This window comes from Nyctereutes procyonoides, unplaced genomic scaffold (genome assembly GCF_905146905.1).
Source record: "Nyctereutes procyonoides isolate TBG_1078 unplaced genomic scaffold, NYPRO_anot_genome, whole genome shotgun sequence".
NCBI lineage: Eukaryota > Metazoa > Chordata > Mammalia > Carnivora > Canidae > Nyctereutes > Nyctereutes procyonoides.
This window is the reverse complement of record NW_026575020.1, coordinates 12,989,140-13,133,318: the sequence shown is the minus strand read 5'-3', so window position 1 is coordinate 13,133,318 and position 144,179 is coordinate 12,989,140. Positions and strand designations below refer to the sequence as shown.

General features: G+C 40.3%; 1 protein-coding gene across 1 annotated transcript; it reads left to right on the top strand.

The window, feature by feature from the left end:
• Window positions 1-116,422: 116,422 nt before the first annotated feature.
• LOC129517170 (60S ribosomal protein L37a-like) lies at window positions 116,423-116,701 on the top strand. The gene has a single exon (XM_055336827.1). It carries the CDS (start codon window positions 116,423-116,425, stop codon window positions 116,699-116,701), a length of 279 nt encoding a protein of 92 aa, XP_055192802.1.
• The last annotated feature ends 27,478 nt before the right edge of the window (window positions 116,702-144,179 follow it).

The window sequence follows — 144,179 nt, the reverse complement described above, 5'->3', positions numbered from 1 at the left end:
AAAAATTAAAACACTTCCTAGTACTTGTAAAACAGTTTATAGTTTACAAAAGTGATTTTCTTTTTTTTTCCTTTTTTTTAAATTTTTTTATTTATGATAGTCACACAGAGAGAGAGAGAGAGAGGCAGAGACACAGGCAGAGGGATAAGCAGGCTCCATGCACCGGGAGCCCGACGTGGGATTCGATCCCGGGTCTCCAGGATCGCGCCCTGGGCCAAAGGCAGGCGCCAAACCACTGCGCCACCCAGGGATCCCCAAAAGTGATTTTCTTATATTTTAATTTTTGAGGTATAATTTACATATAGATCTTAGGTATACGGTCTGATGAGTTTTAGTAAATGTTTGACAAACACATATACCCATGTAACCCACGCTGCAATCAAGATATAACATTTCCAAAACTCCAGAGAATTCGAGTCTATTGCATACCCTCCGTCCTCACACGCATAAAGAACCACTATTTTGATTTCATTGTTATATAAATGTAAACATAGGCCGCCTGGGTGGCTTAGCTGGTTAAGCTTCTGACTCTTGGTTTTGGCTTAGGTCATGATCTCAGGGTCCTGAGATTGAGCCCCATGTCAGGCTCTGTGCTCAGTGCTGAGTCTTTCTCTCTCTCTCCCTCTCCCTCTCCCTCTGCCCCTCTCCTTACTCACAGGTGTGCTTTCTCTCTAAAATGAATGAATGAATGAACTAATAAATAAATAAATAAATAAATAAATAAATAAATAAATAAATAAAATCTTTAAAAATTCAATTATACTGTGTATATTCTTTTGTGTCTGGCTTCTTTCACTCAATGAAGTTTTGAGATTCATCCATGCTGCTTTTGTATAAGTAGTTTATTCTTTACTATTGCTGAGTATGAATATAAACAATTTGTTTATCCAAGCATCCTTTTGGTGGACATTTGTGTCATCTGCAGTTTGGGGCTATTATGAATAATGATCCTATGAACATTCATGTAAAAGTTTTTGTATGGCCATCTACTTTCATTTCTCTTAGGTTAACAGGGGATGGGATTGTTGGGTAAAAAGAGTAGACATGCTCAACCTTATAGGCAATCACCAATTTTCCAATGTAATTATACCATTTTACTCTCCTATGACCAATATATGTGAATTCCAGTTTACATCCTTAGCAACATTTGGCATTGTCAGTTTCTAATTTTAGTCATTCTAATGTATACAAGGAATTTCCATTTCAATTTCCTTCTAAGTTCCATTTGCATCATCTTGATGTCTAATGAGTTTGGATGTTTTTCTATGTGCTTAATGGTTATTTTTATGTCTTTTGTAAAGTGTTTATTCTATTCATGTATTTTGCCCATTTTTAAATTGGGTTGTTTTCCTTTTTGTTATTGAGTTTTAGGAACTCTTTATATATTCTGTATTTAAGTCCTACTTAATGTGAGTATTTTTTTCCCAGTCTGTGGCTTGTCTATTCATATTTTTTAATAGAGTCTTCTGAATTTTTAATTTATCATTTAAAAATATTTGTTATTTTGGAGAAACAGTGGGTGAGTGCACGTGAGTGGGGAGAGGCACAGAAGGACAGGGAGAGAGCAAATCCTTAAGCAGACTCTCCACTGGGTGTGGAGCCCGACAGGGTAGGGGCAGGGCTCAATCCCATAACCTGAGCCAAGATCAAGAATCAGCCACTCAACCAACTGAACCACCCAGGTGCTCCTAATTTATCATTTTTAATGGCAAATACTTTTGGTGTCCTGTGTAGGAAGTCTTCACAAATTTTTTAAAAAATATTTTTAAAATTTACTTATTCATGAGAGACACACACAGAGAGAGGCAGAGACACAGGCAGAGGGAGAAGCAGGCTCCCTGTGGGGAGCCTGATGCAGGACTTGATCCTGGATCCCAGGATCATGACCTGAACCAAAGGCAGACACTCAACCATTGAGCCACCCAGGCATCTCAACACAAATATTTTATTTTATATATATATTTTTTAGAAACTTTATACTGTAGTTTTAGCTTGTACATTTAGGTCTGTGATTCATGTAAAATTTATATTTATATTTGATGTGAGGTAGGGATTGAGATTCATTTCTTTTACAAATTATTATCTGGTCATTGCAGTGCTATGCATTGAAAAAATTTCTTTTCCTTTTTGGCACCTTTGTTGAAAATCAATTGATGGTGTAAGTGAGGGTCAAGTGTTGGATCTTCTATTGATCTATTTGTCTATCCTCACACTAATACCACATGTCTGAATTACTACAGTTTGACAATCTTGAGCCCTCAATTATTTTTTTGCAAGATTTCCTTGACTATTTTAGATACTTTTCATTGCTATAAAAATTTTAGAATGTTTGCCAAATTCCAAAAAAAAAAATAGTCCACTGAGATTTTGATTATGACTTATTGAAGCTATAGGTAAGTTGCTAGTAACCTGAGCCTCATGATAAAGATGAAAAAACTAAAGCTCAGAGAGTCATGGAATTTAGAATACTAGAGTTGGAAAAGACTGGATAAATCACAGTTTTCTGTAGTGGTTCTTTAACTTTGCTATACACTAGAACCACCTGGGGATCTTTGAACCACACACATATGCTCCCACCCTGAGATATTCTGATTTGATTGGTCTGATGTGCAACCTGGTTATCAGGATTTTTAAAAGCTCTCCTGATGATTCTAATGTATAGCAAAGTCTGGGAACCACTAGTTTAGTGCCAAATTTATAGATGTGGAAATTGAGGCTCAGAAGTTATAAATGAGTTGTCTGAATTTACAAAACTTACAAACTGACTCAATCTAAACCTGCTGTTCTTCATACAGCTTTGTATGGATGCACACAATAAAAATTGATGTCAATCTTACAAAAACACCCACCACTGTAGCTCCCAACCCAGTGAAATAGCTGCCACTTTCTTGCCAGCAGAGAATGTTATCTAGCTCTTTGTGTCTTACTGAGTTAAATTCTAAATATGAATTTCCTCTGGGAAGTCACAAAGAGAAGGAATAGAGAGAGGGGGAAGATTGAAAGAAATAACATATGCATTAGGACCAGGTGTGTTTTTCTACCCCTGGATACCAAGTCAATAGCTGTCTTCATGTTGTCAAGGTTCAAGCTATAAAAACAAAAGACTATTTGAAGAAACACTATGAAGCCTGAAGTTCTTATGCTTCTTGGGTAAAAACACAGAATATCTGATAATATTACTAACTTCAATATTAGCAATTTCTATCTAAATTTCATTTAAAGAAAATTGCTTTTAAACATCACAGGAAAAAGAACATTGCTCAGCATGCATATTTATTCTCTCTCTCCGGGATTCAACATCCTTCTCTTTGGAAAGGAAAAATGACAGGACAATAGAAAAACTGATGGTATGCAATCATGAGTCCTTTAATTTGAGTATATTAGAATCTGTAGTGCCACTTTCTCCAGCATAAAGTTTTTTTAAGCTTCTTGAAGACAGAAGCCATGCTTGTCTTACTTGGTTTTCTCTCATTAGCATAGGGCATGGCACATAGAGGGTGGTCATTGAATGTTACACAGAACCACCTTCCTAAGGAAGGAAAAACTAAGACCCACATTACATCTCTAACCAAAGTCCTACAGAATGACTTAACAATCAGACACTGCTCATTCCAAAGCTTAAAACAATCCACCCTAAATGGATCTTTCACCTTTAAGTGTCATGTTGAACATCTTTTAAAACAAATGTCACAATTCCACAGTTTTTCTCATTTCGAGGCAGTTCAAGACAAATGAAGGCAGTTCTAGTGTATCTTTTCAGTGAGGAATTCTGGGGTCTTACAGGTTGTGATTATTTGCATTTTGTCAGAAGGCATCTTTCAGGCTGTCTCTCAAGCTGCCTGTTGGTCATCGATTCTCAGAATTACTTTTGCCAATAAATAACCCTATTCTCTAGTTTTTTAAATAGAAGTGGTTAAAAAAAATACTGGTGATATGCCAGAAGTGCATTCAGAATCAGTCTGCATATTCCTGAAGTGATAGTAATTTTTCTAAACTGGAGCTATATGTGGGGTCCGCCCTCAAAGCTGTCCTGTTTGGACTGGGCCCAAGGAAGAAAGAGGAGGCATGAGACCAGCAGCATTCTGAAGTTTACTTTGGGGACGGTAGAGGATAAAATGAGACTACAAACAGACATTTCTTTCTGTTATTTTTATCTCCCAGATTATAGGAGAAAATTGTGATGGAATAAACATGTACTTAATACCTAATTTGGGGATTTTAGAAAACTTAGATCCAAGGGGATGACTGAGGGAAGGGGGAGCAAGGAAGAGGGATGGGATGGCAGGGAAGGAAAAGTTCCTTGGGAGCCATCTTGCGAGGACCCAGATTGTATTCTACTGCTATTGCCTTTGAGAATTCTAGAGAGGTTGGCAAAGAAACATTTAGATAAGAAAAGGCTTTAGCATGAGACATAAACTGCTTTGATCATTTTGATATTGCGATGGATGGGTAATCCAAAGTGGCTTTTGTAGGGAGTTGCTTTTAAAAAGTCATTGGTCAGTAATAAAAGACTGGTTTATCTCTTGATGTTTCCTTGATAAATGATTACTTTCTTAAGGGAGCAAGTTTTCAAACACATCTTATCAGACATGCTGACACACAGAGTGGGTATCGTCCTTTGCTCTTGTTGGCAGAGTGGTATACTGAAGCGTGTGAGGATTATCATGATAGCAACACCATTGTCTCAGTTACTGGAAACTCTGCAGATCACATGACTCAGTGTTGTCTTCCATAAAAAATTACCTACATTGCTAGCTTTCAGGCTTTAATCAAATCACTCTTTCACTTCCTTGGATCTACCATTCGGGCTAAAAAATAAGATTCTATGGCAGAGAGCCAGATTTCTAAAACTCAAACTCTGAAGGATTGCAAACTCAGTTCTAAAACAGTCTAGGCTTTGGAGTTAGCCATATTTGGTTTTAATTCTGGTACTGTTACTTACTATCATAAGACTCTGAACATAATTCTTTGAAATCCGCTGTTACCCTCTGTAAAATGGAGATATGAATACTTAATTCTCAGGGTTACTGTGAGGATTGCATAAGGAAATTATGTGTAGCACACAGGATAGTGCCTGGCACATAGTAGGTCTTCAATACACAAGAACTACTACTATTACTAGTATATCACATTATAATCACCATGATTATTATACTACCACAGGATAACTCTGTAAGTCAATAAATGAAAAAAATGGTCTTAAAAAAAAGGTTATTTCTGAGTGAGAGAGAATGAGAGAGAGCATGCACATACTTGTGCAAGTGTGGGGGGCAGAGGGGCAGAGAGAGAGAGGGAAAGAGAGAAGAATCTCCAGTAGACTCCCTGGTGAGCACAAAGCCTGATGCAGGGCTTGATCTTACGACCCTGAGATCATTACCTGAGCTGAAATCAAGAGTCAGATGCTTAACTGACTGAGCCACCCAGGTGCCCCAACAAAGAAATGGTCTTTAGTAAAAACGAAGGATTTACAAGATTGACATCTTACAAGTCAAATCTGTAAAGTTTGGAATTGTAAATTCCTATATTTTTCATCACCAAAGTGTGTCTACAAAGTGCTTAGTTATCACTTAAGAATAAAATGAAAATTACTTTAATGATTAATACTCGAATAGGCATTTTATTACTGAATATTGTATGACAGTATGCAATTCAACACTGTATGACAATCAGGATTAAGTAAAAGAATATGACCTTTTGATTTTTAAGAATAAAAAAAAATTCCTGGAATTGACTCCTGAATTCTGATTTGTTCCTGGAGAATTTCAATAAGAGAACTGACAGCTGTTTATAAACAAATATTTAAATAAAAAGTGGACATATCAAACAGCTACCAGTTGGTGGTCATTCCCTTATGTGGCAGTGGAGACTGACCTGGATGGCTCTTATATTCTAGATTATTTCTACAGCTGGGATTTCAGGAGTTCAGGTGTGATGGTTCATTTTACATGTCAATTTATTTGGGCCTTAAGGAGTGCCCAGATTGCTGGTAGAACATTATTTCTGAGTGTGAGCATGCTTTTGGAAGAGATTTAGCATTTGAAATAGCAGACTGAGTAAGGAAGATCATCCTTACCAGTGTGGGTGGGCATCATCCAATTTTTGAGGGTTTGAATAGAACAGAAAGAGGGAGGCAGAGTGAATTTGCTCTCTGCTTTAGCTGGAACGTTTATCTTCTCCTACCCTAGGACACTGACGCTCCTGGTTCTTAGATCTTTGGACTCAGACTGGGACTTACACCGCCGTTGGCTCCCCTGGTTTTCAGGCCTTCTGTTTTGGATTAAAAGTGTATCACAATTGCACCCAAAAGCATAAGATACCTAGGAATAAACCTAAGCAAAGAGGTAAAGGATCTATACCCTAAAAACACTTAGAACACTATAGAACACTTCTGAAAGAAATTGAGGAAGACACAAAGAGATGGAAAAATATTCCATGCTCATGGATTGGCAGAATTAATATTGTGAAAATGTCAGTGTTACCCAGGGCAATTTGCACATTTAATGCAATCCCTATCAAAATACCATGGACTTTCTTCAGAGAGTTAGAACAAATTATTTTAAGATTTGTGTGGAATCAGAAAAGACCCCAATAGCCAGGGGAATTTTAAAAAAGAAAACCATATCTGGGGGCATCACAATGCCAGATTTCAGGTTGTACTACAAAGCTGTGGTCATCACAACAGTGTGGTACTGGCACAAAAACAGACACATAGATCAATGGAACAGAATAGAGAACCCAAAGTGGACCCTGAACTTTATGGTCAACTAATATTCGATAAAGGAGGAAAGACTATCCACTGGAAGAAAGACAGTCTCTTCAGTAAATGGTGCTGGGAAAATTGGACATCCACATGCAGAAGAATGAAACTAGACCACTCTCTTGCACCATACACAAAGATAAACTCAAAATAGATGAAAGATCTAAATGTGAGACAAGATTCCATCACAATCCTAGAGGAGAACACAGGCAACACCCTTTTTGAACTCGACCACAGTAACTTCTTGCAAGATACATCCACGAAGGCAAAAGAAACAAAAGCAAAAATGAACTATTGGGACTTCATCAAGATAAGAAGCTTTTTGCACAGCAAAGGATACAGTCAACAAAACTAAAAGACAACCTACAGAAGGGGAGAAGATATTTGCAAATGACATATCAGATAAAGGGCTAGTTTTCAAGATCTATAAAGAACTTATTAAACTCAACAGCAAAGAAACAATCCAATCATGAAATGGGCAAAAGATATGAACAGAAATTTCGCAGAGGAAGACATAGACATGGCCAACAAGCACATGAGAAAACGCTCTGCATCACTTGCCATCAGGGAAATATAAATCAAAACCGCAATGAGATACCACCTCACACCAGTGAGAATGGGGAAAATTAACAAGCCAGGAAACCACAAATGTTGGAGAGGATGCGGAGAAAAGGGAACCCTCTTACACTGTTGGTGGGAATGTGAACTGGTGCAGCCACTCTGGAAAACTGTGTGGAGGTTCCTCAAAGAGTTAAAAATAGATCTGCCCTATGACCCAGCAATTGCACTGTTGGGGATTTACCCCAAAGATACAGATGCAATGAAACGCCGGGACACCTGCACCCCGATGTTTCTAGCAGCAATGTCCACAATAGCCAAACTATGGAAGGAGCCTCGGTGTCCATCGAAAGATGAATGGATAAAGAAGATGTGGTTTATGTATACAATGGAATATTACTCAGCCATTAGAAATGACAAATACCCACCATTTGCTTCGATGTGGATGGAACTGGAGGGTATTATGCTGAGTGAAGTAAGTCAATCGGAGAAGGACAAACATTATATGGTTTCATTCATTTGGGAAATATAAATAATAGTGAAAGGGAATAGAGGGGAAGGGAGAAGAAATGGGTAGGAAATATCAGAAAGGGAGACAGAACATGGAAGACTCCTAACTGGGAAACGAACTGGGGGTGGTGGAAGGGGAGGAGGGCGGGGGGTGGGTGTGACTGGGTGGCGGGCACTGAGGGGGGCACTTGACGGGATGAGCACTGGGTGTTATTCTGTATGTTGGCAAATTGAACACCAATAAAAAATAAATTTATTATTAAAAAAAAAGTGTATCACCAGCTTTCCTTGGTCTCCTGCTTGAAGACAGCAGATTGTGGGACTTCTCAGCCTTCATAGTCATGAGAGTCACTCCTCATACCTCTTTCAATCTCTCTTTCCATCCCATTAGTTTTATTTCTCTACAGAACCCTGACTAGCACTAGGAGTAACACACAAACATTACTGGCATGGTGCACAGAGTAGCCTCCTTCCCCTCAAATAAACTTGAAAATGAACTCACCATGATTCAAGAAAAATGTGAGTGAAGCTGGGGGCTCTGTTAGCAAAAAAATGTGTTCATCTAAAGCATGTAAATATAGCCTCTGGTAAGTCAAAATATCTAATGAGTAAGAAAGAATTCAGAGTGGGGAGATAAGCTATTAAGAATAAGTGGAATAAAAATTTCATGAGTTAAGAAATAAGTATAGACTCCCCTTCACAACATTCACCTCTTTGTTAATCAGAAAAATTCCAATCTGAAGGAGGGATTAAATCCTCTGCTATTGAAGAATGATCCTTGGTTTAGTTTTCTCTCTATCATGCATTACACTCAACTTTAGATGATGGATTTGAAATTGTAAGTGATCTTTCCTGAGGATGGGTAGCAATAGCACAGAAGGAGGTGGTGACAATGCCTTTCATGCCCCAAAATGGCCGATCGTCGATGGGTACCAATGAGGAGCAGACATGTCTCTCAACAGCTTTGCATGCATGAGTGCACTTAATTCTCACAACCATCACATGAAGTAGGGACTATTATTTACTCCATGTAAAAATTCTCAAGGTACATTTTTCAGAGACAAGATTGAACTCAAGCCTGTCTGCCCTTCAAATCCTATAATAATAACTGTGACTTCATTAAACCAGAAGCTAGAATGAGTGGAAGTCTCCTCTTGGGGCTGAATGAATAAATGCATTCAGTCTGAATGAATGCAATTATGTGGAGACCCAGAGCTGAAGGAGGAATCCAGGCAAACTACCAGCCCTAAAAGGGCTAGAATGAGGTTATGTTTGGGTCAGAGATTTGGGGGCTCTGTCAAGCTCTTCAGTGTTTCTCCTTGGATCAGATAAATGGGATAGTGCATTTGGATCACTCTTGATGGCATACTAACTGTGTGATCTTGGAGCAGCCAAATAAGCTCTCCTAGCCTCAATTTGTTATCTATAAAACTGTGTTTAGTAAGAGTCTGTGCCTGTAGTAGAGTTACTTGCTGCACAATGTCCACTGACACTTCTGACCAGAGTCCCCAGTTTTCTTTATGGTGCGGCCCACTACCCTATTCATAGCTCATGTGTTTTAGATGCTACTATGTGTGAGTAAAATCTGCCCAATAAGAATGTTGCATCACCACAATTCTAGAAATGTGACCTGGTGAGAGTCAGTGAAATGCAGTAAGACTTTGGCCCCAGCTCTTGGGAACCATTCATTGCTAAGAATGTAGCAGACACAGAAGAAGTCAGAGTAACAAATAGAAAAAGCATCATTTGGGACCTTGAATTAGGCTCTACCCAAAGCCAGACTTATCAGTGTTTTTCAGTTAAATGAGTCAGTTGCTTGGGATATTATAGTTGGAAAATGTTCTAACCATATTATACATTTGTCATGAGGATAAAAGATAGTTTCACATAAACAACAAAGTTTCTGATACATGTTAAATATACAATATTAGGTACTTTAATTTTTCTGAGTCTAAGCCTATACTTTGGGAACTTAATTATTTTTATACTTTTAGTTTTTTCCTTTATATATTTTTTGACTTCCTTCAGATTTTAATAACATTCTTTATTTATCAATCTAGTTCCAGCTAACAAACATGAAACAACCCAGTCTAACTTATAATCAATCACATATGTGAATGAAAATAACATATATTTGGGTATAGTATATAATTGTATTCTTTTTTTAAAAAAGATTTATTTATTTCAGAGAGAGAGAGAGAGAGAGAGAGAGAGAGAGAGATGCATGCGAGCGTGGGGAGAGGGGCAGAGAGGGAGAGAAAGAATCTCAAGCAGACTTCCCACTGAGGGCAGAGGCTGCGGGAGGGAGGGGTGGCGCTCGATCTCATGACCCATGATCATGCCCTGAACTGAAATCAAGAGTCTAACACCTAACCAATGGCACCCTTAGTTGTATTCTTGAAATCAATTTAGCAATACTATAAAAGCCCTTAAAATGTCCATTGTTTTTGATCAAAATATTCATTTCTGCCACTCTTATGAGAACTACATAAAATTCAGGTAAAAATTTATGTATCACAATATTATAAATGATAGTGAAAAACTGAAAGGAAAAGCCTAAACACTGAACAACAGAGGAAAATCTCAGAAAAGTATGAGCCAGTCATAGAAATGAGTATCACATACCCATTAAATAAATATATTTACAGAGAGTTGTTCATAACAAGGTGACTGAACATGTTATAGTATTAAACGAAAAAGGGATACTGAAATATACACATACTAAGAATTCAGTCACGTAAAATATTTTATGTGTATTGTATCATATGAGGAAAAAAATGAAGGAGAATACCAAGGAATTTGTCAGAGAGATTCAGAGTGCCAAACTTGTGCACCATGTCCTGTAGGAGTTAGAACTTGCTGTCTTTTGTGTGAAAGTGACAACTCAGGCTGGTAAGATACATTAACAGCTATATCTAGAAAAAATATTTGTTAAACCAGGGGCCCAATCCAGGCATCATCTATCAGTTTTTCCTGGCAGGGATTTAAAGGAAACAAACCAAAGAACATTTTCCCAGACAGTTGGGAGTTAAATGTGGAATCAGGATCCTTTCTGCAAGATATTGCACTCAGGCCTGGCATTTCCCTCCTTCAACCTCCAGTTAGAAATGTAGCTGTTGGGTTGGTGGGTGGAAACATTCCCCAGGTCACTCCAGTCTGGGGAAGCACCTGTCCTAATATAACAAAACCATGCTTCTCTAGTTCATCATAGGAACTCTTTTACTTCTGCTCCTCCATTTAACTACTGCCACGTCTTGAATAGGCTTTTAATACCAAATTCAGTGTTGTTACTTTATATATTTTATGTAAAACAGGAGTCTCTGAGTTAGATATTACCCTAGTTTTTCAAAAGAGGAAACGGGCTCAAAAAGGGTAAATACCTGCCCAAAGACGTTTGGCCATGAATGTCAGTGGTGGGACCTTCGCTGTGCTTCATCTGTTCTGGCTGCATCTCCATGAGCTGCTCAGGTCTCTTGCAGATACCAGGGTTCAACTTGGTCTCTACAGCATCAAGCCTTCCAACAGCACTCTAGAGGTTTGAGCCAGCAGTTGTTCCTATGGTCATCTATTTTAGGCTCTGCTGCCTTTCCTGGTCACTGTCATAGCATTTTCCCCAGAGTATTTGTCTGAGAGCAATAAATATTTTTTAAAGAGTTTATTTATTTATTCATGAGAGACACACACAGAGAGAGGCAGAGACATAGGCAGAGGGAGAAGCAAGCTCCCTTCAGGGAGTCCAATGTGGGATTTGATCCCTGAATTCCAGGATCACGCCCTGAGCCGAAAGCAGAGCTTAATCGCTGAGCCATCCAGGCATCCCAAGAGCAATGGATTGATACCACCTTATCCAAGAGAGGCAAGGCTCTTGTAGGTCCTTCCTACAAGAGCTTCCTCCTGCTGCTCAGGGACTGGGAGGATTCTTGAGGTTATATGTGACTCTGAGTTAAAATATTTGTTAAGAGCATTCATTCATTCAACAAATAATTATTGAGATACTACCCTATGTGAGTTAGGAAGAATGATCTCTGGTCCAGAGCTTACACTCTGATGGGAATCAGCTGGACTAATCATATAAACAAAGATGCAATTAAGACAATTTTGGGTGGTGGTAAGTACCACAAAAAAAAATGAAACATTAAAGAGCAAGCTAAGGTGGAAGCATCACTGCAGCGGGAGTGATGAGTGAAGAGAGGACTAAAAGAAGAGACAAACAATGAGATGGAACCAGTGGTATGATGACCTGAAGAAAGAACCACCCAGGCTAGGGAACAGCAAATGCAAAGATCCTGGGGTTGAAATGAGGCTCACATGTTCAAGTTGGAGAACAGCAGCCATTTGGCTGGAATGGAGTGAATGAAGATGAAAGGGTAGGGACTGAGGTTGGAGGGGCAGGTGAAGCTGGTCCTGAGGAATATTCTGGGTATGGCAAGGAATCTGGATTGTATTCAAAGGGCTCCAGGAAGCCATCTGAAATTTCTAAACCAAATAGGGGTAAGCTCTGATTTTCTATTTGAAATGATTGCTTTGGTTTCTCCGGGGTAAAATCTGAGCTGTACAGGGTCAGGAGTAGAAGCAGAGCCATGAACCAGGAGGCTGTTGGGGAAGTCATCTAGGGAAGGGATGATGGTGGCTAGGACTGTGTGCTTGGTGAACTGGACTCTCTTTCCCTGGAGTGACCATCTCCTCCTGAGCTAGCAATTCTGTAGTTTTTCTGTCCTTCTATCTCTGGAGAATGGACAGGACAGGAAAACCTACCCCAAGTCTATAGCCCTGTTGCTGGTCCTCATGGCAACTGCCTGGGCCTGGCTCTAGGCAAATAGCCCTGCTTTTAGCTTCTCTGGGCTCTCTTAGTGGAGTCCATTTTCTATGGAGCCTGGGAGATTCTGCTCACTAGTGTTGTTCATCTTGGTCTCTAAGCAGACAGGCACCTGCATGCCCACTGGGCTCTTTGGGTGCCCTTCGTCATTTACATGTGCCCAACTCGAGCATGGCCCAACAACTTACCAGAAGCTTTCAATGGCTTATTAAAAAGAGAGAGAAAGACTTCTGGACACCAGATAGCTCTTCCATAATAGATCTTGATAACTCTAAATGAATCAGAAACATGTGCATTGGATTTCTCTAAGCAGGCACCTTGGTTTAAAAATGAAAGGCAGGGTTTAGGAGAATGTGGGAAAGTACATTTCAAGGACCTGAATGAGAACTTCACAGAATAGAGGACCTCAAACATGGTCAGATTTCCCCCTGTTCTGATTTCTTTTATCCCAGGCTGTGAGAGCTGCTTGATATATGTGGCATTCTGCTGCATTTTCCTTGCAGACACTGTGTTCCTGGTGTTCCTTGTCTCCTTGCCAAAGGCCTTATTATGTTGTGGGTTAAAACTATGCTTCACCAAAGCCTTTTTGACTTAAATGTCTTAAGAAGTTCACAGACATTTTTCTCATGGGATCCAGGCTTTGGATGGCAAGAACTAACTCTGTTTTACATTGTGCCACGGTCTTGCATAGAGGAGAGAGGGCACTGTCTTGGCATCATTTAGAAACCCATACCAACTCCATGACCTCAAACAAGATGGTAGTTATATCTCAACCTTAGCTTTCTCAAAGCTGTAAAATGGGGGCAACACCTTATCTGCCTCCAAGACCTGTTTGGGAGGGCTGCCTAAACTGCAGAGTGCAAATCAATACAACAGCTAGTTACAGTCAATGTGCCAGAAGGTTGTGAAAGGGTCTAAAACGGTACATCCAAAAAAATAAAAAATAAAAAAATAAAACGGTATATCCAATTTATCTGGAAGTGATATTTGGCAGAGGGGGCAGTGAAACAAACATGTGTTCCCCTATCTTTTATGGTAAGGGTGGGTTGGGATGCAATCTAAGCTGGAATGAGACAATTAGGAATGAGCTCAAAAGCAGTGTCTCTTCCTGCCCCTGTTCTATGGCTATCTATGGCTTAGAACCCTAGAATTTTAGAGCTTGGAGAGCATCTTGCTATCTGTTTGTTTCACAAGAGGAATCTGAAGCACAAAGGGGGAAATGACTTGCCCAAGGTCACATAATTATCTCATCAAAAATGCTATGATGCCAGTGGTCAAGAAAATAAGGTCCATCTTAGCAGTGAGGCTGTCATAAGAAATGGGGTTTAGTTATTCATGAAGTATTTTCTGAGTTTCTTGCATTTTTATTTATTTTTAATTTCTAGGGCTTAGTACAGTTCCCGGTGTGTAATAGACATTCAATGGAATTTTGAAGAATGAGGAAAGAGGACTAGGTAGGAGAAGGAGGAACAGGAAACCAAAAGAAAGCCTGATTTCTGTCCTGGAGGAGCTTAGAGTCCAGCTGGGGAGACAAGGTGTCCCTGAAAAAACCTTGAAACACTGCAAGTGAGAGTAAAGGGATGCAGTGTAAGTAATTGTAAGAAGAGTGAAATGGGGGTTCTTTTTCTTAAGCAAAACATATTTCTAAACAAAATAATTCATGTCCGTAAAACAAGCAAGACATATAATGTTGGTATTCACGTAGTAAACATGCAGTTTTTCTCTGTGGTTATGCCCTCCTGTAAGTGGGCCGATAACTCAAGATGGGCAGTTGCTTCATGGCAACCTGATTTCAGTCCTCGCTACAGGGATGAGAATGGGGCCATGAACATGGGGCCAGCCACAGCATTTCCATGCAGATTGGTATATGAACAATAGCGAGAGGAGGTCTCTTTCTTTTTGGATTGTTAGTTCACAGCCCTCACACTTGGAGTGGTCAGTGGCTTTCTTTCCCAGCATGAGGAGAGATACTAAGAATGATGTCAATGGGCAGTCATGAGTAGAGCCAAGAGAAGGAGAAAGAAGCAGACATGGTGACTTAATTGAAGTCCCTGGATTCAGCCATGCTTTATGTGTACCCTTGGACTTCCAGTTACAGGAGCCAATAAATTCTTTTTCTCCAAAAGGGTTCCTGTTGCTTTTATTCAAAAAAGTTGAATACAGCTGGTAAGGAGCTCTAAAGGTCTGTGAACATTTGGTGGGGAAGCTATGTGGGTTGATGGAGATAAGTGGATCATTTGTGGAAGCCAGTGGTGTTTGAAAGGCCTCAGTATCTGGGAAGGAGGCTAGGCTTGGGTGCTGAGTCATGAAGGAGAGTGGGCAGTTATCTCTGGTCTTCTCCAGGAAGCAGAACAAGTCATCCCTCCAGTTGACCCCGTATCACCTCTACTCACTGGCCCCAGTCCCTAAAAGATCCATCAGCAGAATCCACTCTTTAGATTAAGTGAATTGTTCTTATAATGTGTTATTTTGAGTTCCACATGTAAATAGACTGTGTATTCAAATATATTTATTTTCTTTACTTTAGGACTTTTCAGATTTAATTCTGCTAATATTCTTTGAGGACCCCCAAGAGGCAGTCGGAGCATATAATATTTCTTAACCTTTGGTTCAAAGAACTCTTTGTTTTGTTTTCTTTTGTTTGGAGGAGACTCTTATAAGAACATTTTTCGATAGGCCTTGGGTTAAAGTGTCCTTTCCCCAGAGGTCCCCTGCAAAGCAACATATTGTTTGGAGAAAGTAACATATTATTTTAACCTCTCTTCCTTCCACAAAGCATTGGAGATAGAGGTGACCAGAGCAAGGACTACATGGCTAGGAGACCAAGAACTGGGTGTTGAAAACAGGAGAGGAAAAGGAGAGTGTTGGACCAGCTCAGAAACCAGGACAAGGGAAGTGATGACAACTTCATGGAAGGCAAGTCTCTGAACTCCTTTATAAGCAAAGCAGAAAGTAGAGGGAATCATGAATCCCTTTCCTAAATTAAGGAACATACCTCTAATACTCTTGAGTTTCATGGCTTTAATTACCTCTAAAATGCAAGCAAAATAGTTAACTGGGAGGGGCACAGAAAAATTTTCTTTTTAGTACTGAAATCTCAGAACAAATTCATCACACAGAGCTTTATATAGGGAGTATTAAATAACATAATGGATGGTCTTCAACAGCAAATTTGCCAAAGATGCAGGAATATCCCCCATACGGCCATTTCTTCTATTAACATTCAACAAAAACCAAGGATAATCAGTTTTTTGTAGGAATATCTTCAGTGAACCAAGGGCATGCAGTCTGATACATTACTTAGGGGATCTCAATTCATACAGGATAGATAGGGCTTTAGGATACAGATAGAGCAGCTAACAAATCAATCCAATGGATGCCACCAGTGTGCACAGAGTAGATTATTGGCTTGGTTAACTAATGGAGAAAGTTGAGAATTGGGTTCTGATTGGAAGGTATCTACATAGAGCAGGGCTATTTTGAAGATGGGGTGGGGAGTGCTCAGGTGAAAGGAGCATTCAGACTCATGATGATCAGCAAGCAGGTACTTTAGAGACCACAGAATTAGATTCAAATGTGGGTAAAATTCTCACAGAGTAGATGGTCTAAGATAGTGCTGGTATAATGAGACCTAGCTCTGAAGCCCCAAATCAAAAACTGAAGGAATACATAGTCCAAGGTTCAAAATTATTATACTTCCAAATGGAAGAGAACCCCAACACTCAGATAACTAGTGTTATTTACAAATGCCTCAAGCGCAACTGAAAAATGTCAAGAAAACCAAATTACTGATTTTAAGGCTTCCATAGGGAAAAGCCAATAACTTGACACTCCTCATGGTCACACCTATTTTTGAGTGTCCCTCCCTCATCACATACTATGTACTTTGGTTACTTTTTGTATACAGTCCTACATTTGGCCTCCAGGCTGTGATGGTCCTAAGTCAGGTTCTCTAAACCCCTGGCCACAGCCTTTGAAACCTCCCACTTTATTACGTATTGCACCATTTGCTCCATTTGCTCAAATCTTGGGTTTCTTCTAAAAATTTCAGGAAATATTTAATTCCCATAAAACCCATGAGCTACATCAACATTTATTATTAAAAAAAATAATATTAGGAGTGCCTAGCCTAGGTGGCTCACTTGGTTGAGCTTCTGACTCTTGGTTTTGGCTCAGGTCATGATCTCTGGGGTGTAAGATTGAGGCCTGGATTGGGCTCCATGCTCAGAAGGGAGTCTGCTTGGGATTCTCCCTCTCTTGCTGCCCTTCCCCCCCTCAAATAAATAAATCTTTTTTTTTAAAGGTAATATTAAACTAGCATGGAAATGTAGATGCAGAGCAGAGAAAGAGGCAATAGAAGCTGCTCAGAGCACCTACAGTTTGATGGGAGCATCATAGAAAAAGTGCTCAGAAGTACTTGATGAGAAGGCCAGAGCTTGAAGACTAGGGGGAGGGCTCTGAGGAAGGCAATGCTGTTTACTCCTAGAGACAATGTCTTTGCAGTGGGGATAGGAGGGTACTAAGTACATTTGACGGGTTCCAAACAAGAGGAACCACAGAAAACAGACTCTGAGTCATGGAAGGGAATTTTGAGGCTATCTCTTTACGTGCCCAGTGTAGTCACTTACAAATGAGACAACTGAAGCCCAAATGGACTGTCATTTCTCTAAGGTCAGAGAGTGGCATGGCAAAGGTTAGGGTCTGAACCTTGAGACACCCAGTCCCAAGTTCTTTTTGTCACACTATGCTGAGGGTTGCAAGTGTGGGAGAGAGCTGTCTTGCTATCTTGACAATGGGTTGACTTCCTTGTGGCAGGAGCATGCAAGAGAGATTGGACATGCTTGGGAAATTTCCCCAAATCAACAGAAAAATAATGGAGGAGTGTGTATGTAGACTGTAAACTTTTATTTTTTATTTATTTAAAAAATGTATTTGAGAGAGAGAGAGAGAGAGAGAGAGAGATTGAGTGCAGGAGTGGAAGGGCAGAGGGGGAGGGGGAAAGAATATCAACTTCCCATTAAGCATGGAGCCAGACTCAGGGATTGGTCTCACAGCCCCGAGATCACAACCTGAGCCAAAACCAAGAGTCGGATGCTTAACAGACTGAGCTGCCCAGATACCCCTAGACTGAAAACTTTAAAAATTTACTTCTGGTGTCTTAATGCGCTCCTGACAACCAGAGTTATAGGAAAATACCAAGATTCCTCTAAATTTGGGAGGTCTGAGGGGCAGAAGAGGCTCTGAAAAATACCTGAGCCAGGCCAGGCAGGTGTGTAGCCAGCAGCCCCAGCTATTCAAGTTTCAGGGAAAGGGCAGTGATACCGATGGAATCCTTCTGCAGAGGGAAAGAGTTTCCACACACTGAATAAGTTACACAGCTCAGCTTCCTTACAGACAACACAAATCCACTGTGGTCACTTGACCTCACTCTGTGGCTTTCTCCTCATGGATCTGACCTACATGTACCAACCCTCCCACAGAGGAGATGCTCTTCTCCTGGCGTGCCCTGGCCTCTTTCCATTGCTATAATTTGTGGCTCGCTTCTGGAGGAGCCTAGGTCCCTCTCACCATCTTTAGTGAGACTCCAGTATTGCCTGGGCTGGATGCAGGGTGGGGGAAGTCCTCACAAACCATTTCCCCTCCTCCTTTCTTCCTTCTCTCCTCTTTGATCTTTTGACAAAGTGAAATGTCACACAATGGCAGCCTCAGAGGTCAGACTTACATTGTTGGTTGGTCCCACCGAGGAGTCTTTAAGTTTAGAACCGCTGGCAGTCCTTCAGGATGGAGGCTAAGGTACAACAGCAGGTATCAGAGGGACTGTGACAAATGAGAATGGTGTCAAGAGAGACTATTCAAATAAACAGTTGGATGCTTGGAAGTACAGCCTGAAGACCTCAGATCTTTCTCTCCCCTCTGTTTTTTTTCCCCCCAAAACAGAAGATTAAGTTTGCTGTGAACATGAGCTGATGAAAAGAATTCAAATAGTGCTTTGAATAGGACCCCAGTCAGACCCACAGGAGAGCTACAAATTGCTTTTGGAGACACCAGTCTCCCTTTACAGAAAGTTAGCATAAAGCCCACATATCTTCTTTCTATAAGGTACTAACTTGTAAATTAACCTTTAATGGTGTATAAATGATGTTCTGAAAGAACTGCTTATGCAGCTATATTTATGATCTAGAAAATTGCAAATATTTACAAGATTATAGGTGTTAATGGTCTGTCAAAAATGTTTGTATATTGTACATACATTAAATCCCGGTTTCAGACCACCCTGGTATAAAAGACCACCACTCTCTAGTCCCATATAGTGTTTCACTTTGATTCCATATATGCCAATCCCTATAATTAGCCTGTTCCCTAATATAGATCAAGTCCACTTTATAGGGAATTCTCCCAATAGTTTTCATTTAATTTAAATCCGCTGCCTGGGCCGTCTATGTAAACTGTTTGGTAAATGGCCCAGGATGGCCAATCGATCTTATGTCAGCCCTTCAGAGGCTCCTGGGCAATGGCCTGTGAACCTGTCCGTCTTGTTTCTGAGTGGGCCCCACTGTGAGGCCTCAGTGCTGGCTTTGATTGCTTTCCTGAAATAAAATTAAGTATATGTGCGTGTTCCCATGACTCGGCCTTTCTGCTGAGGTTTGGTCATTTGAGCACTAAATGTACATAAGCACAGATATGATTCATTTCTTAGAGCAGCTTATTGTTACAACGGCACCTTAACTCTGGTGCTTGACAACAGGAAAGAATCCTGGGCCAAAGGGGGCAATCTCCTTTTTCCTACAACAGCTAATCCATGGCAGCTCCTTTCTCTGAACAATCTGTGTTACTGTTCCATGTGGGGGTGTGTCAGGAAGAAAACAAAAAAGGTCGCAGGTTGTTTTGAAATGGTTCTTCCATCCTAGTTTATGATCTCATTTGCACATTTTCATTAATGTCAAACTGTTTCCACGGCTGTCTCAAGATGATCGGTCTCCTGAGGCATCTGCCAAGGCTATGTCTGCTTCATGGGAATCGGGAGATCAAGCTTAATTTCAAATGTTACAAAAAAAGAACTGCCTTCCCACCTACTCCAATAAAAACAACACAGGAATATGTTTGCCCAAGTCCCGAAGAGAAAAGATTTAACTTTTGAATTTTTACATAGATCTTCAAATAATCACTCCCTCCCACTCTACTCCCCCATCCCACCCTCAAAAACAGAGCAGGGAAATAATAAAATCAATTTTCCCTTAAGCTCTTCAACGATCGCTGACGACACACACTTAATTTTCTTGAAAATAAAATAGGTGTTTGGGTGGCTTCGACATACTGAAACCATTGCAGTCTCTGCAGAGGTCTTAAATGGGGCCGGCCGGATGACTTCAGGCCCCAAATGAGGAGCAGAATGCCTCCAGAGCAAAGGGGAGAGGCTTGTGGCCACCCTAAGAAATCAAACTCTGTTGGGGAGACAGTGGCTCCACCAGACCTCATCAGCCTCTCTCTGAAGCAATTCTCAGAACTACCAAGTCTTTTGACCTGCCTAGTATTAGGGAAAGATGTATTAATATAATAGTAGGGTTCTTGGGAGGACTTAGATCTAGAGTGTTCCACTGGAGCTGTTTTGGAAATCTCACCACCTTGAAATGCCTGTCAGATTCATTAGACTAATAATTCCCTATCTTGGATCCTGGTCCCTTGGCAACCCAAACAGGGAGAGAAATGAGCTTCTCTGAGATATTCCCAACATGTTGGAAACACTCACTGGAGTTGTAGAGCTAACTGGGTTTGGACGCAAGGGAGAACTCAAATGTATTTCTTTTAACTCAAATTCTATCAGCTCAATATGTTTATGTTGGTTTTCTTACAATGGCAGTTTTTGTTTAATAACAGAAGAAGAAAGTTATTTCTCAATAATTGTATCCGGGATATAGACCTTATCATTCAAAATACGGAATCTGGGAGGGAAGAAGATTACAAGTTCCCTGGAGGTGAAAAGCGGGGAACCACTGGTTGAGGGGGGCTCTGTGCAGGATATGGAGTACCAGGTCACCACATTTATTCAGGTGCCGAAAAGTAAACACAAAATGCAGATCCCAGTTAGGGACGGATTCCAATATCTGTCCAATTATCTTTTATGTTTACCTAGGAAAGCCAAATGTACATATTCTCTGAAGAGCCAAATGTACTGTATCCGCATGCTCTCACAAGAAGGGAATGAGTTTGCTCTCTCTCCTACTCAGGGAGAAATCCTCTTTAGGATGGAGGCTTACAATTAGGAAGTGACCCAGGCACCAGACAGGTGAGGCTGGATCTTGGCTATTCCATAGTATTGTTTAGGAGGGAGGGGGCTGGAAAAGTCATACAAACAGTCCTGCACCGACTTCTCCCGGTGAGGTTGGCAAAGCCTGGGAGGGATTCATCAATTGTTTCAAACTTATTTCTTTTTTTTAAACATTATGGGTTTGGCAAAACCCCAGACATACTTTACCAAGCACTTTTTCCTTCATTTTTTAATCCCATGTGTATTTCAAATGCAATCCGTATGTTACTGATTCATTTACACTTAACTCATCAAAAATGCTGGTTGGGATGAATTAGTCCATGCCCAAGGAGAAGTATGGTCCCCTTTTAAAGAGGATGTTAGGAACCTTCCCCCCACCCCACCCCCTGCATTTGCCAAATGTAGTTCAAAGTGAATCAGCACCCTAGCCCCACCCTACCACCACCACCACCAATTTTTAATAACATTAGAAAAGGCAATTCCAAAGAGCACTAAATTTGGGGAAATTTCTTCATTCCACTCTCCCTCATTTAAAAATCCTTGTGTATTTTAAGGGAAATCTAATCCATATGCTTCTGATTCATTTACACTTAAATCATTAAAATGTTGTTTTGAACGAGCCACTTGGTGAACAGAAATGAGTATGAACCTTCTCTTAAAATTATTTCTTCAAGCTCTTTTCTGCAAAACAGGAAGTCACACTGGGGAAGTTGAATACTCAAAAGTTAAAATTTGGTATGATAATTCTTGGGCCACCATGGTTTAGACGAATCTATTTTTGGCAATCCTCACACAAAACCCAGTGCAGTGCTCTGTTTGGATGGCAGATGTATGCTCATAATTGCACATAATCAGCTAAATTGCATCTGTGAGTAAGTTACTTCCTTTAAGTAATTTGAACGGTGTGTGTGTGTGTATGTATGTGAGCACACACAAATCTTTTGGATCCTTATAAGTATACCTGGCAGGATGGCACTAAAAAAGGATTCACAAGCTGAGAAAAAGGAGAGAATCAAACAGTGTATGTATCTGCCACAAGCATTAACCGGGAACACACAGGATACAGTCTTCTTTAGCTAGTCCGACTTAAAGTCTAGTTAAGGTCATTGAACCAGTGTCATCATGCTCATTGACAAACTAGAGGGGCAAATTATTACCATCTCTTTTTCTCTCTTGTCTATAATAACAGATGTCAGGGGACTTCACTCTTTTTTTTTTCATCCTTTTTGTCTTCCTTCCCTGAATCTCAATGGTATAAATTATACCTGGAATACTTACTCCAGCCTTCTCAATGGTATAAATTATACTGGGAATACTTACTTACTTCAACCTTCTCATTTAACAGAGGAAGAAACAAAAGTCCAAGAGTTGGTGACAGAACTGGAACAAGGATAGAAAACATCTGACTCCTCGAGTCCCGCTGTGGCTCAACAGTGATTAAAAATGAGGCTCCGTGATGTGCATCAGGATACTGACTCCACCATTCGGAAGTGGGGATTTTTAGGCCTGTTACTGAACCTGGCTGTATCTTTATCCCCTCAGAAATGGTGGGTGATAATAGAAATGACACTACAGAGCTGTTTTGGAAGCTTACATAAGAAACTCCACATAATTGTGTCTAGATTTAATAAGCGCCCAACAAATCATAGATGATATTCTTTCTACTTCTCTGTGCAGTGACCGTATCTCTAATACTTTGGAACTTTCATCAGGGCAAAGGAACGTGCCTACCATTTTATGAATAAAGGGACCAGTAGTAGCTGTGGTGGACCAGATCATTTGTGTACATTCTGAGGTCCTCTCTCTCCACCAGCTGTTTATTCCAGATTCTGCCCCATGGTGGGCAGGCTCCACATAGAAAGCACATGGGGTTCTTCTTGACATGGAACTCTAAACAAAATCCTTACACGCTGTGGGAATGTGAAAGCAAAATGGAGCCAAATTAGAGGGGAAAAATAGCATGATGATAATCATTTATTAATGTTAGTATTTTAATGTTTACAGCCTAATATTATCTTTAAAATATATTTAAGCCATAGAAGGGCATTATTGTTTCTAGTTTGGACCATGGGTCATGAAAGTTCCTCAAAGTTCACCTGTCAGATAAAGCCATCTAAATCCCATTTGAACTGTGAGTTGCAGGTTTCATGGAAAATAAACACACTGTATCATTTTTAATAAAATCATCATGCCCAAATGAACACAGAGGCAAGAAAGAGTTAAATTTGTAAGCCCTCCCATGGCTCTTCTTACTCTCGCTAAAATTCTAGACTTCCAGAAGAGAACTTTAGCAGCAGCAGCATCGATGTGCTACAGAGCTGGTGGTAGTGTCAAGATTTTTTCACATCTGAGGTTCAGGAATTGTGGTGAGTTTTCCAGGATGACATTAGAAGAGGGACAGGGCAAGCAGCTGACAAAGTGGTCTTGGAAGGGGTGGGGGTGTGTTGGGAGGCAAAAAGACAAGTGGGATAACCTGTACATGTTTCTTTCCCTTTTGATTCCAAAGTCCTCTCCTGGAGCTCCAAATGCTGCCTGAGAAAACCTATGGAAACCTGTTTTCTAGGTCCAGGGTGACACATCCTTCAATATTAATTCCTTAAATTGTCTAAAGGAAACTGTGGCTGTGTCTGTTTCCACAGTGCCAAACATCTGGATGAAGGTTGGTAGGGAGGGAGTCCCCTGGATAGTCCTCATGTCCTCATTTGCTTATGGCCCGGAGGGTTGGTGACTGTGAGTAATTGGCAAGATTTCTCAAGAGGGCATCAGATGAATGCTTCTCGGGAGAGAAGCTCAGAGTCGAAGTGGAGGGTTTTACACACTGTTGGAAAATGCTCCCACCATGTCATCTGGGTGTCTGCAGGCCCTGAGCTGTGGGATTTACCCTCTTTTTCCAGAATCATGAGCAAGAGACAAACTCTTAATGTTTAAGGGCCAGTGAATAAATTAGTTGTGTAGCATGTCATATTAATATAGCCCTGGGGTTTGCAGCTCCATCTGCAGCCAGAAGGAGGGAACAGATGAATCCCGAAGGTCTTTATTTGCTCCAGGACTCAAAGGGCTTATCACAGCCTTTTAGTGTCAACTGTCCCTAGCACAGAAATGGCATCTCTACCTCCAGAACCACCACATTATCATCATCCTCATCATTACCATCCATCAACATAAAGCTAGTGGGTGTTTAAAATATGCAGGCACCAAACCAAGGGCTAGAAGTTATTCAATCTACAAGAGCCCTTTGAATAACCCATCACAATCTCCTATTCATAAATCAGGAACCCAAGGTTAAGTGAGTTGACCAAGTCACCAAGATAGCAAGTGGCATATCTGGGACTTGACCTCAAAGTCTACAATGTTAATCAGTATGTGGTTGGGTAATATGGGCCTCACTTGAATGAATGAATGAGTCAGTGAGTGAACAAATGATTACAAAAACACATTCTGACTTGACTCACTTTAGTGACTCTTCATAATCTTAGAAGAAAATATTGGTTTGGCAAAAGAACTAGTTTTGGGATTGAATTCTTGATTTGTCACTTTCTACACACGTGGTCTTAGGTAGCTAATTATGTCTTTGAGCTTAATTTTGTATCTGTAAAGTAGGGATGATATCAAATACTCTGTAGAGTTATTATTAAAGTTTTTGTGTATAATATATAATGTGTCTGGTTCATAGTTGACCCTTGATATGTATTGCATATTATTTTTAAACAATTACGATGTTTATATTAATTGATAATTGCATGTCACCTAAAACTATCCATCAAGAAAAGCAAAGTATGGGCAAGTGGCAGTCAAGGGAGGCTGGCTGCATTTTCTGCTCTCTTCTTCCTACCATTCTTAAACCTTCAGAAAGTGCACTTCCTTGGCTTCTACTTTTAACTCCAAGTTCTCAGCCACAAATGCCTCTCCACCATGAAAAAGCAAACCTCATTAAACTCACCTTTAATAAGGTGAGAGAACTATAGGAGGAAAGGCTTGAGTCTGCTAATAGAAAAATGCCCAGATTTTGAGAGACTAAGAGAAACAGCACATTTTTCTTATTTTGTCATTTGCAAATAGTATTTCTTTTCAACTCACAAATAACGGATTAAAATCAATACTTCTCTGCTCCCCAATAAAATGGTTTGATTTGAGTCTTTGGAAATGCTTTCATTAATCTTTTCTAAGCCCTACCAGGATGTTCCCAGACTAACCCTGGCTCTGGTGATTTACATAGCTGGACAATGAAGGAATTCAGGATGGGAATAGCTACTCTTTGGGCAGGTCTCAGCTCATGACACATTCTTTCTTCAGGCAGAATTATCATCTCCTAATTTTTCTCCATAGTGAATTTACAGTTCTTACATAGATTCCTATTATTAGAGCATAGTGGCTTAACCAGTAATGAGAACATATAACCAAAGTACTCAAATATTTTAGACTTCATTGTCTTGAATGTCTAACATTTAACAAGCTTGCGTAAAAGCTATGTGATACACAACAGTCCAGTGAAAAGTTGACCCATTACAAATCATGATTGGGTTACACTTACCACACTGACCTTCTTGGTTTGTAAACAGACTACTTTTTCACTGGGGTAACATAGAGATTATGTTTCCATTACAAATTAGCCACTTCTAAATTTATATGATTAATTTTGACTTATTTGGGGGACCAAGGAAATGGTGGAAATGTACTCTTTTCTTTTTACAAGTCAAAAGGAGTATTCCCTTCCACACTGCCTGAACCTAAAGGGCACAGTGTGTTGTCTTTTTCTGGGGCAAATATCTATGTCTGGTTGACAGCACTGGCAGAGAGAGCTGAACGCTACATCCCAGGAGTTTGGAGCTGTGCTGTGACCCCAAAGCAGGAAGTCTGAGAACACCTGGATTTGATGCCTACCTTCTCTACCCTCTCTGTACCCAAAGGCACAAATGCTCTTCTTGGTATGATCCATAGCTCCAATCTCAAGAATTTAGGTGACACAAACTATCAGCTGTAACCAGCTGTCTCCAGTAAAACAACATCAGTGAGGGTTTGGCACAGAAGACAATCATTGAATCAAATGGCCATAGTCAAAGATAGGTTAGAACCCAGGAGTCATTTTCCTTACTGCCTTTCTTCCCTATTTTCACACCCTCCTCTAAGTGTTCACTGCCTTTTACTGTTCGTTCCTCCTCTCCTTGGCCCTCTCAGACAGTGGTCACTTCAGCCTTAATGTTAGTGGATTTCAAGTCTGGTGGCAACATGTACAGAAAGTGGTAATGGAGCAGGGTCCTTTGCATCTAAGAGATACCAGACATTTGCAGCCAGAGCCACAGAATTGGACCCCCTCCCAACCAGAGCACAGGTCCCCAGCTCCTTTATTGGCCTCCTTCCTCACCACCTCTTCTCCCCACTTCCTGAATACCCAGGATCCAGGGCTCATGCTCTCACTGTACTCTCTTTATCTCTGTCTTATGTGGGTTCTACCCCAGAGGCTCTGAGATCTGTGGTTTGGGGTTCAGCCCAGATGTGGGGCATTTTCAGAGCTCCCCTGGCAATTCTGATGTGCAGCAGGGGTGGAAAAGCTCTGCTGTGGAGAAAAACAGGCATGCAATCTAGAGGAAAGCAGATTTTAGAGCTATAACCAAGGTAAAAGAATTACCTAAGAGTTCTGGCTATGGAGAAGGAGTATAGTCACTCATGTGAGCAAAGTAACAGGCTCAACCAATTACCCTTAGCATACTGGTACATATAGAATGTAGTGAGAGAAACTTTGGTTTAATTTTCATTTGATAAAAACACTAACTTTGGTCTGTTGATGCTCAGGTCACATAGCGTTGTCTCACAGCCTTAACTTTGAGATTAGTGAAAACATTTGTACCTTGCATTCTCTCAGGTTCTAGAATGCTTTAAATACTAATAAATTACTAATTACCTGCGCTCATGATGGGGATGAGGCAGTGGTTCAGGAATCCCAATATGCTGAAAATTGTTTTGTTTTGTTTTCATTCCCCTGGACATCTTTTGGTACATGTTCTAGTGAAATGCTTTAGTTTTCATAGAAGACTACTGGTTCAGCATGAGAAAAATTATCAGCAACTGTGAACATCTATTCTCCAAGTACTTGACAGAAAATTTGACCTTTCCAACCTTGAATGTTCCATTGCTCAATCCTTATTAAAAATTCAGTTTTAAGAAATAATATTCCATAGGGTTTGCCAGAAGAGACGAAGATAGCACATAAATGCCAGAATAGTCTGGGCACTTAGTGAGAACCACGCAGGGTGAACTTCTGTCCTTCTAGGTGCTCTAAGTACTATCCCTGGATGAAGCCAGACCCTCCATGATCTACATGGCCAGGCTGCAGCGTTCTTGTGTCTTATCCAGATGCTTCCACTGTCCTGGGAATTGTATTCCTCCTGGCCTCTATGAAGCAAGGTTCAAGAATCAGCCTGTTGAAATTTACCATTGAATTGATAGAGGCAGGTACATTTTCAGAGAACCCACAGGAGAAATGTCACTGAGGCCTCAAGGCCAAAAGCAGTGGTGTTTCTCCTGAGAATCTAGATTTTTTTTTTATTTTAATAAAACTATTAAAAGGTTTGGAGCACCTAGGTGGCATAGTCTGTTAAGCCTCTAAATCTTGGTTTTGGCTCAAGTCATAATCTCAAGGTCCTGAGGTCGAGCCCCACATTGGGCTCCATGCTCAGAGCCGTCTGCTTGAGACTCTTTCTCTCTCTGCCCCTCCCCACCTGTACACACACACTCTGTCTCTCAAAAATAAATAAATAAATCTTTTAAAAAAAAGAATAGCTTTAGGTTCTTTGCAAAATTGAGAGGGAGTTCCAGAGATTTCCCATACTACCGTGCCCCCAATATGTATCTAGACTCCCCCATTACCAACATCCCCCAGCAGAGTGGTACACTGGTTACAATCAGTGAACCTACATGGACTGACACATCACCATCACCAAAAGTCCACAATTTATATTAGATTCCTTCTTGGTAGCATACATTTCCTGGGTTTGGACAAATGTATAATGACATGTATCCATCATTATAGTCTCATACAAAGTACTTTTACTACCCTAAACCCTCTGTGCTTCAACAATAGTTGAAACCCTTCCATTTTTCCTAGCTCTTGAAACCACTGATCTTTATACTGTCTCCACAGCTTTGCCTTTTCCAGAATGTGATATAGTTGGAATCACTGGGTCTGTAATCTTTTCAGATTTAGATTGCTTTTACCTGATGCGTACCATGAACTGCGGCTAGGAACTTCAACATTAATCAGTGACCCATTGTTGGCAACCATGTAGATACCTTGGAAAGAAATTTATTTAGTTATTTTTTCCTAATCAGCACCTAAACATCTATTTACTTGTGTTATTATAATTAAAATTAAGTTGTTATGGAAATGTTATGGTGTAAAATCATCTGTTATTTTTATTGATAGCAGCTTTTTGATAAATCATTCTTTTTTTGTTTCTGAGAGAATGCTTCAGATTCTTTATCACATCTTCAAAGGGGTCCGCAGCTCCATACAAAAAAATACACACTACTGATTCAGAAAAAGGTTTATAACTCTAATCCAGCATCTGAACAGGACTTCCTGGCATTCATTTTAGAAGCTACCCTCACCCTTTGCTTCATTTTTCTCTTTTTAGTCTCTTAATGCTCATATTCCGGGAACTTTTTGTATGGACTCACAGATCTCTTCCTACAGAAGTTAGGAGTACTGGTCACTTTCTTTCTTTTTCCCCCCTTTTAATTCTCCTGATGAAACATACATTTTCATGTTCATGTTCAAGCTTCATCTGGGGTGGGAGTCAAAACAAGTGAGATGAGGTCAAGTGGGTGGTCTTTAGCATCAAAACAGTAAATGGAAATGAACTGTGTGGTAGTGGGATGGATGTCTCATCTGAAAATTTGGACCTCAGAAGAGACTTTGGGCAGGAGGAGATTTATACTCTGCTAATTCCATTACAAAAGTCTTTCCTGATATAAATGCAACTAAGTCAAATTCTGGCTTAATTAGGATGAAAACTGCTCTAGAAACAGAAACTTCATTTTTTTACACACCACCACACACACTTTCATGAGATTCCATTTATTACTTTATCCCTGAATCACAGATCATGCTTTGGGGAGCACCTCTTCTACATTACAATTGAAACATTATCTCACACCACTGCAGTTAACTAAAGGTCCCATGTTAAAGGAGACCAGTGAAAAAATACTAAGTATCTGGATTTCTTTGGGAAAAAAATGACCAATCGTTTCTGTTTCATTAACAAGACTGTTTTTATTAGCATGATTGTATATGGCTCTTGTTTTAGGCAGCTTCAAGAATTTTTTGGAAAGAAGTGAAGTATAAATACATTCAGTATAGAAAATGATGCATTGGGTTTAGCTTGCCCTTCAACCTCCCTGCATGAGAAAGTTTGTTAAAATTGTTCAAAAGTAGTAAGCTTTGTTTGTTTTTAAAGTAATAAGGTTTCAAGTAATGCTATACTATTTTAGATACATGATCAGATATAATTATCTATTGTATTTAGGAGGGAAACCCTGGCTGCATACCATATTCCCTAATCAATTGCTGGCTTAATGAAGCCAAGTAACTTAACTCTTGAGAGTATGCCTTCCCCTTTCACTTCAAAAGAGCTGTAAAATATGATGCATAGATCTAGTTTGTGTGGCATATCCCAACCAGATGCTTTAAGGAAAAATATTTTGTGGTCAGAATTGGTATTTATTTATTTGAATAATAATGCCAAGCTCCTTAGATTAATGATATAAAAATTTTGTTTATATTTCTGGGTAGAAACATGTTAAATAATGATACATTTTTTTTTGTCAACATGTTATCATTATCCTATACTGTGCCCTTGGCAGACATTACTAATCAACTTTGCCATTATTTCTTATGAGTTGGGACTTAGATGAAGACCACTGGAACTACAGTTTCAATAGACTGTACTTCACTGAAAGATGAAACTTATTTGCCTTGCATATTGAAGCAGGCAAAATACATGAGATAATTATGAAATGTTGTAAATGGGTATATCACAGCACTGCCTAGGATTCTAAATAAAGAGTAAAACTGGGGTTTTTGAACCCTAAATTTTCAAAGGAAGCAGAGAATGGAGGATCCTTGGGTTATGTTGTCTTTTCTGCTCCATTTTTTTTTTTTTTAATGAGAAACTGAGTCTCCTGTTATTGTGGAGGTGCTGACATTGAGAGTGGGGATTGTTGAGGGGATGGCAAGCAAGTGGGGCTCCAATGTCCTAACTTTGTTTCAACCACTGTATAAATGTATACAATAAAACTATTTCACAGAAGCTTTTTTCTCCTTAGAAAAAATGCTAACAATGGTGTAGCACAAAATCCAGAAGCACTGGAAGCTGCCCCAGTGATTAAATCTCAAAAAGTGCTATGGGACTATTGGCTTTCCATATGGAAAAAAGTAAAATTCCTCTTCTAATTTATTCCCATATGAAAGCCAACAGACCCACAGCACTTACTAAACAGTCTACCCTTCTCTACTGATGTTTCATGATCTCTCTTTTTTTTTTTTTTTTATTGATCAGGGCCTTCTATAAGTCCTTTGTGGGGGGATGTCTATTCTATTCTAGTATCTATTTGTCTATCCCTATGACAATACATGCTATCTTAATGACTACAACTTTATAAGTCTAGCTATCCATTCATGACAAGTTTGCTTAACATTTGTCCCTTTCTAGAATTGTCTTGCATATTCCGGGGCTATTGTTCTTCTATACAGAATTTAGAATCAATTAATCAAGTTCTGTGAATGATTTTGTCGGTATTTTGATCAGATTTCTTTTGAATTTACAAATCAGAAGAGAATTTACATCTTTATAATTTTACATTTTTATAAAGTTGAAACTTTCCGTGCATGAACATTACATATCTGACCATTTATCAGATCTAATCTTATGTCTTCCAACAACTTTTGCTTATGAAAATCTCAAAGGTTAGGATGATTTTAGCTATAGGTAAGTTACTTACTTAATGATACCCTGAGCCATTCTAGCAAGACTGGAACATGACTTGGGAATTTTCAGCCTCATTCCATGTTGTTCCCACATGGGCATGCTCTACACACTGTCAGCCTTTCTTTCTTGGTCCTTGTCTCCCCAGTGGGTTTAAGTTCCCATTGTCCACAGCATTAACTTGCTTGAAGGCACCTTTTTGCCTTCCCTTCTGTGACTCACTTCCTCACTCTGTTACTCATGTTTCCTGCAATTGCCTCCTGATAACCACATGTACTTGCATCCTTGCCTCAGGGTCTGCTTCTGGGGAATCCTTGACAAGTATTAAATACACTTCCATGCCAAATGTAATAAAATCTAATTCTTGGAACCTAAAGAAGAAACAAACAAAAACCACCCCAAAAAGCAAATCCCCCCAAAACGCCACCCATGATAAGCTCCTGATAGAGTCATTTAGGGGAAGAGCATGAGCTTTGAGACCTGACAGTTGGTTGAATTTCAGCTTCCGGGCAGCCCCAGTGGCTCAGCGGTTCAGTGCCGCCTTCAGCCCAGGGCCTGATCCTGGAGACCTGGGATCGAATCCCATGTCAGGCTCCCTGCATGGAACCTGCTTCTCCCTCTGCCTGTGTCTCTGCCTCTCTCTCTCTCTCTCTCTCTCTCTCTCTCTCTCTCTCTCTGTGTCTCTCATAAATAAATAAAATCTTTAAAAAAAAAAAAAGAATTTCAGCTTCCTAATTTTTTTACTGTATGGCCTCAATAAACCTCTGTCTTTCAGCTACACGAAAATAGTAACTTAGGTCTCATAATACTGTTCTGATTATTAAATCTTACATTCATTCAACAAATATTTATTTCTTCAGGCATAACTTATGCAAGGAGCATAGTTAAGTAGCTGGCACAGACTGCGTGTACAGTTAATGGAAACTATGGTTATTGCTGTACCCTGACAACTGAATGGCAAAGCAAATTTTGAACTTGTGACAAACAGTGATATTTGATAGTAGGAGCCTGAATCTTTCATAGGTATTATACACCAGGGCTCCTCACGCTCTGTATCATTGGGTGAACCACTGAAGGCACATAGACTAGGGTTCAAATACCCAGTGTATTAGCTGAATGCCCTTGTAAACTTCCCTGGGTCTCTGCAATGGGGATCATGATGCACAGTATACCTAAAAAGCCATGATGCGGAACCAATGAGAAAATGGACATAAAGGTCAGGCCATCGGCAAGCGTATGCTTCTTAATCTCTCTTTACAAAGATCTCCTGGTTGCTGCCTATGGAATACATGGCATCACCTTCTCCTGACATAACATGTCACATCCAAAGGCATTCCAACAAGTTCAATCAGTGGACACTGTTCTGTCCACCTCTCCAAAATTAACAGCAGTTAAAACAGAATATTGCTTTCTATACATTTACTATAGGCAACAAACAGGACCCTGTCATCCATAATCTATGGAGTTTTCTAGAATGCAGCTTGAGAGAAAACATACTGAGCCCAAGATGGAAGGCAAAGAGGAATGTAATGACTTTATTCAGTCTTAGTGAGCAACCTTAAGAATAGAACAATTAAGAGCGATAAAAATATCATTGATTTTAGAATCATATGGACTTAATTTTAATTCTAGTTCTGCCATTTTCTAGTTACATGTGACCTTGAGTAGAATACTTCATATCTGACCTTCAGTTTCTTCAGTGAAATGCTGATACAATCCCATTTTGCATTATTAACAGGATTAAATCAGGTAATTAGGGAAAACAGCCTTACATGTATAAAATACTCTCTTGGTACCTGGCACATAATGAAAGCTCAGTCAGAGTAAGTGGTAATAATTGTGGTGTATAACTCTGAAATACTTAGTTTAGTGTTTTCTTACCTATGGTTGCTGGTCTACCATATGGAATATTTGTGGGAAACTTGTGTCTTCCAATACGTGCCATGCTTAACTTTTATAAATTAAACTTTCAAATGACCTGCATTTTTGTGTATCATACATTTAAAAATCCCTAAATGTCTTCCCTGTAGCAAATTCACACTTGTACTTCAGTTCGTCAAAGAGACACGTCAAATTTTCTTTGTGTGGTACTGCTTGCCAGGTGTCTGCTGCAATGCCATCATGGTCTGCAAAGCAACATTTGTCAGTTGTCTGAGTGGTTTATTGCATTTTCTCTTATTATTTTATAAACATGAATGGAAAATGGGAAAATGATAGATATGATTTTAGTGATAAGCATAGATTTAAGAAGGAAACCATTCTACATCCTGAAACAGCAGACCTTTAACTTTGGTTTGATGTTCTATTGACTTAAGCAGATTAACTGTGTGTTTTAAGGTGAAGAAAATTAAACACAACTCTAGAATAAGTAACCAATGCTTGAAGCTTGTACCTAAATGGGAAGATAGAGGTAGGGATTTTAAATATCCTTCAAGTTCTCTGAATGGAAGCTCCCTTATAAAATGCATGGCTATCCCTTAACACTCATATATTAGACTTTAGCATAATTTTTAGTGATATATACCAATAGGAAACAGCCTACATTTCTAAAAAGTCTAATGGAAAATGGGAAGTTTTTGTTTCCTTATGAAATTGTAACAACTCATACAGTAACACTGATTGTGTCAACTAAATCAAAGTTCGGACTGGCAATTTCCCATTTTAATTCATAAAAACGGCAACATTTATTATTAATTATTTGTTTAGTAGGCTAAGTTCTTCAAAGCACAAGCTCTATTAGGGAACAAATATGAAAGAGGCTTATAAAGAAAATAATAGAAAAGGATGGAAACCAAATGGATCCAACAAACATAGCTGTGTGTTTTTGTAACTTGAGCTGCAGCCATCGAGCTACAGAGATGGGTCAGAGGCTGACAGATGGTATGTCTCTGGAGGGACTTAATCTTGTTGAGATTGGTTTCTTGGAGACAGAACAGATAAAAAGTCTTGGTTCAGTCCTCACTGAAGCCTCTGCCCATGATGCTATGAATGTGGTACGTTTGCTCCAAATACACAAATTAGGAAGCAGACCCCTATCTGGGTAGTCAGTCTGTATCTCAAGTTATATTACCAGTGAAGTCTGAAATCACCTTGCAACCACTAGTGGCTTTTTCCCTTATCTGATTAGAGAAGGTGGTGGCAGTGTGGAATATAGAAAAAGAGTAACGCTGATTATAGATCCGTCTTTTGGGCTGAATAATATATTCTTCTGCAAAGAGATGCTATCTTGATAGGCAGGACCATTTTAACCTGATTCTGGGGAGGAAATAATCATCTGCTTTTTTTCTCTCTGACCTTTTAGTAGGTTTGTGCTGCCTGTCTTCTCTTTTAATAAATTGCAACACAGCTCACCTATTCAAAGAATCCATAAAACATGACTTAGTGCTATAGCAAAACTACAGAAATCAATTACTAGCACAGCTCCTGCAGTTTTGTGTTGAAATTTCAGAATAAAAGTAGGGTCCCTCAGTTTCCTAAGAGCATTGTTTTTCTCTTGATAGTGTCCCTTCACCCCCACTTCTATTTAGTCTTCATTTTAATGACATAATTAAAAAGGACTTGAATGTGTTCTCCTTTTAAACATTGCTAAGTAAAATTCTCTCTCATATACAGATAAATTAGTGTTACTTTAAGGATTTGATATCAGCTTTAAAATGTTAACTGATAAAATTTAAGAATCACAGTGGAGTCACAGGACATGTGGGATTTGGATTTTAAAATTGACATGTAAAAGCTGCCAACTGTCAAAGTTACCAGTGAAAATTTATGGTCACCCATAAACTACACCATGGGACCATCCTTCAATAAGTCCAGTGCAGCAGGAAACACCACTCTTGGGCACCAGGTCAAGTTGTTATCTTGTGTTGAGATGCCAAGATGTTTTTTTAAAAAAGCATCTTGAAATACTAGAATCACTCTCCATTTGGTGAAATCTTCACTAAGACTTGTGCCTGGCAAAGGGCCACCAAGTTTCCTGGAGGCTAGACAACATTTCTCACTCAATTCAAGTGTTCTTAATCTTTTTCTTTGTGATAAATATTATGTAGTTAAATTTGCAGATTACAAAAAAAAAGGGACCATTGAATATCAAAATTTAAATATAAATAGGGACATTTGGAACTCTATCCAGCAAATTTTAAGAGGCTCTGACAAGTAAACAATCAGCAAGTGTTTGGTAATTCAAATATTCATATTATTAAAGCCTTTTTTTAAAAAAAATATTGTAATTAGAAAAACTGTAATTATTATGACTAAGGAAGTATATTGGAATTTTAATGGAATAAAAAGTTAGTTATTTGATCCTTCTCTAAATAAAAAACCTTCCCCAAAGCAAAGGTGTGGCTTAAATGTTTCTTGTACGGAGGAATAAGTTGGGAAAAGCTTCAGAGGGACAAGGTGGGGATCCTAGGAAATTTGATCTCTTTATTAGCTCTCTCCTCACCCCAATACTCATGTTAGAATCACAGGTATAACCATTCTGCTAAGGTCCTCTAGATCCAGCCATGCTTAGCCCAATGCTGCTGGCGGCATGTAGTCTGCCTGCATTCATGAAAGGAGTCGGTATCTAACTTCAGGCATACAAATTCAAAACACATTAAAGATAAGTGGTAATATCACTCACTCACTCCTCCAGCTTTCTCATGACCTGGTATTGAGAAAGCCTCTCAGAGCTTGCCCTTAGGCGGCTGGACTCTGAAGGCTGAGGTTCAGGATCTACTGTAATACAGTAACTTATGAGTAACTGAGAGAGTTGATTCTGGGCAAGTGACTTTGGGTACCAGTTACACAGGGAAGGAGTCTACTAAGGAATCTTGAATCCTATCAGTTCAGGAAAAATGATAAAAAGTGGTCTCTCCTCCATTTGGGGCAAATGTTGTAGAAGAAACTAGTCCTTTCGAGTCATTCTGCTCTATCTTCACTTTGATGTCTCCAATAGAATATAAGATCCTAACACACAGGTACTGTCTTTATTCATATATCATATCTTCACTTAGCATACCTAGCACAGCGTCTGCTAAATAATACATACTTGATTAATGTTTTAAAAATTAACATGTTAAATTTTACAGGTTATGAGTAGAGAAGAGCCCATCACCACTTTTTTAAGTCACCTCCCCCTTCCCGTCTCACTGCCACATTCTAGGTATGCCACTCAGAACTTCCCTCCAAGCAGCATCTCGCTCCCCCTTCTGCTTATGATCCCTGATATTTCGGAATGATCTATGGCTGAACTTAGAGACTAACTGGCTTCTCTTCCATGGTACAATAAAGTTTCATTTAACTGGAAATGTATTCAAAGACAAGAATTACAGAACATGGTAATTATGTTTTAAATTTTAATATAAGAAACATTCTTCAAATACCCTTAATGTAATTGGAGGTTGAAAGTCTAATTCCAGGTTTAAGGTGCATATATTTATGTACAATTCTAATAAATGCAGCCCTTTAAACATTTCTCCTGAGTTGGTTCTCATGGTGAGAAGGTGGTTCACGACCATCCTAATCCCTTAAATATAATAGTCAGTATATCTACCTGAGAGTTTCTTGGGCTATCTGTAGAGTTTTATGTAAGCTAGTTCCATTTTTGGTTCCCCATAACACCACATCTTCTAATGTCTGGCTTCAGATCTAGATGTTGCCCCTATTTTGCCACTGTTGTGGTCCTTCTCACAAGTATGAAATGATCTTTCTTTCCTGTCTTTGGGTGGTTGAGTATTCAAATGATGACATTAACTTGCTGTAGGATCCCTTCTGATTTGGATTTTCTTATAGGCCCTTAGCGTCTTTGCTCAAGCTTTACTTCTTGTTTGCCTCATTCCCATTGCCACGAAGTATCTGGCTAAGACTAGGCCTCACTCATTGAACATTTGGCATTCATGTCCTGTCCTAGCTCACAAACCTCTCAGCTTTGAATCTCTATCTTATAGTCTTTCCAATCACTTAGATTCTGTAAGATGATCACTTGAAACTGCACCCATCTGGTGCTGACATGGTAGTATTTGGGGGAAGAAAAGATAAAATGGACAAGGTTCAAGTAGGCAAAAATCTATGAAATTTAGATTAGGTCTATCTGCAAAACTCCCATTATGAGCTCATAATGACTAAACAATTACATTAGCACTTTCCATTGTTTGGCTTCTCTCATTTAACATTATTTGTGAGATTTATTCATGTAGTTGGATGTAGCAGTAGACTGTATATTCTCATTAATACAGTACTTCACTGTATTAATATGCCACAATGCATTTCTGTTGGATTTATATGTCAGAATGGAACCATTAAATTATAGGGGTATACAGGGATCCCTGGGTGGCTCAGCAGTTTAGCGCCTGCCTTTGGCCCAGGGTGCGATCCTGGAGTCCCAGGATCGAGTCCCACGTCGGGATCCTGGCATGGAGCCTACTTCTCCCTCCTCCTGTGTCTCTGCCTCTCTCTCTCTATGTCTATAATAAATTAATTAATTAATTAATTAATCTTTAAAAAATTATAGGGTATGCATATGTCCATCTTTAGAAGATAATGCCAATTTTCCACAGTGGTTGTACCAAATGCCTCATCTACCAGCAGTGTATGAGAACTGCCAGTTGTTTTAATTCCTCACCAGCCCTTGGCGTTTTCTGTCTCCTACTATAACTATTGAATGTCAGCTTATGTTAGAAAAATCTAGATTATATGCTAGAAGTTCCTTGGAGTTACTTTAAACTGGTATCTATTCATGATCTGGGTTGCTAGATTTTACAATGTCTTAAGATGTAGCATTGAGATTCTCTATGGTCTGTCTGTTTCCTTTTAAAAGATAAGGTGCTTTATAAATAAGTAATGAAGTTACTTTAGCCATCAAATTAACTTAACATGGAGACAAGATAATGTGGTGACTGTTTTGGGAAGTTAGCTAGAATAAACAGTTTTATTCCAAGCCATTTTCTAACTCTCAGACTTTAAGATTATACTGTATCAACAAATTGTTCTGTAACTTCTATAATGCCCACTGATGAAAAGCAATAATAACTAAACTTAAAACAACCTCTCTATGGTCTTTGGTGCCTTGAAATCTGCTTCTGTGTGTGAAATCATGGACAGAAATAAGAGAAATATAGACTATATATATTCGGTATCTTCATTGGTCTTTCAGACCAAAAAAAAAAAAACACATGATTAACCCACATATAATAGTTAGAATAAAAATCAGTATGTAGTCAATTGTTAAACAGGATGCTCTAATTGTAAGTACCATAGCATTAGTATTCTTATTATACTATATTGTAAATTTTTATTTCCATACTAGATATAAGTTCCATGAAGACAGGGACATGCCCATATCCTTTATTACCGCATTCTTAGTGCTAATATAATGCCTAATATATTACAGCACCCAATAAATGTTTATGGGATTAAATTAAAGGAATATAATACAGAATTTAGAATAAGTAACCAGGGAAAGATGATTCAGATTTAGGTAGGCAAAAAGGAAAAGACAGGCTTTTGCAGGCAGAGACCATGCACCAGTTTTACACTACTGTTTCCTATTACTGCTATTATCCTTTGCACTTAAAAAAATCATAATTATCTCAGTTCATTCCACTCCCTCCCCCCAGAAAACTATATAAGTTTATGGGACTCAGTTTAATGAAGTAAATCAAAGTAAAAAGTAAAAAGATACAGCCTGGTTCACAAGCAAAATCAATAACTCTGTAGATAACAAAATAGAAAAATGAAAAACAAGTACAGGAGTGAAGCTCTCTGGCTGCGCTTCAATCTGGGATCAGGATGAAGAAGGACTAAAATCAGGGAGGACTAGGAACTCAGTACTTATAGTTTACTGGGGTTTACAAATGCTTGATGTCAAGTGGGAATCTAGAGCTAGGCTTACTGCCTGAAACCAGGAGGTAATGTAGGTCCTCCCTATTTGTCAAAGGAGAAAGAAAAAGGTTGATGTCACCTGTTGCTTGGGACTGGAGGCCTAGGGAGGTTGTATAACATAGATTCAGCTTGATAAACAATAACTGAGCCAAATTTTACTAGTTTGGGGGCTTGGGTCTTGGATATCCCCAGTATCACGATGGGGTAGGAGCATAAACATCTATTAAAGATTTATTTGGACTGGGGGTCCTGAGTGGGGGCTGAGTAGAGATAACAGCAAAACTTTTAGACAAGAAGGAATGAGGAATATAGGATGGAGGAAGGGAGAGAGAGGAAAGTCTTAAGAAAAGTAAGATATATGTAACATTTCCAAAGCACAAAGAAACGAAATGCTAGGTATGTAAATAACAATGAAAGGAAGGAAGGAAACAAAACGATAGGCATTCTCATGAGTGAACATAAATGAAAATATTTATTTATTTATTTATTTATTTATTTATTTATAAATGAAAATATTCAAATAGAACACTTCTAAATTGCATATCCATATATTTTTAAAGACCACTACTGACTGGAATATGCCTGGAATGCAATGATAGTTGAACATCAGAAAATCTATGAATATAACATAACACATGAATCAATTAAAAGGGAAAAAACTATATTGCTATTTCAATAGATGCTGGAAAATACTTGATAAATTTCAACTTTTCTTTTTTTGTAAACAGGATGGGAAAAGGTCTTTCTTAACCTAATAGAAATCATCTAGCCAAAACATATAGCAAACATTTTTCTTAATAGTATAATTTCAAATATTTTCTAATTAAGGTCAGAAACAAGCCAAGGATGGGAAACATCCTTGGTATTCAACATAATTGGAAGCCCACAAAAATAAGATAAAACAAAACAAAAAAAATCAAATACACAAAATTTGGAAAGAATGATACCAAATTAGTCTTATTTGAAGAGTATATGATTGTCTTTGTAGAAAATCCTTGGATAATCCACAGAGGTATCATTACAACTTTTGGAGAGATTAGTAGGGTTGCTGGATTAAAAACAAAGCATTAAAATAAAATAGAAAAAAGATAAGTCACACAGAAATGAACTTTAGTAATAAGTATACCAAAAGATATGTAAACATTTTATAGGAAAAACAAAATATTTTTGAGGCTCATAAAAACATCAAATATTCTGCACATTATATCATACTCATGGATGGGAAAATATAGTAATAATAACAAAGATGTCAACTTTCCTGATTAATTCATAAATTCAATGCAGCTGCAATAAAACTCTTTTTTTAAAGCATGCAACATTTCTTTTTTTTTAAGATTTTATTTCTTTATTCATGAGATTCATGAGAGAGAGACAGAGAGAGAGAGAGAGAGAGAGAGAGAGACAGAGACACAGGCAGAGGGAGAAGCAGGCTCCATGCAGGGAGCCTGATGTGGAACTCGATTCTGGGTCTCCAGGATCACGCCCTGGGCTGAAGGTGGCGCTAAACCGCTGAGCCACCTGGGCTTCCTGGCAATAAAACTTCTAATAGAAATTTTTGTGGAAACTGACAAAGTGAACTAAAAAATCACTTAAAAAAGTAAAAGGCAAAAAATAGGCTACATGATATATTTTTTAAAGGTTTTATTTATTTATTCATGAGAGACACACACACACAGAGAGAGAGAGAGAGAGAGAGAGAGAGAGGCAGAGACACAGGCAGAGGAAGAAGCAGGCTCCATGCAGGGACCCCAAGGTGGGACTTGATCCAGGGTCTCCAGGATCACACGCCAGGCTCAAGGCGGCGCTAAACCGCTGCACCACCGGGGCTGCCCTAGGCTACATAATATTGAAGAAAAAGATGAAGGTATAAAATCTTGCCCTATCAGATACTAAAAGTTAACGGAAAGCTGGAGTATTTAAGATAATGTGTCTTAGGTGCAAGGATAGATCAATGGACTACTGGGCAGAGTTGGATTTCCCAGAAACAGATCTAGATATATATGGAAACCAAGTTTATGACAGAGACGGTATAACAATTCAATGGGGGAAAATCAGGACTATTTATGAGAGTAAAACTGGTTTTCCATAGAGAAAAATTTAAATTTAGATCCCCATCTCAAACCATATATAATATAAATTCCATATGAATCAAAAACATAAATTGGAAATCAAAACTTTATAACTTTTAAAGCAAAATGCAGAAGAATATGTGTACAATGTTAGAATAGGGAGGAAATAAACCCTAAGTGAAATGTTCAATAATTTAGATGTCATTAAAATATAAATATCTCCATAATAAAAATTAGTACACATAAGTAAAAAGATAGGCCAATGCTTGGGAAAGACATTTATATATAACACCCAAAAATTTACCATCAGAATAAATAATTTCTACAAATCCATAAAAATAGAATAGCAACTAGTTTAAAAATAATGAAGGATGTGAACAGGCAATTCATAAAAGAGGATAACTGAATGAAAAATGTTTAGCCTCACTAGAAATTAAGAAATTGAATATTAGGAAAATTAGACATCATTTTATACCTATCAGATTGGAAAAATATGAAGTTTGAAAATAACATGTTGGCAAAGATTTGGGAAGCAGAAACTCACAGAAACTGTTCATATGAATGCAAACCATTAGGAGAGCAACTTGGCACTATCTAGCAATGTTTATGAGGTACATACCTTATACCCCAACAATTTCATTTCTAGGTACCCTGGAGAAAAATCTACTCAGGTGTCTAAGGGCTACCAGCATAATCATTGAAGCACTTTTTTAATAGCAAAAATTGGCAACCACCTAATTGTTCATCAATAGGAGAATGAATTAACAAATAGTATTATATTTATACAATGGAAAATTATCTAGTATTTGAGCAAATAATTGGAGCCATATGTCCACTTGGATAAAACTCAAAAGCATAATGTTGACTGGAAAAAATGTGCAGAATGGCACATCATTTATGAAAACTTAAAAGATTGTGGATATCACTCATCAATAAACAAAACATGGATAAATACCCAGGATTGTGTTTTTTTTCTGAAGAATGATAGACCATAATAGGATCAAGAAAGGGGGTATATGAAAATGTAATGATATCCATAAAAACCAAGACCAAATATTGGAAAATGTTAAAATTAATTAAATGTGAGTAATAGTATGAGGATGGTCCTTACATTTATTTCCTATTTGTTTGAAATACCACTTTCTCTTTTTAATGAAGGGATTTATAGATATTTCACTAAAAATGCCAACTGTGTCTGTCTGTTCATAGCTTTATGCTGTGGGTGCTATCCTTGCCCATACTCCTTATCTTACCCTGTTCCTTCTCACAACCCTGCTGGAGCCATCGCTAAAGGAACTAGAGATGTTTTCAACTGACAAATCCCATTTATGCTGGTCAGTGGCCTACCGAGGAACAAAGATCTGAACCACATAGATTTCTTGATGTTTGGAATTGATGTGTATTTCCGAGTGGGAAGCAGAGCTAAAATGTCCTCTCTTTGATATCTGTGCCTGCCATTTTGGGCCATATGCCAATCTGAGGAGTAAAATGAACATGGTATACAGAAGTAAGCAATACCATGAAAAGAAGCCTTGGTTCTTGATAGCTCTTCATTTTTTATGGACCGCTCCAATTCAAGTTAGTGTAAAGTCCAATTAAACTTTGTTTTCTGTTTGTGGATTTCATTAAATATCTATCTTCCGACAATCATCTCTTCCTTACTCACTTTTAACTTTAGCTTCTGATTTGTAGTCTACAAAAATTGTTTAGAAAAGCCAGAATAATAGAATCTTGAAGTCAATAATCAATACTAAAGGCGAAAACATATTTTAATGGTGAGGGAGGTAGAAAGTGACGTCTTTTTTTTTTTTTTAAGATTTTTATTTCTTTATTCGTGAGAGACACAGAGAAAGAGAGGCAGAGAGGCACAGGCAGAGGGAGAAGCAGGTTCCTTGGAGGGAGCCCGATGTGGGACTCAATCCTGGATCCCGGAATCATCTCCTGAGCCAAATGCAGAAGCTCAACTGCTGAACCAACCAGGCGTCCCTAGAAAGTGACTTCTGAATACATAGGAAACAATTTCTGATCTTTGGTAAAACTCTGAAATAGATTTTTTAAAAAAGAATAATTTATCAGTTGGGAAAAATTTTACCTGTCAATATTCACAACTATACCTCATCACTTCTGTCATTTCCTACCTCCCACTTCTGTCTAAAGAGAAAGGGCCAGTGTATTAGAAATGGCTTGTACCAGTTTACAAGTGGCAGTTAGACTTTGAGGAATTTGTGAGCTATTTGTTAAACATCACCAATCTTAAAAATTGAATTATAAAAACTTATAATAAAATAATTTGTATTAAAACAAAGGTAATACATCAAACTAGTAAGCTTCTGCACAGCAAAGGAAACCACCAACAAAATAAAGAGGCAACTTACTGAATGGGAGAAAATAGTTGCAAATCATATGACTGATAAGGGGTTAATATCCAAAATATACAAAGAACTCCTGCAACTCAACAGCAACAATAAACAAAAACCCCCAAATAATGGAAAAATGGGCAGAGGATCTGAATAGACATTTTTCTGTCTGATGGCCAACAGGTACATGACAAGCTACTCAACATCAATGCACATCAAAACCACAGTACACTATTAGTGGGAATGTAAATGGGTGTAGCCATTGTGTAAAACAGTATGGTTCTTTAGAACCATAAACAGTAAAACAGTAACAGTTCTTTAGAAAATTAAAAAATAGAACCACCACATGACCCAGTAATTATACTTCAGGGTATTTATTCAAAGAAAATAAAGACCTAACTTGAAAAGATATATGCATCCTCACATTCATTGCAGCATTATTTATAATAGCCAACATATGAAAACAACCTAAGTGTCCACTGATGGATGGATAAAGAACATGTAAGATGTCAGTCTATCTATCTATCTATCTATCTATCTATCTATCTATCTATCTATCTGGAATATTACTCAGCCATGAAAAAATATGAAGTCTTGTCATTTGTAACAACATAGATGGGACCTGAAAGCATTATGCTAAGTGAAATAAGCCAGACAGAGAGACAAATACTGTACGATCGTATTTACATGTGGAAAAAAAAAACAAACTCAGAAACTTGTTGAATAAAAAAAAAAAAAAAACAAACAAACAGAAACCAACAAAGCATTCATAGATACAGAGGCAGGGACTGGGGCTGGTGGGGGAAAAAGGGAAAGGGAATCAAAAAGTACAAACTCGGGGATCCCTGGGTGGCTCAGCGGTTTAGCGCCTGCCTTCAGCCCAGGGCGTAATCCTGGAGTCCCGGGATCGAGTCCTGCATTGGGCTCCCTGCATGGAGCCTGCTTCTCCCTCTGCCTGTGTCTCTGCCTCTCTTTCTGTTTCTCTCATGAATAAATAAGTAGAATCTTAGAAAAAAAAAAAGATGGAATTGTTAGAGACAGAAAATAGACTAGCAATTTATTAATCCTGGGAACTGGGCATATTTGAAAGAGAAGATGTAAGAGGAAAGAAGCAACATGAGCAAAGGCTTAAAAATTTTTTTTTCAAGTTTTATTTATTTAAGTAATCCCTACACCCAATGTGGGCTCAAACTCATGACCCTGAGGTCAAGAGTCACATGATCTTCCAACTGAGCCAGCAAGGTGTTCTGCCAGCATTTTGTTATAAAGAGCAGAAGGGGGATCCCTGGGTGGCGCAGCGGTTTGGCGCCTGCCTTTGGCCCAGGGCGCGATCCTGGAGACTCGGGATCGAATCCCACGTCGGGCTCCCAGCGCATGGAGCCTGCTTCTCCCTCTGCCTATGTCTCTGCCTCTCTCTCTCTCTCTCTGTGACTATCATAAATAAATAAAAATTAAAAAAATATTAAAAAAAATAAAATAAAGAGCAGAAGGGAGAGAAAAAGGCAAGACTTTTGAGCAGCTACTATAAGAACTTTGGCTAAAGGTCTTTAGAATATTTCACTGTGGAATGTAATACAATTCCCCTTTGAGGAACTTTTTTTTTTTTCCCTTTGAGGAACTTTAATAAAAATTTACATTGTTTAGATTTTTGTGTTTCCTTTAAATATATACCTAAACTTAGAGGGCCATGAAGCAGTTGAGTTATATTTAGGTTACATAAACATTTTGATCATAAAATTATTATTTGGAGTCAATATGGGTTCACTAAATCATGTCAAGTTGCCTTTGTTCCTCTTATGATAGTGTAATTATACTAGCATAGCTTGACAATAACAATTAAAGTGACAATACAACTATTACTACCACTAATTATTGTTTTATATTACTGATAGCTGTTCTACATTCTTTATATGGATTGATTTGCTTAAACATCACAATAGCCTTATGAGGCAGATACAAATAATTTAATATCACCATTTTACATATCAGGACACAGACCTGGAAAGGTAGAGTAACTTGCTCCAAAGCACATAGCTAGCAAAATCTAGTAAGATTAGAATCCAGGCAATCTAGCCCTGAAGATCATACTGTTAGTGAACTATATAATGCTACAAGATTACCCAACATTAGCAAAGTAACGTAAAATTTATCTTATTCTTAGTTTCCAAAGGGCACTGATATCAATCTAAAGATAGCTCTATGTCAGGATGTCGGGAAGCTGCCTGTATCAGATTTTGTTGAGTGATTTCATTAAAACATTTATTGAGCATCTGGTTGTTTAACAGAATGTCACAGACATTTCAGGAGAGACGAAGATGAAGATGAATAAAACATGATTCCATCTCTGAAAAGCTTAAAACCCAGATAGTCACTGTTTTTATCAATCTCTGGAATGAAGTCAAGAGGCAAATCTAGTATGTCCCAAAACTGAAACAGTTAGGTTTAAAGTAATTTAAATTCAAAAGGCTCCTAACAGTTTCCACTAGTATCCTGAAACTAGTGTCAAAAGAATAAATGTACAGGTTTGTGTAGTATTCAAAACCGAGTGCATAAATATAGGACTGGAAAAAATCTGGCAGCTTTTATATAGCACATCTAGAGGCTTCAGGATTAACCTCAGGACTAAAGTGCTATTAAAATTTGTGATGTACTCTTAGGTTATAGTAATAGGAATAACATGTTCAGAATGAGAACTTTTATTTTCTTGGAGCTCTGCAATGGGCAGCCATCTTGGCAGTATATTTTTTTTTTTTTTTTTTTTTTTTTAGTTCAGGCTGTAACATTTGAAGAGGGACATTGAAAAATGTGACTAGGGCAAATGGAAAGGGTAACTAAACCAAGTCATATGAAGGATGGCTGAAGCAACTGGGGATGTTTAGCCTGGACAAGGAAGGCTCAGAAAGTATATGGGATCAGATTCCAAAATATTTGGAGGGTTGTCATGTGGAAGAAGGAGTCAACTTCTGAGCTGCTCCAGAAGGCAAAACTAGCACAAACCACCTGAAGGTTATCTCAGGTTAGTAAAAGAAAGTTGGAAGTGTTGAGCTATTAAAAATGGGCTGGACTTCCATGGGCTAGGGAGTGGGGTCCTAGAAAGGATGTCCTGGGGGATGGCTTGCGGTGGACTGTTGAACTGCATCCTGTTGAACCATCTTTCAAAATGAAAATCCCGATATTTATAATGGCACAGCACAAACAATTCCCTAAATTTTTAGAATACATACACGAGAAAATCATCTTTTCCCCCAAATACATGAAAACCACAATTAACATATGAGTAGCAATTATCTTTATATTCCTTCTAGAAGCAAAAGAAGTGGTGACATTAGGGTCATGAAGAGAGAGGAAATAGATGGCCTGTGCAATTGCCTCTGTGCAGAGAAAGCCTGGGAACTAGGAGCATAAGCCCAGAGAATCTGCTTGGCGGGAAGCAGCGGGCGGCTGTTTTGATACAAAGTGAACAGAGAAGGAATAGGAGGTTTACTGGATGCAGCTCTAAATCCTTCAGCACAGAGCCTAGCAGTCATAAAAAGTAAAGTCAGCAAAGCCTTTCCACAGGTGATGAACAGAAATAGAACATAGCACTCTGGTCTAGAAAAACGCTACCTACGCATGCTGCGTCTGCAGTGTGGGCCACAGACCATTCTCTGTGAAGAGTGTTTCAGCCTTGGGGAAGAAGAAGAAAATGCAATTGGAATGAGGGCAAAAATCCTGGTGCATGGATCTTCAGGTAATTTACACAGACCAAGTTATTAATGCAATAAATAACACCTAGGACACCTAGGGACGGAGTATTTCAAGTGAATCCCACCAAGGACAGGGGAAGCCAAAGGGAACCCGTAGAAGGGCCTGTTCCAGGCTAGTAGAATACAGGAAACAAAGAGAAGAGGCTGAGATTGCAATCAGACAAGGCTCAGTGGAGAGTCAAGAAGAGTTAAAGGGAACAGACCTGTGCCCAGCCGACAAAAGCCTCAGATAAAATCCCAACTACACCATGCAATTTAGTAAAAGTTGTTTCTTCCCTGCTAACCAACCAGCTTCCACTAGTCTCGAGCATTCTTTCTGACTTATTTCATTAACATTTCCCTTCTTTTTCTGGAGTGGTCAGAGCCCCAGGGAATCTCTTTCTCTCTCTCCCCTCCCCCTTCCCCCCAACCAGTGGGGCATTGAATGAGAGCCAGAGTGTTGTCTGTGTAAAGAGAAATTGCAAAACCACAAATTGCAGAAAATCGTTACTGCCAAAAATCGAAAGGAACACACAATATCACCATGCCTCTTAAAAAGCAATTGCGCATTTTACAGGCCTCTGGATAATTCAGGTTTGTTTGGCAACTTTCTCACCCATACCACCCAGAAGACAATTCTCTTCCACCAGAGGCAGTGGTCCCAAAGAATATTTGTAGTTAAAAAGAAACAAAAAATGTGGGTGCAAGTCTTTCCAGGGGCCTGTTTTGGCCCAATATGGTTCTATTTTATTCTATTGTGTGGTATTGATTTTAAGGCCCAAAGTGTGCCCCCCCCCCCCCAGAATCCCTGGGATTCCCACTGAGACAAAGAGGGCCTCCAGTAAGGACAGAACAACAATCCCTTAAAGATACAAAGCATTTTTAGATGACAGACTCTGAAATGTTACTTTATGTGCTTATCCCAACAATCCTTTGACAGAAGTAGAAAAAAAGGGCTTTCCTTTTTCTTTCTCCTACTCATAATAAAGATATTTAGAAACTAAGGGGTTAACTAACATTCTCAAAATCGCACCACTTCTAAGGGAGTGATGTGGGACTCAGACATAATAAACCTTCTGAGTTTTTGTCCTGAGTCCCTTCCATCACCCACCCCCTTTCTCCATGGGGCAAATCTTCCCAACTTGGCTACCGTTGCCCTCCTTCAGCAGAGCTGGGATTTTATGTGGCCCATACACATTTCCAGGCCCTTGACTTGGAAAGCCTCCTGCCATTCACTACAGATCAAGCCTTGTCTGAATGTGTGCTGATTAGGTCGTTTTACGTTTGTATTGGTTGTATAATACAATCATCATTAGGAGCAATGCCAACTCCGGAGGGGCTCATGGGAGCCTGGCTGCCAAAACGAACCCAAGTCACAATTGCTTAGTGATTTTAATGCGTTTCCATGACTCCGTGGGTCAGACCAACTTTCCACCAGTTGCTCAGAGATGACATGGAGAGGTGTGGAGACCTCTTTTTGTCTGGATGGTGTTAAACCCAGGGCAAGGTTACTTCTCAGAGTATTTAATAAAATAGGTCACCGAGAACTTTGTCCTTGAGAGAAAAAAAATTGTGAAACTAAAGCAATCACAAATTAACCTCCTAACATGAAACAGCTCTCCATTTTCCCCCTCACATGGGAGATACATGGTGCTCTCAAGCAACATCTTGATAAAGAGATCTGAAAGTAATAGTCACATATGTGTTTATAGTTGCATACTTGCAGTTAATGACTGCAAGCGCTATCTTGAATTGCCTTTCATCCAATTTTCACCATGAATAGAAACCGAATATCTTTTAGTATACAACATTAAATCATTTTAAAATCGGTGATAAACCTAAATGGACAGATACAGTTGTGAGAAAGAGCTCCTGAATATGAATATGCAAGAAGGTAAATACAGACTGTTCTCCCAAACAATTGGCATGTTCAGCAGAAAGAATACAGTCAAAAGTTAACATTTGTATAAATAAAATCCTCAGGATAGCACATGAAAAGGGAGACAGCTCATAAAATCTAACATGACTTTATAGGTAAGAGCTGCTTAAAACATTCATAACATGCAGGTGTCTTGATAATGCAATAAAGACCAAAGCAATATAATCCAGAAGTTGACATTTTAAAAAATTCCAGTGAATGCATAATAAATACTTCAACATGAAATCTGAACAGTTTTAAGGGTGAATGTTGCTTATGCTGGTGTTTGAATATTTGGTATATAGCAATGGGATCAATTTATTCTAGAGAGCAAACCAAAGAGATCATCCAGGGAAATCAGCAAAAAAGTAAGTTTTTCTTGCAGTTCAGCTGCAATACATTGTTTTCTTAGGGACTGAATGATTCAAAAGAGAATTTATCAGAGCCCATATAATATGTGTAACTAGTGTGAAACCTTTAGATTTTCCTGGGCCCAAGACTGTCTAATTCTGGCTTGACCTTCTACTTTATGGTTGTTGATCTCCTGCTTACTTACCTGCAGTGTCAAGCAACTCACTACCATATAAACGACTTTTGAATAGCTAGTAGTTCAAATACTTTTGAACTATTTTTATATTGAATTCACATCTATCCCGTTTTTTTGAACTCAGGTATTATTAAATTATTCCAGAGACAGATGGAACATTCCTATCTTGAACTCCCGGTTCGGACCTGGTGTAATTTTATTTGGTCTTTTAAACGAGAGGGGGGTCTGTAATTTGGCTGTGGACACTAAGAGTACCAAGAGTGAAGAAACATAATACATGGGAGATTCATTTTAAAAAGAACCCAAGTTTACAGAGGGGCTGCAACGCAGTACACACAGGAAGGCATTATTAAGATAACTACCACACTATTAAATGTGAAACAGTCTGTGACTGTGAAGAACAACTGGGCAAAGAGTAATAAATTAGTCGTGTGAGAGAAGCTGAATATTCAAATGTTCGGTGCCACGTGATCGTCCCACCTAGAAGACTATCTCATTTCTCCTCCTCACTTTTTTTTTTCTAGCTTTTCAGATGCAATGGAGTAGCAGCCCTGATCGGGATGCACCAAAAGGATTGGTGAAATGCTGCACGATGCTAGACAAACCAGCAGTGTGAAATGGCAGATTCATTTGCTGAGCCAGACTTTAAAAAGGCAGTAATGTGAGATGGGAGCCGTAAATATGAGGAGGTTTTAGAAATCACAGCTGAGAAATAGATACCATTTCAAGGAGGAAATGTACTTACATTTTGCTGCAAGTAAAATGCCTGTCTTTAAAGGGCAGCCTCTGAAACAAAGAGAACAAAACAAGCGTGTTAAAGAAATGTAGAGTGACCTGTTCCCACTGAGAAAGGCATTGGATTGCCTTTGAAGGTACAGCCAGGTGACTGAAAACACTGTTATTGGGACATGCTTCTTGGAGGTCTGGGGAGAAGTAGCCCACAAATCAAACATGGAAGTCAACTGCCACCTCTCACTGCATGATCAGCAATCGGCCCCAGGACGTCCTAGAGTTTTGTGGGTCTTGATGCTCCCTTGGTATTCTGTGCCTGATCCTGGGGACAGAGAAATATGAGGGGTCTAGTCACCTAGGTCAATGGCTGAGACTCATCATTCTCTTGCTTCTGGTTCATACTGACATTGCACCTCATTCTCGTAGGCCCAGTTCTGACACATTGTTCCATTAAATTAAACTCCTCCTAAAAATTATGATCTTCTCAATTCGTGCTTATTTGGGTAAGTGGATAAGTTTTCTTTTCCAAGAAGTAAAAAGCTTTTCTGGGGAGTATTGGGGTGGGGGACTTGAAATCAGTGCCAGGTTTTTCCTTATTCAAGATGGCAGTAAAAGAAGAAACAATTAGACTGTGCCTATGCTGGGAAGGAGTGTGCCAATTGTGCAGGCAATTTGTTCAGTGTGGCAGCCCACCAGACAATTCAGCTTGCTTCCAAATCCTTTTTTTGTTTTTTTTTTTTTTGGGGGGGGGGAGGGGGATGTATTGTGGTTATATCCAAAGGAGTCCTTTTCAGGGTAGTAGATTTAATTGGGAATGGCAAGTAAGTCCTGGTGATTGATATGAACAATTTGCATGCTGAGATTCACATGACTCTGGGTCATCTCTAAGACTGAACAGTCAAGTCATGGTGTCCTCAGACCTACAGAAAGATCTTGCCATGCCACCCACATGGATCTGGATAAGTCAGATTACTCACTTTCTTGAGAAATATTTTTCCAAGCTCTGCCATTTTTTAGTAATAGTGTGACTTTGGCAAATTGACTCAATGCTCCGGGATTGATAGAAATAATAATGTGGCTAATTCAAAGGGTTGTTGTAAGAATTAAATAAGGTAATACATGTAAAATAGTAACATAAGGCTGGCCTATCTAGTGTTTTACTGGTATTGTTATTAACAGAAGTCCATTTTGGAAAACCATAGTAAGAAGATATAATAAGTCCATGGAATTGGAGCTAGAAAGGTGGCTATGGAGAGTTTTGCTTGGGTAAAATGTCTCCTCTCTTGGTAATCTGCACCATACCATTGCCCCATAGCTCTCTCTCACATTGTCTCCCTCCACTCTTCACTTCTCCAACTGCTGAGTACAATGCAAGTTAGATCAACATCCACACTGGAAAATCCCTAAATGTTCTGGTGAGCCACCTAATCCCTTATTTCCTGTTCATGGAGATGGTTGGGGGTGATGGTCTTAGAGTGACACATTGTTAAATTATTGAACTACTGGGCCCAGAAAGATTTGGCATAATTCCTGTTTCACGGTTCTTTATACAAGATAGGGGGCTTGATGCATTTTTGAGTTGACGGTTTTAGATAGATCCTATAGTGTGACTCAACAAGATGTGCTATGTGTCACTGACTGCCAGAAGTTAGGAACACTGCTCTGACATGTAACACCCACCCTTACCTCTCCTCCAAACGAAAAAGTGTACTGAAAATTCTCCTGAAATTGTGTGCCCTTCAGTTCCTTTGAGGAACTTGTTGCTAGGAAACAAATTTAGACAGCTCTCACCTGCTGAGAAAAGTTTTTACTACTGCTTCAGATAACAGGTTCTTCTTTAGACACAAAAGTATTAACAAAGAAAACTGTCTGTTACTTCACTGTTCATTGGAGAAGAGCTCTTCATTCGGGCAACAATTTCACAGCGATATCATTGATTACTTTGCAAACTATTCAGAGCTGTCCTTGAGATTATATTATGAAGCTATCTAATGCAATGGTACTGATCAGTTTTCTTGGGGTACAAAATAAATAAAGCCATCAAGAACAGTGTGGGTGGTGGTGAGGAACACAAAAACTTGCTTTAGCTTTTCCAAGCTTATTTCCACATTAGAAAAAGAAAAACCTGAATTCTTAAGAAGAAAGAGAGCCCTTAAAATTGCTAATTATCTCATTTGCTAAGTGTGTATCAGTGCCTGGTTATATGCAGCACACTGTGCCAGCTCTAAGAATACACTGCCCACCATTACAATAATGCCTGCCCGGTAGGGGAGACAACTAGACATTTTGGAGGGGCTGCATGATGATGTAATGCAAAATTACAGAGTGGTCGGCCAGGAGAGGAGGTGGTCTTTGATGATCCAGTACAGAAAGAGAAATCAGGGAAGTCTAACTGGGGGAGTGTCAGGATAATATCTGAAGAAAAATTCATATTTAATAAAAATAAAAACTGCTAACATCACTGAGTCTTGGTCAGGAATTGTCCTAGGTGTTTCTGATTCATCTGTTACTCCTAACCACCCTAGGAAGGAACTAGTCCCACCTCACTGTAGGAGCTGAAAACCCCGATGGGGGTTGTGGAGCACACCAGCCTAAGAGACTTCATCAAGGGCACAGGCCCTGGACCGGATAAATTGGCTCCCTTGAAGGATTGGCAGACCAACAACACCATTTGCCTTATTTTGCACTCTTTAGCAAAATCCATTCTTCTACCATGTAGGAGTCCTTAAAGAATCATAGATGGGGTTCTTTTGATATCAATACCAGATAACTTAAATCACAGAAACCTTGCTTCTGTGCTCCCACCTCAGGGAGATGCAAGGTCCATCTGGGCTCTCTGCCCTGAACCACATCCACATAGTGCTAGGCCGCATCCCTGGGTCATAGTCACACTACTGACTCAGTAGTCAAGTCCACATGGAAGGGACCTTGTCCAAAGCTCTTGGACCCCCTTGTTAGGAATCTAGATTCCTAGGCTCTGATGATCACTGAAATCTGTCAACTGATGGTCTTGGAGCAACTAATCTCTAGGCCAAAGTGTTCAACAAGGGATTCAACTTCTTACCCTGGTTCCTGTTGCTGATCCCATCTGGTTATGATTTGTAACCTACAACTGACACTCTACTAAAAAACAGACTATGTAGCAATTTCAGAATATTCTATGCCGATTGAAGAATCTGGTTTGAGTTGCCTGTTATTTAAAGTTTTTACAAGCCAAAAATTACATCAATGCAAGTATAACTTTTTAAATAATGTAACATATAGAATTAAATCTCCTATATATCTATTTCTCTCTATAATGCACGATAAAAATAAAATAGATCCTACATGTCCAAGATTATATAAATTGAGATGAAGTGGCTACCACTTTGTTATTCTGAATATTGAGCAAATTCTATTTTATGTTAATTTTTCCTATTTGCTTATTGCCAAGGTAGGAATACCTATTCTCTATTTCACATTCCCAAGAGTGCTGGGAACCAATATTTTTTAAAATTATCTGGGAAGTTCATTTAAGAATGAACAGATACCAGTACCAACATTCTTATAAATATGTTTTCTTGGGCAAGGGAAATAAGAGTAAAATTAAATTATTAGAACTGCACCAAAATAAAAAGCTTTTGCACAACAAAAGAAATCATCAACAAAATGAAAAGGCAATCTACTGAAAGGGAGAAGACACTTGCAAATGAATATCTGATAAGAAGTTCATACCCAAAATATATAAAGAACTTATACAACTCTACACCAAAAAAACAAATAACCTGATTAAATAATGGGTAACGGTCCTGAAGAGTTATTTTTCCCAAGAAGACATAGAGTTGGCCAACAAACACATGAAACAATGTTCAACACCACTCATCATCAGGGTAATGCAAATCAAAACAAGAAGATATTACCTTACATTTGTCAGAATACCTAGAATCAAAAAGATAAGAAATAGTTATCTATTTCTTATTTGCCAAGTGTTGGCAAGGATGTAGAGAAAAAGGGACCCTCGTGTGCTGTTGTTGGGAATGTAAATTGGTATGGCCATTGTGGAAAACAATGAGGAGCCTCAAAAAATGAAAAATAGAAATACCATATGATCATAAAAAGCCCATAATTCAACGATGGGGTATTTACCAAAGAAAACAAAAATACTAGTTCAAAAAGATATATGGACCCTACGTGTGTATATACAATATATTGTATATTGTATATATTGTATTGTGTATTGTACATATCGTATATTGTATGCAATATATTTATAAACATATATACAAACATATATCTATATATACACATCTCTATATAGATATGTGTATATATATGTTTATAAATAAATATAGATGTGTATATATATAGATATATATGTATGTGTATATATATATTTGTGTGTGTATATATACCTATATATACACACACAATATATTTATAAACATTTTTTAGCCTGAGAAAGAAGGAAATCCTACTACTTGTGATTTGTGACAACATGGACTGAGTAGGACCTTAAGGGCACTACAGTACATGTAATAAGTCAGAGAAAGTATCCATCAGCAGATGAATGGATAGAGAAGTGGTACACACACATACACACACCCAGGAATATTACTCAGCCATAAAAAAGATGCAGTCTTGCCATTTGCAACAACATGGATGGACCTAGGGGATATTAGCTAAGTGAAATAAGTCAGAGAAAAACAAATACCATATGATCTCATTTATATGTGGAATCTAAAAAAGAAAAGAAATGAACAAACTAAAAAACTGGAAAGAGAACATTCTGATGGTTGCTAGAGGGGAGAGGGTTTGGGGGGACAGACAAAATGGGTGAAGGGGAGAAGGAGGTACAGGCTTCTAGTTACAGAATAAGTAAGTTGTGAGGATAAATGTTACAGCTTGGGGAATGTAGTCAATGATATTGTAATAGTGCAAAAAAAAAAAAAGAATGAACTGATGCAGGTTTTATGTAAGCTTGTATATACCAATTATCAGGTAATAATAATATAAACAGTGGATCTCCTCCTCACTTTGATCAAATGTTCTTTAAAATTTGAGACTATATGCTATAGCATATACATATATATAGCACAGGGATCTGATGCTGAGGTTGAGAGCCTCTGCCCATGGCTGCCACTCTGGAGGTGGAGGCAATGGTATCAGATGGCCATGAGTTAGAGTCTTGGTTCTTCCACTGACTTCCAGTGACATTCACCAGTGACTTAATGTTACGTTTCTTAGGCTTATAAAGCACATATACAAACACCAACGTTTGTGTATCTCAATGCCTTTGTCTACAAAATGCAAATAAAGTAGCACCTGCACCTCCTCTGAGATTGGTGTGCTTTTTAGAGGAATATTCATATAATGTACTTGGCAGAGATTTTGCCCATGTTAAGTGTTTCACATATGACAGTTATGATTATCTTTATTGAGTCCAAATTGAAAAATTACAGTACCAAGAATTGCACTTTCCATCTGGATTAAAATATTCTGTACTCGTTCCTTAAATGGTTTATAAGATCATGTCACCTCCAACTTTTGTCCGACTTAAAGTGGGCTTCTCTTTAAAACGTCATAGTTGGGATCCCTGGGTGGCTCAGCAGTTAAGCTTCTACCTTCAGCTCAGGGGTGATCTTGGGGTCCCAGGATTGAGTCCCATATCAGGCTCCCCACAGGAAGCCTGCTTCTCCCTCTGCTGTGTCTCTGCCTCTCAGTCTGTGTCTCTCACAAATAAATAAAACCTTTATAAATAAATAAATAAAACATCAGAGTTGATTGTTTTTTTATGATTTTTTTAAAGATTTATTTATTTATTTGAAAGAGAGAGAGTGTGGTGGGGAGCAGTGGAAGAAGAGGGAGAGAGAATCTCAAGCAGACTCCCTACTGAACATGGAGCCTGATGTGGGGCTCGATCTCATGACCCCAAGATCATGACCTGATCCAAAATTAAGAATTGAACACAACCAACTAAGCCATCCAAATGCCCCAGTTTTCATGATTCTTTGTAATTTTGCTAACAGCAGTTTTAAAATTTTTTCCCACTAGTGTTTTAAGAATTTTGTAAACATTTCTGTCTCTCTTATAGTATTGGAATTCCACTGGTGGTGGAATTTTTTTTTTTTTTCTGTTTCTAGTCTTGATTCTGCCTTTGCCAAGACCTCAGCAAACTCTTCCACAGGCTTGCTGTATTTACTTACAAATGGCTTCTGGTGTTTTGATTTTTTCCTAGCTTTTCAACAGTTAAAAAAATTTAGAGAAGCAATTTTTATTTCAGAATATTTGGAAAATACACAAGATTACTAAAATGAAGTGAAAGAGTTCACAACCTCACATATTTATTCTGCAATACAGAAAGAAGTGAACATCATGCCTGATTCTCCAGCCCCATTTCCCAGAGATAATTACTGTCAGTAGTGCGTAAGGGTATCATTCTAAACTGTTTTTTAGGCTTATGAAAGCATACACACATAAATCTTTATACACACATGTTGTTAAAATGTTTTCAACAAAGCAAGGTCATGCTGTGTAATTCTTTATACTATCCTTTTTGTTCTCTCACTAGTATTTTTGTGGAGATAATATTCCCAATCGGTATACATAGATCTCATTTTTTTAGTGGCTAAATAGGAATCCGTTTATGGACATGCCCTAACTTATTTAACCGATCACATAGTGACAGATGAACACCTAGGTTTCTTGTGATTTTTGCAGTGACGATGAGCTTGCAATGAGAAAATATTTCGAACATTGGGTTTTAGATTCATACTCTGATACCATAAGGTAGTTCTTAGAACTGTAAGTACTTTATAATAGGGTATATGCAGCTTGATATTAGATGGAAAATCCCAGATTACTTTTCAAGAAGGTTGAACCTATTCACCCTGTACCAACAATAAGATGTATCCATCATACATATCTTTCACTTTGCACTCTTAATTCCTATTTCTTTGAGTTTTTCTTCTCCACATGGTAATTTTTTCTTCTGAGCTTCAAGATACTTAATTCCATTTTCAGCAACGTTTTTGAGTTCCAAGAACTCTTTCTTTTTCTCAGATTGTTCCTTTGTAATAATTTCCCTAGTCTCCCCAGGAATTTACATTACTGTCTTTTAGAGTTCTTATTTCTTCTTTTAAGGACACCTCACAGAGAGCTACCTATTCTGATTATGTTGTTCTTTTCCCCTTCAAATGCTGAGTCACTTTTAATGTTTTGCATATTTTCTCAACCCCACAAGATCTGCTACTTGTCTGCACACCCAGGCCTTCTGACCCATAAGGGAAGAGGGCCCTCAGCACACATGCAGGTAAACTGTGGGGGTCTCCTAAGTAGTAGAGGCTCTGCAAGTGGTAGCAGGTTAAGGAAGAATCTTGGTGAACAGGTGGTAGGTTAGGACCCCTCGGCTGAGCGGTATGGGGAGGTCTCTGAGTCCTCAAGATCCTTCTGGCAAATAGAGAATGTAAGTGTTCTCTTCAAGGGGTGCCTGTGTGGCTCAGGTGGTTAGGCATCTGCCTTCGGCTTGGGTCATGATCCCAGGGTCCTGGGATTGAGCCTTGCGGCAAGCTCCCTGCTCAGTGGAGAGCCCACTTGTCCCTCTCCCTCTGACCCCTCACCTTGCTCACACTCTTGCTCTCTCTCTCTCTCAAACGATTAAAAAAAAAGAAAAAAAAGTTTTCTTCAAGTTATGTACAATTGATGTAATCTTTAGTTATGGTCTTCTTGAAAAACAAAACACAAAGCAACAATAATAAATCAAAAAATGACTTCCAAATAATAAAGAAATTTCTATATTGAAGCCAAGTTGACACGTCAGACCAAGTGTACACTTTCATCTTTAGTATAAGGACATTAAGAGACTCATATAAACATGGTACTTGCAGAAAGCATGCCAATAATATTATGAATTATAGTTTGTCTTGCATATGGGCATATTTCGGCAAAATAATTATATTACATGCACGATTAAAATAATATATGTTAATTATCAATAGCAATAAAGTAGGTGGTCCTGTTTTTAGTTAACAATGTACTTATTTATCAAATATATATCAGATGATTTAAAATGTATTCTAGGTATTAGATATAAAACACTAATAAAACAAAGTGATTATTTTATCACCAAGCCATTCACAGTCTGTTACATGAAAGACCTATCAGAAGATGACTCTATAATTATAGTGACATGTGGTAACTACTATGATAGACCTAGGCCTGGGGTACAATATGAGCAAAGGAGATTCTTTCTAAGTCAGATTAAGGCAGATTTTTCCAAAGAAGCGTCAAAAGGGGCTTGTGATAAAGTTAAATGGTTAATTAAGTTTGGAAAACACTGGGTTAAAGATAATTAAGTATGTCTTTCTGCTGTGGTCTTTTTCAGGGCCTTTAATAAATATTTATTATAAATTCCAGGCAGTGGCAATGTCCCAACTGTATAGGGGCTAAAAAACCCTTCTTCCAAGCATTCTGAGGGACACACTTGGCTTAGGTGATCCAAGGGACCTCTTCAAGAGGAGGAAGGTTAGAGTTGAGACTCCAGGATGAGCCGGTGTGAGCCAGAGAGGCCAGAAAAGTCACTTCTGGCAGAAGAACAGCCTGTACAAAGGCTCAGAGACAGGGTATGGGCCATGTAATACTAAGTAGCTCAAAATAGCTAAGCCAAAGAATTTTATATGAAAAAGTGACTTGGGGCAGCCCTGGTGGCGCAGCGGTTTGGTGCAGCCTGCAGCCTGGGGTGTGATCCTGGAGACCAGGGATCGAGTCCTACGTCGGGCTCCCTGCATGGAGCCTGCTTCTCCCTCTGTCTGTGTCTCTGCCTCTCTCTCTGTGTCTATGAATAAATAAATAAAATCTTAAAAAAAAAAAAAGAAAAAGTGACTCAAAGTGAGTAGGGAGATAAACAAGAGTCAGCCAGATCATTCCATCCAGGTAAAGGGTAGAACTTTACCCTGAAAGCAAAAGATGTATTTAAAAGTTCGGACACAGGGGAGAAGTATGAATGGATTTGCTTTGTCAAAACCATCACCCTGGTAGCATGATAGCTGTATATTCCAGCAAAGTCAGCCTGGAGAAAGGAAAAAGAGTCAAGGAGTTCTTGAACTAACCCACATGTCAGTGTTGAGAGAATGAGGTAGGGGAGAGAGATGGATAGATAGACAGGTGGATGGATAAATAGGAAGGAAGGGAGGCAGAGAGGGAGGGAGAAGAGGGGCTTTAAGGAAGCAGTATCTGCAGGACCAGGTGGCCAGTAGAATGTCTGGTGAATAGCAGGTAAGGGTCAGGGGACTTCTGGGGGACTGAGTGGGTGATACAGTCATACAGAGATGGGGAATATGGGAGGAAGAACAGGTTTGGACTGAACCTACTGACTCACCAGGAGGTCGAATTCAGGTGGACCAAGGCCTGAGCCAAAGCTGTCACCAATATTTAGAGGTGTTGAAACTGAAAAGCCATTGGCACATGTAACTGTTAAGATCCTAAGAGGTAAATCTATTAGAGATAGAGATGTTAGAAACCCACGGGTCAAGTAATTATTCCTTGGGAAACACAGATCTCATTTAGGAGTTCTATACCTCAAACTCCTCAGTTGCAAAAAGATAGGTATGAATTGTTTTTAAACAAACATAATATGGTCAAAATTTTTTTAAACCTCAACTGACCAGCTGCTTCTGCCTTCAATAAGGGGGTGAACTTGCTCATATGGTAGAAAAATAAATCTCTATTTCAGGGTTTCTCAACATTGGTACTATTAACATTTACGGTCATAAGGCATATAATTGTTGTGGTAACTGTCCTGTGCATTACAGCATGTTTGTTTAGCAGTGTCCCTGGTCTCCACCCACTAGATGCTGGCACTTCTTTCCCCTGGTTGTGACAACAGAAACCTCTGCAAACATTGGCACACGGCCCCACAGGACAGGACTGCGATCCCTCTCCATCCCTCTGCCTCCCAGGCGAGAAGCACTGTTCTCTGTTCTTCCTTTGATGCAATGTGGTAGAGTTTGGAAGAACTCTTCTAAATCCTTTATGCCCCTGGAGGGTGAAACCCAGGGGAGCCGGTCTTTTGTTCCACAGAATATATTACTGAGTTTGCAAATGCAAAGCTGGCCTAGATCCTGAGTAGATGGTGTAGTAGTTACACTCTGCTATAGAAGAAAGGGAGGGGAACGGAATTCCTAAGTGAAATGAGGGCACCTTGTGAAGCTGCAGGGGGGCTGATTTACAGAAAAGACAACAGTGAGAAATTCCTGCAGGCTAGGAAGACAGAGGACATTGAGTGACAGGGATACTTACTATTCAGTCCTAAACTAGTCCCTGTTCTGCAGGGGTGTGAGATTCCTCCACTGTCCCAAAGTCTTCAAGTGGGACCCCAAGCCAGATGTGGCTCTGTGAATGTCCTCTCTCAGAGCATAGCAGATATTTACAGCATTGGCCTTACATCACTGTCCTCACAGTGTTACCTCCTACCCTTTCTTCTTATATTTTCCTTTTTTCCCTCCTCTTCTTTCACCACATGCTACAGCAAAATCTTCCACTCTTTGAGGTTAATTTCTTTGACTGGAATTACCAGTGAGCTTAATTTCCATGTAGGATGCTGGCTTCCTTAAGTGCAGCCAGCTAGACCAGGCAGGCTGGACTGCATAGAGGTCAGCATAGAGATCCTCTTGCCTGGTATCTCTCTTTACAGAATGGGTAAACTGAGGTCTGGAGGGCTGCAGTACTTTGTTTTTAGGAACAGAGCTAACTTAGATCTTTTGGCTCTTGGTTCTTCTTTTTCCAGCAGATCACACTGTCTAAGAAGTCATTTCTTTTTGATTAGCTGACACTAGTCTCTAGAAAGGTCCCCGATTTCTGTGCTGGTAACTTCAAGGTAATAACCCTGCCAGAATAAAAAAGCAGAAAACAAGCTATTTCACTCCAAGAATGTCTTAAAATTCCAGTTACACTCAGATCTTTTCTCCATGATATCATAAAATATGATCTGGCTTGGAATATTTTCTACTTCTAAACATTTCTTCTCAAATTTTGATTTTCTGCCAGCTGACAATACAGACTCATAGAGCCCTTTCATGTCTCATAGGCTACTGTACAACGTCATAATTATATAATGAATTTCTAAGGATTAATTATTCAAATGTTAAAGAGATGATTTCTTGGTGAGGAATGAAATATCTTTCAAACCTGCCGTAGAGAATATGAAAGCTGATCAATGGCCAGTGTTTACATATCTAGCCATCAATTATAATGAAATATTTTCTTTGAAGTCACTTACAAAACACTGTGAAGTCCACACACATAAAATCTAAAAATCACTCTGAAGTTCTTTCTTATAAAAGTGACCTCAATTGATATTGATCTAAATAAAACTCTTCCAACAGGAGAGCCAGGGCTCAAATTCCTGTGAACTGGAGCACGAACCCAAGCAATTTCTTATTCATCTTTTTATCCTATACAGTATCTAGCAGAATATTTGACACACGGTGGTTCTTCAGTAGTTAGTGGTTAAAGGGATAAACCTCCAGGCTTTTCCCGCCAGGCTTTTCCCTGTCTGACCAAGCAGTCTCTCACACCCACGCTGCCTCTATCTCCCAAACTTGTGCCCAGGTCAAGTTCCATTATGTGTGGGGCTCAGTGCCAAAACGAAAAGGTGTTTTAAAATGATTTTTAAATCATTTTAAAAATGTTTTAAATGATTTTAAATGTTTTAAAATGATTAAGGATTTCGGGACAGTGGTGAGGGGGTACTATGCTAAGCATGAGGCTCTGTGCTACTGTAGCAGGTGCGGGCCCATGGACCTGGTCCAGTCTAAGCCCAACCAGCTTCTTGGCTCTCTGATGCCTCCATACCTGTAATCGTACCTCCCAGGCCAAGTAAAAACCCACACTTGAGCTTCTGCGCCTCTTCTATCCTGTCTCACTCAGACCCCTCTCTCGGGCCTATGCCCTCTACCCTCCCTATCTTATCCCTTTCCTGGAGGTTTCTGGACAACTATTGTAAGGTGAGAAAACCCACTTCTGTCTTTGTTTTCTCCGTCCATCTGCCCCCGAGTGGAGACTAGGTTTTCCCACCTCCACACTCGCCTTCAATAGGGGCCACTGTTGCTTCTACTTCCAAAGCAAATTTTTTTCTATCTGCCCTTGAGCCCTAGTGGGTCTTCCAGACCATGTGTTATGCTTCTCTTGCTCTATATAACTGCTTACACTCTGCTTTCCCATCCTGCCCTTTACCTTGACTGCTCCCCATGTCTCATTTCTGTGTAGCCCAGACTCCAACATGGATCCCCAGCTTTTCCTTGCTTCCCACCTTCCTCAGTGTTTGTAAGGTGTTCATGAATGCCCCGCCTGGCTCCCTGACCTGAGTTTAATGAATTCCACAAGGCTGCTGATCTTTCCAGGTACTCACTGGCATGTCTCAAACTTCATTATTACGTGGAACTACTTTGCTTGTAAGATGTCTGTGCTAATCACAGGATAACTTGAAAAATACAGAATGTAAAAAGGAAAAACAAATAATATCAAAACCAATCAACCAAATAAAAAACAACCACAGTTCTATCATTCAAAGGCATTCAAATCCCTGTTAGAATTTTAGAATCCCTCAACACCAGTCTTTTCTATGCATAAAAAATTGCAAGTGTAAGAGTTGTGATGAGTCTTGTCAACAAAAATAGGGGATGTTGATCTCATCTGGGGTGCCAGATTAGGGCTGTTAGGAAGGTCTATTGAAGTTGAAATCTGGAAGTTGGGATGGAGCAGTTTATTGAGGGGGAGCAAATGGAAGGTCATTGTAGGCAGGGCACTGCTTATACAAAGGTCTTGAGGTAGAAAACAGCATGTCTTGTTTGAGGACCTAAAAGAAAGCCACATAAGAACAGGGTGAGATGGATTACCTGGGTTCAAATTCCAAATTATTTACTTCAGCCTCAATTTTTTTTCTCTATAAACCAGAAATTGGGACGCCTGGGTGGCTCAGTGGTTGAGCATCTGCCTTTGGCCCAGAGCATGATCCTGGAGTCCCAGGATTGAGTCCCACCTCAGGCTCCCCGCAGGGAGCCTGCTTCTCCCTCTGCCTATGTCTCTGTCTCTCTCTCTCTTTCTCTCTCTCTCTGAGTCTCTCACGAATAAATAAATAAAATCTTTAAAAAAAATTAACCAGAAATTGTATTAGCCTTTCCCTAAGATTGTTGGAAAGATTAAATGTGTTCCTATCTGGAAAATACTTAAAATAGCACCTGACACATAGTAAAGGTTTCTTAAATCAAATGATTAGTCTAGACAGACTAGTCAATGTGGAGAAGGAGAAATGTCTTTTATGACCCTCCATGTTCTCCTAGAGGAGACTTATATCCCCATATCCATGAGTGACAGATATTGGAGTAAGCACATCTAGTTTCTCTTCACTCTCTTTCTTCTCTGTGAGGGACAGTTTGAGTTATTAGACAGCGGGAAGCTAGAAGTCTACAGGCCATGTGTACAAAGAGTTCTGGGGTCCTCCGTTAACGCTGCAAGGCAGATGTGTGCTCTCTCAGGACCAGCTATGACTGGACAGGTGAATTACATAAATCTGACACTACGGTGCCAATCTCTTCAGTTCAGTGGAGGACAGTGGGAAGTCATGGTTTGGCTTCTCCAGTAAAGTTTTCTACTTGCCCTATTTTAGATTTATTGGATATTCCCCAACTCTCAATGATACTTTGATACTCATTTAGTGAGAAAGAGGAAGCAAAGGGCTAGAATCCTGACCCCTAGCACATTAGTGCACTATCTGGAAACCAAAAGATTAAATACAAACATCTAGAGAGCAAAGGGCTTAGACATGAGACTACAGAACTTGGTACAGCTATTGTGGTAGGCTTTCACATGAATGGGCAGTGCCAGCCTTTGTTTCTGACTTGTTTTGGTGGCACTGGCTTGCAGTAAATTGCTGCTGAGGCCAATATTGGATGATTTAGACTTTAAGTATCCAAAACAAAACAAATAGAATAAAATAAAATAAAAATAAATCCAGCTAGATTCTATCCAGGGTAGAGAGAATGAAAGCGTGTGCTCTGGCTTTCAGGTTTAGTGCCAGATACTAGGAAGACTGCTCAGTTGAATGAACTTGGGATCCTTTTTATCTTGTTTGGAATTGCACAGGCCCAAGGGGGGACCATGGAAAGACTGGTTTCCTGATTTATATAGTTTGTCCACAGCCTCCTGCAGCTCTCTACCAATGGTCTCAAATTGAATTTTTTTTCCCATAAAGCTTATGTCTTAAACAAGATATGATTTCTTAAATCCATACCTGACTGTGATATGGATTTAAAAGACCTAGGCCCAGATGATGGTTAAAAGTGTATGGCCCCTGGTTCATTTTTCCAGGTATCTGGCTAGAAAGTTTATTCATTTATTTTTAATTTTTTAAAAGATTAAAAAAATTTATTTATTCATGAGAGACATACAGAGAGAGAGAGGCAGAGACACAGGCAGAGAGAGAAGCAGGCTCCATGCAGGGAGCCCAATAGGGGACTCGATCCCAGGACTCCAGGATCACACCCTGGGCCGAAGGGAGGTGTTCAACCGCTGAGCCACCCGGGCATCCCTAGAAAGTTATTTAAACTTTTTCTTGAACTATCTGTGTCTGGGATAGATGACGTATAAGGAAGAATGGAATTGGGTTAAAGTACAGGCTTTGATCTTGCATTCAGAACACAAGCTGCTGGAAATGAAAGAAAATGAAGGAAGATGCAATGACTGAGTAGAAGGAAAAGACTTATTTCTTTAGGGGAAAATACAGAGATTTTAGAGGCTGGGTTGGACAAATATGAACCTAAAACATTCTAAATGCTCTTAAAGTTGGAAGTTAGAAAAGCGGTAGGACTGCAGCTTTAAAAATCCAACAAAAAATTAAAGAAAGAGAACAAAGGAGGACAAATGCCCCAGAAGATGTCCAGATGTGGAGGACTATTAGAAGCTGCTTGAATGGAAGGATGGGAGAGCCATGCTAGATGTGGTTACATGCCATCTGTACAGGACTATGAGGGATGACTAGGATCTGCAGGATGGAATCCTGTAGGGATTATTTCAGTATTGCCAAGTTAACACAGTTGTTGAAGTGATGAAGCAAGTACAGTGGATTGCCATTAGAAATAGAGTGCATCAGTCCTTAATGGATGGTTTAGGGAGAAGGAGAGATCCAGCCTTAAGGGAACTGAACCCTGACCTCCAGGGAAACATCTGGCAATGCCTGGAGATATTTTTGATTATTATGATTTGGGGAGGAGAGCTACCGGCCACTAGACTTCTTACAATACACAGAACAGCCCCCATAGCAAAGAATTACCCTGTCCAAAGCTTCAGTAGAGCTGAGATTGAGAAACTGCCTTAAAGAAAGCCAGGCTGGGCTACAACATTTGAGTCGGATGGTGTCAGATGTTGGGCCAATGGGAAGAATTATCCAACTTGGAGAACTAGCCACGAACAAGATTTGTTTGAACTATGGATGTTTTGGCAGCTCTTGAAATCACTGACTTCACATCTCTTATTAAGGAGGATCTCAAAGGGCAAAATCTAGAGTAATATCATGAAGAAAACAAATTAATGGGGCTGAAAGCGTACAGAAGGAGAATGGAGGGAAGGCGCCGTGCTCCAGCCAAGGGTATTAGTACCACATATGGAAAAGGTAGGAAGCCAAGTTAGGAAGCATATTACTCTTTTTAAAACAGCTGAGTTTGTTTGAAAAGAGTGGAGAAAGAGAAAGGCAAATGAAACATTAGAAGCATTTGCTACTGCAAGAGGCACAAGGTGACAGAGATGAATGCTCTTGTTACCAACGAAGTAGCATAAATCACTCAAAGTCGGAGGTTTAAAAATTAAGAAAAAGCAAGTTTTAGGGGAAGAGCACATGGTAAAAGATGTGCTTCCCACTTGAGCATGCAAACTGCAGCTGCATCATCAAGTCTTAGGGGAACTATTGAGGATAAGTGCCTACTAAGAGAAATAGGCAAGCAAGAAAGCTGTATCATTCAGAGATAGGTCAGCAGCAGTGGTTCTTAAACCTGGCATGCATTAGAATCACGTGGAGAGCTTGTCAAACCCAGATTTCTGTGTCCCACTCCCAGAAATGCTGATATAACAGATCTGGGTGGAGCTTGAGAATCTGCATTTCTAAGAAGCTCCTAGGTGATGCACCATTGCTGCCACATTTAGAGAACCAGTGGTGTACAGAATTCCAGTGTAGGAAGCAAAGACAGCAGACGCTGCTTCCTGGGTTCCTGTAAAGAGGGAGAAATACAAAAAGTAGAACAAAACATTGAGGTCCTGGTGAAGGCGTAGCCCTTGTTTAAACACCTTGTTCCATGAGGGAGAAGATGCTGAGTCATTCTAAGGAGCCCACCCAGTATTCAGCAATGGGGAGAAGGGCCAAGTGTGGGGCTCAAACACAGACTGAAAATTAAAAGGACACACACCATAGAAGAGAGACACAAGAAGACCTGGAGATGAGGGCCATCACTGTAATTTGTTGATTTTATGATTATAGGAGTGTCTCAAATGCCGGTGTCTGAGAGAGGAAACAGGGTATATAGGCAGAGTCCTTCTCTTTCCTTGCCTCCAAGGACACAAGAAGCACGGTGTTTGTTACAAAGAATTTCTTCCCATCTCTTGGCACAAAATTTCTGTACTCAACTGTTTATGCTCCCAGGTCATGAATGTTAGATGGGCATTCTTACAAAGCTGAAACCAGAAACATTTCCTTTTTCTCCAAACTTTTCTGCAAACCCTTCTCCCTAGATAACACTTAGCATTCTGCTATGATCCATGGCTGATAACCACAATGTGGATCCTGTACTTTGTATCCCATTGCTCTCTGTGCATATTTTCTTTCTGCAGGAAGAGGGACCAAGTAATCAGATTCAGGCATCAAGCTCATTCCTAAGCTTCTCTAACCAGTAAGAGATGGTTCAATTAAACCACAATGCATCTGTCTAGTAAGAGACTATCATGTAACCATCAACAAAAACACTCCAACTTTATGAAGACTTATAACTGCATCAAGGAAATATTTATGGTATAACGATAAATAAAATATCATATAATATAATAACAGAATTATTATATTATAATATAATAACAGAATTGAATATATAATATCACAATTACATGAACACATGAAAGCAAATAACATACTATTCACTGAGGAAACTAGATGAAACTATATCAGAAAGCATACTGAAGCCATTCTTAAGCGGTAGGATTTTTCTTCAAAGTTTTTCATTATATTCATTTGAGTGTCACATATAACAGTAATAATAAACTTTATCAATTTTAAGTATTTTAATGCCACTGCTAGCATTAGAAAGTCACAGAGAACTTTGTTTTTTTTCTTAAGATTTATTTATTTGAGAGAGAGAGAGAGAGCACACACGAACGTAAGTGGGGCATGTAGGGGCAGAGGGATAGGGAAAAGGAGACTCCCCATTGAGCAGATAGCCAGATACAGCACTCGATCCCAGGATCCCGAGACCATGACCTGAACAGAAGGGAGATGCTTAACTGACTGAGCCACCCAGGTGCCCTGGGAACTTTATTTATTTATTTATTTATTTTGAAGACAAGCGAAGAAGATAAGTAAATAAATTTCAAAATGATAAGGAAGGTGTGAGTGAAGATGTGCTTTGAGGTGGTTGAAAGGCATGTGACTAGAGAAAGGATTTGTGGCAAGTTTGGCGGGGAGGAGGAATACTCCTCTAATAGGTTATTCTTGACATTTTAGGACTAGCATATATTTGATATACAGTCATTTAAAAAAAAAAAGTCCAAAAGCTGGGCTGATATTGCTAACGGACTGCTGAAGTGTGAAGGAAAGTTTTAACACTGTAGATAATAATGAAAATCAACAAAGTTAGGAATTGCTTTAATGAATTCCACATGGGAAAACAGAATGAATTGGCTATGAAAAAAATTAGAAATCTCCCTTTGAAAGGATGGCTACAGTATCACTTTCCATTACAAATGAGGAATATAAACACATTGTCAAAAATACACATTGTCAAAAGAATTTGAACAAAAATATTTTAGCTTTCTGTCAGTTGACTAGAATAAGTTTAGATTTTAATTTAAGCATCAAGGGACATGATCTAATGGTTTATGAGCAGCTTTGCAGAGAGCAGAAGTGATAAAAATTGCAAACAGATGATATGTAAATAAATATTTGCATCAACTGGTATAAATATTTAGAAGTGCTGACAACTCCCAATTATCTTGTTTTAATTGGTTCACATAGAAACAAATTTTTGACAATTGTATTTGGCCAATTAACACTTCAGTAGCTCAGCTAAAGTCTTTGATCTTAAGAGTGTTTTGGGGGACAAGTCTCTGGGTAATCACCTCTTTGTATGTTGGAGAAATAAACTCTTCATTCAGTCATGAAAATACAGTGGTCTGTGAGCCTCCTTCTGCAGCCAAAAACATCTTTGTCCAAGAGAATGGAGCCAGAAAGGGTGTAATATTAAATGTCAAAACTAGTGGTGCTGGGATTGTTAGTAGGAAGGCGAGAGAGGGACAAAACTCACAGGAGGTATTAGACAGGGGCTTTGAAATGTCTATGTCATGACAGTGGTTTCCAGAAAGTTATGGATGATCATAAACAGTGCCTGGTTTTCTGAGAGGGATAACTTAGGTATCATTTCAGAGGAGAAATCAGGCATAGGCTGAAAGCTCATCCATTTCTTGCTCCCCTCCCTCCCAATTTATATCTCATATCTTATATCTTTGCAAGTTATATACTTCCACTTAAAAAAATAGATATACCTGGATAGATTGTGTGTGTCTTATATTCTAAACCAATATATTTAACTTTATTATTTATTTTACCCAATAGCTTTTGTTTTGTCCCACAATACTCATTCATGCACTTTGCCAAGTATTTCTAACTCTCCACCTTCTAAGCACTTTGAGAATTGGCTTTCTTGGCTCCTTTGTGAATGAATGAGGTCATATGACTAGTACTAATTTCAGCAGTTTTATCCCTGTGAGATCAATCCCCTCGATTAAATTCCCTGTGTTAAAAATCCTAGACTGGTTTTTCCCTACTCTTGGCTGGTACGAATAAAAGATTAAGTCACAACTACCAGAGATGAATAGAGAATTAGATATTCTGGTTAGCTAAATTTTTGTTTTTCACAAATAACTTTTGACTAACCAAAGCACTCATTAACTCTTAACGCTTGGGGTCACATCTTTGTAAAAGGTATGAATAATTTTTCCTAGCTCATTCGTAAGTTAATCAACAAATATTTATTACAGGAATATTACATGTCAGACACTGTGCCGACTTTTCATGGAGTTTACAGTTTGCTAGGGAGGGCAGACACTGATCACATAAGTACACAAATAAGCGATGGAGAGGATATGAAACCTTATGGCAGCTTATGGTAGGATGCTTTCTTCAAAGATCAGGAAGCAGAGCTTTGAAGGATGAGCACGTGTTGACCACAAAAAGAAGAGGACAATTTTCTAGGCAAAGGAACAACATATGTAAAGGCCTTATGGTAGAGGGGATGTGGGTTTGAGGAGCAGAGAAAGTGCTGAAAGGGATGCAGGACATGGTAGATTTCATTGAGGACTATATACTTTAAGAGCAATTGAGAGTCAAATTATTGAAGGCATTTAGGCAACAGTAGTGGTGGAAAGGCTGTAATGAGTGTGACAGGACCTGGGTACATTTAGGAAAGGTCATTCTGGAGGATGCAGAGAAGTTAATTTATGGGATCCCACAGTGGATAAACAGACCCATTATCAGGTGATTGCAGCAGCCCCTCCCACAGACTGGGGCTACGCTGGAGAGACACAAGGGGAAGGACAGCATATACAACAGAAGTTAATCTTTTTGCAATGCTTCAGAATCTTCTTATGATCTCAGATCACCACTATAACTATCCTCACTAGATAAGAGTATAACTATAGAAAATTGGGATGCCTTCAGACTTGTAGTTTTCTTTCTTTTCATCAAAGAATATAGAAATCAACCATTGGTTACTTTCTATATTACTATCCATATATATGTATACTTATTCATTCTCAGGTACTTGGATACTATACTATAGTAACATATACATAAATTAGAGCAGGATGGTATGCTGGCCTCTAAGTCTCTCCAACCCAATGGTATCCAGTAATAGAGTTGCTCACAAGACTACTCAGAAGGGCAAGAGGAGTTGAACTGAAGATACTGGACCAGCTATGTCTTCAACCAGAAGAGTTGAACCTCAATATCTAATACAACCTTTTCTTGCATCAGATATTGGAGTTCTGTGTATTATTTCATTTTTAAGTGACTTCACCACTAAATAAATAATCTGATAGTCATTTCTATTCTTCTATTCTTAGAATGGAGAAACCGAGGCCCAGGAAAGTGAAGTGACTTGCCTGTGGTCAAATAGTCAATTTGTGGTAGGGTCATAATTAGATCCAGAATCTCCTGACTCTATGCCAGTGCTCATGGCTCTTTCTGATATCAAAAGGAAAGTGATATATTTACTTATCTTCTGGATTAAAAAAATTCCAGGGGAACCTGGGGGGCTGAGTCAGCTGAGCATCCAACTCTTGATATCAGCTCAGGTCATGATCTCAGGGTCAGGAGATCCAGCCCCTCATCAGGCTCTGCACTAGGCATGGAGCCTCCTTAAGATTCTTTCTTCCTAGCCCTCTTTCCCTCAACCCCTGCTTGCACTCATACACACTTTCTCTTTCTTGCTCTCTCTCTCTCTCTCAAAAAAAAAAAAATCCAGTTCTGGAAATATGGAAGAGTGGCTGTACTTTTTTCTCTTCCTTGTATTCTTTGACACTGAGTAGAACCACACACCTGTTTGTTCCTCTAAAATTAAAACTTTTTACAGTCCACATGTTCCAGTAAGCTTACTAAATGTTTGATGATCTGCTTATCATCATTCATACATTTTTAAAACTCATTTAACAAACATACATTAAATGCTAGGATATGTGAGCTACTACTAGGTTCTAGGGATATGAAGTACCATGTGAGCATATCGTTATAGTAGGATATTAAAGAAATGATCATAGACACCTACACATATGAGCCCAGAGCCATGGGATCACAGAGGTGAACTTGGCTTAATTGGCTGAGCAACTGGAACTGGCACAAGGGTTTCCATATTTACCAAGTAAAAACACAGGACTTCCAGTTAAATCTGAATTTCAGATAAATAACAAGTAATTTTCTTACTATAAGTTATCCCATATATTGCATGGGATGTGCTTACACTAAAACTGTATTTGTTGTTTATCTAAAATTCAAATTTAACTGAGTGTCTGTATTTTATTTGGCCATCTTAGGTAGAGCAGCTGAGCTGACTAGTAGATGAAGTTCCATGGGGTCAGCATGGGAAAGTTACCAAGACATCAAGGGATGTTGAAATTCACTAAGGAGAGTCAAATGAAAATGCCAGAAAAAGTGAGGATATCTGAGGGTAGAGGTGGGGAGAGAGTGCACCAAAGTTGGGGGATCAAAGTTGAGTTTGTGATTTCACATTGTTCTGGAAGATCAAGCCAATGTAATGAGAACCAGAACAGAAGTGAGGTGTATGACCTTGGCCTATTGGAAAAAAAAAATCACTATTTTCAGAAAATATCCTCTTAAGAAACCCATGAGAATCAGCCAAAAAAATACTGGAATAGAGGGGAGTTCAGTAAGGTCATTAAGTATGAAATAAACATTAAAAAGTCAGTAGTTTTCTTTTGTAACAGCAATAACCAGTTAGAAAATATAATGGGAAAAGATTGCATCTGGAAAACCCTCAAAAATATAAAGCAACTGTGAATAAACTACAAAACCATGAAAGGTGTTGGGTTTACATGAAAAACAAATTTAACACTATCAGAGACATAAAAGGAGATTAAAGTCTGAGGAATCATGCCATATTTCTACACGAAAAGACCAAATATTGTAACAATGTGAATTTTCTCAAAGTTTATTTTTAGTGAAATTATAACTAAGATCTCTGCAGGATCTATACAGAATCATCAAAAATGATTTTAACATTTACTTGGAAGAAAAAAACTAATAAAAGCAGCTAGAAAAAAATTTAAGAGAAGGTATTAATGAAGGGGATTGCTAAATCTACCTGACATTAAAACACTGCAAAAACTACTTTCCTTCCATCAGAATTGTGTTTGGGAAGAAAGAAACAGAGAAGACAACAAAGTAGATCTGAGAGCCCAGAAAAGATACCCCAGTGTCTAAAACACTTATTTACACACCATGAGAGAAAACACAGATTAGAAGGGTAAAAGAAGGATTGATATAGACAGGGTGCTAGAGAGTTGGATATCTATTTGGCAAAAAACTATTTTTTTTCATATCATAGGAAAAACTAATTGCAAGATGCACTAAACAGTTAGATGTGAAAATTCAACCAAACAGAAGAAAATAAGGGCAAATATTTATCTGTTCTTGGGGCTTAAATTATTTTCCATGTGGTTTAAGGGACAGTGAATACCATGTAAATCCAGCCAATCAGTAGATTTGTCCTTTGCAGAGTGTGTGCTGATTGCAGAGAAAAGGGGTACCTGAAAGCAAATTAGAAAACCATTGGAGTAATCTGGACCAGAGACTTCAGGACTCTTAAGGTTGGCAGTAGGGAAAGAGACCAGAAGGATATGGAAATGAAAAGTAGCCTGCCCTGGTGTACTATACATCTAGACACAAAGGACTATGCTGGGGATATGTCAGATGGTCCATAAAGGGGCAGTTTTTTAAGTAAAACCTATTTTTATTATTCCCACATACAAGACCTCCCCACAATTCAGGTCTTTTAAACTCCCTGCCTAGCATAATCAAATTCAGTGTTTCCCACTTTCTATGTTTTCTTTTCTCAGTCTCTGGAAATATGATATAACTACGTTTCACTGTAATCGATAAAATATTGTACAGTGTGTGTGGAATCAGATATGTCTGTGTTTTTATAAATGCACATTAGAGAGGGACAGGAATGGGACAGAACAAGGCAGACTTGTTCATGCTTTTTAATATAGATATGCTGTACGAAACAGCATGATCTGTCATAAAATGAAAGCTAATATTTGAAAATGAGATTGCAGTCTCTCCATGTTTAAATGGTTTTCCTGGGAGACAAATCTTCTTTCATTTGAACAAACACACACAAGTGTTTTTTATGGAGTACTAGGAAATACCCAGCAGTAAAGCTGGGTGGGAGAAGTATGAATTGCTGGCCGGCAACTTGCATAACTTCCACCGATACAATTCTAATCAAGCCACACTTTGACCTACTCCCAAAATAATGTCCAGCTGTCAGGTGAGAAAGACAAATTTGTATGACACAATGTTCATGGCCCTGCTGATTAACCACAACTTTTTCTCTAAACATTTAATATTCTACTAGGCACCAGAATAGCTCTTGGTGACTCAAAAAGAAAACAGGCATCAGGGATCTCCACCTCAGGGTTGAAAGGCACTTGATCCAGTCTGACTGGGATCTGATTTTGATTAAACCTTAAGATCCCACACTTCACTCCCTAGTACAATTCCTTGAGTGGATATAGAGAGGAAATAATCATTTCTTGCATTTACATGCTCTCCAAATGGAGTCATAATTAAAAATTTTGAATTCCCTACTCAATACCATAGTCTTTCTGTTAAGTATCCACTTTTATTTTAATAAGAGGTAGTGTTAAAATAGTGAAGGTGGAACTAATTAAAATCTAATATGATATATCTACATACTATTGGTAGGTAATGTTCATGCATTTGTTTCTTCTCTTCATTTTAGTAAGATATGCATGGAAAGATCCATAGGAATGGAGACATATGCCCCATTCCTGAATGGGAGGTGATCAAGCTATAGGCACTCACAAAGCAAAGAGAATAGTATGCTGAGTGGGTCACTCTCTCTGAGTCTGGCTGCTGCCACAGACCCTATAGTCTACTTCAGAAGAAAGAAATTGGCTCAGAATTATCCTTTTTTGCTTTGAGCGCAGAAGCATCTGCTTCCTCTTGGTCCTGGATTTTCATACAGAACTAGTTGATTAAGTAAAGGCTAGGTGTTTGACAAGAGACAAGCATCATAGATAATGGCACAGCAAAAGTGAGGGACCTGGAGATGAAGTCTAGGAAAGGGGAGGTTGGAGGGGGCGGTCAGGGAGGAGCTGAGTTTCTCCTCTGGTACCTTGACTATGTGCAATAAAATTCTCTAAAACACACTCATCCCACAAAGGCTTATCAAGGGCTGACCTCCAGGAGCTAGGTAGATCCTTGAATACACAGAGATAAACTAGACACAGCCTTCAAAAAGCACAGAGGCCAAAGAAAGAGAAGCATGTGATTCCCAGATTACAAATCAATGCTGTGTTCCAAGCACCCAGAAGCACCGGAGAGGGCATTCAACTTCCCAGGAGAGCTGAGGAAGATACCAATCTAGGGGGCCGAGTTTGGAGGCCAAGGGAATATTAGCACTCTCAGGGTGAGCTGTCAATACGTGCTGATGAAATATTCTTTCCTGTACAACAGGAGAGGCTAAGTGATGCAGTTTATGCAACTTCTCCTCAGCTTCCAAGCTGCCGTCGGTCTCTTCCCTCTCTCTCATTATGAAATGTCTTCCGCTGTCTGCATGATGCTTGTTCACAGAGGACAAAGGTGGACAGTGGGGAAGAGGGGGAAGGACGACTAGTTTATACTGCTGAGCTTTATCATTCCATTTATGAATGACAGAATGATATCTATAAGATACAAATTCAGTCTCAAATGTTCTTAGCCCCAGCTGTGGTAGGCTGAGTAATGGCTTCCCAAACATGTCCAGGCTCTAATCCCTGGAACCTGTGAATGTATTCCCATACATGGTAAAAGGGACTCTGCAGATGGGATTAATTTAAGGAGCTTGAGATGGCTTGATTATGCTGTATTGTGCAAGTGGGTCCTATGTGATCATAAGGGTCCTTGTCAGAGGGACGCAGGAAGGTACGGTAGGAGATGTGATAATGGGATGAGGAAGGGGCCACAAGCCTCATGCCGGTACCTCTAGAAGCTGAAAAAGATAAGCCCCCAGAAGGAATGCAGCCCTGCCTGACACCTTGAGTTTAGACTTGTGACCTTCAGAACTGTAACTGAATAAACGTGTGCTGTTTTAAATCACTAAGTCTGTGGTATTATGTGACAGCCATAATACGAGACTAATACACCAGGCTCCTCATGAATATGGACAGAAAAGTGGCCTCAAAGCCAGTAGGTTCTTGGGAAGTTTCAACAGATAGAAACATTTACGTTGGTTTCATGTGATGTTTAATGACACACTCTGGAAGTAGAAGGTCATGCTGTGCATGTGTGTCTTAAGGGGACACACAGCTGGCCTATGTCAGAACTGGCTTGTATGAAACCTTAGTTCCATGCTTTTCTCCTGCTGTAGACTATTTCTTCATGGTCTAGGGAGACAGATGATATGCCCATCTCCTGTGTCAATTATTTTTCTTTTACAGAAAGTAACCTCATAGATCTTTGCTCAGATTCATAGCTCTGCCTCTGTGTGTTAGAGTGGACAAAGCGGAATGCTCCAGAGCCACAACACTGTTGGAAGTGTTGACTGATTCCTAGTAGCTCCATGATTTGGACAAACCACTTAACCTCTCCTGAACTGTAAAATGGTATAATCACACAGATCATTCCTGACTCACTGGGCCATTGAGGATCAAGCGTGATAATACATGTGAAAGAGCTTTATAAATTCTATAATGCTATTCAGATGTGAAGAATTATTATTTTTATGTGCTCAAAAGGGCTGGCACAGCCCCTCTCCCAGGTGACTAAAAAGCATATGTGATTTTATTTGCTCCAATAATTTTATTCTTATTAGTACTTGTTCAGTATACTACATGGGTATACACAATGCACAAAGCATTTATTCTTCTTCTGGCTGCAATAACTACGCCCCTCTCCCTCCAAATTTACCCTTGTAAAAACAAATAAGACTCATAAAACAAAACAAAAGCAAAAAAGGGGCATGGCGGGTGGCATCATTCATGAGAACTGTGTGTCATTGAAAGCACTCACCTGTCACTTTGCAAATGAGCTGCTTTTGATAGTGGACAGTTCATTCTTTTAACTAAGCGACTCCCTAAAAACATGGATCTATTGCTCTTTCTTCTCTCTCTCTCTCTCTCTCTCTCTCTCTCTCTCTTCACTTTAATTTTTAACTTGGTTTCCTAACCTTCCACTTCAAGAGGTAAATACAATTCTGGCAGAGTCCCGGTCTAATTTAGTTTATTAGGGCTTTTACTACAAGTTTTTAAGTACTCGCTGATTTTCAAAAACATATTAAAATGGCCATGGCCAATCTTGTAGATTGGTACAAGTCCACATTTCCCAAACGACTTAATAGTCTGCAACTGTGCCAGACAGAGAATGATTTCACCATTCTCTTTCCCACAACCTAAAGGCTGGATATTGTTTTTTAACTCTGCGGTGAGAAGAAGCAGTTTGCTTTGCCACACTGGTCTCCTCCCTAGAATTCCCTCCTATAAGTTTTATAGGCTTCACTGTCCTGGAGGGCACATTAAGTCCCCAAAGAAGTTTTTTGTAGGGCATTTCTGGGACTACCAGCCCTGCCCTGGCCTGTTCTTGGAAGGTAGAAGTCCTAGGAATTTTTCCAAAGTTTGGAATTTTAGGCAGGGGGATCAGAAAGGTCATGGAGACCTTGTCCTATGGAAAGGTAATTAAAATTGGGATTTATGTCTCCAATTTCTTCCGTCTTCGTCTTTCTCTATATCTTTTCCAATTCTAAAGACAAATTCAGCAAACATTTACGTAAAACAAATAAATGAATGGATAAATATTTGAGTACCTTCTATTGCCAGGCTCTGTGCTGAACACTGCATTATGGAGGCAAATTTATAATCTAGTGGTGGAGGAAATTACATCAATATACATGTGCCGTGCAACCCTCTGGGGTGACAATTGGGTTTAGAATTTTGGTCAGGTGCCAAGGAGACATAGTTAGCGACATGGTCAGAAATTGAGGAAAACAATGATGGTAGATTCCTCACTAGAGTGAAACTCTACAAACACTGTGCCTGAGATTCATGTTGCATTTCTGACTCACAGGTTGTTATTTTATTTCCATCTGTTAAGCTTCTGCATAGTCCAGAGAGCTAATGTTTGTCTGATGGTCTATGAAAGGCATCAAAGCCCTTTGATATTCTTAACAGCTGGAGTGAGGTTCTAGTTTGAGTTCTGCTGCAAGTAGTGAACTCATTTGGGATCAGTCACTTCATTGCTAACCTAAACCAAACAACACAGGATCTGTCAATCTCTCAGGGCTGATCTAAGGATCTACGGATCAAATGAGATCATGAGAACAATGAGGTTATATGAAAATGTGTATGAAAGTATCTAAAATGCCACTGAAGTATAGAGGATTATGTATTTATCACCTAAGTAATTATAGCTACAAATATAATGCAGTAGTTTCAAACAGCTAAATCAAATTTACTGTTACGTTCTTTCCATGTAGTATATATGAATGCATATAACTACAGACATGCATACCTATGACACACACACATATACATATATGTGCATATATAATATGTGTTTGTTGAAGCTAAGAAGAGAAAGAAAACCATGGGAAAGGAACAGGCAATGGTCCAAGCACCGGAAGTTCACTTTGCCTAGTCTGTGGCTGAAATAGATGGTTAGGAATTCATTATCAGAAGGCTGGCTGCCTGAGCTACCGCTTATGGCTGTGTCATCCTGGGTAAGTCACTGCACCCACCTCAATTTCATCATCTGGGAAATATATAATTGGGTGGCCTCATTAGGTTTTTACAAAGATGAGATGACATAATATGTATATTTTGTAAAAAGTCTGGCACACAGTAAGTGCTCAGTAACTCCTGGCTAGTACTATTACTATGAAATTTTACTTTTTTAACATAAAACTTTGGGGGAAAAATTCTCCAATTTCAGAGACCAGGATACAAAAAAGGATACTATAAAGATGGGGAGTATGGTTCTAAAACCTTCCAGATGAAAAGACATTTATGTAGAAAAGATGAAAATTCCTTGCTGTGTTATGCTAGAGATGTTATCGACATTATACAGAATTAGCATTATTTTTCTAATAATATAAAAAAGCGTCACTCATTCCCTAGACTAAAATAGCCAACCAGGCAATGGGAAAAGGCATATATTATGTTGGCAAATTGGAATAGAAACTCCTTTGAAAGCTGCTCAATAAAGAGCCCTTAATGTACTATATATAATGGAGGGCAACATATTTTGTAGTTAATGAACCCAGAAGCTAAAGCCAATGGTGTTGCTTAAAATCAGTGCTCGTTCCTCGATGCTACAAGGTAAATTAGCATCAAGTCCTCTGTCGTGAAACTTTCAATAAAGAACCGATTATATAAGGCATTAAGCCTTTCTCTAATTACAGCTATAAATATAGATAATCAAGTCGTTTTGAGTACTAAAATCAATTTCACTGTTTATGCTCTTGCCATGCTATATATTTAGCTGTTGACTTTTAACTTGAAGACATAAGCAGCTGGTGAAAAATATCCTTAGAATACTAATTATGTTGTCATGGGGGATACCGATAAATGTTGCCTGTAGGAGAGTTAATAAGGATTGAAAACAGTATAATTGTTTTACCAACGAAAACACCAAATATGAGGAGAACCTATGATTTCATTTCATAAATTAGATGCTAACTACTTTTCTCTGGCTACTTTCAAAAGTCTCATCTCTGTAGTAAAGTTCTCTTTAAGTACTTAGTTGCAGGTGTAGGCCTGGGTCTGAGATCAAGCTTTTGACCCTGAATCATGGGATCTGCACATTTGGGTGATGTGAAAGATATGAGTGGGGTTACAGAGGAGACTCTGATTCCTCTTTACCCACTTGAAAGCACGGAGAGGACCACAGGCAAGCTCCCTCACCTACTCGCAGGCAGTACACAGAATGGCAGTTGCTGAAGTCAGCTCTGTCTGTTCTCAGATGGTCGGAGGTGGGGAGTGACTGCCCTCTACAAAAATGTTATCCAGAAAACTATTAGAGGGACTATCCTTCTTGGTGAAGATCAATTAAGGGTTGGAAAGACCAAAAGAATTTCCACCGACACTCCATGTATGAGAAAAATAGAGGACTACCTGTTAATCACTTCTTCCTCTGTGGATCTATGGTTCTTTATTTTTTCATTTACACACAACTATTCGGTCACACAAAAATATTTATTGAACACCTTCTCTGGTCAGGTATCATGCCATGAGCTGAGCTCAGTCTACTGGCTTTCATATGTTGGAGTACACAAGGAATGCTTCTTGAATTGAAATCAGGTGAAAGGAAGTTGCTTTCATCTTCAGATCTGCAGGAAGGAGGAAGGAATGCATGTTTTATTCAGCTAAGTCTGTCTCTACTAAGCCCTGAGCTCTGAACTGGGTACCTTACGAACCTGATTTCATTTTTTTTCTCCCCTCAGAGACTCCTTGTGTAGGTAGGTAACTCAATTTTGAGATTTAGAGTGGCAAAGTGACTTGCCAAAGATAGCACAGCCTGTGTGAAACAGAACAGATCGGAGTCTCAGATGGCCTTTGGTCTTAAGAATCAGCCTCCAGGTCTCTGTGTTTTCCCAGGCTGGTCTAGTGGCAGAAAAACCCAAAGCCCGTTCTATTATCCCAATAAATGGCTCTTGCCCCAATTTTTGCTTTTTTCTTGGCAATTTGGAAAATGTATTCTCTTCATAAACTTGTCAGGACCACTGAAAATGCAGCATTTCACATAGGCCAGGGACTCCTCATTCAGCACCCAGGGAACAAGGGTAACCTGGCATATGTCTGGCCTGTTGCTTCTGGGTAAGGAAACACTGGGGGTTTGCTTTCCATTCCCCTATACTACTAAGAGCTCAGAAAGTGTTAACAGAGAAATCTCTCCATTTCAGCTTCTCATTTCCATAGCTTAGAGTTTCCTAAACTATGTTTGAAGGGACACTTGTTTTATGACCAAGGAACATAATTCAAACAGGTTTGGGTATGTTATACTACTGTGATGATTCAGGATGCTCATCAGCATATAAGAGATTCTGAGAAGTTCTGCAGCAAGCAAACAAACAAAATACATTCTCTTTCTTTAGCCCATGCCTTGCAACAAAACCATTATGCTCCTTGGAATGCCCTTCCTCTCGGCTCTGAGGATAAAAACCCTACTCATCCTCCAAGGCTGGATTTGAAAAATATATAGTTTTGCAGCGCCCCCCTCAGTAAGCCTGATTTGGGAGAAGTCCAGAGAATTTTAAGCACCTTCTAAAATACATATTTTAAAAAACTCTGTAGGTAATTCTAAGAACCAACCACTGAATTCACAGACAAAACCTCAAATTTCAATCTAGTTTTGCACTCTATTCAGGAATCCAGGGGCTGAAATGTGTTCACACCAGCAAACTTAGCTTATGTTGTCAATCATTTATATTGATAACTTTATATATAGTGCGACATGTTTAAAATTTTTGAAGAAGTTCTGCTGGTTCTCTCCATGCCCTTAATAATCACAAAATATTGGAAGCAGCCCCAAAGTGCAAACTACTGGGTCAGATGGTCCTGGGTCTCATGAGAACGTATCCCAAGCCTACTTTACTTAAGTCTTCATCTTTCCCTTTGAAGACTCCCATAACTTTTTTGGATCTTTTCACTTGGTTACAAAAAGTTGGTGAGGACCTGCAAGAACCAGTGAATGTCATCTGGCCACCCCCAAGAGACCAGTTATCAACTAATGTCAAGGCCTGGTTACATTAACATATAGGAAAAAAGTCTGCAAACAGGAATTTCTTTAGTAGTTGTTCTATTGTTTACAATCAATTCTGTTGTGATTTCCCCTAAGCAACAATGAAACCCCAACTAAATCATGAACTTAACTGGAAAATACTGCCTTGGAACTTTAATATTAATAATGTGCTAAAAAAAATTCCCAGCAGCTTGAAACCGAAAACAAAACTTGTGCCGGCAGCCCTGGTAAAATTAGGAGCTTAGACAGTTTTAAAAAAAATAACACCAACATCATAGAAAATAGTATTTTCACAACTTTATTCCTGTTGTTATAAACATCATGTGCTGCAGCCTATAAAAGGCATGTGTTTTCTTAAACAAATGTTATATTGGTCTTTTATCTTTTGAGGCAGTTTCTGATTGTAGCAAATAGGTCCAGACAGAATATTGGAGTCGCCCACCATGGGCTTGAGCATCAGCCAAAAGAGAGAAATTAATTGTAGGTGGATTACTAAAGAAACCCTCCTGCAATCTCCTTTTCCAGGGAAGATGGGCCAGGAATCTCCAACTTACTCTTGGCTTATGCTACTAAGCAGCCAGTCAAGCCCAAGGTGAGATGGTTTTCCATGTTACACATACCATCATGAAAAGATGGGAGCTCATTCTCATGTTGGGAAACCAAAACTCCAGCTGCATTGTGGAGCAACAGCAGCAGAGTGTGCAAACGGTGGCTCATGGTCATGCCCCCTTGAATATGGGCCCATGTTTGGAAAGGTCATGGAGCTCCAGCACAGCTTTGTGGTTGGATGGGGACCTCCTAAGGAAAACCAGACCAAACCATTAAAGTGGAATTCGTGATGGCCAGTCAGCTGTTCCTTCTGCCAGTCAGTCTGGAATAATGCTGTTATTCACCAAGGAGAGAGGGGCATGCAGGGCATGTCACCTGGGGGCTGAGAGGAAATGTGGCCTTTTCTACAAAGAAGACAAGGGTAGCCTGAGTTCCTGGAAATTCTAATTGAGCCTTCTTGGAATTACCTGGCTTGCTTGTTTTGCTCAAGGTAGGGGAGGGTTGGGGTGGTAGTATGTAGGGGAACATGAAGTGTTCTGACTTGGGCAATAGTGATTGTATCCTGAGAGAACCATATGTCAAGCAATAAGATGAATCTTTTCTCCTATGATATATAATCACAGCCAAGCTGGTAACCTTATAGGAAAATAGGACATGAGTTTGAGCACACAGATTTTCCCAGCTCTATTCCCGCCTCTGCTCTTTACTGTAGAGCTCCTTCTCTCTCCTCAGGGAAGATTTTCCAGCAAATCGGGCAGGTGATGTAGTTCAAGGCTCCATTTACATGCAAGTCTTGAGAAAGTACTTCGGGCACAAAGTACCCAAATGTCCCCCTTCATCCCTGTCATCTAATGTTTTGTGAAGGCCAACGATGTTCAAAATATGAGATGAAGCACAGACTTTGACACAGTAACCACAAGGAATGGTTAAGACATTCTGCTTTGCTATAAATGGAGTTCTCTTAACTCCTTGTGCGCATTGAACGGGTTCCAACATATAACAAACACTCCAGTCCCATGCATTCCCAAGCGCATATCCATCAAAATCCAAACTTTAAACTTGAGTAAATATATCTGTCTTACAAAGTCCAAGGTATTTATTACAGGGATCACCCACTTCAGGAATTTAAACAATGTTCAGACCAAGGAAAAATTTCTTACCAGGGGTTTTAAACTCCATTTCCCCTCTCTGCAGCTGGCTACCAGAGCCTGGCATGAAAGCAAGTGATCCAAGCAACCCTCACTCTCCTTTCCTTAGTCCAGGACTCCCTGGTCTCTTTAACCCCTCCCTGCTCAGCCACATGGATTTGCATCATTTGCAAAAAAAATGCAGTGGGTGAGTTGGTGCCAGGCTTGCTGAAGTCCCTCAGGGGATGCAGCAGAGTGGTAAGAACACCCCTTCTTACACACACACACACACACACACACACACACACACACACGTCACTTCACACTCCGCAAAATCAAATACATAGATTTAAATGAGATCATAAAAAGATATTTTCTTGTCTCTCCTTCCCCTCCCCCCCACACCATCTAATAATAGGCTATTAATTCCAGCCATTTTAGACTGTCTAAAGTGTGGTGTGTAAACCGTGGCTGCATCAATCAGAGATGTGTGTCTAGTTATTTCAAGCATTCCCTGTTGGCATAAAGAAAGGCTGGTTTGTGCGCTCCAGCCCAACTGCAGCTGAGATCTGCATTGATTGATAACTGAATGCATGAGCTGGAAACTTCTACAGCTGGGGCTGCAGAGCAGGCATAGCTGAGGGATCAGAGAGAGGGAGGGAGGGTTTGGGGCTGGTGCCTGAAGGGTGGGGAAAGGTGGAAATGGACGCTGACAGAGTGTTTTATCCAGTGAGAGTAGGCGGGGGTCTGGGCTTCACTGTTTCACTCTTGCCTACCAGCCTGGCTGGCTCTGGTATCACGAGCTGAGTTGCCTGTCCCTGATGACAGCCACGTCGCTCTGCAACATGTGTAGCAAATTCCCCAAACAGCTCAACTCCTGAGTGCTCAGCACCAATGTCACAGAAGCATTATCTTCTTGACACCATGAAGTTTCAGCAGGGAATTTATTTATTTTTAAGATTTTATTTACTTATTCATGAGAGACAGAGAGAGAGACAGACGGGGGGGGGGAGAGAGAGAGAGAGAGAGAGAAGCAGAGACACAGGCAGAGGGAGAAGCAGGCTCCATGCAGGGAGCCAGATGTGGGACTCCATCCTGGGTCTCCAGGATCACGCCCTGGGCTGAAGGCAGCGCTTAACTGCTGAGCCACTTGGGCTGCCCCTCAGCAGGGAATTTAAATGTACTAATAGCTGCAAGTGGCAGTGTCTTAACACCCGACAAGTTATACCCAGGTTTTTTTTTTTTTCTTAAGTCTCTCCTTATAAAAAGTCTTAATTGACTGGAGTGCAGAGTTTCTAGCCTGTCATATCTTCGCCACCTTTTTTCTGGACTAAAAATGACAACACAAAGGGCAAAAAAATGATAGAATATTCGTATTTTGATATCTGGCTATAATCCTGCAGACATCAGAAGACCCCAGTTTTTCCTAAGAGAATAACAGTAGAATGTAGCCTGGGTGTCAAAACTGGAAAATAACTTTTATATGGATTTGCTTTCTCTTATTACTTTTCACCTTGAAATCTGGATGGGAGGTGATCAGGGTACAAGAGAAGAAATAATGGCACAGAAAGAGGTAATGGACTCCATCCCACTTACTAAAAAAATGAAGAAGATCCATTTAAGTGTATGTGCTTTATAGACTCATTCTGACCTGGGTAAAACCCACCCATGCTACCAACATACTTAAGTCCCCAAGGTTAAGCTTGTTTTTCGAACATAGACATTCAGTTTGAGGGAGGGGAAGGATGAAGTAGGGGGTGTTGATGGAGGAGATCAACCTTTGTTCATCTTTGTTCTCTCATTTGGGATAAATGAATACATTTGAGAGGGGGTAGGCAGGGGTCTGAGTGTTTCTGGAGGCTTCTTTGGGCAAAACACAAGCAAGGAGCTGCAGGTCTTGCGTTTTGTCTAATTACAGGGCCCTTACCAGGAAGGAACAGCTGATCTGAAGGGTAGAAATCAACCATGAATCACCAAAGATGATGGTGAGAAGGGGTAAAGGCTGCCCAAGGGCACAGAAAGATCACTAGGGGTAATGCAAATAATTGTATCAGGTCTAGCCAAAGAGGCTTCAAGTAATTCACTAAAAAGATCACTTACTAGGGAGGCAAGCCAAACTCAGTCTCTCCTCCCTCCTCTAATCCAGCTGTCCCAGAACATGACTGCACTGTACACTTGCTGGGCATTCCAAGCACTGTCAGCTCCAGCGTCCCTGGCTGAGCTCCAGAAGATTGCAGACAAATGTCACTAGAGGGCCAAGGGGGCACGCACGCCTTTGAAATAGTGCTGGCAAGGGGTGGCTGCCCTGTGAGCTTCTGCCTTTTCTGGCCAGCCCCGGAAATGAACGAGGGAGGGCAGAGATGACAGTGTCCAGGAAAAGAATGCAGTCGCTTCCCTCCCAAATGCACCGCCCACAGTGTCAGAAGGACCCAAGGATTCTTGGAATGCAAGCATGGAGGAACCTAGCAGGCGGCACCGAGAGATAGCAGCTCACCTCCTCTTCCCCCAGACTCAGGCATACCAAGAGAAAAGAGGGGGGAGTCCACTGTGACCAAGAAGAAGCATTCAGACAGTTTGTGGAGGATGTCAGACAGGTAATTCATCTTCAGGATGAGAATCTCTGTAGTGAGTCCCAGAAATCTGTTATTTCTACAAGCCCCAGGTGATTTTTGTATATTTGTTCATTCACTAAATATTGCTTGAGTACTTTCTCCTAGGCATCGTTCTAGGTGCCTGAGATACAGCAGTAAGGAAAACAGACAAAGATTGCCCTCCTGGGATTGACATTCTAGTGGGGGAGACAGTGAAGTGTGTGGCAAGATGGAACGGGCTGAGTTCCACAGGGAATTACAAAGTGGCAGGAAGTGCAGATATCCGTGCAGCATAAAATAGGGTGGTAGGAAGTCAAGGAAAGCCTCATTGACAAGGTGACAGTTAAGCAGAGACTTGAAAATGGTGAGAAAATGAGCCATGCCAGCATCTGGGGGAAATACATTCTGCGCAGAGGGAACAAGCAGAGCAAAGGCTGAAGGCAGGCGCATGCATGAGTCACAGCCAGGTGACAATATGGCAGGGCCCAGGAGCCCCGAGGAGGGTCACAGGTGGGAACCCGGAGGTAGCACAGCACCAGATTCACTGGCACACGGACTTCTGAAGAAACTATTCTAAAACTGGGATTCTGAGAGTAGCTTATAAAACATTGACAAATTCCCAGCCTGTTTAAGAATCCAGTTTCACTGATTTTATTCGTGGTTGGACAGAGGCCTTGGGAAATTGGTGGAGTAAGCTGATCAACATTTGTAATTGGAATTCTTGCTGTGGGCCAGGCTATGGGCTAGATGCTGGTTATAGAAACCCCAGTGAGGCAGCTCCTGCCCTCTAGGACCTTTTACCATAGTGGCAGGGGCTGAAAACTAACCACGCAGCACCCTGTTGGCCAAGAGCTAAATGTGTGGTACAGACAACAGATGCTATGAGCACTCAGAGGGAGGAAGGACTTGTCCCTCTTGGTTGGCCTGGCTAGAGACCACTTCCTGCAATGGGCCTTGCCTGACCAGTAGTATCAGGTGTCAGGTGGTGCCTGTAAGATAGCACAGGACAGGGGCCAGCAGAGAAAATGCTCCCTCTCACTCACTCTCCAGAAACCCCAGATGGACCAGCCTGGCTAGTTTTTCCAGCAAATGTGCCCATACGGTCCTGCCTCTAATTCTGTGGCAGCTCCCCTGGTTCCTAATTCCGGGCTTGGATTCTGGACTCTCAGTTGGCACCTGTCATGTCCTGCTCTTGGGTTCTCACTACCACCTCCTAGCACCGACCTTGGAGGCTTCCATGGCCATACGCTTTGTATCTGACCAAGCTGGTCACCTGGTTGTTGCTTCCTGGACCAGAACCTGCTGGATACAGTTCTTCCCAGTGTGATATCTTGACATTTCATTTGGCATGATAATTAAGACTCAGGTAAGTGAAAGGTGGGCGGAAGATACTGCTTACTATCAAGGATGCAGAGGAAGAAAGCTGGAGGAGTTTTGGGGGAGTGAGGAGTACACCATTCTCCCTAAAGTTAAAAAGTAGATAAAGGAATGGTGTATTGTGACATCTTCGGCGGCATCCGTTCTTTCAAGTCAGATTGACATGGTTTTGAATCCCAGTTCTGCTCTGTTTAGGTATCTGCTCAGGAGCTAAGAGGTACTTAATCACATTTAGTTATTCTTCTCACTTGTAAAATAAGGATAATGATGTTCACTTTTTTAGAATAGTGGAGATAAAATAGATAATCAATATAAGATACCATTGATTTGACAAGAACACAGTAAGCATGCAATTAAAACCAGAGTCATTTTAATTTTGTTACTGCCATAGACTGAATGTTCAGCTTCTCCCGAACTTTGTCTGTTAAACCCTAACACACCCAGTGTGACAGTGTTTGGAGACTGAGAATTGAGGGGTGATTTGGTCATAAAGGCGGAGCCCTCATGAATGGAATTAGTGCCCTTATAAAGGAGGACCCAGGGAGGTCTCTGACCACCCCCTTCTGCCCTGTGAGGACACAGCGAAAAGACAACTGTCTATGAACCCAGAAGGGGTCCTCACCAAACGCCAGATCTGCCAAGTCCTTGATCTCGGACTTCCCCAGCCTCCAGAACTGTGAGAAATAAATTTCTGTTGTTTGTAAGTCACTCATCTGTGGTACTTTGTTCCAGCAGTCCAGACGGACTAAGACAACTGTTATGATTAGTCCTGGTACTAACTAGTATAAAAGGATGCTGGGGGTCAAATTCTGGAAGGTCTTGATCAAGGAGATTCAATTTTAGGATGATAAAAAACAAAGCCAGGCAAAGACCCTCTCCCGTCCGTTCCTCTGCTAGCTCTGCTTCCTCCATGTGTCCTCCTCAGGACCTCAGTGCTGGACTGGGTCGAGTCTGCATTTCAATCACATGTTCCCCTGCTGTTTCCTGTCTTCTCCTCTGCGAGGACATCTGTGTGCCTGGACAGTCTTAATAGGTCCGTGTGAAGACCCAGACTGGGAGTGATGTGACCCAGCTGGGGACAACCTCTTGTTTCAAAGACTTACCCTCTTTTCAGAAGGATGCCAAAATGAAGAAAATAACTTTTCCTTGCCAGTTTCCACAAAGTGAAATGCCAGTCCCCAGCCTTCAGATTTTTTTCCTCTTCTGTTCACCCACCCTGTTTATGGAAAATGAATCATGCGACTCATTTACACACAAATGGAGAGGTAGTTTGGGGATAAACAACACAACTTCCTGGAATGCCCTGGATGCTCATCACACTGCTGTTATAACCATTGCTGCAAACTCTGGTTTGTAGAGAACCTCCTGGGGTAGAAGGTGCTGCTTAGGTCAGAGGGAAAAACAGGCTCCTGGCCCGTCCACTGGGCTAATTAATGTTGGAGACAGGATTCCTGTCTGCACATGGCTCCTTCCCTGGCACAGAGCAGAACCGCTCACTCCAGACTCTCCAGTTCCAGTCCCTCACCTCCGCCAAAGGAGAGAACAAGTACAAAGGCCCAGGGGAGGACATAAGACAATGTCTTGGGCTATTTCTACTTTCCAGTGGAGGTCCCACAGGGAGGCCCCGGAGCCCGTTCCCCATCTAGTGGGTTTCCTAGTGCCAGTCCTGCTTCCTTCAGGGACTCTCACTGAGTTTCTCACTTCTGTCAATCTCTTCCTTGGGGTCCAGACCCTATAATGCTTGGTTCTCAGGAACTCCTCCTGCTCTCCACTTCCTTCCAGGTGCAGAAGGTAAGTTTAGAAGTGATTGTTATTTCCAAAGGGACTTATAACAAATGGAAAAAGAGAGACATGTGTGGTGGTAGTAGGGGCAGGTAAGAAGAGACATAAATAAGGGGATGTTATGACGACTGGAGGACATTTCATGAGACTGGCCTTGTACAATCCTTGTACCTCCCAATGACCCACCCACTCACACATCCTATCAGCCTCCTGCAGACTTTGTCACTTGCTCCTCTAGGTTCTTATAACTCTTACAACTATTTCTGTATTTGCCTTGGTGGCTATTTGCTTAGGTATCTATCTCCCACTCTGGGTAGGTAACCCTATAGGGCAGGGTTTGAATACCTGGCAGCACCTAGGATATAGGAGGAGCTCTACAGATGTCGGCTGAACGAATGGATGGATGCTTTCACTAATCATTATTTCCTTTGATCTAGAAGATCTTTTTTTGAAGATACTTCCATTTTTATTTTTTATTTTATGTGAATCCCTGAGTCTTAGAACAGAAGCAAACTCTCGGAACCCAGAATGGGGACCTGAAAAGTTTCTTCACCTCTGAATGGCTGACACTGATGTATGTGGATTTTCCAGATTGGTCTGATTGGGCCCTCTCTCCTTATTAACACAACCCCTGCCGTCTAAGCTTCCTGATAGATCATTAGATGGGCCAAAAATCAGTGAGTGACACCATCTGAATTATCCTGGGCTACCTCCCCTGCTGCCTCCCAGCTTAAGCATCTTCAGGAATCACCACCAAGGCTGCCAGCAGGGCACACTCACCACTGCAGCAGGGACAACAGGGCAGCTGTTGATTTGTTATCATTACCTTCAAGCTATGCCCTCAGCATGGCTTGGCATCGTCCCCAGGAACCTCCAGGAGAAGCCTGCTCTACAACTCCAGCTAATGATTATTTTACTTGTCTGCTCTCCTCCAATCTCTCGTTCACCCTACAATCTCCCCTTGTTTTCCTCCTTACTCTTTGTGGATACCCCACCTCACGCTTCAAAAAGAAATTAGGAACTGCCAGAGGGTCCACAACTCCTGACCTCTGTACTCTTCTTCTGCTCCTTTCTTTTAGTTCCAGAGGAGAGCACAGCTGGTCCCCCACATAGATTCTGGATGTCCTCCCTTTGCCTGTCTTCAGGAATCATTACTTTGTTTCCACTTTCTCTTGCATCTCCTGAACCCCCATCCTGGATAACATTCCCCATATTCAAAGAGGTGCTTTTATCACCCTATTAAGACAAAAAACAAAACAAGACACCTCCCTTGAGACCACTACTCTAGTAGAGTGGAAGGTCTACCTTTATTTTTCTTCATAGTAAAAATTCTAGAAACAGTTCTCTAAAGCCTGCTGTGTCCACTTATCCATTCACACTCCTCAACCTCTGCAGATAGTCCTCCATCCTCTGAAAGCAGCAACTCTGGCTACTGTGGCAAGTAAGAGTCATTTCTACACAAACAGAAAAGGAGTTTGCAGTTAACCACTGGAGAATGATGGAAACTAGCACCAGGATGAGTTACAGGAAGGAGACATGTGAAGCGGATTTAAGTCTGAAAAAATTTTGAGAGTGTGGCAAAACGCAGGTATTGAAAGACTCAATACATAATGTAAGAAAAAGAGGAGTCCATGATCACTCCAGGGTTTCTAGGCAGCTCAAATGGAAGATGATGCTGCCTTTTACTAAGACGAGGCTGACTACAGAGGGCACGTGATTGTGTCCCTTCAGTACCATAAACTCTGTGAAGGTGGCTGCTGTTTCTCATATTTACCACTATTTCCCAAACACCCAACCCAGTGGGCTCTTACTTATGTAATGAATAAGTCTTAATATACAATAGTATTAGTTTCAATTAGGATATTTTCAGCTGGAAGTAATGGAAAACCTTGTTTCCAACTAGCTTAAAAAAATAAACAGTTTATCACCTCACCTAACAGGGAGAGCAAGTTCTGGGCCTGACTGATTCATCCCTGCATCTTTCTGCTCTGTGGACCTCAGCCTCAGCCCCAGGTTGGTGTGTGGCAGTTTTCAGAGTCACATCCAACCCAACCATAGGAGAAAGAGGCAGTTTCACCCTCTCTCTCTGCCCCCCATCCCTCTGTCTCATGAGTGAGAAAACTTTCCCCACAAGCCACCCAGCACACTACCTCTCTTGTTTTTATACGGCAAATTGGGGCACAACCTCCTTCCTGAGCTAGTCAGAGAAAAGAAAGCAGCTTTAAGTCACTCAGGCCCTCCTTGGAAGCTGGGGTTGGGCCTATTTGCCCCGGCACCTGGCTGTAATATGGTTAGGAGGAGACCTGAATCAAGTCTGGATTTTGTTGAAAAGGAAGAAGAGGGGAAATTGGCACCCGTATGACACCAGTGTTGTCATGCTAACAAAATGCCTTATAATAATAATGAAACATAGACTTAGGAGGAAGTTATGTGAATTCTGAAAGTGTTTGTTAAAAAAACAAAACGAAGGCAAGTGCTTTTATGTTTATGGATATTCTAGATATAACAATCATTCAAAATGTTAAATGAGTCTTGTAATTATCACTCTATAACCACAAACCACATTTCCTATGAATTTAAGATAGCTTATGAAAAATAACTTCAAATTGCTTATTAAAGTTATTTAGTAAATATTTCTTGAGCACTACGTGCAAAGACTTGAGTTAGAAACAGAAAAGGAATACAAATATATATACAACTTGTCCCAGTTCATCAGGAGGAAAAGAGGAAAGGCGCCAACAGTTGCTGGAGACCTGGACCCACTTGGTGAGGTCATTACATTTAATTCTCCCAAGAGGCCCACTTGGTAGTCATTATTATCCTCACCAGACATTTCTAATGGTCATCAATGTCTGGTTCACTTCTCCTTCTGAGTTCATGAAAGGCTGTACTTCCAAGGCCCACTGAGGTTGACTCTGTGACTAGAAGTCACGTAGGTTACTTCTGTGCTGGGCATTAATTGCTGGTGTGAAAACTTCCCCTCTCCTCCACTGCTACAACACCTGGAGTTCCACATGTCCAGGCTGACACAGTCGTAAGATGCAGAAGCCAGCCTCCACCCCCAAGTCTCTGAATAACTAGCAGAAGCACAGCCTCCCATTTGTCTGCAATGAATGTGTAGCACGAGTGAGACACTTTTGTCTGGTACTACCACGGAGAGATTCTGGAGGTGTCAACTGAATCACAGTGCAGTATAGTTAGTCCTCACAGACAGTGCACCCTAATGTAGAAAAATGAAGGCATAGAGGAGTTAGATAACTCACTCTAAGTTATCCAAAGTAGAAAAACAGGGCTATGAGAAAACAAGCTTAGTTGGTTCCGAAGCTTATACTGCTCTACCCACACCATGCCAGCTTCTAAATTATGTATAGTTCTTGTCACAAAATTGGCACTCAATATATGTTTTTTATTATTGTTAATGATAGCTTGTATGTTTTTATATGTGTTTAATATTTGAACCAAGGTTTTGAAACATATATGTGTGTGTGTGTGTGTGTGTGTGTGTGTGTATATATATATATATATATGTACATATATATATTTCTTTTTTTCTCATTTAGCCCTTACACTAAGCTCATCAGGTAGGTCTTAGTAAATTTCTGTCTCTCCCTCCTGCTAAGCAAATAATTATTGATTTTGTAGGATGACCTAGCAATCTGTTAGTTGCTGGATGTCCAGTAGATGCTATCCAAGAATTAGATTCAATGACTTGTGTGTGGACTTACAACTAATAGAAAGAACTAGAATTTAAACACAGCTTATCTAGGAGCACCTGGGTGGCTCAGTGGTTGAGCATCTGCCTTCGATTCAAGTCGTGATACTGGAGTCCTGGGATCGAGTCCCACATCAGGTTCCCTACAGGGAGCCTGCTTCTCTCTCTGCCTATCTGCTTATGTCTCTGCCTCTCTCTCTGTGTCTCTTATGAATAAATAAATAAAAATAAACACAGCTTATCTTAAAATATGAGTTTATTTCTAGTAGAGGGCCAAGAAAGCTACATAAGTATCATTAAATATGGTACTCAGGAAGGCCAGTGAGGTGGTATAGTGTTCTCATGATCAAGTGAAAACCTACTGTGGGGACTCAGGTATGGAGGGCATGATCACTCCCAGCTGGGGTTACTAACAAAGTTTTCATAAGGCTCACCTGAGCTTTGTAGAATGGGTAAGATTCTGACTAAGGACTGTGACTTGAAATCAAGGGCTTTCCAGTGACCTAAAATGCTGCAAACACATTCAGAGGAAATGTTCAGAGTGCTGTTGGTCATGGTGTAGGCTCTGCATTTTGGCAGTGGATGGGTGAGATCAAAAGAAGGGGGTAGGACTGCGGAAAGTTAGCACAGGAAGCAACCTCAGAGATCAAAGCCTTCAGGGAGGTCAAAGGGTTCTGATCTTAAGGGTTAACTCTGGTCTGCTAAGTGTGACTACATGGATGATTCTGAAGCTCACTGGGGCTCAGTGGGAAAAAGCCAAGGACTGAGGAACATGAATTCCAAGGGCACTATAGGAAAGGAATGGTTCCTGAATGCCACTCATAAAGCATCTCGGTTCTTGTCCAATCACTTGATTTCATCGTCAAAGGAAATATGATCTAAGAGGGAAAGCCCTTCCAACGTCACAAGACTCCACTGTGGCACAGCTGGGACTGAAACAAAGACCACCTGATTTCTTCCCTTGTGCTTTTTTCTTCTCCGCACTAGGCATCAGATTCTGGAAGACCTTTATGCATTTAACTATTATGCAGGTGAAAGGGAGGCTCTGCATGTTTTTCAGCAGGTAGATTGCATTGAAATGAGAGTGAAAGTGTACCATGCAGAGGCATATGTGGAAGGCAGTGGCAGGGAAAGGGTTAGGTGAATTCCAGGGTGGAATAAGGAGTCCTGTAAACACACCTGAATTAGGGCAATGGAAGGGAAAAAGGATGGAGGAGTGTGATTATAACAGAGGAGAAAGAATTCTCGTTGGTATTAACAATGCTGACAATGCTGTTCATAAACAGGATCAGGTCACTGTTCTAGAAAGTGATGTTGAAAAGGACATTTCCCCCGAGAAAGCCCAGACTAATCCCATGTTTAAACAATCCTTGGATGTTGTATTCCAGGCTGAAGTGAGCTGTTTCTCTGAGTGCCAAATACCCATATGAAATTAAAAAAATGAGTCCAACATCTGAATGTTTGGGCTATATGACGCCAAGCGTCCCACACAGCTGATTCAGAGGCAACAGGAGGGCATGTGGTGCTGACTGCTGGCACAGGCATTTTATAGATTCCACTAGGACTCTGAAAAGTTTGGGTATGTAGAACACATTATCCAGACAGCACTCATTTGTATTTTCTTGGCAGATCTACTTCACTTGACAAGGAGATGAGACATAGGGAATACCCGATATCATGCCAATAAACTCCTGCTTAGTGAGAGTGGTCTATATAATATTGGCCTATGTACTACAAGACAATAGTCTAGAAGATACAAATTACAACGGCATGGAATGCTCACTCTCTGGGTAATTTTGAAATATTTTCTAAAAAATAGGGCAGCCCCGGTGGCGCAGCAGTTTGGTGCTGCTTGCAGCCTGGGATGTGATCCTGGAGATCCGGGATCGAGTCCCATGTCGGGTTCCCTGCGTGGAGCCTGCTTCTCCCTCTGCCTGTGTCTCTGCCTCTCTTTCTCTCTCTCTGTGTGTCTCAATAAATAAGTAAAATCTTAAAAAAATATATTTGTAACTGTTAAGCTCTGTGATGGAACAGAAAGAAACAGATCCCATCGGACTTGGAGGAAAATCTGTATTTGCATTTACTCATCTTTAAAATGCTTAACAAGGTGACAGGAACATGGTAGGTACTTAAGCAATATAAATTTTCATTCCATTCCATTGACAGAGAATTTAAACTTCATAAGACAATTCAAGTGAACCCCATTTCATTTGATGAAAATCAAGTTAGGTGGGCCTTGAAACACGAACAGACTTTGCCCAGTGCCACCCAACTAGCAAATGCCGAGGACCAGGCTTGAGTCTATGCCCTTTGGCTCGAAATCCAGTGTACTTTTCACTACAGCATAATAATGAACATATTATGTATATTACCATTTCTTCTTAGCAGGCTATAATTTTGGCAGTCCATACTGGGTTTTATTTTCCACTGTGGCTTGTGCAATAGTTACCACCACTGAGTATTTTTAACTGACAGAACAGATTTCTATTGAGAAACAAATTTATGCATTATCCTGAGAAATGGGCTGAACTCTGTAACATGATGCCCCAAGAATAATGTGGGGATTACAGGCTATTTTCAACCTGGAATCTGAGGGACACTAGTTATTATTATTATTATTATTATTATTTTAAATTTTATTTATTTATTGAGACACAGAGAGAGAAAGAGGCAGAGACACAGAGGGAGAAGCAGGCTCCACGCAGGGAACCTGACGTGGGACTCGATCCCGGATCTCCAGGATCATACCCCGGGCTGCAGGCAGCACCAAACCGCTGCACCACCGGGGCTGCCCCACTAGTCCATATTAAAGGAAGTTTGGTATTACTTTCAAATAAAGATGTTTTCAGAAAGTCCAGATTGTTGATATTAAGAAAGCTGTCTCTCCAATTGTTTATTTCTTTTTTCATTTTAATTAATTTGTTCATTCATTCATTCATTCATTCGTCTACCCATTAAACATTTATTGAGCACCAGGGACAGTGCTAAGGGATGGAGATTAAGAAGTCTACACAGTCCCCACCTCAAGAAGCTTGCAATTTGGGTAGAAACAGACACAATAACAATGTGTTACATGATACAGGATGAGAACAGATAAGTATATGGAGAATGTGCTATGAGATGTTGAGGAGGGACATCTGACTGAGATGAAGAAGCAGGGAAGTGGGGAGGGAAGGATTCCCAGAGGATCTACTGTTTGGGCTGGGATGTAAAAGGCCTTCAGAAGTTATCAGGATTAGAAATGCATGAGACATGATGGAGGTCTTTGCCAGCAGAAGGGTGGGGAAGCATGGTAAGCGGAATGTGTACCCATAACTAAGGAGAATAAAATGATGTGTGTGGAGGACAAATTATGAGGCCTCAGAGTTCAAATGTTTACTGTTTAATATACACGGGGGGTACTTTTTATACCAAAGTAATCCCAGCTGCTGCTGGTGAATTACACCCAAATTCTGTGATTATGGGTATAAACACCAATACATATACATTCCACAAAATATATCCCATTATGCCAATATGCTGAAGGACAATAATAAACAGAGCTGTTTTAAGTTTCTAGATGATCTCTTCCTCAGAGATGGAGTTGGAACTTTCAATCACATGGCTTATTTGGCTTGCCATCTAAATCCAGTGAACTACTATTCACAGACCCTAGAAGTGAAGGAGGAGGAAGGTAGACACTATCTGGCAAAGTTCACTGGACAAAGTCCTATTGAGGTCCAATTCCTGATGGCACTCAGATGCCACCTCGCTCCTACACAGACATAAATAATACAAACCACCTTTAAACTTTTAGTTCCATCTCTCAGTTCCTGGATTAATGGAGTACATCTTTCCAAGGAAATACGGGTATGGAGGATGAGGGGTCTAGCAAAAGTAGACATTGGTCATGGGAGAAGACCACAAATGCGGGTGTTGAGAAAATATGAATCACAGGACCATAAACTCTGAGAGCTGGGAGTTTTAGGAAGCAAGTTAAATAGCCCAGGATCCAGCCAGGGCTTTCTGCATCGCTACATGAATATTGTTTACCTGATGTATTGCTCAAGGCTGGACAGAGTCAAGTCTGAACAGTGGCCAGAGTCGAAGAGAAAATCTGTATGTGTAGTGGAGGTAATATGAGTCATTTCTGCTTGGCTCTGCTCTCAGAAAAATCTCTGAAAAATTTTATAGGCAAAATTGGCATCTCAGATATAAAGTGGTTACCAGTTCTTGTTTTCAAGATTCAAAAGTGTCTTTATTTCAATTTTAATTTTTTCAAGGTCAGAAAGCTAAGCTTTATTATTACTACTTTTAATTCTTTCCCACATAAATAATTCTTCAATCCTTTCCCAATACCCCCCTCCCCCATTATAGTAGTGCTCAATAGCAACTCTGTAGTTGAGGATCAAATGTGTTTTTAAAAGAAAAATAATGGATGGGATAAAACTACTTATCTCTGTTCTAATTAGCTCAATCAGAAAATCTGGAACATCAAAGATCTTTGTAGACTTTGCTAAACCATTACTCCATTTTCACTAAAAATTGCTACAGACAACACAATGGGTGTTTGTCCACAGACATATCCATTCATTTAATTCAATAAATTAGTGTGTTTAATAGCATGCAGTTATGGGCTGAATTAGTCACCCCATCCCCACTCCACCAAATTCAAGTGATAAAGTCTTAACTCCCTAACTTTAGAATGGTACTTTAAGTACTTTAGAATGTAATTGGATTTGGAGATAGGGTCTTTAAAGAGGTAATTAAAATGAAGTCACTAGGGCGGGCCCTAATCCAATAGGACTGGTATCCTTATAAGAAGAGGAAATTTGGATATAGACATGTACAGAGGGAAGACAATGTGAAGACATTGGGGAAGATGACTATCTAGAAGCCAAGGAGACAGACCTGGAACAGCAGCTTCCCCCATGGCCTTCAGAAGGAACCAACCCTGCCTACATCTTGGACTTCCAGCTTCCAGAACTGATAGACAATAAATTTCTGTTTGTTGATGCCAGCCAGTCTATGGTGCTCTATTATAGCAGCCCTAGGAAACTTAATACAACATGCATATTTATTCTATCTAGATATTAGTAAGTTTATATCATGAACATTTATTTTTTGCCATCTGTTCCTTTTTAATTTGGCTGCAGCATTCTTTTAGGAGAATCACCTCTCCTCATTTTATGCATTTTTGATGGGAGTATAAATAAGACATTTGGGTAGAGGGTAGACATGTGACCCATGTTAGGCCAATAAGACTCTCTCCTGGGACGTTGACTCTTACAAGAAATCAGGATGAAAATAATGACAGGGGCTTATTCATGGCGCTGCCAACAGCCTGCTAAACAGTGTCGGCTCCACAAATCATGTTGTTGCCAGCATCCTGGTTTTCCTGTAAGCATGGCTATATGGCAGTCTCATGGATTCTAAGAGCTGCTCCAAATGTTCTAATAAACTGTTTTATCCTAGATTACAAAGACATATTTTTCATAGCTTACAAGCAATTATTTCAGTTTGTGCCATTTTTTTAATTGAAATCTAAAAGTTAATAACATTTTTACTTAAAACCCTTTCCACACGTGGTTCTCTTTTATTCTCCTATGTAGGTTTCATGCATTCATTCATCATCTCATAAATGGTTTGCCAAGCACATATTATGTGGCAGATATTGCCTTAGGTGTTTTCATCAAACTGGGAGCTAGAAAATATTCTGTATGATGTGGGATATCATAAAATATTTAGAAGTTAGATATTTTGCATATTTTGAAACTGCACTTATGCAGAGCCTGTATACATTTTTATCAACAGCTTAAATTGCAGAGGTGGAAAACCCCATCTAAACTTAGGGAATCTTATATCAGCAAGAGGTTAGCACCTACTGTATACAAAGATCCATATCAAGTAATACGGGGGGGGGTATAAAAAAAAGGGTAAAAGTTGTCCACCCTAAAGGCACTTACTGGGGCCTCTTCAGATACATTTATCATTAACAAATAGGAACAAGTTCTATATTAAACACCAAACCTTATGAAAATGAAAAAAGTCAGTCTGAATCCTCTGACAACACTACCATGGGAGAATTTGTTGGGTTTACACCATGTTACATATTTTAATGTCTGATTTCATTTAATATTCATAGCAAACCTGTGAGGTAGGCACTATTATCATCCCATTTCACAGAAACAGAATAAATGCTTGAAGCCTCCTTGCATCATTTGTAATTTTTTAAATTGCACAAAATCTCTAATTCTAGAGGCCAAAGGAATCCTTTTTTTTTTTTTTTAGGTTTTATTTATTTATTCATGAGAGACACAGAGAGAGAGAGAGAGAAAGGCAGAGACATAGGCAGAGGGAGAAGCAGGCTCCATGCAGGAAATCTGATGTAGGACCCGATCCTGATCAGGGATTCTGGGATCACGTCCTGCCTGAGCCAAAAGCAGACGCTCAACCACTGAGCCACCCAGACATCCCCCTTTATCCTCTTAAAATAGTTAACAAAACAGAACAATTTACCACCCCAACATTCAAGGAGCTAGAGTTAGAACCTGTACAACCTTGCCACTGTCTCCTATTCTCTCCTGGATTCAGAAATTTGTTTTATTTAATAATTCCATCCTCACATCCAGGCCATCACAACTATTTCAGGTCTAAACCCTGGGGATATGAGCTTTGCCCCAAGTTCATTTCTAAGCTTGGAGGTGTAAGCTATAGTAGCAGACTACCAAGACTAGAATTTCAAAATATATCAGCATGCATCTTCTATGGAATTCACTGCGATGGGATTTTATATTTATCATTACTTGGCTCCTAGACTCATTTAACAGAGGCCAATTGGCAGCTCCCATCACTTGTAAAAGTTTCCAGAAGACAAAACATGAAAGCTCAAGTCCATTTTTTTCTGGGATTCTTTATCTTGTATGAGCATCAGTAATCAAAGTGGCATTTACTAGCTTGGCAAATGAATAAATCTTTACTTTCCCACAAGCTCAGTTGTAGGCATCAGGTTCTCCTAAAGTTTCCATAGCAGTTAGTCAGTTGAGTGTGTAAAGGAAAGAAAGAGAGAGAGAGCGCGCTCAAGAAAGAGCGAGAGAGAAAGAGAAAAAAAAAAGAGGAAGAAGAGAAAAAAGAGGGAGAGAGGAAGAGAAGAGGAAGAAAGGAAAGGAAAGGAAAGGAAAGGAAAGGAAAGGAAAGGAAAGGAAAGAAGGAAAGAAGGAAAGGAAAGGAAAGGAAAGGAAAGGAAAGGAAAGGAAAGGAAGAAGGAAAGGAAAGGAAAGGAAAGGAAAGGAAAGGAAAGGAAAGGAAAGGAAAGGAAAGAAAGAAGGAAAGAAAAGAAAGAAAGAAAAGAAAAGAGAAAAGAAAAGAAAAACGAAATAAAATGAAACCTATAAGGACAAAAATCATATAACAAGGACCACACTGATCCTACATCAGTTTTCTAGTGACTTGCAGAGTTTATAATTTTTATCATTTACCTTTCTCTCCACTACACCAATTCCTAAGGGAGGGTTCATTTTTTATTCATTCTGAAAGTTTACCATCAATCATCCTCTTAAAGAGCTTGCCAGAAACTTGGACAGAGCCTCATAATAAAATTGCAGAGACAGAGGACTAATTGATTTCTATAAATAATGTTTAGCTGTAAAGATATGAAAGGTGGTTAGAACCACATGTATTAATCTCCCTTTTGCTCCATCTGTGTCTGCAAAAGCAGACTGTACCTTGACAAAGTACCCTGACTATTTTGCCCTGCAAACACACAGCAGGAGATTAACACCAGATGGCCCACCCCTCCCATTTCCTTGCCCTGCCCTCCGCCCCGCCCCCACCTCCTCTGGCCAAGTCCTCTAATTACTCCTCCCCTCTGGTCCCCACTTGATATCCCATAATTTAAAAATTCTCTTTCCATTAACATCCCCGCACTGACAACTTGCAGAGTTGACAATCCCCCATTTCTCTCCGCCCTTCCACCTTTCTGTACAATAAACACAAATACAACCCAAACCTCAAACACAAAAGCTTTTCATCAGATTGCAAAACCGACAATGTTCAAGAAAAACTGTAACTACCAGTGCTAAGGAATTATTAATGTGTGTGTCTTGGAAAGAGGAGGATTAGAGAGAACTCACACTGGAGGACACTCTCACGCACTACTAGCTTTAATCACATGGCACCGAAACACTCAGCAGTTATTACTTGTCAACATCATATAAAACGGGAACACAGTTAAATCTGGGGAAATAAATGCTGGCTGGACAAAGATAACGCTATAAATCTCGTGTTGCTGGAGAAAGGCTGAAAACTCACAGAAGCACCATCCGCTCAGGCCAACGGTGATGCACTGAAATAAAAAATGAACTAAAGACAGGGCAGGGCTGTGTGACAGATGCCCAATTCCAAATTATGGACATTAGGTGGTTACATTGCACAGGCTGATTCATAAGGGCACCATCTTAACTGGTTCAGTCAATCAGATGGGTCCAGTCCCAACTAAACACAACACAAAATGTCATACTTAGCATTGAATATCATTCTTCTGGCTACAGATTAAATACAAAATGAATGATTACTTTCACTTGGGAGACAGGAAAATTGTCACACTAGATAGAATTCAATGAAACTGGCCCATTTTTTCTTCTTTTTCTTTTCTTTTCTTTTCTTTTTTTTTTTTTTTCCTGGCCTGGACTGCCCCTAGATGATGGTAGATAGATATTTTCCATAAATAAGAGTGCTAGGGAGTCTTTTCAGTGGGGTAACACAAATGACTAAATTGGTTCAAACAAAGTGATTCCACGTCGATCTAATTCTGATAGCGTTACATATTCTTGGTGATTATCATACTTGAAATATGGTCATAATTTTAAAAGCTTTCACAGATACTTTCCTTTTTCAGTAGCTTTTTATGTGAGGCAGATCAAGCTTTCTCAAAGCTTTTATTTTAGGGGGAAAATGCATGCTGTGTTTCGTAATTTTAAGTCTCAGTAAAGCTAACCACGCTTGTAAAAAATCATTTATTTTTAGCGTGGGCTCCTTCTGTAGCATTCACTTCCTTTCTACATACCGTTTAGTTGTCTGTCTCCCCCCCCCCCCCTTGAATTGGCCTGCTCCTGTCATTTCGGCAGTTTCTCATTTCGATGGCAAGCCCCAAGAACGTAGGGGCTGTTCCAGTCTCACCTGCTTCGCGCAGGGAGCCCCCAGGGGCTTCAGGAAGGCTACCAGCTCTGCTAACAGCCTACAGGGTTCTGGATTTGCTGCCCTTTGTGTTACACAGCCACCCGCCACTTTTCCAAAGTTTGTGTTACACAAGTTCCCTTTTACCAAAGATCTACATTAGTACCTGTTTCACTAACTAAGGAAATCCAAAAAGGAATTTTGCCTTTACCAAAAAGTGCTGAAAAGCAAAAATAGCACTTAGCATTTGTTTTGCTGCAAGCCATCCTGGAGGCCGCCTACACCCTGGGGCAGCCGGGGAGCAGCACTGCCCAGTTCCCCAGTTCCTTCCCTGAGAACTACACTCAGCATCGCAACATCAAGTGCCATAGCTTTGAACTGTGTCTGTGAGCATCTGTGCTTTATTCCCATTTGTTTGGTTGTAATCTGTTAGCAAGATGTACCCCAAGGGATCAGAAAAGCTTAAGAAAAATTATTTGGGGGGCCTGGGAATGTGCAAAAATTTTCCCCTATAAGTGAATTGTATTTGCTTCTTTGGTTTATGCCACTTAGGCTCACAAAAGATTGTGTGGGAATGCTGTGCTTTCTGATAGCTGGGGAAGCGGTGTTGTTAACCATTTCTACGATGACCCTAACCTCATGTAAGCACCAGGGTGGAAGAAGACCCAGGAAGGGAATAGTTGATTGAACCCAACAAAGTTTTCTTTCTTCCTCTTCTTTTTAAAAGGTCTTGGATGGGGAGGGCCCATGCTGGAACTGAGCCATCATGCCACTTGATCTCTCATAACTATTGACTTGCTTCTAGGATTTAGGTAAGAATGCCCTTGAGGTATATGTGAGGGGAGTTGCTCGGTCAGTGAGTGAGTGAGGATGTCAAGGCACTGCATGGCTGGTCTAAGTCCTGAGTCCACGATGTTCAAATGACTGACGCATTTTGAGCAAGCAAAAAAATGAGCACATCTGCTCATTGGATCAGTGGAAGGAGCCTACTGAGTTCTGAAACACCATGCCCGATGGGTCTGGTGAATTATTTAGCATTCCAAAAAGCTGGGGTGTTCTCCATGTAGGCTGGTTGGAAAGTTTAAAGTGCCAAGAAATACATGGTACTGTATTTATATTACCTGAAGTTGAAGAACTGTGTAACTCAGTTTCCACTGCTTACGGCAACAGCTGAAGTCTGAAACCAGGAGTCAAGAGGAATCCCTAAGGATGAAGGTCAAACTTGGATTCCACACATCTAACCAAGTGAAGCCATCAATGCTTTCTGACCAATAGGTCCACACCTATAAATGTACCCTCAAACAGAGGGTACCTACCTTGCAGTGGGTAAATAATCACGTGTTGGGATTGAATGCAGAGTCGTAGCAGAAGGGTCTACCTAACCAAGTGCATCAGTGGGAACATGGAGGCCAAAGAGAATGAAGCCAATCTATGGCCTTCTTGAGGGTCAGGCAAGGAATGAGTCCCTGACAAGACACCATAGTCCCTACATAGTCCTAAAGTCTTGAGAAGAAAAGAGGACTCGCCACGTAGGCCCATAAGATTCTGAGCTGCGGTATCTGAGAATAAGCAAGCACAGCTTTCAATGCTGGTGATGGTCATCTGTGGTATAAGGGGATGTGCCCTGAGATCCACAGAGACGTCTCCCAGACAGGCCCAGATCTGTGTACATTGAAGCTGAGGTGGTCAAATAAATCTGCTGCATCAGCCTATTTCCTGAGCCTTCAAGCTTCCTCTTACCTTGGGTGTAGAGAGCGGCCTTTTTGGTCTGAAATTGCTAAGAGCAAGGATTTAGTGTGCCTTATCTCCTCACCCATGCCCCTTTGGCCAGAGTCCTCATCCCTCCCTTTGCCACCCTCCCTAGGTGACCAGTGCTCCTTTCTGGCTCCTAGGGGCCCAACATCACTTGCTGTGTACTCCACCAGGACCACACCTTCCCCAAGAAAATCTCTCAGTCATGCTGTTTCGAAGACCTGGAGAAGGTGTTCCCTTTCTAGTTGATAATACATAAGCTACTAGCTACTACAATAAAGCCATTTCAATTAAGGGAACAGAATAGTGTAGAATGGGAATGGACAAACTTTATAAAGAGCCAGTAAGTAAATATTTTAGCCTTTGAAGGCCACGTGGGCTTTGCTGCAACTACTTACGTCTGCTGTCCTGGTGCTAAAGCAGCCATAGTCAGTACATAAAGGAATGAGTATGGCTGTGTTCCAATTAAATGTTCTTTATAAAAATGGGACGAGTTGGATCCAGCCTATGGGACCTTAGTTTGCTGAACCCTGGCATAGAAGAAAGAATACTACATGGGAATAAAGACCTGGCCCCGTCACAGCCCTGACCTTACCCAGCTGCATGACTTTAGGCAGGTCACTTCCTTCCTTTTTCACCTCTCATTCCTCCCAAAAGAAGCATGTAGTAGAGAGGGTAACTTGTGAGACTGGCCATGAACCTGACATCTTCAGGTGTCCTGCTCATCCATGGAGTTGTTGACAGCTAACAAAGCAAAGGTTACAGTAATGGCTCTCATTTTGAGCATCTGCTATGAGATAACAAATACAGACTCTCCTTTCATCGTCTCAGCTCATCAAAGTAAGTAATATGATCCCTCTTTAATAGATGAAGAAACAGAAACCAGGGATGTTAAACAACTTGGCCAAATGGCAGGGCAACTAAGTTACAAGGTCGGGATTCAAATCCAGGTCTATCCAGCTACACCCAAATTTATGATCCATGATGTGGCCTCCCATGTAGGCTGTTTAGTTTTCAATCCCTTCACTCTAATCATCTTTTCAGATACTGTCTCTGATATATTATGCTCACCACAATTGCTGGAGTGATCAGATATTGTCACTTCCATGTGAAAATCTGCCCGGTGGCTTACCATTGCACTTTGGATAGAATAAAGCCATTCCAATTAAGTGGGCAGAATGGCGAAGATCCCAAATCCTTTTGACGGCTTATGAGGCACCCATAGTCTCTGTGATCTCACTGTACCCCTCTGATGTCTCTTCTCTGCTTCACTTCCTCTGTTCCAGTCCCAGACACTGCTTTGCCTTATACATGTTGAACAGACTCCCACATCAAGATTTTCACCATTAAATGTCACCTCAGAGAGAACTTTCTTGACCACTCTACCCCTACAAATACCACCCATCACTCTGTCTCCAGACATTGTTTTTGTTTTCTTTGTGGCACCGAGGCAACAATCACATGAATCTTTTTTCTTATTATTCTCTCTTGTTCATTGATAAATGGTGTCTAGTCTCATAGGCTTTCAATGACTATCTGTTGATTGTTGAATAAATGAGAGAATATTTTGGAATGAGGCAAAAGAATGTGACTGGTTCAGGACTAGTTGATCACTAACTGGAGGCAGTGATTCAAACCTATCAGCCATGTGAAACCTTGTCCCCTAGGTCCCCTGTAGGAAGGATGGATTGCTTGCCTTTACCAGAAAAAAATCAGGGTACTACTTCATCTCATCTTTGGAAAGTATCTAATGCAAGAGAGGTGCTGCAAAACTGGGAAAGATTAGTCTCGTAACTGAATGCCAGGGATTATCTAGGGCCCAGAGTTTTCCGGCCACCAACCTCTGAGCCACTTGTTGCTCCACCTCCTCCACTGTCTTACTATCCTTTTCTGCAGGGGCTATCCCTGACCAGAATTGCCCTCTCTGACAAAAACCTCTTCTCCACAGGCAGGAGGGCAGTAGGAAAACTTCAGCTAATTACTTTTGGTGGAAAAACACTATTCTTACCCAAACACCATCACTTGATGGATGGAGAAACCAAGAGTTAAAGAACTGAAATAGCTTGACCAAGGTCCTACTGCTTATTAATGTCACATGCAAGTCTATAGGCTGTGTTTCTTGATCAGGACACTGGCCCTTGCTCCACACTCCATGCCGAATGGTAGAAGTAAACAACCAACCAGATCCCAGGTTGCTCATTCAAGAATCCATTCAATCCTACAAATATTGATTGAGCATCCAAAATGTGGCTGGTCTTATAATTGTTAGAATCTGGAGGGCAACAATGAAAACAGTAGAGTCCCTGTCCCAAAAGACTTTACCGGAAGTTTGAACACAGAATGAAAGAAATAGGACTTGAATCCCTGTCACCAACCCATGTTGTTCCAGAAGACCTCTAATGTGTCTTGAAAACCTTCCAGAGCTTCCTCAAACAGTTATGCTTAGGCCTCATATGATTTTTAAAAAGAGAGCAAGAGAGAGGGAGGGAGGCAGGGAGGGAGATGGGGGGGGAAGGGAAAGACAGTGAGAGAGAGGGAGGACTGGAGGGAGGGAAAAGGAAAGGAAAGGAAAGTTGAATGGTGCTTTGCCTGCTTCCTTTGATCCCTTACTTAGGCATATCTCTGTTCTCTCAAAGACCTTAAGCTGGGTGTGTGTGTGTGTGGGGGGGTCACTCTCCAGAAGTTCTTTGAGCACAGTTCTCACCCACTCTGAAGTCCTGGGGTACACGGAAGAGCTGAATTATTTCTCCCACTCAGTGTCTTCTACCCAGCCCTCAGCCCAGACTTTGACGATAGACTTCTACATTATTGTAGCAACTTTTGATAAGAGAGTGAAGAAACTTTTGCTTACTATTAACCCAGTCAATAACTGACATTCCCTCCATCAATCAATGACACATTCGAGGTCTTCTGAAACAACATGGGTTGGTGACAGGGATTCAAGTATTCATACAACCTGCAAGATCAGTAGGGGGGACTTTAGAGCAGGGAGTCTTAACTGTGCCAATCCCCGGCCCAGCCGTTCAGAGATGACTTCCTATGAGAAAAATTCACCCTTGACTTTAGAACAAATCTTTCTTCTCCATCACCCTAACAATAAAGTCCAAAGAGAATGAAAAGCAGGGGCGGGTGGGGAGGGGAGGGCGAGCCACAAGTGCACTGGCAGAAATAATGGGCAAGAGTTGACGTTAACATGGGAACGCACCATTCCCGATTGCCTTGTGTTTATGTAAATAAAAAGCCAAAGATAAAAGAGAAACCAGAGACCAAGGTACATACTTGCCTCTAGAAGCTTCCCTCCTCCCATCCTTCCCCATTCCCCCACGTCCCAAAAGATAAAGAGATTATTACAGCCCCAAACTACTTGGGATCAAGACTTGCCAGCGTACAGAAATGAAACCAGCTTCCCCTCCGTCTGACCCAGGATGCTCCCCCGCTCGCCGAGTTCACTCACCCACTCTCCCCACATTTTCCTGCCTGTTGCATGCAAAGCAATTGTCTCCAAACGCCAATTACTGATAATCAAAATTGCTGTTTTCCTACCCTGGTTAGAGACGCCTCCATGAGAGACCCCGGGGTGAGCTCTTGAGTTGAAAGAGAACCTGGGGGGTGGAGGGAAACCCCTTCTCGAACCTCCACACAGTTCCCGTTGCCAAGGGAACCCTCTTTGTCCGGGGAGGCTAAGAATGGCTGCCTCTCCCACGGCCTGGCTCCAGGAGTGGCCAAATCGCTGCACAGGGTCAAGAGCAGAGGGAGGGGAAGTCCTGCACATACTTCTCACAAAGCACTTTCAAAGAATGAAAGAAATGGTGAAAATATGGTTTTAGGAGGCACCCGGTGGGGTGGGAGTAAGCTTATCTATAGCTCTGTGATCACATTTGAGTTGGCTTTTGTACCCCTAAAAGAAGGATTCAAAATTGTATCGAAGAGGAGACAGGGTAGGTAGGACAGAGACAGGGAGACAGGGATGGAAAGGTTGCAAAGGGTATATCCCAGTCTACTTTGGCAGATGCCGAACATTGATCAGATACACAATTAATTCGTTAAAACGTTTAGCTGAAGCTTTGGGCTGGATTATTTTGACTCCTGGGTTGGTCGGAGGCGCTATCTGCCCATTTTCTAGAAGCCTGATGGGGCCTGGCCTGGAGACAGTAGTGTCATTTTGATGGTGAAGCACATTCCTACTTGCCCTGCATTTTAGGGACCGGGGTTGGCTCTCCTTTTCAGAATACTCTTAGGAAAGATGCCAAAGGAGGAACATTTTGTACATGCTTATTTTGAAACCCATTTGTCAAAGGGTAGACGAGACTTAACAGTAGTTTGGAAAGTTTGGATCGAACTCAAATAGAAGTCATAGTGCGTGGCACAGGGCAGGTGCTCAACAAAACATCAGCTGCCTGAATGGTTGTTGAAGGACAACTTTCCAGCACCTTGTCTTTCTAGCAAGGTAGGAGGATGAATTCTTACCACATGGAGCAGCCAAGGCTCAAGGATGTGGCTTACCTGAGGACCCACGAATGAATGGTACCTCAGACTGAGGGCCCATTACCTCTGATCATGATGTGCAATTGCTTTTTTTTTTTTTTAATAAATAGAGAACTTGAAGGAATTCTCTATCCAAATGTTGCTGAATAAGCAAAAAAGGCAAATGAATAAAGAAAAACAGAAACTGAATACCTCTGCATCTGATCTGAGCTGAACATGGGGTGAAGTTATTCACACTGAGCTACAGTGAAGTACCAAGAAAAATTTATACACACACACGTGCACATACAACATATGCATATGCATGTTTCCCTGCAAGATGGTAAGAGTCTTATATTACTCATTTTCTAAGTCTCAGCTCTGGCAACAGTTATTCTGGGAACTTTCCATCACTAACCTCAAGCTCAGCTTCCATAGCACTTTTTAAAGATTCTCCTCATAAAACTTACCACACTGATGTACTCAGTGGTGCTGTGTATATGATCATAGGGACTTCCCCTACCAAAATATAATCTCTCTGAAGGAAAGCACCATGCTTCATTCCTCCTCCTTTTTTTTTTTTTTTTGCCTCTTAAATTCTAGTAATATGCCTATTGCATAGCAGGTGCATGACATATATACTCAAGAACTGAAGAGCAAGGAGTCCATTTGTGAATGTTTTATTGAGTGTCAACTACATTAGGCCCCAGGGAGGACTCAAAAGATGTTGATGGTATAGTATCTGCCTGTGAAATTTAAGATTTATGTAAAATGAAGGACGTGGTCCTTAAATATTACTTAAGCCGATTGCAGTAAGTATAGCTGAGAGTAATAGAAGTAATGCATTTATATAATGGATGAAAACCTGCTCTCTCGGTGGTTTTGTCTGTCAGGCTGTGGCTATAAAATCCCAGGAGCACTTGGGCTGCAAACAGGCCCAGTTAGGCTTTCAGAGTCCATGCTTCTTTCTTCTTGTCAATACCCTTGGCTTTTTCAGCCTGCCGGCTCAAAGAAACCCTGGGTAAAGCAGATGACCTAGTAGAAGGGCTGGATATAGCTCCATCATGGCACTTTTTGTATTCTATGATGCTACTTCTCCTTTACAAAAAGATTAATCTAAATCTATCAAAACCTACTACCAAAATACACAAGTTCCAATTCATGCATAGCCAGAAGAGAATAGCATTCTGGACCTTCTTATCGGGTGAGATATCTGGGAACCATATTTCCCTTTCATCTTCTCTAGGGGACACTGACACAAGGCATATTTTGCATAGCTCACAGCACTAACTTGTCAACCAGAAGAAGATTCCAGCCAAAGGGATCAGGGTCCTGTCCTCATTGCACCTTTATGATGGAAACAGCAGGTAGAAAGTGTTAGGTGCCAGAGTCTCTGCCAAAAAGACTAAATGCTTTCAGGTCATCTGAAGGTCACAGATGAAGACTGAGGTCCAGAGTTACATACTGAGTGAGGAGAGGTTGGACTTGACTCCATGCCTGGAAACACCCCCTCACATCATCTCAAGTGGCCTCTGACCTCAGGTCCCCTCCCGCAGGCAGCATGCCTCCCACCCTGACCCTCCTTTTGGGTCATGTCACTCTTCAGCATAAGATGCTGCTGCATCTATCCACTGCCCTCTGACCAAGTCCAGTATCTCAAGCTTTCTGTCATCTGCCCTTCCCAACTCTGCCTCAGAGACTCCACTCCCTCACCCAGTGTCTTACATCCTCTCTGAAATACTCAGGTCGTCTCCTTTCACCACATTATTTCTCTTGCATTTTAGTCTGCTGGAAATGTAATGCAACCAAAGGCAATGTCACAGATGGCACCCCCAAATCAACTTGCCAGACCTCTCTGCCTATGCCAGGGAGCTGTGAGTAAGGTGCCATGGAAGGAGGGTTTTGGTGGAAGGATGCTCACTTGGAATTATGCTATGCTTCACCGGGAGAAAGGAGCAGTGTCTTATACTCAGCACTCATCATGAGGTGCTGTGCATTTTGGAGAGAGAGTGGAGGAAGGAGATGGAGGGGGGAAGGAATTAGAATTCAGCCATGCTCACCACTCAAGTGCATTCATAGTGTCTGCTCACCAACTAACTTCTGTTTGAACTAACACCATTATCTTCCAGTATAATCTCAAAGTTAAATGCCTACAGGGGCCAAGTAAGTGAGGTAAATGAGGGCAGTGGGTTTTGTGTCAGATAATAGGGAGTGGTGGAGATTGTGGTAAAACAGAGACCAAATGCTATGTGTAAACTCCAGCCACTTCCTAACGGGAAGGATTATAGCCCAGGATTGCCAGAGTTTTTCACTTCTTAAAGAAAAGCTGAAAATGGGAAAATATGTGAAATTTCCTAATTTAAAAATGTTGATTCAAAATTTAACAAACACTGTGTAGGACAAACAAAACATATCTGGCTCGTGTGCTGCCACTTTGTGACCTTTGTTTGCCCTATATGGAACTTGCCAGAGTTAAGTACAGGCATCAGGGATGGATAGTTATTGTCAATAATCCAGATCACAAAACTAATGTGAAAACATCCAGGAGGTAATAAGGTAGAGACATAAATGATTTCAACATGATACTTCATGAAGTAGAGGGTACTACCATGATTGGATATAAAACAGTGAGATAAAATCATGGAAAACCTACCTCTTTCTCAGGAGTTGTGGCTTTGTTTGAAGTGGCGATGGGATTGGTTAGCGCTCCAATCCAACTCTGGGAGCTGGACAGCTCCAGAGGTGGTCCTCCCCAGTCTTCCCATGGCCCTGGAAGGCTAGGCTCACATATTGGTGGAAAAAGGGTAGGGGTGTATGCATATCATTGTGGCAAACAGAATGCCGTGCCAGGTGTAGACATACGCATGGCTCAATGCAAGTCCTTTTTCTCACTGGCCTTAAGCATCCTTTTTCCAGCTCTTAGCCAGCATAAACTCAAGGCATCACATCTGGGGAGGGTCTGGCAATGGGGAGATCCCCCTCGTTGGGAAGATCTTTCTTCACCTTTGAATACCTGTAGAGGCATTGGTATGACCATGTGGTCCAATTATTTACAATGGCTGCCCTGCTTCTTGTTCCTTCTGCTTAACCCTGAGGAGGAAACCACTCCTGCACTTCAAATCCTTTTACATCACCACCAGTCTTCATTCTCAGGGCCATAATAACATGCCCCTCCTTCTCAAAAAATTTGCCTTCTGTATCCGTTTTAGCTCTTCCCTTCCCTTTGGTTATGATTCAAATCTCACCAATTATTTTTCTATAAAGTCTGCTGGTCCTGAGATACCATCTCCTATTTCTTTGGCCAGCAACCTTATCCAGGTGCTGCTCAACATTCCAAACTCCTGTTGCTATTCATGGCCTCTGAGGAAGGTTTTTCTTGCCTCCAACTCCCCTCACCTGCCCTAAGCATTATTTCCATCATGTCATCCCCTTCCCTATTATTTATTATCTTAAATTAAAATACACAAACATGACCTTAAAAGACTTTTCCCCCACTGCCTCCACGTAGAGCCTATCCAATTACCTTCAGGCAATGGAAAGAGCATGAATTTTGGAATCACACAGACCCAAGTTCACATTCTGGCTTTGCTCCCTGTGGGATCTGAACAAATTATGTAAACTCTCCTGCCTTCAGTTTCCTCATCTCAAAATCGGAATAAACAATACCTACCTTGCACATTTGTGAGAATTATATAAGCTAACGTAGGCTATCTCTTGAATGTGGAGTTAAAAAATGGTAGAGACCATTAGTATTATTCTTCACGAATAATAGAGGGAATTAGGGAAAGTAGGAGGGTATTTGCATCTGTCAGAAAGATGACAGATATGTTAAAAGAATGTGAATTGAACTAAATAAATAATGGAAATGCATACAGCTCCGTATAGTACAGAAGACAATTTTAAAAAAAACCTATCAAGAAGGAAAAACAGAAAGCTAGTGCCACTAAGTCCCAGCAATTTTGTGCCCTGAACATCTTTGCTACATCTCCTAGTTCTCTAACACAAATATGTGGCTTCAGTCCAGGAAAGCCCCTGTGGGTCCCCTGGAAACAAATGGATTGTGCCCAACCTTATGGATTCCACATGCGGTGTGCATGGCCTGTGGTCACCACCCGCCTTCACAGTGCCATTAAGCACAGTGGATACCTGCAAGTCATTGGGGGTCAGACAAACCAGAATGTGAATCCTGACTCTGTCAAGGTCCTAGCTATGGAACCGTGAGCTGAATACCTGATCTCTCCAAGCCTCAGTCCTTTACCCCTAAGATTAGGAGAACCATGCTGTCTGTGTAGGGAGCTAATGACATGAACAGCTCTTCCAAAGGTCCTCACCTATTTTAACTGTTTGAGATATAGTTCTTCTTATTCTCTTGAATAGACCCAATGTTCACATCCTTTAAGAAATTCCCTTGATCAAGTCCTTCTGATGCTTACTGCTTTTGCTGTATCCTCTCAGCAAATGGAAACTTAAAATTTGTATAGTTACAAAGATGAGTTTTTGAGTGAGACAGACTTGTTTTTTAATTCTGGTTTTACTATTAGCTAGCTCTGTTACCAGGATAAGTCTCAGTTTCTTTTTCTGTTAAGACAGAAATAATTGTCCTTCCTTTAGAGGATCTTATAAAGATTTAATGAGACAATGTTCAGAAGAGGACCTAACCAAGAGAAGACATCCAAAAGAGGTTAGCTGTTCTTATTAAGGTGGAAACTACCAGAAGTGTAAACAAGCAGGATGGCATTTGGGTCCTATCTTGACCAAAATATATGATTTTGGTCCATTCATATAACCTCTCTGTTTCCATATATATAAAATGAAAGTCATACCATTTGCCTTATATCCCAGGAATTTCATAAAGATGAAATAATGTCACAGATCTGAAGATTCTTTGAAAAGTGAAAAGCACAAGTTTTACACATCTGTTGGCTGAAAAAGGTATTTGTTGTCAACCTTGTGTGTGTGTCTGTCTGGAAGCTCCTCAAAAGTAGGGAGGAATCTTCTACTTCTTTTGCACCCATTCCATGGTTTCTAATTTAATTCTGTTGCCTGCTCACTGTCCAGTTAGGGCTTGTTCCTCACCCATGCCTGCCTTGTAGACCATGCTCACATAAAACCACCTACCCCTTATGTGTCGGCAGCACTCCTGCCAAGGCAAAGATTCAGCTTCTAGGTCTGAAGGCCTGAGCTGCCCCAAGGAGAGAGGAAAGATTAAGCATCTGTAATAAATGTTCTCCAGGCAGGGAGGGAAAAATCACCTAACACCCTTGTGGCTTTTAGAAAAAAAAAAAAAGAGTAAGAAAGGAGAAGGAGGAAAAAGAAAACGCTGAGCTTTAAACAAGTGGCCGGGCTGTTTGTCATCTGTAAAATGAGGCGATGGAAAAGCACGGAAGGGCAGTGGTCACTGGGTCTGCTTCAGGGATTCGTGCCTCAGACGTCTGCTCCAATGCTCCCGGGCTGCCCATCTGCAATTTCTTTTTCTTTAACAAAAACAGAGAATTCTCACTGGGCTGAAGTTCCCACCTGGCTCAGGAGTTTTCAGACCTGGCCTAGGTGGTCTCTAAGTAAATATTTTCATCCTCACTCACCTCCTCCTGAGGAAAAAAAATCAACTCTTTGCTCAGCTAGAGAAGAAAGCACCCAAACCAAACAGCAGATTATTTGCACCATTGGAACCCTCATTCCAGGGACTCCCGGGAGGGCATGTGGTTTAATTCAGTGTCCGGGCTACTTGTCCATCTTCTAGATGAACCTGGTTAACATGGACCTGGAGAAAAAGCTGGGATGTGTGCCAGAGCACTTTAGTGCCTATACAGATTGGCTCGGGGACTCTCACCACCACCCGGTAATTCTAGAAATCTACCTGCAGGCAAAACATAAAGAAACAGTCTAACCTAAAGGGGAAACAAAGCATCCTTGACTGGACATAAAGATTGAGACCCTTGTGATTTCTCCATAGTTAGCAGATTCAGTGGAGATACTCCTGCTTAGAGCTAATTTCAGGGGCTCTTTTCCTCTTGCATTCATTTGGTGTAAGCTCAGTAGTTTTTTATTTCCCCAGAAAACATTTTAGGTGTTCCTCTATTTGTGCCAGACACTGTGCCAGGCTGCAGGGTTCTAAAGATGCACAAAACACAACCTCTGCCCTCCAGCTCACAGTTCTTGTAATGAAGATAAAAAATCCCGATATACAATTATTAAAATAATAGTTTCCTAGGGTTATTATAGCAAATTATCAGAAACGGGGTATTTAAAACAACAGAATTTTTTTCTCACGGTTCTGGAGGCCAGAAGTCTGAAAGGTAGGTGGCAATAAAGTTGGTTTCTTGCGGGGCTTTGAAGAAGCATCCATCCCTTGCCCTTCTCCTAGCTTCTGGTGGCCACTGGCAATGTGTGATGGTCCTCAGTTCGTAGCTGCAGAGCTCCATTCTCTGTCTGCATCTTCACATGGCCTTCCTGATGCATCTCTGTGTCATGTTTCCTCTCCTTTCTAAATCCACTGGATTTGGGGCCCACTCTAAAACCAGGATGACCACATCCTGAGATCCTTCACTAAATTACATCTGCAAAGACCCTATTTCCAAATAAAGTCATGTTCATAGGTGCTGGGAGTTAGGACTTAACCATATATTCTTGGGGATGCACTTGAATTTGTTACAAAGATCCTATGTGATAAGTGCTATAAATATAGAGACAAGCATGGGATATGACTACAACAGAAAGTATCATGGTCTAATGCAGCTGTAGGGGGCATCAGGGAGACTTTCTGGAGGATGTGATTCCCAAGGGGAGTTTCAAGGATAGGTTGGAATCTACCTACCGGAAGACCTACTTGTGTGAAGCCTTGGAGGTTTCAAAGTGTCATGGTGACCCTATGTTTGACATTTGAATGTCAGTGGGCTCCTCGAATCCCTTTGCTTCTTATCCCTCCTCTCCATCACTATCTATGTGACCCAATAAGGAAGATCAGCATGCAGAGGTGCATTGGCTGGAATTTCAAATAGTACAGCCTCTAGACCACCATGCAGAGAGCTCCTCATTTTGGCCCCACAACCAAACAACACACACAAAAACAACAGCCCAAAGCCACCTCTGCCTTAGCCTCTTCTGCTCTCCTTCTCATCTTCAGACTCTTGTGTGTCTTCTTCTCTTCCTGGGAATCCCAGCCTGTTGTACTAAGTAAACATTCATTCATACTCGTTGGTGGGTGTCATCTGTTTAAACACCTAAATGCATTCCAGGGTAGGTGATCACAGCCTGCCTCTGGGCAGGCTGATCAAACAGAAGAGATGGTGGGAATGGGGAGTCATGTGGAGTTTGTATGAATGGGGTATGTGGAGTATGAGCAGGGTGGAGCGGAAGTAGCTTCATGCCGGAGAGATAGGCAGGAGATAGATCACAGAGAGTCTGAGAAAGCAGATATGCTACAGTGAAACACAAACTGAATAAAGTATGTCAAAACCAAATAGCTCTTGTCCATTGGTGAAAACCAGGAAGAATGTGCTCTTTGGGGACCATCTTGACTCACAAGAAGTTAAGATGTCAGTATCAGAAAAATAGGTAAGGATGGATGGACAAATGGAAAACCAGAAGGACAGAGAGCCTTCCTGAGGTGTGGCTGGCTGTCATTAAAGGCAAAGTTTTCCAGGGTGTGAATTTTATTCTGGAAAGCTGTCTGCAGGTGGATTCAGCTTTCAGACATAAGGCAGAAATGAGTAGGGTTCTTATGCAGTGTCCTTTGAGTCCATTACTGGTTTATAAAGGTTATGTGCTTCCAAAAGCACCTCCCATCTGGCCAGAGGAATGATTTACTCTTCACAGAGTGAACTTGGTCAACAGTTAACCTTTGATGTAAGCTATAAGGGGAAACCTGGTAAGGATATTTTCAACATGTCATTTCCATCCAGTCAATGGAATTATCAGAGCTGCATCTGTGTAGCTTTTTTTTTTTTAATTCCTATTAAACTGCCTAGACCATGAAATTAGACCCAGCAGCACCCTGGTTATAAAGAAATGGGAAGACACGGGATTGGTAATGCTTTTTGGATAAGGATATCAGAGCTTTCTTTGGTATGAAGCAGTTCATGAATCTGTGAACATTAACTACCTCTACCCTCAAGTACTGTGCTTAAATGATTATCACAGCATAGCAGTGGGGACATGGTGTAGAAACACAAAGTGCATTGGAAGTATTTACTCAAAGAAAGCTTTTACCCACCACACCCTGATAAATGTTTTTCAAATGGTCCTTTATCCGAAATAGCCCACCACTCCAAGAACACTATATGGCTGACTCAGGAGGCCACATCCCATGCATTCTTGTTGCCATTCCAAGCTCATTATTTATGTGTGGCTTTGGATGGTCTTCAGAAGATTTGCTGAAGCATTCACACCAATTCAATCCAAAACTTCACTCTTTTGCTGGACCATTCTTTCTGTGACAGCCTTGGCATCCCAGGTCATTTTAGAGTAAAACATCAGGCATATGATCTCCCAAAGAAAAAAAAGTGGAGATAAAATAGCCAGCAGCCCCAATCTTCAACTACTCCTCCTTAAAGACCCTATGGTATTCCATATTAGAGGCTTGGAAAACAACCACACGACTGTCAGCAAACTGCAGGAATTGTACTGGCAAGTTTGGCTTGCGGTAGCTCTGTCTACAGATTGTGTTTCTTGTCTGCCTGCCAAGCCCCAATGTCCCTGATAAATGTAGCACTCAGAGATGGCCTGCAAGAGAGGTAGGTTGTACCATTCAAACCAGAACTCTGGAGAAGATCAGTGAGGCCAGATCTAGAAATAAAGCAAAGATGGATTGAGAACTGGAGAATCAAGAGGATCACTTTGGAAAATCAGGGGCATATCAGTCTGTGATCATTACTTGCACAAAACACAACAGGTAAGCTAATACTAGGGATTGTGGAGATATGAAAAGATATATTATGTGGCCTTTGCCCTCAATCTTTCAATTGATGTGGGGAGCTAATGGACATCATATGGAGGATCATAAAGTGAAAATGTGGTTTAAAAATAGGGCAGAGCTCTTTGGGCTTGGACCTGGTTGGTGGGGACATGGCCAAATGCATCAAGAAGGTTGGAATCGTGGGTAAATATGGGACCCATTATGGGGCCTCCCTCAGGAAGATGGTGAAGAAGATTGAAATTAGCCAGCATGTCAAGTACACCTGCTCCTTCTGTGGCAAAACCAAGATGAAAAGGCAAGCAGTGGGCATCTGGCACTGTGGCTCCTGCATGAAGACCATAACCAGTGGCGCCTGGACCTACAACACCACTTCTGCTGTCACAGTAAAGTCGGCCATCAGAAGACTGAAGGAGTTGGAAGACCAGTAGAAGCTCTACCATTTGAGACGTTGCTAGCCTATAATAAATGGGTTAATTTATATAATAAAATTTATAAAAATAGGGCAGATAAAGGGTTATAATTGTAATATATTAATGGTGAGAATAAGGGAACAGATCATTTCCAATATGGAATAGCTAGAGAAAATACAAATTTTAATTTATTTATTGTGTGTATAGCATTTATTAGTTCTGAGTGCTTGAATGATACTAACTCATTTAATCCTCCTTCGTTGTCCCATGATGTAAATACTATTAGCATTCTCTTTTTAGATGAGGAAACCAGCACAGAAAGGTTAAGTTGCTTGCCCAAGGTCATACAGCTAGTAAGTAGCAGAGCTAGGATTCAAAACCTCCATCACAGGAGGAAAAAGAACTTAGATTGGACTTTGAAGGTAGGTTAGGAAAGCAAGAAGTTAAGAAGGCCTTCCTGTTGGATGGAAATGGCAGGCCATTCCAGGAAGGGAGTGGTATGATGAAAGATTCATCTTCCTCACTCTGGGATGGTTGGTCTTACAGTAAAATGCAGGAGATGTTAGAAAAGAAGGCTTAGAAATAAACTGAAAGTGCAATGATTTGGTCAATACCTGGCTTATTTGTGGCTGTGAAAAATGGAAATGAATGGATGAATTAAAAAGAATCTATAAATGATGAATTAACACAAATTGATAATCAAGTAGATATGAGAGAAAAAGACGTGGGAAGTCAAAGATTTCTCTCATATGTTGACCTAAAAAATGATGGTACCATTAATAGAATAAGGAAGTCGAGATGAAGCTTGGGGTTTAAAAGATCAGTTATGTTTTAGACATTTTGTTTTGAGATGATTGCAGGATTCCTAAACACATGCATCTATTGAGCAATTGCTCAAGTGGGACTTGAGCTTAGGAAAGTGGTCAGGCTTGCGTTTATCAACTAAGGAACCATTAATGCAGAGGTGGGTGCATAAAAGTACTCCAAGGGAAGAATACAAGAGCAGAAGTGAAGGACTGAACTTTGTCCCAATCTAGTTGCTGGAGGAAGCGAATTAATTAATAATGAAATGGATAAAGAGGAATAAAGAAGAAAGTTACAAAAGTTAGCACTGTGGAAATCAAGAGAAGGACATTGTAAGAGAGGCGATAGTAATGTGTAATGTTGCGATGAGGTAATGGAGAATGGAGAGTGAGACAAGAAAAAAAAAACATGGTGACTTCTGAGCAGCCAGTATAAATGGGGTGGTCCGTTTCTTCCTTCTCTGGGCTGAGTGTTGCCTGTTCTGTCAACATTTCCTGATACAGGATGATTTTAAACCTTTCATCCTCAGCAACACAGCATAATGAGAAGAAGATGGCATGGACTCAAATTCAAAGGCTCTGCTGATAAACACAAATTTGGCAGTGAATAGAGCAGGTCATAGCCAAGGGTAGAGCCCTGGTTTCTCATGGTACAAAATTTCCTCCAGGATGTCACAGTCTTTGAGCACAGTTTTTAACCCATTGTGAATCCACTATGGAAACTGTTGAATGTCTGGCTGAAATTAGTAAGTACTCTGGGAGTGGTCTTAACTTACCAACACAGTAAATTTTAGCTTAAAGGTGAATGAAGTTACCATGTTGTGATTTGTTCTTGATGAATAAATGTGGGGTTTTGGTGATCACTTTATTTTTTCAAAGTTTTGGTACCTACAATTTAATCATCTTTTCCAGAATTTTCCTAAGAATTTTAATAAAGATATAAGTTTAAGGAATTAAGTTTTGGTGAACTTGGATATCTTCTGATCACTACTCTTCTGAGGACACTCTCGTTCATTATATAGCATCTCAAAGGTAAACAATAAGATTGCTAAGAGGATATGTGGATTTTTATTTTCAGCAAAATAAAAAAACTTTGCAAAATAAAACTTCTCAAGGCCTGAAAACTTGAACTTGAACTTACAGATGCCTAATAATTCTCTCTCAATCCTGGCCTGAATTCCCTTCTTTATACTGTTTATTCTGTTCTTTTTGATGTGAAGATAATTCTTGCTAGAAAATCTGAAAACCTAATACGAGTTGGGAGGTCTTCCTTTTCTGTTACCCAGCACTGTGGTTCATTTTGACAACTGTTAAATGCCTACTCTGTATGGTTTCTATGGCAGGCTTTGGCGACGTGAAGATCCTACCCGAGACTCACTCCATTCTGGTTTTCAGCTTTCCCAGCAATCAGAAAGTAAATGGTACTAATAATGCATCTTCTGATCCAAATCCATTTTCTGAATTGAATCTTTGGAGATCCAAATGCAGAAAGCCCCCCTAACCACTGAAACTTCTCCCTCCCTCCCCATGGATCCACACAGGTTTTATGAGTTGCTCATCCTCTTTTGTTTTCATTGGGATCATTCCAAACTGAATCACGAATGTCAACTACTGGCATTCCTCAAACTTAGAAATCCCCATTCACTTTAGGAATCCTCCAAATACAGAGTTATTTCTATTAATTTTCTTAATTTCTTGAAGCCTTGGGTACATGTCCAGAAACCCTCATTGTACCTTTAACCTTTCTGAGATAGTTCTCTCAAAATTCCTGGTAATTCAACATCACTTTGAAGGCCAATATGAAGTAGAATGGCAATTTTATCTTTTTCCTTCTACTTTCTAAAAAATGATATAGTCAATGAGGTAAAGGATTATGAGATATTCTAGTTTTAATAGAATCAGACTTCCAGTAAATTTATGAGGAGATAAAGTCCTCATTGTACTGATATCACTTCTGTATTCTGTTACAGTTCTGTTTTAGAAAATAATGTTTAATATAATCTGTATTAAGAAAATATCATCTTCAAACACTATCTGGCTAGATACCCTATAGTATAATGCCACCAAAATAGAACTTTGGATTCTTTTCCTTTATCGCAACTGAAATGCTTTTTACTCTACTTCCCCTCTCAAATCTGTAAGTTTTTGTACAAGCCTGTAACTCCACTATATACAGGCATAAATTCCTCTCCTTTTCCTACCCTTGAAGGCAACATGCCACCCAGTTCCTCTAGTCAGAATTAAAAAAAAAAAAAAAAAGACTTACAACATGTAGGTGAAACTAACTGTGAAATGGACAGATAGGAGGTTTCTGCAAGTGCTCATCACAGCTGTAGTAACAGAAGACAAGCTCTGGAAAGGCATTTGCCTAACAAGGAACTTCAACAGTGCTGAAATGGATTCTGCATACAGCCACCTATGTTTTTAAGGTATTGTGTCTTCTAGAGCCCAATCCCCTAAAGGAATAAATCCAGCCACAAACCTCGATGCTATGTATTCAAAGAGAGGGCCATATCTTCTGCTACGAAACCCACTCCCTTCTCAACGCTCCAGAATTTTTTTTTTAATATTTATTGATTTTACGGGGGTGGGGCTGCAGGTAGAAGGAAAGGGAAATCTCAAGCAGAATTGCCACTGAGCTCAGAGCCCAATGCAGAGCTTGAATCTCATGACCCTGAGATCATGACCTGAGCTAAAACCAGGAGTTGGACACTCAACCCATTGAGCCACCCAGGGGTCCCCCCAGATTTTCTTTTTTTACCTCCACGATACCTACAGACATATCCAGCTGGCTGGATCTTAAATATTTAATTTTTATATCTGTCTTCCCCATCAGACTGTAACCTCTTGGAGGGCAGACTGTGTCTGATTTTTCTATATAGTTCCATCACCCACCACATTATTGATGCTTCTTGAATAAATGGTCTGGTTTCTTTTGTGGGCACAGTTGTGGGAGATGCCCGGTAAAGGTGTCTGGACTTATCAAGAGTGATGCTACTCTTTCAGAGCAACAGAATTATAATATTTGGTGCTTTAACCAGGGCAAGAATTCTGGTCATAAGGATCTAACAATCAGATAGGGTTAATATTGTTATTTTGCCTTTCTCCAAAGGTTAATTTATTGTTCATTCTATCCATAAGCTTCACTATGCAAGTAAATAAATATCTAGGAAATTGGATATGTCTTTTGTATCTCTTAGCATCTTAAATTGAACTGCTTGTTCCTGCTACTGTAGATTTGGCATATAAATGCCACTTGTCATCACCTAAGAAATACTAGGGGCCCATCCCCTTGTTCTGTTGTTTCTTGCCATGTCAGACGTGACATTGTCCATATAATCCTGTTTTGCAGTTTATTTGCACTTTCTTTTCCTCTGTCTAACAAAAATCCTATTTCAACTCTGTTGGTCAGCTTAGAATTGTGCCAAATACATACTTCCAAGTCTCTGTGCAGTATACCCAGAATCTAGCCAGGTCCCTTTTTCTAGTATTACAGGCCACAGCCCAGGAAACTAACATCTCTTCCACACCATCTTTGGCCTTCACATTCCTTATTCATCTTTCTTTTTCCAAAGACCTCCAGCTGGAAGAAGAGATGAAAGCATCACCTGGGTCTTGAGAGTCCCTCTATGGTTCTCTATCCAAATCCCTGAGTGTCTCTAGGGACCCATCTGACCACTCATTCTTTTTTTTTTTTTAAGATTTTATTTATTTATTCATGAGAGACACACAGAGAGAGGCAGAGACATAGGCAGAGGGAGAAGCAGGCTCCATGCAGGGAGCCTGATGTGAGACTCAGTCCCTGGACCGTGGGATCACGCCCTGAGCCAAAGGCAGACTCTCAACCGCTGAGCCACCCAGGCATCCCCTGGGTGCCATTAATTCTTATAGGAGCCAGCAGAAGAGGACAATGGGGTTCAAGAGTGCCATATGCTCTCCACTGTGGTCTCTTGACCAGCTGTAGGTGCCTCTAAAGGGCAAAGTCCAAACTTTACCTGACAGATCATTTCTTCTGAGGGTAGTAATAGGGTTCTTCTATGCAATGGTTCCTACAAATCTCCTGCATTGCTCTTAGAGCCAGTGTAAGGTAATGCCTCTTTATCAGAATGTCTTATAGCATGCTTCACCACAAGAATCTCTTTGGGGGGGGTTCCCCTTTTCTTCTCATTCATATAACTTTAACACCTATTTCCATTCATAAACTCAGCTTATTTTTCTACCTGGTTGCTTTCTTCCTGAATTATTTTTTGTACTCCCTATTATGTCCCTTGTTTAATAAACTGGAATGTAACAAAGTGATCCCCAAACTTTTTCCTTCACTTTCAGCAATCACTGAAGCTTGAAAATAGAGCAAATAGAACTCTTCATCAATAACCTCAGGGAAAGAGAAACACAAAATAGATTCAGAAGGTCAAAATATTCTTCTAATCAGTGTGAGTCACTTCCCAGACTCCAGAACAAAAGCATCTGTGGGTCGTAGGGAACAACCGCTTTCAAGTCTTGCTAACTAAAACAAGTTAATTCCCCGCTCATTTATTTTCTCTTAAAAATAACCTATTTATTTGAGAGTCTCCAGCTAGCTTCTCAGTAGATGATACTGAGATCTCAGAAGCATAATAATAGCTTTGTGGTATAGAAAAAAAACTAGGCAAGGAATCCAGAGAACTGGGTTCTAATTCAAACTCCATCGTTGTGTGGTTTTAGGCTATTCATCTGAACTCTGAATCTTGTTTCCTGATCTATTAAACTGATGTAGAAAACAGTTCCTGCTTTTCACTGGGTATTTGTAGAGGTCAGGTATGCACACATACACACATGTATGTATACATGTATAAATACATACATGTTTTGCAAACCACATACTGCTCCACAAATATTACACTTTAGGTAATTATCATTGCATTTTGAAGTTAGCATGGCATCCTGGAGCCCTTATAAAAAAGGAACAAGCTAGAATGAACAATCCTAGACTCTAATTTTTGTAGCAGAGCTGGCTATATGAAATTGAGCAAATCATTCAAGCTGTTTGAGAAATTCCCCATTATATGAAATAGGAATGATGAGACTCCCTGGCCTTCCTCCAGAAAGTTTTGCTTCTGGCCCAAGGCTCCACCTCTTTCCCTAAAGAATGATACCAGGAAGATTCACTCTTCAGGTAGCAGAGCACCCCTATCCACTTTTCAGCTAACTACTTACCCTACAAGTCCATCCAGACAACTTATTAGAAGACAAAGCAGTAACACCAATACCTAGGCAAGACACACCTTACATAACAGTTGACTGAGGTGGGGGTAGGAGGAGTTGACATTTCCTTACACTAGGATATTTTACACTAGGGTGTACAATTTGATACTCTAGTATTTTATAATAGGGTATAGAATAACTTGAAGTAGAATATATGTTCAGCTTAGAACTCTGGAAAGCCATACCATCACTTATTAATTAATTGATTTTTAATTGATTTTAATTGATTTTTCTACCTACAATTTTTTCTATTACACAATTCAGCCAGGACTGTAGATTTAATCACCATCCACACTGACAAAGCTTGAGAGTCAAGAGAGAAGATCATTGATGGGTAGAGGTACATTACGTTAGGATACATAGCAATGCAATGGAACCCAGAGCCCAAATCTGTGAGCACAAAGGAGGCAACGCAGACATGTGTGTGCATACACCCGTACACACACACACACACACACACACACAAAGATGTACATATCCAAAATAGCATCAGGGCCGAGAACAAATATTGCCACAAATATTACCTTTCCCAGTGACCTCCCTCCACCTATGGTATATTGATGTATTCTGATTTTAGGAAACCCCATTAGAGAGGGCCTTGCTTTATAAAATTGCTTCATAAAATTGAAAACTTCTGAGTAAGTATTGATTGACTGAATCTTTTATGAAGTGCACTAGGAAACTCATTACAGTGGAGCTTTCCTGGTTGTAAGAGGTGTACCCTTGAGTGCAGGTGGCCACAGAGGACCCTGCAGAAGAGCATCCCCCATTGCCAGGACACATCCTCAGCAAGACCTCAGTATGGAGTGGCAGAGGGTGGTAGCCCACCCTGAGATCTCCAGAAAACCCTAAAGTTTCTCTAATTCCACGTTTTCTGATTCATCAAATGGGGAGAGCAAATGTTTTCCCACTGAGGTGAGAGGATTAAAATATATCTTTTAATTAACTGGGCAAAACAAGACTGGACAGAGATACGGGTTTTCGTTTACAGAGAATGAGCAACTTCTTGCACACTATCCCCACAGCTCAGAGGACTCAAGCTAAAAAGTAATGACAAACTACCCATTATGGGTCTCCTGCAAAGAGCTCTGACTATGGATGGTAAATGAAGACACAGATCTGCGTCAACATGGATCCACGGTTACATTTTGAGTCTGAGGAATCACATACTTAGATTCCTAAAAGTTAGAATACAGATCAGTAGATTTGAGTATAATAATTTGTATCAGAGGAAACTTCACATAGCATTTCCTTAACAGAGTTTCCCACCTAACTTTCTATCTCTAAATCACCTGCATTTGTAGAACCACTACTGTCGTTGACTCTTCCTATATCCCTGTCCTAGAGGAACATATTATTGATCATATAATGAGGCAGTTCTAAACTCTTTAGTAACTAATGCCCTTGGGACAGGTCCAAGACTAGAATCCACTGAAACAGGTCTAGTTCTAAAGAGACACCAGTGCATTTTATAACAGGTTGGGGAGGGGAGATAGACAGCTAGAGTCAGAGATTGGGGGCTTTTTGTTTTGTTTTGTTTTTTGTTTTTTACTAACTGAAGCAACTATAATAACTTGAGAGGAGACTTCTGATTCAGTGGCCTATGTGTTCCATGCAAATTTTTATTTGGACAGTCCTCAGACCTCCAGGGCATCCTAAATGTAGTAATGGACTATTTCAAAAGATACTTCTAGAAACCTCCTGAAAATTCTACATGCCAAGTCCATGCAGATGCTGCTTATTTCAAGACAGGGGGAACAAACTAACAAATAGCATTGTGGATGATGAATTGGGAATCAGTATCTTATGCTCTAAGCTATGTACACAGTCAAAATAGTCAAATGCAAAGTGAAAACTTCCTTCTGTCCTTTACCTGTCTGAATTTTTTGACAGTTCCCTCTGGCTCCTTGAGTTCTCTGGTACTGTGTAGATTTAACCTTTAGAGAACAGAGCTGGATTCATTTTAAACTGCCCCCCCATCTCAGATGCTACATTCAATTTCAGATAGATGCCTTCCTGATTCTGTGAATATGCAGTCCTCTAAGTGGCTCACAGAATAAGAAAAAAAAATGGAGTTAGAAGTCTGACAAACACCCAGATCGGCCAGGCTCACCCAATTCAATCCAAGGTTTGACAAGTCACTGTACAGAAAAGCAGTCTTTTGGAGGTGACACTGCTTGCCAGCACGCACATCCACTTTGGAAGAGGACAGAACACCAGCTGCCTGCAGACTCACTCAGGCTGCATCTCCAAGAGCAAACAGACCTCTTCAGTTTTGGTGAAATGAACTTTTCCCCAGCTAATCAAAATGCCACTTGCTTGGCTGACTGAAATATCCTCCAACCCAGTAAGGCTGCACACCTTTTTCACAGCTATCCTCTGCCCAGGGAGAAGTCAATAAAGAAAGAAAATGCAAATAAATTAGCATTCATCGCTGCTGATCTAGTATAAATATTTATAAGGGAAAGATGCGGCGATCTTGAGTGATACCATGATCTTGGCCCCACATAAACAGTTAAAAACAGCCATACTTGTGAGATCGCACTTTGCCTTTTTTTTTCTTCATTTCACATCACCATAATCACCTAATAAATATTTAAATGGACCCATTTGCTGTAACTATAAAAGAACCGTGTAAACTTGTTGTCATCTAGACACATTAGCCGTGGTGGAGTCAATGAATTTCAACAGTCACTTAATATTGCAGCCACTAGCTACCTTAAAACTGCCAGCTACGGCCTGCCAGGAAGCTACTGTAACAGTCCTGCTCACTAACTCCGGAGCAAGACACGAGCTTCATTATGAATGCGAGCATTGCCGCTCTAATTAGGCCTGGGAGAAGTTTAACAACCATCCTACAGTCTTGCTGCTGACAAATATAAAAATAAAGCCTTGTTCGAATTAGCAATGTGAAGTGAGAAGGTCTAGAAGCACCAACTGTCTGACCGGCCCTGGAACAGCTCTAATCTATAGTGGGGTTATTTCGGTTCATAAACTGCTAGTATGTTACCTGCAGGAGGTCTCCCCTGTAAAATGAATTATAGTAAGCTATATGTGATAATTAACCATGCATTAGCAAATATCTTGAAACAGGGAGGCTCTGTTTTCTCTGTATTTTGACTAATAAAAGCATGAATTTGTTCAACAAATGATCATTTAGGTTGTGGGATTCTAACCATATTGGAAGGACACAGTGAGTAATACAACATTGTGCTGGTCTAAAGGGTTTCCTTACCCAAACAGGCTGCTTAATAGACTGGCTCCATACTATGATGCTATTCACAGACCTAAAAACCACAGCGTTGAGAAGACAAATACAATATACATTTAAAATAATATGAACCTTGTGCTCTTATTTACTTTAAAATCACCCTATATGTGACAATTAAAAAAGAAAAAAAAAAAACCACGGCTAAAGTTCTATTTCAGAAAACGATGTTATATTTTATTTAAAATAATTTAAAAACAACCCCGGTAACTTTGCAACAATTAAAATGTATATATAATTGAACGATTTTTTAACGGAGCTGTTTTCTGAGAATTTTCTTTAGAAGGTTTCAAACATGCTCTGCAAATGCAAATTAAATCACAACGCAGGAAAAAAAAACCCATTAATTTTTGAACTAATCCATCATCTGAAAGGATGTACATGAGCACAGCTAATGGGTATCAATGACTGGGGAAGAAGTGTTTTGGGTGTTGGATTGGCTGGGCTCTGGGAGGGTTCTGAGAAGGGGGTGTCCTCTCTAATCATCAGGATGTTCAGTGAGAAGAGGAGCCCAGGTGTTTCCACCATTACAGGAAGCTGTGAACAGACACTGCCAGCATAAGGAGATGGCAATAATGCTTTCAAATTTACAGACCTTCCCCTTGTCTTGGAGGACACCAACTGCTTTTTTATAAAAGGTAATATTCTTTCTTTTTTTCCTCCCCTCATCTTCTAACCTCACAGTTAAAATGCATATTTATATGTAGTATATATAAACACACGCACACATACTTACACAGATCTAAAAATAATCCAGACAGACCGCTAAGGCAGCTTCAGATTTTATCCCAAATATGTGACCAATAGTTCTGCTTTAAATAGTCTATCCAAACCCATCAATAAGTTGAGGTTATCCTGTCTAAGCAGTTTCAAGAGCTTATGTGTTTATACCTAAATTGGTTCCATGGGATAGTAATAGATGTTATGCTAAAGAGGTTCTGTGGTCAGATATATATGAGAATCTCTGGATTAAGTAAAGTGACATAGGTTTCTTTACTACAGGACTTCTCAGAGCCTTTACTGCCGCCTTGGGAAATACTGGCTCAGTGTAAACGTTAGGTACACATAGCTAGTCCTCATTGGAAAGAGTATCCAGTGTTACAAAAAGTTTCCCAATGATGCAGAGAGATGAAAAGAGATGTCGATTCTGAAGACTCCCTGAAGGACCTGGTGGGCTGAGGGATAGTCTCCAGCAAATCTGTCCTGCTAGTAAAAGGACAGAACTCTTTAAATTCAACTAGAGAACACCTAATCCTAAGTGGGGCCAAGGGCTTTCCTGGTTTGGCTAAGGAATTATTCTTTTGATAATCAAAACACCCTTCAGCTGCAATCCACTCACCCACTCCAGGTTCTGCAGGAAAGTCACAAGGCAAACATGCTTCATCATCCCAGCAAAGAATCTTTCTTTTCCATGTTAAATTAAAGCATTTCTACTCTTTGATCACTAAGCACCTATGAGGAAGGAGCAGGTGGATGGTCAAAAAGCCTTCATGAGGGAGGTTAAAAGACACCTCATTCCACACAGTCTTTCTAGCAGACCATCCTCGCAGCCTGGCTTGGTGTATGAGGATTGCTCTTCTGAGCAAGAGCTCTCTCTCTGTTCACCTCCCGGTATACTGAGTGGCTAGAACCCAGACTACAAACTCCTATGAAAACAGAAATCAGCACATTGAGTGAAGATCCTGGAAGGGGAAATGGAAGAACAGTGGTGTTCAAAGAAGCTCCAGACTCGGTTCTGTGAAGTCTGCTGGCTTGAAGGTTGGTGTAGGAGCCTGGAGAGACCCAGGGAGAATAAATATGGATCCTGCAGGTACCAACAGATATGTTTGAGGGCTGGTGGCATGGGAATGATCTCCATTATCTAGTTCCTCAGTAGTGCCTCTGCATCTCTCCACAAACATGTTTTGCTGAAATTTCTAAGAATTTTACTTGGTGTCTTTAAGATTGGAATTATATCTATAGGTGACTGGAAGTCTTCAATGCTGGGCTTCAAGTTTTCATAAAGTGTTTGCGGGAGCCTGAGACTACATGAGAAAATACTGTGATAAGTTGGTCTCGAGTTATGTTCCCTTGTCTAGTGGAAAAGGCTCAGATTTAGAATCAATCAGTCAGATGCAGGTTCAAATCCTGCCTCAGCCACATACCAGGGAAGTATAACTGGCCTCCCTGAGCCTCAAGTTCCTTATCTATAAAGTCATGATAACAAGGTAGTGCATGTAAAAGCACCCAGCACACAGGAGCAGCTGAGTAAATAATGGTTATCCTTCACCCCCTGTCTAATGCTGCCCAATACAGAGACTCATTCTACAATTACACTCTAGTGCTATGAGCCAGTCTAGACCTAGGTAGAAATAGGTAGAGAAATCCCTGAGCATATGCTTAAATAGTAGCTGGTCTTTCTGAGTATTTATAATAGATGTGCCAAGGCTTTGTGCAAAGCAGGTTTTTTTTGTTCGTTTATCCTATTTAATCTTAACAACCTCCCTAAGATTTGGAGATTCCATTTCTAGTAATGAAAGTCAAAGATTTAAAAAAAATAAATCCCTGGTGATGAGAGTGGTTTCTTTCACTCCATTCTGCTGCCATCAAGACCGATCTTAAAGCCCTGCACTGTTTCTGCACTATTTATTCATCAGAATGGTATTATTGACTGGCCTTGGGAGCGAGTGCTAAGAGTGCCCCCTTTTGGTCCTTGAAAGCCTTACGCCCATCTGGGAGAATTAGGTGTGAAGCGTCCTTAGGCTCTTTGCAAGCGCATTCAGGGTTATTTGTGTCTCATACTGTTGTGTCCCCCAGTCGGTCTGTATGTGGCTTTTACATTCCTTAATAAAGTAATAGACATGAAAGAATTCTGTGGCTGACGCCAGCAGCCACAGAGAACACCAAGTCTAAAGTCAGCTAAAGGTAAACATATGGAGCCATCCAAGGAATGTGGCAATAAAAATTGGAACATATGACAGAGCCTCCCCTCCCCCCCTCTATTTTTCTGGCATAATTGTGTCAAGGGATGGGGGGAAGCAGCTCTTTGCAGACAGCAAGCCTTCATTGTGATCTGCTGTCCTCTGGCAGGGGGAGCCAGTCAAAGAATCTTTCAAGAAATAGCTTTTCTTTTTTCCCCTGACTTGAGTGTTCAACTACCAAAAATCTTTCAAATCAAATCCAAAGACAATTATTTATTTTCCAGACTTAATTTAATAGCAAAAACACCCCTGGAGGACTGAATGTGGTATTTGACTTTTATTTGGGCCACTCTGGGCATCACCAGCGGCTTTATTCTCCAAAGTGTGACTTTGCAGTGAGCTCCATGGCCCATAGAGCTGTCCAGGGGCGCTGGCTCGGCTCCTCACTCCCCCCGCAACAGCAGCCGCGGGGGCCAGGCCAGAGACAGCACATAAATAATGCTTCTCAGTGCAAGTTTGACTCGGTATTTCTTCTCCATGGCTCGTACTCTTCATGCTCATGGAGGGAAAACATGACCCCAGTCTGTCCCCAGACCACCTTCCCAGCCTTGTCTGACACTGTAGTGGCCCCACTGTGGGCTCATTCTGCCCCTGTCATGTGGGATTAAGTGATGCTTGCCCCCTTGTCCTGCTTTCACTTCTTCTCTGCGATCACCTCTATCTGCCGCTTCCCTATCTCTACCAATTGCATTGATTTTAAAACATGTGCTGTGGAGTTCAAGTGATGGATTCAAACCCTGACTTCATTATTTACCACCTATATGTTCTGGATAAAGTGAACTGGCCTCCTAGTCCCTCCCGGTGCGTTTCTTCATATGTAAAATGAAGACTATACAGGACCAACTCGCTTTATAGGACTATTGAGGATAAAATGAGCAGATGATTCAGCCAATATCTGGCACAGTACACAAAGCACTGTGTAACCTTCAGTTATTATTATAATTATTATTAACCCCACTATGGAAATCCCAGTCACTGTTCAAGAGACACATCAACCTCATTTCCTCCATGAAGCCCCCCAGGGAGTTTCCCTTTCCAGTCTCCTTTTATTCAATTGTTCTATCTCCTAGGTTTTCATTCCTTTATTACACTATTTATTAGTCTGACTTGAAATAATTTCATTCAGTTAGTAGCACATTTATTAAACACACACAATGTAGTGTGCACAGCACATTGCTAGAGATACAATGATTGACCAAACACAGGACGTCCTTCCAAGGAGACAATGATACAAGGGATATCATGGCCAAGGCTGACTTTGGTGTGAGGTTGAAAGTGCTGAGTGCTATGAGGCACATGCAAAAAAGATGTCTTTGGTTAGGGAGGGGTATGGAGGAAAGTGAAGTCAATGTAAGTTGAGGTGATCAGGAAATGCTTTATGGAAAAGATGGTGTTTGCAGTGGATCCTTCAGGCTTTGAATGTTTAAAGAAGGGGAAGGAGGTAGGGAAGGGCAAAAGTAGTGAGACAAGTGATTATTTGCATCTGTCACTCCAAGTATGGTGTTAGTCCCAAGAAACCAGAAACCATTCCAGAAACTGCGCCACCTTGCCATTAGGCATGTGAAGAAGTCATAGGCCGAGAAAGGGAACCGAGAGTAGCATGGGGTAAATGCTAGGGAGACCTGACAAGATGAGAAGAAAAGGGATAGCTCCTGGAGGATGGGACTGGGAAGGGCAACCCATTAATCTCAGTGGGAGATTTGGTACTCTAGAACATTCCAGGTGGTGTTCTAACACATGTAGTCCAATCCAAGGGGCACAGTAAGGACATATTCTTGAGTGCTAATCCACTCACTTCAACAGAAGTGAAGAGAGTTTTCCTGAGCTTCTGCTCGAAAGAGAAGGTGGGCTCCACCCTGGGTCAGAAGCTGGCAGAGGTTTTGGACAAGAGAGGTAGGGTGGGCTTAGAACTCTACACTCAGAATGCATCCCAGGAACCCTGGAAGTAGTGGGCAGAGTAAACTAGCTCCTTGCAGGCAGGGATGCCTGGCCCTCTACTGTGCCCTGGTGCTAGGGTCGGATTTGTAGGCTACCATGTTAAGTCTCAGGGAAGCTGCAGCTTGAATGTGTGTGTGGATTATAGTGGTGTATAACAGAAGCATGGATTTTTGGAATCATCAGACCTGGACTGAGCTCATTAGCTCTGTGCCTGAGCAAATCATTCAGTATTCTCAGCTGTGTTGCTTTCATTTTGTCAAATGTGGCAATTCATACATAATACATCAGGGTCAAAAGAGAGGACTATGTAAAGAGTTGAGAGTGTGGTTCACAGACCAGCCATACTGACATCAATTGGGAACCTGTTAGAAATGCAGAGTCTCAGGTCCCATTCCAGAACTGCTGAGTCAGAATCTGCATTTTAACTGGACCCCCAGGTGATTCATACATCCCTCAGAGATTGTTAAACATCAGATGACAAGAATAGATGACTAAGGTAGATGCTCCAAGTGGGCATGCCTGCTGTTTTTTCATGGCTCTGTGGATTCCTGGGCTGCTGGTCACTAGATGTGACTAATTGCAGCCTAGATTCAGGGCAGTAGAGATGTTTCCAGAGGGGTTCTTACTGGTTAAAGGTCTGAGTGGGGCCGACCCCGCCAGGGAATACCTCTCATAAATTCTTGTAGATTCAGAGTAATTCGCACAGTGCCCCATGCAACACGCACACTCGCACATAATGCGCACCAAGCTTTCTGGAAAAGCCAAACATGAATTTGTTAATCCATGAGCAGTGAGGTCTCTCTCTTTATGCCTAATTACTCCTCGCTTCTTGCCTCATTCCTTTGGTTTCCAACCTAGCACACCTTGCAATTTCACACTTATAAATTTGCTTTCCACTCACTGTACTGGTAGCTATTAAACACGGCTGTCTTGATTCTCACTGGATAAAGGCCCATACTTCCTGCTACAGTGAAAATCCTCTGTGTCCTGTTGTGAAGACTGGGAGAGGCTTTGCTCTAAACCAGAAGAACACAGGTCACCGGACATCCTCCCCCCCCTTTCTGCTCTGGCCCACCAGGTGGTTCTGGCATATCATGGCCTCACACCCCTCCCCCCACACCATAATCCTCAAACCAATCCATTAAAATCCCATTTTGTGTAGTATTGGCTCCAAACTCCCTGTGCTACATTCCCAGAGTTCATTGACTGAAGGGGCAGTCCCCCCAAACCATACAGGATAGGTTGAAAGAATTAAAACATGGGCTATAGAATGCTGCTGGCAGATTTAGTACAAGCTAAAAGGTCTTGGACCACATATGTAGCCACTTACTGTGTGACCTTGAGTAAGTTACTTAGCCTACCCAAGCCTCAGTTTCCTTGTGTATAAAGTGGGGGAATAATTGTACATGATTCAATGATAGCATCCATGTAAAATGCTTAGTATAGTTCCTGGCACATAATGAGTACTCCATAAATGTTTGCTATTAATATTAGGCTCACCTTATACAAAGAGGTTACTCTCTGCCCTCCTTTTCCCATTTAATAAGCAAACAGACAGCTCAGACTTGGAACAGAGTTCTGGTGAGCTCCACCCAAATGGAAGCCAAGTGGTGCCTCATAATCCCTGAAAAAACAACAGGTAACCTCCAAACTACACACCCAAAGGAGCCAAGACCAATGCTTTAGTGCCCATTAGTCCTCGTCTGGCTTTCTATAGGAAATATGACCACTTTTTTTCAGCAACTATAATTTGTGGATTAATTAGACTATTTGATTTTCTTTCTCTTTCTTTCTGATGGCCAGAGGGCCTCATTAGCACCTCCATTAGCATTTGGTCAGGGAAGGAAGAAGCAGTGGTCAGTTCCAATAGTCTGAAGCAGGAGAAAGGAGCAGAGGATGAATTAAGTTTTCTCTTTGGGATCCTGAGTTTGAAATATGGATAGGGATGAGCAATTATCCATGCACACATCACATGTTTATTAAACCCCTGCTGCATGCACAGTATGCTTCTAGTCATGGTAGGGGGTAGAAGAAGCAAGGTACATTTGGGGATGACAACAAATATACACAGAAAACCAAATCGATGATATGGAAGTAAAACTGCAATAATAAAGCAGATCTCATTCACATTTCCTCTCGGAGTTTGTTCTTTCATGCATCAAATGAAGAATTTCAACTATAGTACAATAACAGACTTTCAAGGTTGAAAGGAACAATGGTGGTCTTCTGTGCCAAAATTATTTTCTTTCATAAAATAATGGCCTATCAGAATCTGACACACCTCCAGAGACAGGGCTCTCACTATCAAGAGATAGCTCATAATCATATTTATATTTTGTTGAAACTCTATCTCCCTGTAACCTCCTCACGTTGGTATTATTTCTGAAAGTTGGCCAATTCTCAGCCAGTACTCAGAGTGGCCAATTCTCCTAGTGGTGGATGCCTTCTATGCCGATTTGCAGAAAGCCAGTGTGTTAAATGTCCAGGCCTGATCTTCAGCTGGCAGGGTCCAGAAAGGCTGTGTCAGTTGTTAGTGCAGTTTGTATCAGTGATGGACAACCACTGCTCAACTTAAAGCCTCCTTGAGTCTCCACTATGACCCCAATATCTTGGCACCTTCCCCCAAATTTCCTTAACCTTCCCATGATCCAGAAACCAAAGGCTTGCCTAGTACAGCAAGGAGGTCCTCTAGGGCTTTAGGAGGGCCCTACAGCTAATATCCCTCTGACTGGTCCTTGCTTGCACTAAACTGATTACCAGTATTTTCACATCATCCCTATAATATCGTTATTCTCTGGGCCAAATGTATTAAACCTAAGTATCTTTCTATAAATGTTTGGAGATAACCATCCAACTTAGTAACTGAATATTCCTCTTTCTAGTCACTTTCCACCTGAATGTGTTCCAATTGGCTACTATCCCTCCTTGGGGTGACATTCTTGGTGAAGGCTGAACCATACAGAATGGAGCAGAAGTCCCACTGCCCTTGCAATGTATACTTTACCTCTGGTTACATAGCCATAGATAGTGTCATCTCTAAGAGGCTTATCACATATAATTCTAAGATACTAAAGACAAAGACAAATGTAAGACATTACAAGACAAATGTCCAGTTCAGGATTAGGCTACTAAGTGCCCTCAGCTCATGGGAGTAGAGATCATTAACAGCTAAAGTGCTGATTCTTTGGAGGATGTTTAATTTGAAAGTCTTGAAGAGGAGCAGAGGAAGGTAGTTACAAGTGGGAACAACTATATCAGCAAAGGAGAGAAAGGGTAGCACTGAGGAAAAGGGAGTATAACAGTTTGGAATAAGATCTTCCTAAAGGAAGGAGGGAGAAATGGGAAAAGTGGAGGGATCTGGTGGGGTTGTGGGTCTGGATGCTCATTTGCAAGTAATATGGAGTCACAGAAAATTTTAGCTGGACAAGTCATAGTGCAGTTCTAGAAGAATAATCACTTAATGCTATGACAAAGGAACTAGAGAGGCAGGGATATAGGTTAAAATGTTAGGGGATTAGGAAAGAAAGAGATACATTCAAAAAGCATGAAAAATTAGAGTAAGTATGATGGATGACCAAATAGATTATAGTAGAGGGAGCAAGTGGGGCAAGGGTTGGAGGAATAAAGAAAATACTATATATTTGAGTGTAAGGGACCTGAAGAATAAATAGCACATGAGGAGGGACAGGACATTCACGAAAGGGAGGCTGCTAATGGCAAGTTAATACACAAATCTCCTGAATTCCACGTAACGGTACAATTCTCTATGGAGGCATCAAGAAGACTGCTAGAATTATGAAACAAGTAGTACATTCTAGAAAGTTGCCTATCAGAGTAAATTATTAATTTTATAAATTAGACTTCCGATTTTATTTTCATGCTCGACCAAGTGTTACCTGACAGGGCTGGGATAAGCAAGTGGGAATATTTCCTGAGTTGGCAAGGGGTGGTCTCAAGGATTGGATTCAATTGTAAATGGCAGATCTCAAGACTGTCAAAGGCCATTAGGAACACTCTGATAGGAATCAAGGTCAACACCAGGAAGAAAATGCCATGAATCAAGTTAAAAAAAAAAAAAAGAGGGTGGAGAAAGTCTGACTTTGTGGAAGAGCAGAATAGAGTGAGACATAGAAACAGATTAAATCGAGTGGTGTAAGCCCAAGGCCATCTGTGAATGGCACGCTGATGCTGGAGAATTCCTTTTTATGAATGATAATGGCAATGATGACAACGGTAGGTGATTATAAACACAGGTGAGAAACGGGATAGAGATGGTAAACCTGTGCTGCAAGAATGAATGTGTGTTGATGATGGAAGGATGCAGCATTATTTGCACATTAGGCTTGGGCACAGGAAACCTAGGTGGCTATTTGAAGTGTCAGCTCATGGTCACAACATCCCTTCCAGCAGTGAAGACATGATGAAGAAGGATCTGACTACTACAAACTGCTCAGCTGTGTGCATGAAATAGGAAATGCTACCATATATCGGGAGCTACCTGCCAAGTGTGATGAAGATGCCTTTTCATCTCTTAGTTTTCATCATTGCAGTAATCTTGAAAAGGAAGATGAGGACACTGAAGCTGAAAGCAATGAAAAAACTCAACTCTAAGTCACAGGTCTGGATGTAGTTCAGGTTTTTCTGTTCCTCCATGTTTAGTGAAATGCTCATTTGTTCAAATCTAATAACTTAGCCCACACCCTTTAAGCATAAAGTGTGGCTGAACTTAGAGCATTAAGTCCTTACTCTTGTATTTTACTGAATTCACATCAACGTCACTCAAATAGGCTTTAACTTTCTCCGTCAAAGACTAAAAAACACATCCTACATGTCCTTTCTCAGCTGGTTAATGCCCTACCTCTGGACTCTTCTCTACTAAATTTCTCAAAAGAGTTGAACCCTTCTGCCTCTGTTCCATTATTTTCCACTGGCCTAGTGCACTTCCCCACACCACTGCACCACAGAGCTTTCTGGAAGGTCACCAATGACCACCAAGACTCTCAATCCAAAGTGACTTCACCCTCTTTGACCTCTGAGTGACATTCAAAACTGCTGACTGCCTGCTCCCATCCTTGAAACGCACTCTTCCTTTGGCTTCAGAAACTTTACAAACTCCTGGTTTTCTTTTTTTTTTTTTTTTTTTTTTTTTTTTTAAATTTTTATTTATTTATGATAGTCACACACACAGAGAGAGAGAAGCAGAGACACAGGCAGAGGGAGAAGCTGGCTCCATGCACCGGGAGCCCGACATGGGATTCGATCCCGGATCTCCAGGATCGCGCCCTGGGCCAAAGGCAGGCGCCAAACCACTGCGCCACCCAGGGATCCCAACTCCTGGTTTTCTTCTTACTTATTTGGCTGCTTCTTTGCTGTCTCATCTCTCTTTATTTTGCCTTTAATGTTGAAGTTCCTCAAGGTGCAGTCCTAGAAGGTCTTCTCATATCACTTTTTAAAACTCTTCCTCCAGGCAATTCTGTCCATGATTTCATTTATGATCTATGTGACACCCCTCTCCCCAAATTTATACCTCTGGTTCAGATCTGTTCTGCACTCCAGATCCATATACTTGATTGTTTATTATAGATCTTACAGTTCCCTGTGGATCAACGTGTTCAAAACTGAAATCATCTTTTTCTGTCTTACACAGACCTCTTTCACCTCTCCAAATCTCCATGTTTCTTATCTTAGGAAATGCACAACTCTCCTCCAGTTGCCAAGGCTTGACATCTTTATCTACACCACTTTATGTATCACGTCAAACAATAAGTTCTCTTGATTTTATTTCTTAAGTAGCTCTCAAATCAATAGATTATAAATTTCTTGAGGAAAAAGATGAAATCTCTTTTGCTCACTGTAGTAAACTTAATATATCATATGGTACTTAGCAAGGAGTAGACTACATAAATAAATGATGTAATCTTGTCACTTCTTACCGTATCTACTACTGCTCTTCTAATATAAGCTGCTATCATTTCTGAGCTGGGCTACCCATCTCAGAGGGTTGCTTGGAGGATTAAATGTATCTTAATACATGTAAAACACTTGGACAGTGTTTGGTATATTGTATGTCCTCAGAAAATGCTAGCTGTCATCATCAGTAGTCATAGCAGTAGCTGTAGTACTAGATACTGATAAGGAACATAAGTAAATTCATTGTCATAGACTCTGAGGAATAAATGCATCTATTTGATTTTATAACAAAGATATTTCCATGTAAATCAGCATTTAAAAAAGTGTTTGAAAAGTAAAGGACTTTGTGGGAAAACTGAAAAGCTCATACATTATTAGTAGGAATATTGGTGTGACCCCTTTGGAAAGGAGTTTGGAGAACAGTTCCTCAAAGGATTAAACACAGAGTTACTATATGACCTAGCAAGTCCATTCCTAGGTATTTATCCAAGAGAAATGAAAACATATATTCTTATAAAAATGTTTGTATGAATGTTCACTGTAGCATTGTTCATAATAGCCAATAAGGGTCAGTAATCCAAATGTCCAGCAATTGATAGACAGATACAAATAATGTGATATATCCATACAATGAAATGTTATTCAAGAATAAAAGTAATGACACATGCGATGGCATGAATGAACCCTGAAAACACTATGCTAAATCAAAGAAGCCAGTTATGAAAGACCACACTTTGTATGATCCCATTTATAGGAAATATGGCAAATAGGCAAATCTCTAGAGATAGAAAGTGGGTTACCAGGTTGCCAGAGCTGGGGAATTGGGGCAAATGGGAAGTGACTGCCAATGGATACAGGGTTTCTTTGGGGGTGATAAGATGTTTTAAAATTGATTGTGGTGATGATTGTATAACTTTGTGAATATACTAAAAGCCACTGGATATTACACTTTAAATGGGTGAATCGTACGGTATGTGAAATATATCTCAAAACAAGAAAAAAGTTAAAGGCCTACATGATGAAGGGACAATCTGAGAAAACTGCTGTTCTGGGATATCATTTTTCTTGGGGCCATTCCTTTTCCAATTCCCATTTTGGTTATCTCTGGTGTGACTAAAGAACAGAGAGTCTTTCTAATTTGTTAAAAGTAAATTACCATTTAAAATCTTCTCTAGGCAAACTTAGCAAAATCTTCTCTAGAAGATAACCAGATTTTGCAAATGCCTTGGGTAGCATTTCTCTGGCCTGTTCCATTGAGGGGAAAACTTGAGGTCATACATTTTAAGTATTTTTGTAGTCTACTAATGATTCCTGAGAGCTCATAATCTGCCTCTTTCTTTCTCCTCTATTAGATAAGAATAGTCTCATAATGATGTAACTAAAATCAGGCACCCCTTGTGATGTTACTGAAAGAAAGCCAATCACTCCATTCCTTACGATCATATCCATTCATTTAAAACCCAACAAGTAAAAATTGGGAGCAAAACTGAGTAGTGCCAGGCCCTCCTGAAGGCCTAGGAGACACAGTGGTAAATAAGATAGAAAAAAAATCCTGTTCTTATGGAGTTTACAAATCGAGGAAAAGTGATGAAAATAAGACAAGGTAAGGTGATATTTTAGATAGTGGTCAAGATGAGCCCATTGGAGGACTTGAAAAATGTTTTCTTTGAAGTAGAACATATATTAAAGAAAATGGATGAATTTTCACAAAATAGGCACATCTGTATCACTAGCATTCAGATCAAGGAATAGAATATGACCAGCATCCTAAGAGCTATCTTCATGCTCCCTCCCAACAATAAGTCGTATTAATTTAAAATATACACCATGTCTTACTTTAGGTTGTGAATCCCTTGAGTACAAAAAGGTATGTCTTTTTTACATTAATTCAATAGATGTTAAATAAGGACCCGATATGTATTGGGTACTGAATACCACAAAGAATAAAACATTATTCCTGAATTCGAAATACTTACAATATCATTATTATATATACCCTCCACAATATATATATATATATATATATATATATATATCTCCTCCCAAACAACATGTATTATATGACCATATATTACATATATATAACAATAAATGGAATCTAATGTTCAGCACAGTTACATATATAATCAATGAGACTGAAAAAAGAAGAGTCCCTTCTACCAGGGAAGGGGACTGAGCAATGTCAAGAAAGGCTTCAGAGAGGAGATGATGTTTGAACAGAGTTTTGAGAGATTTCCATTCCTCACAGGCCTACTGTTCTCTGAACAAAGTAGTTAGTGAGTTAATATGTATTTGGGAAACTGAACTTTCCATCTTGGCCTTGAAAACACAACAGGGTGGTTAGCAGAAAAGATGGTAGAGAGTCAGACTGTGTACTTCTGACTCCTGCCTTCCCGTCCAGGGGCCCAAGACCATTCAGATTTTTCAAAAATTATCCTTTCCTTTCTTAGGCTGGAACACTTACTTCCCAGATACTAAATCTTTAAGTATTAATACTGAGTCCTTTCACTATAAAAGGGACCAAACCAAAGGAGGATTGTATGTGAGTTAGGTTGGGATGAGCCTTCAGATGGTCCTTTGCTATTAACTTTTCCAAGAAATTTTATTTTAAAATTATATAAGAAATAAGCTTTTTGGGCAGCCCCAGTGGCGCAGCGGTTTAGCCCCGCCTGCAGCCCAGGGTGTGATCCTGGGGACCTGGGATCGAGTCCCACATCGGGCTCCTTGCATGGAGCCTGCTTCTCCCTCTGCCTGTGTCTCTGCCTCTCTCTCTCTGTGTGTCTCTCATGAATAAATAAATAAAATATTTTTTAGAAAAAGAAGCTTTTTCAAACTCAATGCCTCCTAGTGGTTAAAATCAATTTATTTGGCTATCCATTTTATTGGATATTTAAAATCCTTCGATTCATATATATGGATCATTAAAAATATATAATTTTGTTCTGTGAGAGTGCAACTTGCTTTTTCTTATTCTTTGTTTTGGAGAACTTGGTGTATCAGTCACTTTAACTTCTGCTTCCCATCCACTCTTAGGGATAACATGCTCAAATCCTTGAGATTGTCCATTGTTTATAGAAGTGTTGCAGCAGACATCCTTGTCTGTGGCTCTTTGTACATATATGCATGCTAGTGGCCCTCTAAGGTAATAACAGGACAGGAATTGCTGAGTCAAAGAGCACAATGTTTTAAATTTTAATAAAGCTGTATCCATTGTCTATTGTTGCTGTAACAAATTAGGGGAACTTGCACTCCAAAATAACACAAACTTACTAAGAATTCTGTAAGTTCTAAGTCTGACATGGGTCTCACAGGGGGCAAATCAAGGTGTTGCTAGGACTGCATTTCTTTCTGGGGGCTCTGGGCTAAAAAATCTGTTTCCTTACCTTTTCCAGTTTCTAGAGGCTGCTGCACCCCTTGGCTCATGTCTGCCTTCCTCCAGCTCTAAAGCTCTTCCTTCTCTCATCACTCTGATGTTGCTGATGCAGTCCTTTTTCCACCTCTGACTCTGACTCTTCTGCCTTTCTCTTCACATCTTTAAGAGACTCTTGGGATTACACTGGCTCCACCTGGAAAATCTAGGATATTCTCCCTATATTAAAATCAGCTGATTGGTGATCTTAACTCCATCTGTGACCTTAATTTCCTCCTTGCCATGTAACCTAACATACTCACAGGTTCTGGGGATCAGGGCATGGGCATCTTTAGAGAGGGGGCATAATTTTGCCAAAAGCCATTCAAATTGCCTTCCAAATGTGTTATTAACTCCCCCAACCCCTCGTGCAGTGTAAGAGAGTACCACTTTCCTTACACTTTCACCAATACTTGGTGTTACTGTGCTTTAAATTTTTTGCCAATCTGTAGATGACAGTGAACCACTGCTAGCCCACGGTAGGCACTCAAACTTTTTGACTGAATAAATGAATGAATGCTATTGTAAGTCATCTCTCCCCTTTTACTAGCCAAGCTGAGCATCTTCTCACATGTATTGTGGCCACTTGTACTTCCTTTTCTGTAAATTACCTGGTCTTCACTCTTGCTCATTTTTCCTGGGAGGTGTTAATAATATGCAGGAGTTCTTAATTTGGTTGTTTTTTTTTTTAAATATTTTATTTATTCATGAGAGACACAGAAAGAGAGAGGCAGAGACACAGGCAGAGGGAGAAGCAGGTTCCATGCAGGAAGCCTGATGTGGGACTCGATCCCAGGACTCCAAGATCACACCCTGAGCTGAAGGTAGATGTTCGACTGCTGAGCCACCCAGGTGTCCCAAATTTGGCTGTTTTTTAAAAGTCATAATCCAAAATCAGAAAGAAAAAAAAAATAAAATCTGTTTCCACAGATTCCTCATTATAGTTTTCTCTGTTGAACTAAAATGCGGAGAATAAAGCAGAAAGTATGAAAATGGAGGAAACATGGACTTGCAGTTGAAGATGCAGTTCCTGGGTTCAACTCTGTTGCTTGGACAGCTATGTCATCTTAGGTAAGGTCTCATTTTTTTTTTTCAGGATCTGATTCTCATCCATATAAAGAAATTTTTGTACTAAAAAGCCTCTAAGACCCCATCCTGTTCTGATAGCCAATTATTCTGCAATTAGGAAATAATTCATCATTTCTCTAGTTTAACTGGATCCTGCTCTACAAAGGGTCAATGAGCTACCTACCCACATTCTTCCCAGGTCTGTATCTATTTGACCAGCTCAGATACCACCTAGTCACTACTCAGGGATTCTGTTCTACCTCGAGGGTACATGACTGTCTCTCTTTAACTTATGATGACAATAACAGTTGGCATGCATTCTTTGATTCATATATATGGATCATTAAAAATATATAATTTTGCAGGGCCTAACATTTATCTTCTAGGCACTATGCCGAAGAGTAAATGTCCACTGTCTCATTAGGGTTCCTATTTGACCAAGGAGAATGTTGAGACATATGGAGGTTGTGTAATTCATCCTTTGTCCCCCAATACACACAAGCATGCACTTGAAGCTTGTGCAGCCTGGCTCCCCAGGCTGATTTCTAAATAGTATAGGCCAACCTAAAGAGAGCCCTTTCTATGTTTCTATCTCACTCTCCTTTAACATAATTAGCTCTGCTCATTAAAGAAGTCAACTTGGGCTCTTTTTTTCACTGTGTATGCAAAACTGAGCTTAAATTTCCTCATTTTCGTGTATTTTGAGGGCTTGACACAAGTTCTCACTTGTGTATTGGCTTAGGCTGAAGATTCATTATGCAAAATGCCTAAAGATAAGATTAAGGCCACCCTACTTCCAACCACTCAAAAATGCAAATTACATCAACCATGGCATATAATTTTCTACCCACAACACTGGCAAAAATGAAATGATGGATAACATCCAGTGATGGTGAAGGTACATTGAAAAGGGTACCATCATACATACCATCCCTGAGTGTAAACTAGCACAGTACTTTTCCAAGGACTATGTCACAGTGGCTTGAATAGTATCAAAGTTTCAACTGCACATACAACTTAGGTCCATTAATTTCTCTTTGGGGCAATCATCCTAAAGAAATCTCAGAATGCCATATACATACACACACATATATATGTTATACACACATATTTGTATATTTGTGTGTATACAGCTGGTACAGGTCTGTCACAGTGCAGAAATGGGAACAATCTAAATTCTAGCAGTAAGAGAAAAATGAAATAAACTATTGTAACTATAGAATGGAATGCCATGCAATAGCTTAAAAGAATTAGGTATATCCATACACACCAGCTCCCCAACATATTCTTAAGTGAAAAAAGGCTAGCTGTAGACTAAACTGTACAGTGTGAATCTATTTACAAGTTTAAAATAATACAATGCCATCATGTGCATTTATTTTGTATATATAATCCATATCCTGTGTATGTATTCCTGTACATTTTAGAAAAAAGTTATCTGCAGGATATACACCATTAATGGTGGTTGTTGCCGGAAAGGGAGGGAATGGATTTGGCTTGGGGGTATGAATTAAAAAGAGAATTTCACTTTTGTGAACCTTTGTTCTGCTTGGCTATTTTACAATCATGTATTACTTGAGTAATTAAAAAAAATTAAAATGGGAGCAAAAAGAAAGGACCAGAGGCTGTAGAAAATTGATTTTTGTAGAAACCAGAGTAGCTCCTCATATTAATGACTCACATAAACAGTAAATCAGATCAAAGTAACAACCACAGCTAAACTTCTGTCTTCAGCATTCTGGAGGGAGGCCACCTTTTAGGAAGTCAGCTCCCCCAGGAAGGAGCTTACAGTGTTCTTTAGCCCACGAAGGAGCTCTAGAATTATACAATGCGTAACTCTTCCTGGCTTAGTAAAAATTACTCCTTGCTGTGATAAAAGACACTAGCCTGCACTGTAATAACGATTGCTCTAAATGTCTGTATAATTCATATGACACTATAACCATTTTTTGTCAACAAAACCCTGCATAAACAAATTTAATCTACCAGGCAAAGATGATTTCATCTGTAGTTTGTCGCTTGAAGGTTTTGCCGTACATTTAAGTCAAAATATATGGCCCACAACACCATACCCTTGATTCAGGCCACAGACTCCCCTCCAATTACCACGTTTATCCTTAGTTCACAGTGGCCTTGCAGTGGAGCAGCAACCATTCTGCTTATAATGATTTCAAGTGCTCTTCAGATTTAATGGAATAAACTAAATGAATTATGTCACCAGGGTTTTGTCATCTTTTAAGCCTCACAGGCTTGCTATCACCATACCCAGAGCAGAACCAAAAGGTATTTCTCTGTTTGTTAGAGGTGGCTGATTCCTCGATTTCCTCCTCATCTATTTTTGTTTGCTTGTCTGTTTTGTTTTTCCTCCTGTATATAACTGTATCGAGGGATTTGTTCCTAATAATCCAGCTTTCCAACAACAAATCTTTTTGTCAATGATGAGGAGTTGGGGTTTAAATATTTACTTGTATTACTTTAAGGTATGTCACGCCTGGCCTCAGCAAAAAGTAATATGATCATATTTCAAAGCAAGGAGACTCACAGGTGCACAGGGAGGCTGTGAGCCACAACTGAGTGGCGATTGAGGGGGTCTGATGTATACATGCCTAACAGAGACTCAGAAGAGAAGCACACCAGCTTCTTCATAGACCAGGGTCCACTTAACCAGAGAGAAACCACTGGGGGGTGGAGAACATGGGGTGGGAATAAGCAACTAACCAGGAGTGCAGAGATTTGGATTCCCTCCAAGTCAAAGGAAGAAAGAAAATGGATTCCCATTCAAGTTCAAAAGGCCAGCAGTCAGGCTGCCAAGGGGTAGGGGGAGTGGGCCCAGAAGAATGAAACCGAGAGCTAACCCAAATCCTGAGGAAGAAGCATAGACTTACCACTAGCAGCT

What these genes read in the sequence shown, in the direction of transcription:
- LOC129517170 (XM_055336827.1), top strand. Translation starts at nt 116,423, where the DNA reads ATGGCCAAATGCATCAAGAAGGTTGGAATCGTGGGTAAATATGGGACC.